The sequence below is a fragment of the Quercus robur genome, chromosome 8 (assembly GCF_932294415.1).
Source record: "Quercus robur chromosome 8, dhQueRobu3.1, whole genome shotgun sequence".
NCBI lineage: Eukaryota > Viridiplantae > Streptophyta > Magnoliopsida > Fagales > Fagaceae > Quercus > Quercus robur.
In genome coordinates this window covers 48,206,614-48,322,876 of record NC_065541.1, presented here as the reverse complement: position 1 = coordinate 48,322,876, position 116,263 = coordinate 48,206,614, and the positions used below count along the sequence as shown (strand labels likewise).

The 116,263-nt window shown below is 34.4% G+C and overlaps 6 protein-coding genes and 1 long non-coding RNA gene across 15 annotated transcripts; 5 read left to right on the top strand and 2 right to left on the bottom strand.

Moving 5' to 3' along the window:
* Positions 1–7,578: 7,578 nt before the first annotated feature.
* On the bottom strand, positions 7,579–24,902 carry LOC126696770 (WD repeat-containing protein 26 homolog). Of its 4 annotated transcripts, none has more exons than XM_050393478.1 (5): positions 24,747–24,902; positions 21,527–22,422; positions 17,796–17,897; positions 8,428–9,057; positions 7,579–7,960 (listed from the first exon to the last, which is right to left on the bottom strand). In XM_050393478.1, exons 2-5 carry the CDS (start codon positions 22,322–22,324, stop codon positions 7,745–7,747), a joined length of 1,746 nt encoding a protein of 581 aa, XP_050249435.1. In that variant the 5' UTR covers positions 22,325–22,422; positions 24,747–24,902; the 3' UTR covers positions 7,579–7,744. The 4 variants fall into 4 exon arrangements, with proteins under 4 accessions (XP_050249435.1, XP_050249434.1, XP_050249436.1 ...); XM_050393477.1 differs by having other exon boundaries at positions 24,410–24,887; XM_050393479.1 differs by having other exon boundaries at positions 24,476–24,887.
* Positions 24,903–27,259: 2,357 nt separating this feature from the next.
* LOC126696769 (DExH-box ATP-dependent RNA helicase DExH6-like) lies at positions 27,260–44,504 on the top strand. The gene is made up of 14 exons (XM_050393475.1): positions 27,260–27,712; positions 28,374–28,464; positions 28,765–29,077; positions 29,211–29,285; positions 29,532–29,576; positions 34,371–34,461; positions 34,580–34,638; positions 35,337–35,498; positions 39,938–39,990; positions 40,511–40,544; positions 40,677–40,766; positions 40,853–41,857; positions 42,519–43,604; positions 43,756–44,504. The coding sequence occupies exons 1-14, from the start codon at positions 27,583–27,585 to the stop codon at positions 44,209–44,211; spliced, it is 3,690 nt and encodes a 1,229-aa protein (XP_050249432.1). The 5' UTR covers positions 27,260–27,582; the 3' UTR covers positions 44,212–44,504.
* A 3,649-nt stretch (positions 44,505–48,153) lies between these two features.
* Positions 48,154–49,062, top strand: LOC126696768 (uncharacterized). The gene is made up of 2 exons (XM_050393474.1): positions 48,154–48,888; positions 48,950–49,062. Exon 1 carries the CDS (start codon positions 48,207–48,209, stop codon positions 48,831–48,833), a length of 627 nt encoding a protein of 208 aa, XP_050249431.1. The 5' UTR covers positions 48,154–48,206; the 3' UTR covers positions 48,834–48,888; positions 48,950–49,062.
* A 6,192-nt stretch (positions 49,063–55,254) lies between these two features.
* Positions 55,255–67,112, top strand: LOC126696765 (BTB/POZ domain and ankyrin repeat-containing protein NPR1-like). Its single transcript, XM_050393468.1, has 4 exons — positions 55,255–56,639; positions 57,172–57,931; positions 64,055–64,261; positions 66,604–67,112. The coding sequence occupies exons 1-4, from the start codon at positions 56,097–56,099 to the stop codon at positions 66,870–66,872; spliced, it is 1,779 nt and encodes a 592-aa protein (XP_050249425.1). The 5' UTR covers positions 55,255–56,096; the 3' UTR covers positions 66,873–67,112.
* An 8,837-nt stretch (positions 67,113–75,949) lies between these two features.
* On the top strand, positions 75,950–84,533 carry LOC126696767 (uncharacterized). Of its 5 annotated transcripts, XR_007646099.1 has the most exons (10): positions 78,003–78,186; positions 79,485–79,731; positions 79,893–79,981; positions 80,064–80,199; positions 81,261–81,335; positions 82,866–82,987; positions 83,075–83,150; positions 83,296–83,355; positions 84,072–84,364; positions 84,468–84,533. XR_007646099.1 is itself a non-coding variant. In XM_050393470.1 (9 exons), the coding sequence occupies exons 2-9, from the start codon at positions 79,594–79,596 to the stop codon at positions 84,198–84,200; spliced, it is 825 nt and encodes a 274-aa protein (XP_050249427.1). In that variant the 5' UTR covers positions 75,950–76,116; positions 79,485–79,593; the 3' UTR covers positions 84,201–84,482. The 5 variants fall into 5 exon arrangements, 4 of the variants coding, with proteins under 4 accessions (XP_050249427.1, XP_050249429.1, XP_050249428.1 ...); XM_050393470.1 differs by lacking the exon at positions 78,003–78,186 and adding an exon at positions 75,950–76,116 and having other exon boundaries at positions 84,072–84,482; XM_050393472.1 differs by having other exon boundaries at positions 77,995–78,186; positions 83,491–84,533.
* Positions 84,534–104,240: 19,707 nt separating this feature from the next.
* Positions 104,241–106,944, top strand: LOC126696764 (uncharacterized). Its single transcript, XR_007646098.1, has 3 exons — positions 104,241–104,440; positions 105,502–105,587; positions 106,538–106,944. It is a non-coding gene; the product is annotated as an uncharacterized LOC126696764 (long non-coding RNA).
* A 1,355-nt stretch (positions 106,945–108,299) lies between these two features.
* Positions 108,300–116,056, bottom strand: LOC126696763 (transcription factor HHO5-like). Of its 2 annotated transcripts, none has more exons than XM_050393466.1 (5): positions 115,803–116,056; positions 115,449–115,543; positions 112,586–112,707; positions 110,345–110,465; positions 108,300–108,672 (listed from the first exon to the last, which is right to left on the bottom strand). In XM_050393466.1, exons 1-5 carry the CDS (start codon positions 115,960–115,962, stop codon positions 108,439–108,441), a joined length of 732 nt encoding a protein of 243 aa, XP_050249423.1. In that variant the 5' UTR covers positions 115,963–116,056; the 3' UTR covers positions 108,300–108,438. The 2 variants fall into 2 exon arrangements, with proteins under 2 accessions (XP_050249423.1, XP_050249424.1); XM_050393467.1 differs by having other exon boundaries at positions 115,449–115,525; positions 115,803–116,055.
* Between the last annotated feature and the right edge of the window lie 207 nt (positions 116,057–116,263).

The following is a 116,263-nucleotide window of genomic DNA, read 5'->3' as shown; positions in this document are numbered from 1 at the left end:
ATTGAAGGTAAATTTTGACAAATCCACCGTTGGACTATATTTTCTTCTTATATCTTTCATACTTGCAAAACTTCAATAACTATGTCATCAATAAACTATTTAAATTACAAGTTTTTGTAATTTAAAATTATGCATAAAATGTAAGCTTATAGATCATATAGTAAATAATATCTAATTGATACAAAATTTGATATGTGTATTAAAAACATAAAGAACATGCAATTCAAAGATTAGATTTTCAAAATACGTAATAATGTGAATTATATTGAGTAAGGTTGTAGTCTTAAATTACAACTAATTTTGTAGCTAAACTTTGTCCTTTAAATTATTTTGATAATCAATTATATTTTTTATTTCAATAAATAAAATAAAATAAAATAACTTGATTTTACATTCAGTGATTTTTGTACGTAAGTTCAAGTAATTCTTCTTCTTTCATTTTAACCATCTATATCTTATTCTTCAATTTCAGTTACATTATTAAAATATTTTCTTTGATTTACATTATTAAAATATTTTCTTTCATTTTTACTATCTTTAATTTTTTAGTTACTTAATATTTTTTATTGGAGATGAATTTTGACAAATTCACCGTTGGATTATATTTTCTTCTTATATCTTCCAGGCTTGCAAAACTTCTATAAAATTAAAGACCAGTAACTATGTCATCAATAAACTGTTTAAATTACAAGTTTTTGTAATTTAAAATTATGTATAAAATATAATTTTATAGATCGTATAGTAAATAATATCTAATTGATACAAAATTTGATATGTGTATTAAAAACATAAAAAACATGCAATTCAACAATTAGATTTTCAAAATATGTAGTAATGTGAATGATATTGAATAAGGTTGTAGCCTTAAACTACAACTAATTTTATAACTAAACTTTGTCATTTAAATTATTTTGATAATCAATTATATTTTTTATTTCAATAAATTTTTTTAAAAAAATAACTTGATTTCACATTCAGTGATTTTTGTACGTAAGTTCAAGTAATTCTTGTTCTTTCATTTTAACTATCTATATCTTATTCTTCAATTTCAATTACATTATTAAAATATTTTCTTTGATTTACATATAATTTTCGATTAATTGGTACATAATTCTAGCTAGTTTTCCCAAATTGAAGAGCCCTAATAGAGATTTGGGGCTTGGGGGAAATTAAACTCTAAGAACAGAGGACTGCAAAAAACCTCAAATTTGGAGAATTTAATCCTCTATCCAAATAGATCACAAAACCATTGGAATGTTATTAGCTTGCATATGGATTTGATGAATACCTGCTAGTCTAAAGTCCATACTTGCTGAATTTAAGACATTAGATTTAAGCCTTATCTAAATGGAATTACTGGGGTGATAATGAATTTTAAATAACATTTTTCCCTTAATAATTTCAAATCAACAAATAAAAATAAATAAATAAATAAAACTTAAATTTTGTTGTTATACTTTTGTTGAGCCATATCAGTGGCCACATCATCCACCTATTTTCAACCCCTCTCTTATTTTTAACTTTTTTATTCTTATTAATTTCCCAACTTAATTATTATTACACATTTTCCAACATTTCCTCCTCTTTTTTACCATTTCATCTTCTCACTACTATCTACCTTGATATCACTCTTCTTCTATTTATTTATCTTCCTTTATTTTTGGCTTTTCTTATTCCCGTCTTCTTACTATAAATTTGTCATTCTCTCTCCCATTCTATGCATGTTTTCTCACACAAAAGGTTATTTCTCTTTTTCTCTCAATTTTTTTTTTTTCATATTTCGGTGGATTTTTTATTTTTCTTGCATCTCTAGTTTTGGTTGGTGAGTTTTTTGTATTATTTAGAACTCTACTTTGGGTTGATGAGATTATTTTTGTATTTTTATATTGTTATCTTTTGTATTTTCTTGATTTCATAGATGTTATCCTATTGCATTATAAAGATAATATATAATAATGTAATGTTATTCTATTGCATAACATGACTTACATAATTTGGTGTTTATTATTATATATTTTATTTTTAATCCTTCTTCTCATCTTATTTTCTATAAATTTGTTATTCTCTCCTAAAAAAGGTGATTATTCTTGCTTTCTCTCTTGATTTTTTATTATTTCCTGCAACTCTACTTTAAGTTTATAAAATATTGTTGTAGACACTCAATTTCGTACCCATAATTTATCCTTGAGAGATGACCAAATAAACATTCTAAATACCCAAAAATCATGATTTCATTTCATTCATTAAGTCATTCACATATCATAAAAATGATCTCGAGATTCTAACGATCACGACAAAATGTTCGGTATCCAAATCAGACGGTCGGATTGAAAGATATCACAAGATCAAGTTTTAACGATCTGCCTACGTTCATTTGGGTGAAACTGATCACACATGATTAATTGAAATTAATTTTGATCGGTTAAAAATTAAAATTAATTAAATAAATTTCTGTGATTAGTGGTTTATTTTGTTAAAATAAGATTGGTTGCATAAGAATAAAAGAAATAATCTGATAATGTTAAAATTGGATTCATAATTAAGTTTTTAGGGTCATTATCTCTAAAATAATTATTTTAAAGATTTAATTATCAAGTTAAGATTAATTTTATAAGGAATACAAGTACATAATATGTCTAAGTACAACTTCCAGCTCAAAAAAAGGTCCAAAAAAGAGTCCAAAACATGTAAAAAACAAAAGTTGAACGAAATTGCTGAAAGTGCCAGGCATAAATTGAAGAATGGGCCCAAATACATTTTTTTAAGGTCAAAACTCATCAAATTCGATTTTTTTGGGGATAAAACTGACCTAACTCGTGTTTGCTGACTTCCAAAGCAACCTTAGCTTAGTTTTTAAGTAGATACACCTCTATAAATAGAGGAGAAAACCCAAAATTCAGCATCCCTCTTCCCCTTAACGTTAAAGAAAATCTAGAAGTTTTACTTTAAGATTTTCTTCTTTGTTAATTGGTAATTCTTTAGATCTCAGAGAGATCCATTCTCTCTGACTTCTAAAGTAATTCCCCCTTTTGTTTGATCATTCATGCAAGTAAGTAGTTAGTTTATGAGTTCCTTTCTTTCTGTATCATGATGGTTCACATGTTTGTTTTGCATGCTTATTCAAGTTTATTCATGTCATTCCTTTATAGATAAAATACAAATCTGGAATTTTCTATACAACCTACTATTTCTTTCTAATATAAAAAATAAAAAAATAATAAATAAATAAATAAATAAATAAAAAAAGAAGATATGGAGTTTTCACTATAAATCTACTGTTTTCTTTCTCATAAAAAAACATATCTAGAATTTTTCTCTCAAGCCTATTTTTTTACTAACAAAACAGATCTGAAATATTTTCTTTAATCTATTATATTCCTTCCAATCTAAAAAACAGATCTAGAATTTTTTTTTCCCAAAACTCTTGTTTTTAAAAAAGAATGGTTTCATAAAGTCTGTTTCCTAACTTAATCTTAGATCTATCATTCAAACACATGTTGCATTCAAAATCATCTCATTAATATGTTTAATGGGTACTTAGTTGATCATTTAGAGTCTAAAGACCGGACTTTGTCCGAGCAAAATGGGTGCCTAACACCTTCCCATTCTATAACCTAGTCCCCGAACCTTAGGTTTTGGTTCATAGAATAGTGCTTTATCAATTTTTTGGTAGATTGTATTAAGATCAAAGCTTTGTATCATTTTACTTAAATTGAATTTAGGACCAAAGTAATACTTTACTCTACCAAGTTGTACTTGTATTTCAATCAATGAGATTCGATGCTATTCAATATGTAATCTTGTATTTTCATAGTTTTCTTATTTTTCATATAAAATAAGGTGGCGGCTCCACGAAACCCCAAAAAGGTGCCGATACCATCTTTTTTTTGAGAGCCAGTCTCTCACAATTGTATTTTTTTAAAATCTATTTTGGATTAATACGTTTTAGTTTTGTATTTTTTTTTTTTTTTTTTTTTAGTTTCCCATGCATTACAAGTAATCTTACTCCCTCTTATAGCTTTGATTTGATTTTTGTTCAAGTTAATACTTAGTTATTTTGGAAATGAGAATTTGAATTAATATAAATAAATAAAAAATCTTGGCTATGCATTTGAATGTATCTATCAATTGGTTTTAAAAAAATTCTATCAATTATTTTAGTAATATTAAGTGCAATTTTGTTATGATTTTTTTTTTTTTTTATATCATGATAATCTCTTTCAACAGAATAAAAAATTTGATTAAATTATTTAAAACTTAAAAAGTTTAGTTGCACCAAAAAAAACATAGCACATTATAACATAATTTCAAAGAATATGAACCATCTAATAAATGAATAATATCAATCAAACACACTCAAAATAATAGAATGATATATTGGTAAAAATAGAAAGATGAAAACATTTAAAAATTGTTTAATTTTTAGGGAGAACAAATCATCTTCAACAAATTTTAGAAAACAATTTATACATTATACTACAATTGCAAAAATAATTATCTATAATTACTCATTGCGTGGGTTTTCGACTAGAACATATATATCTAAAAGCTGAAGCATAACATCTATCATTGCTATGCTCCTCTTAAGTCACATCAGAATCCATATCATCCACCCATTTCCAACATTCTCTTTCTTATTTTTAACTTTTTTTTTTCTTATTAATTTCTCAACTTATTATTATACTTTCTCCAAATTTCCCCCTTCCTTTTACATTTTCATCTTCCCACTACTGTATGCCTTAATATCACTTTTCCTCTATCTTTAAATCTTCCTTTATTTTTTGCTTTTCTTATCCCCTCCTCTTACTATAAATTTACAATTCTCTCTCTCATTCTAAACCTATTTTCCCACACACAAAAGGTTATTTTTTCTCTCTTTCTCTCTCTCAAAATTTTTTTTTTAATTTTTTTGGTGGAATATTTTATTTTTCTTGCATCTCTACTTTGGTTGATGATTTTTTTGCATTATTTGGAGCTCTACTTTGGTTTGATATAATTATGTTTTTAAGTTGTTATATTTTTTTTTTCTCTTTGATTCCATAGATCTTATACTATTGCATTATAAAGATAGTATATAAGAATATAATGTTATTTTATTATGTAATATAACATGACTTAGATAATTTGGTATTTATTACTATATTTTTTATTTTTACTTTTTTCTTCTCATGTTATTTTCTATAAATTTCTTACAATTCTCTCTTTAAAAAGTGGTTACTCTCTCTCTCTCTCTCTCTCTCTCTCTCTCTCTCTCTCTCTCTCTCTCTCTCTCTCTCTCTCTCTCGATTTGTTATTCTTTCTTGCAACTTTACTTTATATTGATGAATCATTGTGATTTTTTAAACTCTATTTTGAGTTCATATGCTTTGGCGTTGTATTTTTTAGTTCCCCATTACAAGTACTCTCTCTCTCTCTCTCTCTCTCTCTCTCTCTCTCATAGTTTTAGTGCTCTTTTGTTTGATTTAATACTAGATTATTCTAGAAGTAAGAATTTGAGTTTATATCAAAACACAATCTTGGCTATGCTAATTACAAATCAGTATTCGGTCTATTTCGGTCCACTTCAATTCAATTAGGTCTATTTGGTCCAGTTCGGCCCATTTGGTTCACTTCGGTCTATTTCTGTCCATTCGGTCTACTTCAATCAATTTCGTCTTATTCAGTCCAATTTGGTCGATTACGTCCAATTCGGTCCAATTTGGTCCTTTCTGTCCAATTCGGTCAATACGATCTATTCAGTCCACTTAGGTCTATTCGGTCTATTTGATCTATTTCAGATCACTTCGTTCCAATTCAATGTACCTACTTAAGAATGGGAAAATACAAGTTTGGGTTGAGGGTACAATCAATTATTTGAGTAATATCAATTGTAATTATATGATAAGTTTTAGTTACCATAATAATCTCTTTAAGAGAATGAGAATTTGAATAATAATTTTGAAACCTAAAAATTTTAATTCTACCAAAAGAAACTAGGAAAATATAATGCATAATAACAATAGTTAGAAGATAATAAAATATATATATATATATATATATATATCAATCAAAAACATCAAAAATTATAAAATTATATATTTGTAAAAATAGTGATGGAAATTATTTTTTGAAATTATTTAATTTTAGGGAGAACAAATTATCTACAACAAAATTTAGAGAATAAAATATACATATTTAGTATGAAAACCAAAACTTATCATATAATTAGAGAATAAAATTTTGATTAACAGAATAAACTCTTTTAAGAGAATGAATAATTTGAATAATTTATTTAAATAAAAATTATATATATTGCTTAAAGGTATAATCAACCTCATGCAATTCATTTAAAAGTAATGAGTTTAAAACGAATGAGTAACTACCCTAAAGATTAGATTTGTATATTCATAATCTTCATGTTTAGAATGACTTTCACTTAAATTTAACTGGATCGAAATAGACAGAAATGTTATGTTAATGTAGCTTAACAAAAGTGTAATAATAATAAATACTAAGCTTAAGATTTTAAATATTACGAGTTTGAGAATTATATTTTTTCAAAATAGATTTTAATTTAGAATAGGTGCTCTCAACCCAAACATATCTTTTCCCTATGTTTAAGTGCACAAAAATGGACCAAAGTAGACCAAAACAAACCAAAGTGGTCCGAATGGACTGAAGTGGATACAAATGGACTGAAGTGAACCAAATAGAACGAAGTGGACCAAATGGGCATAATAGGATCAAATGGGAACAAGGTGGACCGAAACGAATCGAATATGACCAAAGTGAACCACATAGGACTGAAAAGGACAGTGTACCAATGTGGACCAAAAAGGATTTAAGGGGATCGAAGCGAACTGAATAAAAAAAAAATAATAAAATAAAATAAAATAAAAAAGACAGATTGGTGCCAAAGTGGACATAATGGATGCATAGGAGCAAATAGGACCGAATAGGACCAAGTTGGACCGAATTGACCAAATAGGACTAATGTCAACAGAATAGGACCGAGGTGGACAGAACGGACCAAATAAAACTGAAAGGGACAGAATAGGACCAACGTGGACGAGTTGATCAAATAGGACTGAAAGGGACCGAATAAGACTTTAGAATATTTACTATTTTTATTGCATTTTTAGGGTTCATATTTCTAATTTCTAATGTCTATTTTATTTCATATTGTTTTACTCAAAACTAAAGATTTTAGCTCAACTATAATAAAATTTCATACTTTCCTATAAAAAAAATTGAACTAAACATGAAAATGCAACCTATAAAAAGAATCAATTGAGGTCCAATTAGTCCAAAATGGACTGAAGAGGACCAAAATTGAACAAGTTGACCAAATTGAATCGAATGGGACCAAAGTAGACCTAATTGAACCAAATAGAAATTGTTTAATTTTTAATAGATAAAAAATTATCTCCAACAAATTTTAGAGAAAAAAATTATACATTATATTTCAATTACAAAATAATTATTTATTCCCACACATTGCATGGGTCTGCAACTAGTTATTATTGTATAATAATTAAAGCATCGTCCTATTCGATATAAGTTAGCTCCATATTCCCTAAATCATAACCAAGTAATCAATTATTTAAATGCTAAAATTGAAATGGTTGATTTATTATCAGAAACTTGTTGCACAATTCATATGCTAGTTTGACTTGAATGTCTGACTGCAACGATGATAAAGTATTTACACATAACCAATGGTCAGAGAAAGAAATAACAAACAATGATGCCTTCAGCCTGTTTTTCAGGTTCCTCCATTGCAATAGTGGATGCCATTGCTATGAGCATCCTTGCGCTTCATATTTAGTTCATTTAGACCCCATATCCGAATCGTACGGTCATCACTGGCTGATGCCAACATGTGGGGGTTCACAGGATTCCAGCTCACACAATTAACAGCTCCAGAATGACCTGGCAATGCCTCTATCAGCTCACCTGAGCCTCTGTGCCAAATATAAACCTGCAATCACAATGGAAGTTCACTGCTTTATGCTTGATAAAAGGACAATTGTACCAGCAGATTCAAATGGCAATCACAGGAATTTTTATTTTTTATTTTTCCCAATCCTATAAATCAAGAGTTACATATACTTTTGAGGTTTGAAGGTAACCTTCATTCTCTGCATCACAATATGAAATTAGTTACACGGTGCAAAATCTGACCCAAACTTACAATGTATATCAAAGACTCCCCAAGGCCCAAATAATTCAGGGGTCCTGATGAGACGTACTATATATACGGTTCAGGGATCACGATGTACTGAATTATATATAACATTTGCAAGCACACGCATAACTATGCATAATATCCTTGTTTTAATGAAAATAGAAACAGTTACACCCAATGAACATGGAGCAGAATTTTTCCTTGTAAACAAAGAAAATTATTCCTCCAAAGAACCCAAAAGGATAAAATTAAAACCATACCTGTGAGTCCTCACTACCACTGGCAATAAAAGCTTGTGCAAGTCCACCAAAGCAAGACCTAATCACAAACCGGGCACGTTTATGACCTATATACTTGGCAACAAGCTTGAGGTCACCTTCAATGTTCCACAGATGAATTTCTTGATTTAGAAGATTAACCAGTAAGAATCTATTATCCCTTGATAATGAAAATGATGTTATTGTTTGATCCTCTTCAATATATCTTTCGACTTTTGCTTCCCTGTCAAGTAATAGTATGGCATTTTCTTTACAAATACTTATAATCTGCTTCCCATCACTCGTTATTTCCAAATCAGATATCCTTAGAGTTCTTTGCCCTTTCCAACACTCCAGCTCTCTCCCATCTAGGTGCCACATGCAAATACTCTTGTCATTGACGCCAGAGAATATCCATTTGCCATCTGGAGACCATCCACAAGACACCAGGCCAACACCAGCTTTCTCATAAATATGAAGGCACTCACCAGAAGAAACATCCCAGCGCCTGACAGCTTCCTCCACTCCACAGGTAAGGAGTTCATTGCAATTGGGACTCCATGAAACAGAGCAGACAGATTTCTGATGACCACATAATCTATGCTTCATAGACACACCACGATTCACATCAACCTACAAACAAAAATAAAATACAATATGTATGAGAAAACTTAGACCACCCCTTTGCAAATATTTCCGAAGGCTAATACTTTAGATCTACTACCAGAGTAAAAAGTGTCAAGTCCAAGAAACAAAGCTCTAATGCTTTTGGGTTCTTTTCACTTTTTTTTGGAAAGGAGATTACAAATTTTTAGATTCTTTTGATGCATAGAGGTATAAATAATGATACCAGATTCTAAATACTTAAAAAGTAAAACCCTATCTTTTTGACAATAACAAAATGGTAATTTTCTCCTACTAATGGATAGATTTTAGAATGATAGGATCTTAATCCAAGCCTTCATGATGCAACACAAAATTCTCAAAGGGGTTTACGGCATGGGAAACAAAAAGGACAAAAATGGATAGAGCTTAGGAGTTAGCACCAAGATGAGAGGGATAAAACCTAGGAATCAGCAGAATCAACACTTAGGGTTGCTTGGAGTCAATATCAAGCAATACATAGCAAGGTTTTGAATTCCATTCAGGTGACTGTTCCGGATTGGCTACTGGAACAGAATATTTCGGTTCCAATGTGTACCGGTACACCGTTTCAGGATTACGCAACTAAGATATATATATATATATATTGTAATAATAATAATAATAACAAAGATATTTTTTATTAAAAGAGAGATAATAATAAGGTTATTACTTCTTCTTTTTTTATGACATAAGAGAACTTCACTCAGATTAGTTGCACGTCGCAAAGCATACTATACAACAATACTCACTGTTAATCAAACTCCTACGAGCAACTGACCCCACCCGCCAGAATTAGTTATCAGGTAATCCAAGGGCTTTTCACCCCTAATGGGCTAAGTAATAAGGTTATTACTTATTATATTATTGTTAAACTAAAATTTTCAAATTGATTATCAAATAAATTTTTTAAAAGAATTTTTCTAATGAATTGATGAAATGGCATTTTTGCAAATAAGAAAGAATATAATGACATTTATAAAAGGGGAGAACCTTCCCAAAAGCTTCCCATTTACTCCTCTCACGTAAGTATCACCTAATTCATCTCTTTTACCCTTTTTTTATACAACTTTTTCATTTCTCTCTCACCATTCCTCTTCTCCCAATCCTATTCCTTATCTTCTTCTTCCAGATCTGTAACTCCCTAGTTTGACCTCTCATCCTTTTTCATCGGTTTTTGTATTTTTAACATACCCCATATGACATTCTCAATTTAACTATTTCATCATATTTGATTTTTTTTTTTTTTTTTTTTTTTGCTTTTCACTTGTCCTTTTCTAATTCACTTCGTTTTCTCCATGTGTAAACCCACCATGAGATCCAAAAAAAACCCACTCAGTGACTCAACGCAAAGTAGCAGAATCCAGAAAACTCATTCTTCATTTCGCTCCGGAACCAACATTTCACCTGGTATGACAACATTCCGGCCAGAACGCCGGTACAAATACGGCATTTAGGATGAAACAGAATAAGGGGGTTACCTACACTGGGACGGAAAATTCCGGCCATTCTGGCTGGAACGGAACGGTTTTTAAAACCATGGTACAAAGAGAGAGAAAACTTAGATGTCAGCATCTTGGGTTGCCTAGAGGCAACACCAAGCATATAAAGAAGGATAGAAATCTTGACATTGGAAGGAAATTCCAACCAAAATTTTGTATTCCATGATCAAGCCTCTACAACCCAAATTTCATAAAATAAGGAAAGGAAATAGCTTCATATCCAACTAAGGAAAATGAATAGCCTGTAACCAATTCATTAATTTATTACTTCATTGTCCTATTGCTATGGAGTTATGGCCTGTGGTGTTTGGTTTGTTTGGAGTTTACTGGGTCATGCCAAAGACAGTCATCAAGTTATTTGCTTCTAGGCAAGGGCAGCTTGGTCATCATAGAAATGGAATTATTTGGAAAGCTGTTTTCACTGTTTGATTTGGTGTATTTGGAGGGAGTGGAATGCCCAAATTTTGAGGATTTGGAAAGACGTTTGACAGACATTAAGCTAACCTTGTTGGATTGGATGTCTGTTGTGGATTGTTACTCTTTATGTTCGATTTTTTTCGATTTGATTGATCATTGTAATCTGTGGGCATGATTGTATTGTCCCCGATTGTATACATCATGTACACTTGGGTGGCTGTTTTCTGGTTTCAATAAAATTTTCATTACTTAAAAAAAAATTAAATCCTAAAAATTCTTGACATTTATCAGTGTCAATGTTCTCAACAGTCAACATCCATCAATGTCAACAGCATTAAAATCGTTCAGGTCCAACAAAATCAATCAGCACCAACCAGTCAACAGGCATATTTGGTTTCCAAACTGCATACCACTTCAATACCGTTCACATGCACCACTCACATACTCCTGAACGGATTCAAGCTACAACCTGTTTTCACCCCATCACAACCCCTTAAATTTTTTTTTTATTAACCCTAACAAAACCCTAAAACACATTGGCATTTTCTAGCCTTTTTACCACCAATTAATCATAGAAACAAACCCTAAAACACCTAATTTCCCCTGTTGCTAAAATTTTCTGCAACCTAATTCTTTCAAGAAATAACCCCTATTGGCCTCTTATATCATACCTTCTCAACCTGGCTGCAGCTACAATCTCTAAATACCATAATACACCCAAAACTGCAACCTGTCAGCCCTAAAGACCAAACCAACCATATGCAAGAATCTATCTTACGGCACCACTAGCACCATTTTTGATGTTTGACGCTCTTCTTGCCCATACTTTTGCCCTAATAGCTCCTTTGAGTCATCTTGATCTTGTTACAAACAGCTTCCGTTAACAGAGATCACATCACCAACTATCTTGAGTGATTTTATCTCTCACCTTGACCTTGATTGGTAACAGCACAAGTGCATTCATTTCTAATTCAATATCTTCATCACTGAGCCATCTTTAACTGCTTTTTTTTATTCCATTATGCTCATTTTGTAGTTGTACTTCTAAATAGTCCAAAACTTCACTCCATCTGGCATGGTTTTCTTTCAAGCCATTCAAAATCAATACAACAACAACCAAGGCTTAGTACCAAATTTTTGGGGTCAGCAATTGATCCTGAACAAATTATTCAAGGTTGATCACTTGTATTCTAGAAGACATCTTGAAAAATTAGCCCTTTATGGAACCAACCTAATATATTAAGGCAGGATAAGCACGAGGATACACACATACACACACAAATATATAAAATATCTCCACTCTAAACGGCTATCCCGTCCAGGAGGTACAGGTTCCACCCTATCTGAACAAGAAGAGCTACTAACAGAAGTATAATATGTTAAGCCATAATTTAGTTGGATGTCTCAATTGGTTTAGTATTTCATCACTTTTAGTCCAATGCAATTGTTCCCTGCTTAATTGTAAAATATTTATCAAATGATTGCAGCTCCAGAAAAGGTTAAAACCATGACTTCAAAGTCAAACTCTTGATTTTTGGGACCAAACCTCAATTTTAAGTGCAAAACGGAGAAAATTACAACAGAGACAAAGCAATATTGTTACATCTGACCAAACAACGCCAATATCAGAATGTCACCACACCGTACCAAGAATTGATGTGATATTTAATCCAGAAACGTGGAGCAAACAGCAATTAGGAACTCTGACATGTAAGTGCAGAAGAGATGCAAATCATCATCAAGGAGAAAAAAGAAGAGAGATACTCTTCATAACTACAATCACAAAGCTATAATTCATGACAGTGGGGCACTTCTCAGTGCTGGTAAATAACTAAATATGGAGGGGCAAACAAGAATAATGAACTCTGACATGCAACTGCAGGAGAGACATGCAAACCATCATAGATAGGAAAAAAGAAGGGAGATATTCTTCATAACTAAAATAAGAAAGCTATAATTCATAATAGTGTAGTAGCACTTGTCCATGTTGGTAAATGGCTCCCCAGTGGGATTTTTTAATAACTTGATAAGTCTTAATGCGAGGTGATTCTCTCTCACCGCTACTCTTCATTCAGGTTTTGAAGGTGTTAAGTAAAATGTTGAAGAGAACCAAGGCAAGGTAATCCTCTCTCACCGCTACTCTTTATTCTGGTTTTGGAGGTGTTGAGTAGAATGTTGAAGGGAACTGAAGCAGGGAGTTTCATCTCTGGATTTAGAGTTAGGAATGGAGAAAACAGCCTTTTGGTTTCCCACGTACTATTTGCTGATGACACAATTTTGTTTTGTGATGCTACCGTGAAACAACTTCTTCACATAAGGACGATGTTAACATGATTCGAAGATGTAACAGGCCTAAAAATGAACCTCAGTGAGAGTGAAATTGAAACAGTAGGAGAGGTTGGAGACATTGATGAAGGTTGAAGACACTGATGTTTTGGAGAACATTTTTGTTGTATGATTGGCGGCTTGCCCCTGAATTATTCAAGTATGCATTTGAGATCGCCTTTTAAAGCAAGAGTGCTGCGGAATACCTTTTTTTTGATAGGTAAGAAAAAATTTTATTGAAAAAGGAATAGCATGAAAAATACACAAGGTTCACGACAATGAACAAAAAGAAAAAAGAGGTAAAAAGAAGCAAACAGACACTAAGCTATTCTAAGAGACAAAAGAAAATCCATAAGTGTAGAACAATCCGAGAGGCCCCAACACCGAGACAAATCAAAGAGGATCCGTTTGCATAAATCTAACAACTGATCCAATGATTTCCTTGTATCCTCAAAAGAACACTGATTCCGTTCAATCCAAATATTCCACATTAAACAACCCAGAACCAGATTCCAAATATCAGAATTATGTTTCTCAAGCCAATGATACCAACAAAAAAATAAGTCTACAATGGAACCTGGCATGACCCAATCAATCCCAAACAGCCGAAGCACATGCATCCACAGAGAATGAGCAACCAAACAAGAAATCAGCAGGTGATCCACAGATTCCTCATTACAACAACACATACAACAACAATTTGCCAAAGTGCGGCCTCGGAGCATAACATTATCCAAAGTAAAGATCTAGCCATGAGCTGCTGTCCACATAAAGAATGTCACCCTTTTAGGAACCTTTACTTTCCAAATGCCCTTCCAAGGGAAAGTAGAAAGAGTTACATTTCGAATCTTATGATAAAAAGACCGAACATCAAACTTCGTACTTCCATTAAGACACCAATAAAGTCTGTCACTACCTCCACCCCTAGGAATTCAAGTTTGAATGAAGTGAAAAAGGGAATAGGAAGCCGCCAACTCCCAATCATTAAATTCCCTATAAAATCTTAAAGTCCATACTCTATCATTATCACCAACCGGAGAACTTAACACTTTAGAAATACAAGCTTCCTTATTGGCTGAACACACAAATAACTAAGGATAAAGAGATTTGAGAGAATTATCCCCAATCCACTTATCATGCCAAAAAAGAATACGAGAACCATCCCCCACCACAAAAGACAAATGCCTAGAAAAATTTTCCCACCCTTCACTAATACTTCGCCATGAACCACAACCATGAGTCCTTCTACAAACTCTAGTGCTCCACCCCCCTTTCCCCTCCCCATTTTAGAGGAAATGAAACATAGACTATCAAGTTGGAAACATTGTATTTGTCAAAAGGAGGAATATGCTTTTCAGTTTACCAACTTATTACCTTTATATTTTATAAGTTTTGTCTAAGGGCCCCAATGGGAGATTCAAACTAGTAACCTCCACTTAATAAGGCTTTGTCCCCAGTTGATGTGCTACCCCGTTTGGATTTGATAAGTAAGTTTTCACCATCCTTTCTCTTAGGGCGAACATATTGGAGATATTGCAAAGGAATTTCTTACGGAGCTGCCTGGGTGACGAGTTCAAACTCAATCTTAGGGATTGGAAATGAGTATGTCCTTTTGCCTTTAATGGGAGTTTGAGGGCGTGCAAGCTATAAGCACTTTTAACCAAGCTCTATTTGGAAATGGCTATGGTGATAACAAGATCTATTAGTAAAACTGCTATGGATGTGGATTGTTTGGATGGAAAGAAATCGGCGCTCTTTTGAGGATACCGAGAAATCCTTGGCTCAATTACAAGCTCTATGCCAGAAGACTTTATTTGATTGGTCTAGGTGTTGGGGCTTCTCGGATTGTTCCACTATCTTGGAGTTTATTTCTTCTCTTAGTATTGCACTTTAAGTTTTTTTCTTGTTGTTTGTTGCTGTTTGTTTGTTTGTTGCATTTCCTTGTGTTCACCATCATGAACACCTTGTATTTGCTTTCTTCTGTTTTACAGTTTGTTTAATAATACTCTTATTACCTATCAAAAAAAGAAAAACTGCTATGGAGATTTTGGCAGGCAGATACTCATTTGTGGACACTGGTTGTCAAGTCAATGAGGGAGTTGAGAAGCACATAGAGTTGTACCTTACGAAGGAGTATTATGATGGGTTCAAGGTCATGTGCAGTTTGTGTTAAGGAATGGAAGTCAAGTGAGGTTTTCGCATGACAAATGGTGTGGAAATCAATCCTTGAAAGAGAAGTACCCAGAGCTATATGTAATTATAGTTGATAAGGATGCTTCAGTCAACACTCACTTAGAGGGCACACTCATATTATTATCAAGATTATCCATGATGTTAATGATTGGAAGTCAGGTGAGGTTTTTGCACGACAAGTTCTGTGGAAATTAATCCTTGAAAGAGAAGTACCCAAAGCTATTTGTAATTATAGTTGATAAGGATGCTTCAGTCAACTCTCACTTAGAGGGCAGACTCATGAAATATCAAGATTATCCATGATATTAATGATTGGAAGTCAGGTGAGGTTTTTGTACGACAAGTGGTGTGGAAATCAATCCTTAAAAGAGAAGTACCTGGAGCTATATGTAATTATAGTTGATAAGGATGCTTCAGTCAGCTCTCACTTAGAGGGCACATTCATGAAACATCAAGATTATCCATGATGTTAATGATTGGTAATCGGAGTCAGTAGATTTGCTATTTTGTATTCCAACCTCCCAAGTGAAGCAGGCCCTGATTGAGTGTGAAGGAGGTTAAATGGAAATGTTGGGTTTGATGCTCCAATTATGTGAAGTTCCCTTGAAAATGCATTTGATGTACTAAAGCTACAAAAAGAGTTCTTTGTGTGGACAACCAACATGGGCACAATTTTAATATTTAATCATAGTTGTCAAAATAGGAATCGAATTGTGCATTGATTTCTCAATTTTTTGTGTACCGTGTATCTTAAGATACATGAACATTCAATAAAATTTATAATGCTTGAAAGAAAATGAATGAAAGAAACAAAAGATCAAAAGGATCCCTTTTTTTTTTAAGTTGAATAAGCAAAACCTAGTTATGTTCAGAAACTCTAAAAGACTAAGGTTACGTTTGGTAACAGTTTTTGTTTTCTATTTTCAAAAACTTTTTTTAGGAATATAAAGAAAGAAAAAAATTCTTATATTTTTTAAATCAAAAACATGTTTGGTTAGTTGAAATTAAAAAGATAGTTTTTTGAAGGAAAAAAAATAGAGAATACTAAAATATGTTGTTACTAAGATTTGAACTCTAATGCTAACTCATTAAATGAGTTAGATTCATTAAATTAAATGCGTGTTTTCATTAACTTTTGAAAATTAAAAACTAAAAACAGCATTTCGCATGTTTTCAGTTTCCTTCACAAATTGAGTTTTGAGAACAATTTTAGCTTTCCATCCATTTTGGGTTGCCAAACAAGTTTTTTAGTCTCAAAAATACAAAATTGTTTTTAAAAACAAAAAATAGTTACCAAACATACCCTAATCTTTTCGAAAGGAAAAAAATGAATGAAAGAAACAAAAGATCAAAAGGATTCTTTTTTTCTTTTTTTAAGTTGAATAAGCAAAACCTCAGGTACCATATAGTACATTACAACTCACCGATTCGAAACAATTCACATCGTAAGATTTATGAGCATCTTTGATACATCCATATGATTCAAAACTTTTTTTTTGATATAAGTAATATAACTTCATTGAATAAATAAAAGAATACACGAAACCAAAGCACATAGGCAGTGTACTAAGGAACCAGAAGAAACATCAAAAACTATAAAGCAGAGAAAGTACAACTATCTAACAAATCTGACAAAGAAAGTATACCCAAATGATTCAGAATTTTTTGCAAACATTTGATACATATCTTACAATACTCAATACGATTCATCAGATACTAACAACTATGCATGCAATAATCTCATGAAGAAAGGAATTACCCTAATAGATTGGTGTTGCAAGTGTAGGGAAACAGTGAGACGGTGGAACATTTGTTGTTGCATTGTGATGGCACAAATGGTCTAAGTGTTTGGAGTTCATTGGATAATGCCTAGCAGAATTGTTTATATATTATATGGATAGAAGAATCAGTTAATTCGTTTAGGAAACGTTCATCCTTTGTTTGGAAACTAGCCCATTAATGTATGTTGTGGCAGAGAGAGGGATCATTGTACATTTGAAGATCTGGAACCTTGGTTGTTTGTCTAAAGTTGTCTTTCTCAAGATCATGTTTGAATAGCCCCCATTCCCTAGGTTATAGTAACAATCCTTCTATTGTAAGTTCATTGATTTGTGCTTGTAACTTTTATTCTTTGTAATTCTTTAGGACTACATCATGTATACATTTGTGTAAATGAGGTAGTGCCTCTTTAGAAATAAGATTAATTACTTATCCAAGGAGGGAGAGAGAGAGAGAGAGAGAGAGAGATCACAATACAGTCAAATCTAAACCCATTAAAAGTATCAATCTTACCTCCCATATGATAACTGAACGATCATTTGATGATGAAGCCAAGTATTTCCCATTATGTGAAAACTGCAAGAACCAGACTTCATCGCTGTGGTCTCGTAATATCTACTCAAATAGAAATAAAAAGAAAGATTCAAGATGGAGATCGAATGACATGTAGATACCAAATTCACAATAGTAGCTGTAAAAAGGAAATGCATAGTCCACTCAAGGTTAACAAAGTCTCCAGAAAAGAAACAAACAGAGAAATTGGAAAAGATCATGAAATATTATCAATAAGTACAAATGTGGAAATTTATGTCTCACTACCATAAGAGACATAAATTTCTCATGCATAAAGAAACTTTTCTCTCTTTCTTTTTTTTTTATGAGGGTTTATAAAGGGTGGAAAATAGATATAAATCAACATCTTGAAGCATTTGTAGCTAACAACTAAGTGTGCTTACCACAATCAAGTAAAGGATATCTCTTAAGGTATTATAAACCCTCTAATTTGCCTTCTTAACTAAATGTATGTGTTCCGAGTGAAACAGAATATCATCAAATTGATGTAAGCTGAACACCTAATCAAGAGATCCTCAATTTTGTGCATAGCACAGTGTTTTTGAATCCTTATTCATTCACTTTTAGCTGCCTTTAAGGGCCTTCTAAAGACAAGTTAGTACTGCATAATGCCACTTTTTCTGACATTGCTGGATAAGAGTCCTATACTGATTCTATTTACCTAGCAAAGTTGTAGAATAACTGAATCAATTTTTTTTTGTTAACTAGGACACACAATAACTTTAGGAATCTTAAGCTTATCAGGTGTCTTGTAAAGTAATAGTTAATAATAATAATAATTACTGATAGGTTTCATGGCAGAGTCTGAAGGTAAAAGTCACAGGAATTCCTGAAACCATATAGCTGAACCTACATTTTGATTTGGGATGTTTCAGTGCAGGCCTTACGGTCAATAGACATTCTAGAATTATGAAATGAGGGTTGCATGTTTAGGATTGAAGAACAAGTGCTGCTTGTGGATTAAGTAGAAAACATAGTAGTATAGAGTTAAAAGAAGAGGATGAGAGGACGTAAAAGTTAAAGAATCTAGAGACCATGTATTCAAGAATTTAACAAAAAAACATTTCTGCACCATGAAACTATTACCATTTTGGAACAATGGACCATATCTGCAAACACTAAAAAGTGTAAGGCATTAGCCCCATCCCCCACCCCTCCCCACCTCCCTAAAAAAAATAAAAATAGAACAAGGGTAGAGAAAACTTTGAAAAAAGGAAAACAGTTGTGAATCTGTAAGACACAAGTTGTTTCTAAGAGATATGAATCAGAGAAGCAGTTATAATTCTTTTAATCGTCTACATACGATCATGAATATAGTTTCTAGGGTGGAAGTGTAACACAAAGCATTAAACCCTGCCCTTTTAAAATAATAGAAAACATGAAAGGACACAAAGTAACTCTTAAAATATTTATTAAAAGAAAATCAGAAAAGGTTACACTCATATACTTCCTCGAACATGTAAAGAGCATAATTAACCCACCATTATAATTTAATTGGAAAAAATAGATGGACAGAGAGAAGGCATAAGTTGAGAAGTTGTTCCCCTCAAAAAGCAAGGTTTGAGAATTGATGCATAAGGTGCATAACCCCTTCTATTTTATTTTTTAATTAAAAAATTCATCCAAAAGTGTGTGTGTGTGTGTGTGTGTGTGTGTGTGTGTGTGTGTGTGTGTGTGTGTGAGAGAGAGAGAGAGAGAGAGAGTTGAACAATAACTAATGCCTCTAGAGGCCCCCTTTTATTTTTTGTGCGCATGGGGGTTAAGTTACGCACATACCCCATAAGTCTTGCCCTCACGATCTTACCCTCCATCACATTATTAAAAGAGGAGGAATTGCCATTTGAGCTAATTCTCATTGGAAAGGAAAATGCTTCTAGAGATTGTCATAGAAACTATAAAATGGTGCACATTCAATATGGCTTGGCTTGACAAGGGTATGCCCTGGAGGTGTTGCTCAATGTTTTAACTTTTAAGCCTTGAGGCATTTTAGAATCACCTCATCTTGAGGTAAAGAAGAGGTCATTGTCAATCTAGAATCTCCAACTTGATAGCACAACCATCACACCTTATTACTTTAGTCCTTTTTTCTTCATATCTGTCATTACTATATTCTCATTAGCAAGGAAAAAAGTTGAACAGACTTATCCAAAAAATAAAAAGAGGAAATAGGTTGAACAGAAATGGAAGCACTCACTTAAGCTACCGTCATTGCTTGATATAGTTAATATCCTAGTAAACTCTCCATGTTAACCTACATTATAGATAGTTTGGCAAAAAGATAGGAAATATACCCTTATAAGCGATATGTTGTCTGCTTCAGGTATGGAGTAAACAAAATTGGTTCAATGCAATGGAGTAAGCTCTTGACTACCTTAAGTTGAGGGGTGCACAGAGCTAAATCATGCTCCATAAAATGACTTAGTTCCAGCATCCTTATTACCGATACCCACATCAAAGTCAACTAGCTAATCCTTATCAACCTAGAACTGCCCCCTCCTCCCAAAGCAACAAAAAGAATTAAACCAAGAAAAAATAACAATAACAACCCATAGTGAAAACATCAAATTCTAGGGATCTCACTCTGGCATAAACCTAAAAATATGCATGATATTCTTTTAATAGAGGTCTATCTGGATTTATTCTCTCTTGAAAAGGATGGAATAGAGTTAGCATGATTCCATCAATACTAGGTTCCACTAGCAGAGGACAAAACATCACCAACAATATCCTCTGGAAGAGTATCCCTTCACCACCAGCATTTATATGTTGTTCTACCATGCCCATATTTTCAATCTGGTGGATAAATTTGTATTTATGCTGCCACCCTCAGTAAAATTTATAAATTTTATGCCAAACTAACTACCTTGGGATTCACAACTTTTAAAAACCCCCTTATGAAATTCTCATTTTAGTCAAATGCTACTCCCTCTTCAATCATTTCAGGCTTCAAACTTACACTAATACTCTTCCTCCTCAGATCTATACTTCAAATGCTTATATGTTCGTAAAATCTCTTCATTTTAGTCTCAAATTCCTTGCTAGACACAAGCCTCTGAAGGATTGGAGTCATTGGACATTCCATCATCCTCATATCTTGAAAGGAAACCAACTTCCAAGAACATGTTCCTGCTCCTAGCTGGCCCTTCAGAACAGACATGAGTATGTTTGGAAGCTAACATATTCATGATCCTAGCCCTGATTGGATCATGGGCCTCCCCTAAACCTTTCATCCTGAAACTTCATTCGTTAGGCTGCTGCAATACTTCTGATCAGCCACAAAAGAAAAATAAATTCATCTCCTTTACGTCAGCTTCAAGCAATAACATCAACCTTTGAAAAACCTCACAGAATAAATAGTCAATTGATAACCAATAACTTTTTGATAGGTAATTGATAACCAATAACTTGCAGTTAATTGATTGTACACTGGGTAAATGACTTGTGATGTTACATATCATGAGAAAAGTACACTTCTCATGACAAAAGAGAACAATAATGACCCAACACATACATTACATACTACTAAGACTGGTTGCTACTAACAAGTACATCACAATCACAAAGAAAAGTTTCATGTGCATCGGGATACTGTCAACAAAGAACAAAAGGTAAATATGTATAAAAACTATTTATGAAGCTTACACCGTCGAACAGAAAAGATTCTCTCTAACCTGTAAAGTTTGAGAAGGAATCTGATCTCTTCCACACTGATGATCAGTATACAATGACATTTCCTTATCCAAAGAGTTGTGAAAAGGGCAAGCATCTCGTTGCAAAAGAAGTGCCTGTTCGACTAAGTGTTCCAACCTTCTTTCAGGTATCATAACTGTTGGGGGAAGCAGTTTCTGCAATTCCTCCAGTAGCTTTGACCTAGATTTTGCCCTCACAGTGTCTTGACTGTGAGACCCAACTAGAACAAACTGTGAAGGGGCAACTACACGGGAAGAAAGTTCACGAACTCTAGTACCATTAATGCATAGAGGAGTTATCTCAGTCCTCAATGTATTCAAGGCATCCATGACTTTTTCTGCATTTAAAAGTTCAAGAAACTTCTGCTCCAAAATAAGAAAAGAGGCTGATTTAACAATGCTTTCATCTAGTAGTCCAATTTTTTTTAATGTGGCAACACTTTCATCCCAATTGCCATCAAGTACTTGCTGCATAAACAGATTTACCACAGAGGAGTGTAAGGGTATTCCAGACTCTTCCTCTAGACGTTCACCACTCTTCTTATAACCAAGAGAATATAATGCTTTGGCTATTATACGGACAAACTCAACTCTTTTAATAACTCCTTTTGAACCAACAACCTCTTCGTCCCCTTCAGATGACAGGGGTCGAGCCATCAAGTCGCTTGAAGAGCCAGATACGGGCTCTATAAGAGATGAACCGTTAGAAAGACCTCTCAATTCTTCAGTGGACAATTTCACGCGTTTCGTGGCTGGTTCTTCATCCTCTACACCTCCCATGAAATGTGCACCTCAGCCCATATATTATTACCACGTAGAAAAACAACAAGGAGAGATAACTTGAAAGCTGCCTCCAATAATTCACAAGAAATAACTCCCTGCATAAAAAGTCAAAGGATTGGTCATAAATTCCTAAAATTGAATGTAACAAATAAAACAGGCAATCACAAAGACCCTCATCACTATCAACAAATGCAAAACAATAACTTGGCTATTTTCATCAAGTACAATATTGACAATAAATTTCTAAATGTAAAGAGAAAATTAGAATACTTGGGCAAAATTATTCATCTATGTTGGTGATGTTTCTAAAGTTCGGTATAAATGTACCACAGTTCTATGTTGGCTGCACACATTGCTTGCTATCATTTCAGTGACAACAAATTACATCACACATATCATATATTTTTTCCCCAAGTTGACAGAAATAATGACTTATATTACAAATTCAAAAAAAAAAAAAAAAAAAAACATATAAAAGAATACAGATATAGCAGAAGTTCAAACCTTTGATGGCATATGTTATACTACCCAAGTTCAGAATGATTCTATAGTACACCCATTGGAGCATTATCCATCCAATGTTTTTCTCCTTGTGATCTAGATAAGGATTATTAAATCCCAGATCTAAAGCACAACATTTTTTTGAGAAAATATGAAGGAAAATTCTTTGAACTGATAAACATAAAAAGGAAACACGAATTTAGATCTTTCACAATCAAAAAGTGTATTTATAGTTACTGTATTAAGATCTTTGCCAATGCCCAATAAGCAAGTGGCAACATTTCACCAACTAATATAAGCATAAGGGCAGCCACCCTGTCTCTTGAATATTGCCATATTTACGACATCCCTTTCTGCAAGAATTTTTTTTTTTTTTGCATAAAGTAATTCATTCACCATTGTTATTTCTATAATTTATAACTTTGAGACATACTACAACTTAATGACACCTATGCGATCTTCTTTTCCAAAAATTCCACTCAATTATAGCATCCAAGTACACAAAAAATTCTATATAACTTAAAAAAGCTTACCACTTTTAATTATTTTCCAAAGAATATACATTTTTATCACTATACTGAAAAATTATAAAAATCAAGATGGTTATACATGCATAGCCATATATCATTCATACCATATCAATACATTCAAAGGTGGATGTTTTATAACTAGGTTTTCTTGAATCAACACCGTTCTACAGCAATAATCCTTGCAATTTTCAGTTTCCCCAAGGAAAAGATAACGGAAGGAAGCCTATATCTCCAGCAAAGGTTTACTTTCCATATGAGAAGTCTGATCCAATTACATAAGTTACATATAAAAGTCAACAAATCTTCTATAATACCAATTTAAGCCCAAGTGATAACCAAAGACTTTAAATTTTATTTTATAATTTGATAGTTACAATAGGGGAGAGTGGATTTGCACCTTGGACGTCCCTGTTGGAAACAAGAGGAGGTGCAAGTCAAGCCACAAGGCTCTTGGTTAAATGATAACGCAAAGACCGTATATGATTAATGATACATCATCATACAAACTCAATTACAGTGGCCTTGAACATTACAAACTTAAAGAATGCAACTTTGTCAAATCAGTTCAATCATTTCAAGGGCAAGAAACTCAAATTCTCATCTAATTAAATAAAAACTGAGCAATTCAACAGCCAATTCAGCGGATGATCCACAATCTAAAAAAGAACTAACTTCTTTACACATGAAGCTGAAGTAGTTTATGCAAACACATTACGTTAATTACATAATCTTGAAGAAAAAATCATGAGCCAAATGTTACCCCATTATGTCCTCCATAGAAGAAAATATTAATCAACAAAGGGAAAGAAATTAAATAAAATTGAAATCTGCATACTTCTTAGCAATAGTTAATTAAAACCCACACCAGAAACATTAATAAAATGGCAAATCTACCATAACTGGCAATCAAAACCAACAAGAACAATAAATCTGACACAGATATGAGTGAGAAAGATATGTTCATAGGTAACTGCAATATATTTAAGCACTAAACCAAAATCACAAAACAAAAGATGCAGCAAGAAATGAGTAACAAAATCCAGGAACATACAGAATCAGTACAGGATTGGCCCAAATTAGAGGTAATTATGTAGTAAGAAAGCAAAATCTTCAATACCCAGAAAGCGATTTAACTTTGGGAGCCGATTTGTATCAAAAGCAAATGAACCCAACACAGGAAAACAGATTGAGAAACCAAAGGAGCAAAGCACACAAAGACTTTCTTTTTCTTATTTTGTCGGCACATTAACAGTAAAAATAGAGGTGGGCAAGCACCAGATTAAGCAGAAATTTGTGAAATATGCAGATAGAAAGGTGAATCCACAATCGGGAAACAGGTTTCTTAAAGGTATTCGTACCCCTTGAATCGGAGGAAAAGTGTTTGGTACCTTTCTGGGTAGAAAGAACTCACTGAGTTTCTCTTTGCGTGGAGGAAACCAACTCACAATGGTGGCTTATGGGGGAAGAGAGAGAGAGAGAGAGATAGAGAGAGAAAGAGAGAGCAAGAAATGGATTTGTGTGTGTCCTGGTAGCTGTAGTGGGGCTTTTATGCCTTGGCAAATCCGGACTTTGTGCAAGATGGCTCAGTTAGTCCAAATTTTGGCTAACCCAGCCCAATTTGACATGGGCTTGTCTTAGTCAATGTTTTAGGCTAGTCAAAGTTTTGGCCAGCCCAACCCAACTTACAATGACATGGGCTGAGCCCTAATTGAAGAAATTATACTTTACTACTATAAATGATTTAAACTAGGGTGGTCCAAATCAACCCGCCACCCGCCCCACCCATCCGGACCTGACCCAGAACCACCCGATCCGACTGCTCTGGTGATTGGACTCAGGCCCTGACTCCAAAAACCCAATGCCAGCTGGTCAAGTGGCAGTTTTCTTCTCCAAAACCTGAGCCACCCGACCCAACCGATGTTATTTACAAATCCGGCCAACTCCGGCAAGATCAAGCTTAGATTTGAGGAGATTTGGCGAGACCTCAACTGTATTTGGTAAGATCAAGGAGATCCGGCAATATCAAGCTTAGATTCGAAGAGATCCAACAATATCAAGCTTAGATTTGAGGAGATCCAATGAGTTTTTCCAGAATCTGGCTAGTTTTTCCAGAAACCGGTGAAATTTTCCAAATTCCAACAACTTTTTTTTTCTTTTTTCAGATTTCGATGCTTTCTTTATTCCAGCGACCCGACTCAGCCCGACCGACGCTCACCCTCCCCCCCAAAACCGACTCGACCGATTTTTTGGCAGGTCGAGTTCGAGTTCCTCTACCCTCCACCCGACGCCAACGAGTCAAGTCCGGGTTAGGTCCAAACCCGACCTAGCCCGACCCGTGGACAACCCTAATTTAAACTATACACCAAATTACACTTTATATCCTAAACTATTTGAATGCACATTTTATACCCCTAAACTATGACATTTGTTATACTTTACACCTCCAACGTTAGTTTTCTTGTTAAATTAGACGAAAATTTATATCACGTGACTTGCACGTGATTTTTGCTTATGTGGCATACAATTTAAAGATAAAAACACTTAAAACAAAAACTTATTTTCCATCTCTCTTGCATGTGTATAGGTATAGCTCACTCTCTCTATCTCCCCCCCCCCCCCCCAAATCTCTAAAACAAACTATCCCATTTGAGAAATGCTACGTCCATAATATTTTTATAACAAATCTTAGGTTGCAGGTTGTTACGAGTTATTATTAGTGGGCAAGAAAGTAATTTAAGTGGTGGACTCAAATTAAAAACTTATAACAACTTACCACTTATAATTTATAGTGAAAGTGTTGTGAAAATATTGTGGACATAGGATTTCTCATCCCATTTACACCATTAACCATTGAATTTTGATTTTTACATAAGAGAAGCAAAGTTCAACAATTTCGTTGAAACCTTTGTCGATTGCTTGCTAAGAAATGATTGTTAAAACTAGCAATTGAAGCTAGCTGCCTCACATTGTTTAAATACGAGCTAGAATAACCACTGGCAAAATTTAACAAGGCTGTTGAGAAGTCCCATGAGACATTATAGGATATGTGGATGAATTTAGTAGTTTCTGAACCATGTAGCTAGCATTTGTAGGGGATTCATAAGAGATATTAAGAAACAAGACAAAAAACACAAAACATAAAAATTTCCTCTAATACTTTGTACAAAATTTGATTTTGGGATTTAGGGATTTCGTCGTAGTGGTGGAGGAATAGGGTGACGGTGGTGGAGTAATGGTGGTGCCGTTGATGATTTTGTTTTGGGGATTTAGGGTTACATGTTTAGCAAGATTTAGGGAGAGGAGAAATTGAAGAATGAGAAAGAGGAGAATAGCTACTAGTCGAGAGAGAGGGGAAGAGCTGTTGGGGACTTAGGGTTAAGATAGATTTTGATTTGGGGAGGAGGAGATGCTAGCAGATGACAGGGAGAGCTTTTGTTGAGTGGAAATAATAAACGAGGAGATTGGTGAAGACAAAAAGAAAGGAGTATCAATTGCAGAGTTCGAACTCTAAATCTCTTATTTAAGTACAATAATCTCTATGGTCAAGCCACCTAGAACACTTACGGGAATGAATTCCAAAAACAATATAAAAGGCTAAATACTATTGCACACTTGGTTTTTGTATATAATTGTACACACACTTTACATAACTTGCAACTTCAATGCAAAGTGTATGTGCAATTGTGTGCAACAATTGAGCAAAGTCACGATTTCAATACAAAATGCGTGTACGGTTGTGCACAACAATAATTATTTATTTTTTATTTTTTATAAATGTTGTGTGCAACAATAATTGAGTGTGAAATAAACGTTATTTTTTTTGGTAAAATTTAAAAATCTAAATATAAAAGGGTGGAGGAGACCGAATCACCAAAAACCGAGCAGCAGAGCCGTTGCCAATATAATGAGCAAAGTATCAAAAGCATATACTTAGGGCAAAAAGAGCCGACACGTATACGAAGCAGAAGAAGTAAACCCCCAAAAAACCAAAACAAAAGAAAAAAGGGAAAAAGAATATGAAGTAGTAGTAGAAAAGAAAAGAAGCCTCTGAAAACAAAACCCAAAGAGTCGTGTCTCTATCATCAACTCTTACCTTCTCTTCCCTTCTCTTCTATTCTTGCATTCTCTTCTTTCTCGCATTCTCTTCTTTCTCTGGGGACTGGGGGTCTACTGTTTTGGCCACCCAAAAAGGTCACCAGAAAAGAGGTTTTTAGCTTTGTTAAGATGGCCAGGAACAAGAAGAAGAAACTGTGGAAACGCGATAACGTGGATGTTTCAAAGCTTAACATTGCTGAATCCACAACGATTCACATTACCCAACAACTTCAGAAGTTCTTTGAATCCAAGGCGGAAGGTACTCAAATTTCTTTTCAATATAATTTCGGTCACTGTTATGTGGGTATTGCTTTTGCTTTTTTATGTATTTTGGTTCTCAGTTTGATGTTGGGTCTGGGCTTTTGATGTTTCTTATTCAAGTGTTTATGTCTGTTCATAAAGATATTCTAAATGCTCATCAATAAAGACTGTTTTTTGGCAGTTTACTTTTGCCAAATAAATATTGTGTGGGTATTGGTTGGTTCTGGGTTGAGTGTATTTGATGGTGGGTGTGGGTTTTGGTTGGTTATTATGGTGTTTTTCTTCAAGATGTTTTTGTTACTTCATAAAGCTATGTGAAATTTTTAGAAATGAGTGTTTTTAATTTGGCCTTTTGTTCTGAAATTGAAACAGAAAAGAAGGTATGAAAAACTCAAAAACTTCTATCCCCTCCGAACTGAATATGAAGACTAGTAGTCTATCTCAGTGAATGGATATGACTGGAATATACTTGCTAGAGAAAAAGAAAAGAATTGAGAATGTTGTTTTCTTCTAGGCATTGTTATTTAGAAATTCATTTATACTTCTTGCATCTGCTGTTGATCCTATTGCAAATTTGTGATCATTTTATCTCTTATATTAGGAAATTTTTTACCAAGTATATTTATATTATTTTGTGGACTTTTGGATGTTGCATGCAGTTTACAAGTTTGAAGATAACCTGTCGAGCGATGAACGTGCGGCGGTGCATGAATTATGCAGGAAAATGGGTATGACGTCCAAGAGTAAAGGGTAAGGCTCTTAAATCTGTTTATACTTTATTTTACCATGATGAATGCAACATTCAAAATTAAAAGAATCTTACCTGCCGCTGGATATCCAGCTTTGCACTTTTTTTCAATAGTTACAATGTGGGGGAGGAGGGATTTGAACCTTGAACTCTCCATTGGAAACATTAGGAGGTGCTACTTGAGCTACAAGGCTCTTTGGTAGTTTTGTATTTCTTATAAAGAATGCATTCTTCCTATATTTGGATTTAGCTTGAGTTCTTTTGTTTTGATATGCTTTCTTTTGAACCTGAACTTTGTGTAGGCATGGGGGCCAGCGTCGTGTATCCGTTTTCAAACCTAAAAAGCAGGTTGCCACCAGGAAAGGGCCGAGCAGTCTAACTCATTTGACATTTTCGGAAGGGGCGAAAGTGGTTTTACATGATTTGTTTACTCAATACCCACCTGATGATGAAGAGGTGGACAAGGAAAAGGTTGGGAAGAAAACTGAAAGAGTTGATAAAATGCGACGGAGTAAAGTTGATATTTTCCTCAAGCCTTCAATGAGCAAGGCAGAAATTGCGAAGAAAGTGGAGTCACTTGCTTCCAAAATTGAGAGGGCTGCAAATTTGAAACAGGTGTTTCTGACGTTATGAACTCAGTTGAAATTTTATGAATATTGTTGGTTAGATGCTCTCTGTAATTTTATGGATATAATTCTTGTAATGGGGAGTCTCACAGTGAAAGGTTTCTTGGATTTTGTGTATGCAGGTAACTGAAGGCAGGTCTAAGCTTCCAATTGCATCCTTTAGGGATGTCATTACATCAACAATTGAATCTCACCAGGTTATTTTAATAATTTACCTCTCTTAAAAATTTATCTGCTTGGTAACTGGCTTGCAGATTGCATTGTGCATGACTTTATTGCTGATATTTCTCATATGAGTTAGATATATCCTCATCCCAATCTATTTGGGTAAGGAGGTGGTTACTAGAAATTGTGTTTATCCTACTATATTGAGATGTGGTTCGGATTATTAGTCTTCAGACTGATGACTGAATACTTACTGATTGTCACTTTTCTGAAAGCAGGTAGTTCTCATATCTGGTGAGACTGGGTGTGGAAAGACCACGCAGGTTACAAATTCTTCTTTATCTTCTTTGTGGTATAATTAATACAACTTGTTTGAAACTTAGCCTTTAATTTAGTCCTTTTTGATTATATGGTTTTTGTAATTATCCAATGCACCTTTGAGTTTTGTACTTATATAATTACACATGATGTGTGAAGCATTTGATCGTTGTACTTGAATGCTCATTTTTGTCTTTTATTTTATGAATAAAAAGAAGATTACAATCCAACAGTTGGCAAAATTTAAAGTGGGTGCACCTTTTAATCACTTTGGAATACCGAAGTAGCTTTACTGAAAAAGAAAATCCTATAATGAGTTAGGCAGCAACAAAGTCACAAAAGAGCAAAATTAAGAATTGAAATTCTTCAAGAATCTTGTCTAGTTTTGATCTGTAGGCTAAATTAGCTACTGCTGAGTAATTTTTGTTTCTCTGCTTCTGAAATTTTTCTGGTTTAGTTTTATTCTAATTTATAGAGTATTTTTTTTACAGGTAACAAAACTTTTATTCAAAAATGCTGAACATCATGTTCACGATGGTGAACATTTTGATGAAGAAAAAAAAATACACAAGAAGATCAAAAACTAAAGCTAATAGAGTTTAAGAATTTAGAAATTGAAATACAATTCGTAAAACCCCAAACACATGCCCACTGAAACAAAGTAGTAAAGAGAAGAGCTTTTAAGAGGTCTAAGGGTCTCTCATCGTCTTCAAAGATGCATGTATTACATTCCTTCCAAACCAAACACATTAAACATGTTAGGACCATATTCCATACAGTTCTTTCCATACCAATTTCTCCAAGCTATGAGGAGAGAGCTAACTGTCTTCAGCATTACCCACTGAATCCCGAATACCTCAAAAACTGCACTCTATAATGCATGAGAAAACTTGCAGTAAAATAGAAGATGATTCATAGATTCCCCATCACAACAACATAAACAACACCTATTATCCAAGGATTGACCTCTCTTTACTAGATTATCAATGGTGAGTATGCTATCTCTAGCTGTTGTCCATAAAAAGGACACCTTTTTAGGCACCTTTGCACATGAAATACACTCCCAAGGAAATACATCGGTGAGGGGACCAGACAACAACTTATAGTAGGAGTGCACATCAAACACCTCAGTCTTAGTCAACTTCCAAGTCAAATTATCAACCCCCTCACCCCTTGGCATGGAGGAATAAAGAAACTCAATAAAAGAACATACAGTATCCAGCTCCCAATCCTGAGAAGCTCAAGGAAATTGTAAATTCCAGCTTCTACTTCCCCCTTCTGAAGTGGATACAATCAGGTCAGAAATCCAGGCTTCTTTAGATAAAGAACAAGCAAACAAAAGAGGAAAAAGCTCCTTTAGAGGAGTATGCCCACTCCCAGGATCATGCCAAAAACTAATACAGTTACCCTCCCCTACATTATACACAATCTGTCCAAAGAACTTCTTTGCTCCCTCTCTAATGCTCTTCCACATCCCACGCCCATGAGCACCTCTTACAATTCTAGTGCACCAGCATCCTCTAGCTTCACCATACTTGGTAGTTATATCTAATTTATAGAGTCATGGGTAGTGTTTTTGTAACTTTCCATGTTTCTAGATATAATGTACCTGTAGCCCATGGGTGGTATTATGGATTTTCATATGTTTGTAGGCTATTTTTTTTTTTTTTTTTAATTAGAGAATAATTTATTAGAATGAAAGATTGCTCAAATTCGAGTGTACTTAAAGAATTACAAATGGACACTATGAGGTCCAAAAAAATCAACGATAGAAACTACAAGACACCCCATCCAATTGAAGTACAATATTCAAACAAAGATACCAAAAAACCATTCTTTATATCTTGCATAGATTGCTCTTCGTTCTTAGAAGTCTGGTGATTCCTCTCTCCCCATATGGTCTACATAACAGAGTGTGGTGTAGCTTGCCACACAAGTCCTGCTAGGATTAGGTTTAGTTGGCAATTTATATTGATCTATTCAATAAAGGCCAATTTTATGAAAATTTTGCAGGATTTTTGCTTTTGAGATTTGCATGCTACAGTCCACCAAGGTTTTATTTGTAGGAAAACTAGGTATGATGCATGGATTATCTTCTCTTCAATTTACAGCAACTTTATTTCCCTTTAAACCGTAAGATCCTTTAAATAGAAACCCCAAATCACCCATTTTTCATGTCAACAAACCTCCCAATTTCCTTAGAAGTCCATATCCTATTCCTGGGTTATTGTTCACAGCCAGGAAACAGCAGCCCAAACCTAAAATTTTCTGCTTTGTTTCTCCAAATTATACCTCTTCCTTTATCTTCTTAGGAGCCCTAAATCTCCTAGCTTTTACCAACCGTAATCCACCATTAAGCCCTAACCCCAGCCCTCCAAACTCCAAGATGCATGCTGTGAAGAGAATCCAGTAACTTGCCTCTTATTTCCAGTTGTTCAAAACTTGGTCATTACCAGTCTTATTTGAACCCGCAAACTACTTTCTATTCCCATATTTAGAATGGGAAGAACCTATCCCAATTATTTTTAAAAAAAAAAATCCAATTAGGAAACCTTGGGGGAATTGATAGATCATTTGTCGCTACATTTCCCAATAGCACAGGAACTATGGAGTATAAAGTATGGTCTTCTGTTTGGTTGGAATTAATTGGGTGGTGCCACGAACGGTGATTGAATTGTTGGTGTATTGGAAAAGACATTAGGGAAGGTGTGAAGGATTTTAAAGTTGGAAAGTTATTCCTCAATGTTTGATGTGGTGTATTGGAAGAGAGAGGAATGGATGTATGTTTGAGGAAACGGATACAACAATAGAGAATTCAAAGCATCTATTCCTAAGGATTCTCTTTGAGTGAGCATAATTAGGCTATGACCTCAGCCATTGAGTTTTCATGAATTTTTAGATAAGTTAAATATTAAAAGTTAACATTTTGAAACTGTATTGTAGGTTTAATTCTTGTATGCATCCTGTGTTGGTAAAACCCCATTTTTTTTTTTTGTTCAATGAAATTTTATTACATTTCCAAAAGAAAAAAGGAACCTTGGGTGTCTAACCAATGCGTTCTAGGAGTTTTGCTTATATAGTAGTTAAAGTCCCGACTTAATATGGAAAAGTTAAAAACTCTTAGTTAGAAAAGGAAAGACTTTTAGTAACTAAATAAGAGACTCATACCCCCACTAGGCAAAAAAAAGATGAATAAACTAGACTCATAAGTCAACCAAACAAGACAAACTTTGAAACCAAGCGATCCAAAATTGTTAGTCTTCCAAAATATCCCTGATATAGTTTTTTTTCCTTGTTAAAGAGTCTGCATATGAATATAGATATCATGATGTGGCATCTACATTGCTTGTTTCAAGATACCATACCTCATCATGTTTGTCTGTGTGTTGCTTGCGAATAATATTTTTTTAGTAAACAAAATCAAAAGTAAAGGTTAATGGTAGTGTAACTATGGAAATGAGCTTTGATTTTAGTTTAAAATAGGTATATGCAGTATCGTAATGAGAAGAAAGGAATATTATTGTGCTAGATTGGTGCTGTATGTGCAAAAGGCTGGGGAGACGGTTGTTTACACCATTGTTTTGATGTGAAAATTCATTTTAATAAGATTGGGAAAAGAATGTGTATAATGTGAAAATTCATGTCCAAGAATTAGCGTACTTACTATCTCTTTGTTGGTCTCTGGTATACTCCCTATATACAGTGTTTTTCCTTTTCAATAAAGTACACTATTTATCAAAAAAAAAAAGAAAAAAAGAAAAGGAAGTTGAGATTTATGAGAACATGACGCATGAAATTAGAGCAAATTGGTTAAAATGGAGAAGTGCAATTTGGAGGGTATATGGGTGTTAGAAGTGCATTTTTTAATAGCCTGGAGATACAAAATGTACTCACCTTTTTTTGCTTGTAAAGTGTACATATATTTATACTTGTTCAAAGTGATTTGATATTCCAAACAAGAGGACATGTTACCAGGATTTGATTCATATAGTTTTATGTATGTAAATTATGATGTAATTATCTCACATTGTTTTTTTTTTAAGTTTCAAAATCCAAGCCTAAAAGGGGACCAGCTGTTAGCATTGTTTGTAGGGTTTTTGTTTGTTTTTCTCGTGCTTGGGGATTCAATTCTAGGGATGATTCCATTCTGTCATTTTTAGAATCTCTATCTTGTTGTACATAATTCCCTTTGTTGTTGTTTTTGTATGTATTTTTTTTCTGTACATATGATTTTGGCTGCTTCGTTCTTCTTTTCTGAAGTAGTTTTTTGTTAATAAAATTGTCTTACCTATCCAAAAAAAAAAAAAAATCCAAGCCTAACAGGTAGCATGATCTTAGCCTACCATCACTGACCTATAGCCTAAGTTTTTTTTAATAGATCTTTAGTTGAGTAGTGGACAACAGAGGTTAATGTTTAGCAGGCATATATTATATAAAGAAGAGATAAATTATCATTCTTTTTCAAATTTGTTGGAGTTTTATTGATTTCTTAAATTTTAGATGCTTGATTTTGTTTCTAGGTGTTTCTCTTGTATACCTTTCATGTATTACGGTTGTCCCCCCTTTTTTTTGCCCTTTTGTTCTATCAAGGGGGAAAGAAAAAGAACCTTACAAAACCTGATCTGCTTTATGATTTTCTGTTACTGAGCACACATTCAACAAAATTGTAAAAGTTCATGATGCTGGCTTTTCACTGCAAACATATATATTACTTTGTATATTAAAATACAAACATATTTAAATTTTCAAGCATTTTCTTGGTGTTACTTTTACTAATATTCTCATCAAACATGATTCAGGTCCCTCAATATCTTCTAGATAATATGTGGGGTAAGGGTGAGGCCTGTAAAATTGTGTGTACTCAACCTCGACGTATCTCAGCGACATCAGGTGTGCACTCTTTGCTATGGCCTCCAAAGTGCTTAGTTCCCTTAGTTATTATATAAATTTTAATTTCTCAGCTTAAGGTGAACATGATTTTGAAACTCTGTGTAATTTTTGTATTTAGTTGCTGAGAGAATCTGTTATGAAAGAGGAGGGAATATTGGTGATGATGTTGGATACAAGGTAATGTTCACAACTTCTCTTAATGTACTGGGATGCCCTCTATCTTCTGTATACACTTCCATACAACCATTTTGAAAACAATTTTGCGGAAATTTGCATAATGAACATTTTTTAAAATATAGTTTTCTTTTCTAAACCGCATGCTATTCATACCAGTGAAGGAACTTTATTATTTATTTTTAGGTTTTTGGGTCACGTAAGATCAATTGTATTAATAAGAAATTTACAAAGAGTAGAAAGGGGACAAATAGAGTATATCAGCTAGATACCCATAAGTTCCCTTGCAAGATTAAGAGTAGAATGAATCCTTGAAATTACACAAATTTGATAGTCCATCCAAAGACATTCAAAACAAAATAATTAGGTTGGGATTCTGCTGCTGTGGATTCTTCTTAGGAATAAATATCAAAATATGATATCTTGATTTTTCCGTATGTAATTTGGTACTTAGCTTACTTAAGCAGTAGCAATGGAATGTTTACATGGAAGCGTAAATGTACTTTATGTTAGTACAAATTACCTATCCTGGGTTTGCACAACAAATATCTGAAATTTTTTACTTTATTGCTATTTTTTCCACCTCTTACATCTGTGACCAGCATTATTTAGTTTGATTTCTCATATCCTTTGTTTATTTGTTTTATCTTTATACATCGAGCTATTAACAGTTACTAACTGCATCTTTGTCTCCATGCTAGATACGATTGGAAAGCAAAGGTGGGAGGAGCTCATCAATTGTGTTCTGCACAAATGGGATTTTATTGAGGGTGCTAATTTCTGAAGGGGCTGGTAGGTCGAAAACAGAAGGTGGAGCAAAACCTGCAAAGCGAGAGATTTCTGGCATTACTCACATTATCGTGGTATGTATCCTTGGTTAACTAGTAGTTTCTCTCAAAAAATAAAAAAAGGTAGTTTCTCTCAAATAGAATACATGGAGCGTAAGTTTGTAAAAGTAGAAATAAAGATGAAGGGATTTTAAATCTTGATTTAATAATTCATAAGGATGGAGAGATTGAAGAGGATGTGAATTTTAGGATAAGAGCAAAATGGATGAAGTGGAGAAGTGCATCTTGAGTGTTGCACCTTAAGTTTTTTTCCTTCTTCTTGTTTGTTGCTTTTTCTTGTGTTCACCATCATGAACGCTTTGTATTTGCTTTCTTCATTTTTTCATCTTGATTAATGTTATTCTTATTACCTATCAAAAAAAAGAATAACTATTAAGTTAAAAGGGGTTGTTTTACCAAACATTGAGGAAATATCATAGTAGAACAACCTGTAAAAGATCGTCTTCAAAGCACATAAAGGATTGTGCTTTGAAGCGCGTAAAGGATCATCTTCAACTTCATCCTAGTCCTTTAGGAGCCTTCAAACACTCTATGACTACGCTCCCTCCAAACAGTCCACGTAAGGTATAAGGGTACTGCATTCTAGACAGTAGGAATACTCTGTCTAGTAAACCTCCCCTTCTAGCATGCCAACACCTCAAAGACTGTGCAGCATAACTCATTGTACCCCGAATAAACAGATGCAGTGTGCTAAAAGGTCTCCATATATCTACAAGGGGAAAGATTAAGAATCCAAAAAATCTGATAAAGATGCAGCAATGATGCACACAACAGGCAATGATCTCAAAAAGAAACTCTTCAGCCTGTTTTGAGAATGCTCCACATACCACATTCGTGAAAGGCCACATATTTCTTTCATACCATATTGTCCATATAAGGCACGACTGCACCATATTACTAGCCATATTGCTTTGATGATGTCCATATGGTATTGCCAAAAAGTGTTTTGTTTTGGGGAAATTGCTCTTTACTAGAATCCTTGAGGAAGACCAAAATAATAAATGTTGTACAGTTCCAAGGTATTTTGAAAGACCAAAAGCAATAAATGTTATGCAGTTACAAGATATTTTTCAAGTGAAGCTCATGCAGTTTAGTATGAATATATGTTTCCAGTTTCTCTCCTCAAGTGAATGGTTTATTGAGTTCTACTTACTTCCTTATTTTGCATTTCTCCTTTTTTTTTTTTTTTTTCAATCAGTAATGAAAAATATATTGATATGAAAAAAAGTGTCACCTAAGTATACAGGAAGTATACATCAGGGACAAATTACAATCAACCTCTTTATTTTGCATTTCTCCTTTATTAATATCAACAAAATTTCATGTGCTGCATCATGCTTAGTTAATGAAGGGTTCTTATCTGGGTCAGCATGTTTGTTGGGAGTGTTTGGCTTTGTCTTGGTAAAATTAACATCTAGACTGGGCAAGTTGTCTTCTTTATTTAGTTACTTTTTTATTGGCTGGTCACTGTTTCCTTTCCATTTCATTTGTGAAAGGTTCTTACCAAGCTAGGTGTACTTGAAGTCTCTTAGACTATTAGAATCTTGGCCAAGTTGTATCATATGATGGAGAGTAACATTTGCTATCAGCTAATAGTAGTCCTACTTCCTCCTCCTGCAAGAATGGACTGAGGATGAGTCCATGGATTCAAAACCCACTGAATATGTGTAACATACTGATAAAAAAAGAAGAAATCAATAACTGTAAGATGGATGAAATGCTGTGTAAAGAGAACTTTCTTTCAGAGAGAAACTTGGGGTAGCCTCGAATTCTTTATTTCCATGAGATTCGGGGTGCCTCAAATTCTTTATTTCCTTGGAAGGGTGTTTGGAAACCAAAGATTCCTAAGCGCGTGGCTTTTTTTCTGTGGACTACTGCCCATGGTCGGATCCTCACTTTGGATAACCTAATGCTTAAGGGTTGTCCTCTAGCTAATTGGTGTTGTATGTGTTGCTCTAATGGAGAGTCGGTAGACCACCTTCTTCTTCATTGTCCTATTATTCATTCCCTATGGGCTTTCATGCTTTAGGCTTTTGGTATTCATTGGGTTATGCCGGGTTCGGTGGCGGGTTTGTTATCTAGTTGGCATCAATGGCTTGGGAATCATAATTCGGAAATTTGGAACTTGGTTCCAGGGTGCTTAATGTGGATTGTATGGCTGGAGCGAAATCGTCGATCTTTTGAAGATAAAGAGAAAATGTTGGAGGAGTTAAAGATTTTATGCCAACGCAGTCTAATGGAGTGGTCTCATTGCTGGGGTTTTACTGAGTGTTCTTCCCTCTCTGAGTTTATGCCTTCCCTTAGCTTAGTTTCCTGACTTCTCTCTTGCTATTGTGTTGTGTAGTGTTGTGCTGTGTTGCTGTTTTATTGCTGTTGTGTTGTGTTGTTGTTCATCATCATGAACATCTTGTACTTCTCTTTTCTTTTTTTTCCTCTTTAATATAAGTTTTCTAATTACCTATCAAAAAAAAAGAGAGAAACTTGGGGTAGCTTCAAATAGTTGTGGTTTTTTAGACAGTGAATTGTTTCTGGGGGAAAAATATGTAGATATAATCAATGAGACTGCAAAGACTTTTGATATGGCATTGGAATTTGTTAAGTTGATGATGTTTGACACTGCTTTCTTCTTACCTTTTTGTGTACAATGATGACAAGAGTGACGAAATCTGAGATTAGGTAAACTGTTGTGGTGAGGCATTTGACTTGATGGTGACATGTGACACCTAGATTGCTTAGAAAAGGCTTCTATTTTGGAGGAGGCTAGCTAAAAGAGTAGCTAATTTGGTGTTGTAGAGACTCACATGAGAAGGGAGAGATTTGTTGAAATTTTCAAGTCAAGGTGGTGTAATTGATTAACTGTTCAAGTCTCACATTGGGTAGTATTGACGAAAGTGAGTAGTTAATTGATTTGGGCCATGATCCTTCATCGTCTCATGTGGGGTAGTTGGTGGGAAAGGAATGCTCATACTTTTGAAGTGAGTGATCAGTTCATGACTTGAATGTGTCTCTCTTCTAGACCTTGTTCGAGTGGACAAATGATTTTGGTGTTTTTACTTCTAATTCTTTGGCTGGTTTGCTTGATAGTTGTAATTTTCATGCACTGTAGCTTTGCTGCACTGCTGGTTCCTAAGTAGTTAGCACACTGCCTGTGTGCTTTGGTTCCTTATTTTTATTCATTGAAGCATTATTTACTTACCAATATATTCATATATCTAGGATGCACTGATACTCTATTTTTGCTCATGTACCCGTATTCGATACGTATCACACCGGATACCTCTAATATACATACCCAATTATTTATTTATTTTTAAAGTTCCAATACGTCCAGGATATGCCTGTGATACGGCTTGGATACCGTTGTAACCCAACCCCCGATAGTGAAAGATAGCCTAAACTTGTAAGAATTTTATTTATATTTTTTATATATTGGTTTCAATGTTAAACACTTATTTAGTTATCTTTAATTTACTCTTTTGGATCTTGGTTTGTATTCTAAATATCATTTAAGTGGCCATGGATTCACTTTATTATCCATTATTGCTCTTAAATTGATATATGCTTAACAATTAAAAAAAAAATATTAATAAGTAATTAATACACATATCCGCCCGTGATACGGCTTGGATACCGTTGTAACCCAACCCCCGATAGTGAAAGATAGCCTAAACTTGTAAGAATTTTATTTATATTTTTTATATATTGGTTTCAATGTTAAACACTTATTTAGTTATCTTTTATTTACTCTTTTGGATCTTGGTTTGTATTCTAAATATCATTTAAGTGGCCATGGATTCACTTTATTATCTATTATTGCTCTTAAATTGATATATGCTTAACAATTAAAAAAATATATATTAATAAGTAATTAATACACGTATCCGTACGTGTACCCTAGATTTTTCAAGAAATGCTGTATCCTCGTACCCGTACTCATATTGTATCCATACCTGTATCCGTACCCGTATATATATAATTTATTTATATTGTAGGAAATTAATCCATTGGTTCAAGCTTTTATTCTAAGGTGATGTTCCAATATCTTATATCAGATGCTCACAAAGAGACCCTCCAAGATGTTAAGTTTCAACTCTCATAGACCCAAGAACCCAACAATGATCATTTATTTAATATTTTTGGATATTTCGAAGCTAGCTTAATGTATTAGTTGTGGGCAATATGCTAGAAATGTAATCCTCAAGGGTTTTTTTATTGATGGCTTTCAAGTTTTCTTATATTTATGTTCCCTAGGATGCTTGTAAGTGGTAATTGGAAGAGAGAGAGATGGGAGAATAATAGACTATCACTGGAGAGTGGTGGCTTTGTGTATATATATCTATCATTAATTAAAGTGTAAAATACAAGATTGCTCCCCACTAATGCCTAATTCTCTTAACATATTTGAATTCGAATGGTTATGTAATGTTTTCCATGACCTTGATTTTACGTTGCAGGATGAAATTCATGAAAGGGATCGCTATTCTGATTTTATGTTGGCAATTCTCAGGTACTCCATAATTAGGAGAAACTCGCTACAAGTAAACATCGATGTGTGGCTTGTAACATGAATTGAAAATTTTAAAATGCGTTTTTTTGGTGAGTTAACTTTTAAAATGTGAAAAGGTTGTTTCATGAAATGTGGCATTAAGACGTCAATATCTGATACTGAGTCAATTATCCAATGAGTAGAAGTAGTTCTGTGTTTTTGCATTCATTTTCTTTTTTCAATTTTATTCTTCTTTGATTGGTATGTGACTCATGTGTCCCATGGGATTTGAACCCATCACTCTAATCCTGTGGGGTTGGAAGTGCCATTGAGAAGCTTGCTGCATCATTGCATTCATCTAGGATTTTTATTTTTTGGGTGTGGTATGGGAGATTTTTATTCTTTTCAAACTGAATACATAATGGACAAAAAATACAGTTGGTAGGCATAGGTTTCAGCTTTGTTTTCATATTTATTAGATGGTAATTTTCTTTTGGTTTTTAATTTATTTCTCTGGTAACTATTTTTTTTTTTTTTGCAGAGACTTTCTTCCTTCCTGTCCTCATCTGCGTTTGGTTAGTTCTAATTGTATTTCTTTCCATTGAATGTTATATGGTTGCTTCCTATCTTATTTTACATTTTAAAATCTTTCCTGTTTGGGACCTCTGATTTTATGAGGGATTGTCTTATGGTATGAAAACCAACAGATACTTATGAGTGCTACTATTGATGCTGAACGATTTTCGCAATATTTTGGTGGCTGCCCAATCATCCGTGTCCCTGGGTTCACTTATCCTGTAAAGACTCTCTGAGATTGTTAGTTTTCAATGTATCTTGTGTTGATTTTAGTAGTAATACTTAGCATTTTCCTCCCCTTTTGCAGGTTAACATTTTTTATTTGGAGGATGTACTTTTGCTCCTGAAATCAGTGGAAAATAATAATCCTGATAATACTTTAGCCGTTGTCCCTAGTGAGGACCCAGAGTTGACAGAGGAAGAAAAGCTTGCTTTAGATGAAGCCCTGAATCTGGCTTGGTCAAGTGATGAGTTTGATCCACTCTTGGAGCTGGTTTCTTCTGAGGGTACCCAAAAGGTGTTCAATTACCAGCATTCTTTGACTGGGCTATCACCATTGATGGTATTTGCTGGAAAGGGTAGAGTGGCTGATGTTTGCATGCTCCTATCTTTCGGGGCAGATTGTCATTTACAGGCCAAGGATGGATCTACTGCATTGGAGTTGGCTGAACGAGAAAACCAACAGGAAGCCACTGTAATAATTAAAAAACACATGGAAAGTTCCATTTCCAACTCCATCGAAGAACAACAAATACTTGATAAGTATCTAGGCAAAATGAATCCTGAACTTATTGATGTTGTTCTTATAGAGCAGTTGATACGGAGAATATGTACTGATTCACAAGAAGGAGCAATCCTTGTTTTCCTACCAGGATGGGAGGATATAAATAAAACCCGGGAGAAACTGAATGCATCTGCATTTTTCAAAGATACTTCCAAGTTTATGGTATTATGTCTCCATTCTATGATTCCATCTGTGGAGCAAAAGAAAGTTTTTAAACGTCCACCTCCTGGTTGCCGGAAAATTGTTCTTGCAACCAATATTGCTGAAACTGCCATTACCATTGATGATGTTGTGTATGTTATAGACAGTGGTCGTATGAAGGAGAAAAGTTATGATCCTTATAATAATGTATCAACCCTTCAATCTTCTTGGGTCTCAAAAGCAAGTGCAAAGCAAAGAGAAGGACGTGCGGGCCGCTGTCAGCCTGGAATTTGTTATCATCTCTATTCAAAGCTCCGAGCAGATTCTTTGCCAGAATTTCAACTTCCTGAAATTAAGAGAATCCCAATTGAGGAACTATGTCTGCAGGTACTCTATTCTCCTTCTAATGACTTCCTGTTTATGGGCCATAGTTGTTATGGTTGATAGTTGTGTGATAATCCTTGTAACCGTGATCCAGATTGTGTAAACCTCGTTTGTAGTGCATTTCCTATGTATGTTTTATCATATCAGTGCAGAGAAGCAGTTTTCGAATTAAAACCAATTAGGAAAAACTACACACACCATTTGAGGTTTGTTTCCCTGCTGTTCTACTCATCAATGTTCATCCATTCTTGGTATAATTATCATTTTAAGATACATACATGACCACTGACATGCTACAGTTACCCAGTTAGTATTGCAAGGTGAATTATGACCTGGGTAGTGACCTAGGTCTAGGCCCAATATATCTATGTACCAGGCAAAGCATTGTATCTGATTCCCATACTTGAACTGTTTGAGATAATATTGTTATAAGCAGGCTGGTGCCTCAGATACTAGGAGCTTTTATTAGAGGATGAGTTTCCCCTGTGGTTATAAATTTCTCTCTTTATTTGATGGAAGATGGTGAATTTCTATTGGTGAATATAAGAAATGCCTTTTCCTGTGCTTTCTCAAATGTTGAACTTTCGGAAATGAAGCAGTGCTAGTTTTGATTAGTGTAATATCTGTGATGTTTTATTTTGTTAATTTTGTTTGTCATATACAGGTGAAACTACTCGATCCAAATTGCAAGATAGAAGATTTCTTGAACAAGACATTAGATCCTCCAGTTTTCGAGGCCGTACGAAATGCAATTTTAGTTCTTCAAGATATTGGGGCTTTGTCAGTTGGTGAAAAGCTTACTGAACTTGGGGAAAAGCTTGGTTCTCTACCTGTGCATCCATTGACGAGCAAGATGCTTTTCTTTGCTATAATGATGAACTGCCTTGACCCAGCATTGACTCTGGCATGTGCCTCTGACTATAGAGATCCATTTACTCTTCCCATGTTACTGATAGATAAGAAGAGAGCTGATGCTGCTAAATCGGAGCTTGCATCATTGTATGGTGGGACTAGTGATCAGCTAGCAGTAATAGCAGCATTTGAGTGCTGGAATAATGCAAAGCAAAGGGGCCAAGAGGAACGGTTCTGTTCTGAATACTTTATCTCTAAAAGCACTATGAGTATGTTGTCTGGTATGCGTAAGCAGCTCCAAAATGAACTAATTCGGAATGGGCTTATTCCTGATGATGTTTCCCGTTGTAGCTTGAATGCGCGCGACCCAGGTGTACTCCATGCAGTCCTTGTGGCTGGTTTGTATCCTATGGTGGGAAGATTGCGTCCACCTCATAAAAATGCAAAACGATTTGTAGAGACTTCAGGTGGTGATAAAGTTCGTTTGCACCCCCATTCCACTAATTTTAAGTTGTCATTCAGCAAAACCAATCATTGCCCTTTGATTATGTATGATGAGGTAACTCGGGGAGATGGAGGTATGATCATAAGGAACAGTACTGTGGTTGGGCCACTCCCATTATTATTGCTTGCAACAGAGATTGCTGTTGCTCCAGCAAATAATGATGATGAAGATGAGGAAGATGAGGATGATGACAGTGATGGAGATGAAAGTGATGAAGATGGAATGGATATTGATAAGAAATCAGTTGGACGACATGAAGAAAAGATCATGTCGTCTCCTGATAATTCAGTGACAGTCATTGTTGATCGGTGGCTCTTTTTTGGGTCTACAGCACTTGACATTGCTCAAATTTACTGCTTGAGAGAGCGATTATTAGCAGCAATCTTATTCAAAGTAAGTACTTCCGTTGTTTGTACTTTTGGGTGTTAGTGAATTATACATTGTCCTTTAACTAATGCAGATGAGTTTCTTGAGTCCTGTAATCTTTTGTGATCAATTGGTTTTACCCTTTGTTTATTTATTTATTTTTTTCAATTTTTTTTAGGTAACACATCCAAGGACTGATCTTCCTCCTGTTCTTGCGGCCTCAATGCATGCTCTAGCCCGTATTTTATCTTACGACGGGCTATCTGGAGTGTCATTTCCATTAGAATCTGTGGATTCACTGACTTCAATGGTAAATGCTACTGAGATCGACAAGTATTCCCCAGGGAAGAAGAAAGAGATGGTACAGAATCCAAATGGGTTCCTAAGGTCACTTACGACTCAAGGCACACCCAAGAGGTTTCCTTGCCATCATCACAATACTAGGGTACCTGCATCAAAGGGACCAACAAATTTGGGTGCTCCGTCAAGTCACAATGTTCGGCCGCCACTTAATTCAGCTGGCATGAAATTTGCACCACAGGGTTCCAGATTAAATGGGGATGGTTTGGCTACGCAGTCACATGGTCCTAGGGGAGACTCCCTAAAGCGGCAGCGTGAAAATGGGACTGGATAATGGTGACAATTAGTCAAAACAGTGAGTTTGATAGGGACTGAGATGGTTGTATGAAAAATGTTAGGGATAAGGGGTAGTTCAATTAGGTGGAGACTTTACATCATATATATGAAGCAAACATCTCTAGGCCAAATCTCTCACCTTCCTTCCCTTGTGACGGAAATCATTAAAAAAAGTGTTAAAAATATGCCAAGATAGCAAGGTATACAATACAGATGTTTTGCTCAACTTATTTTAAATTCTGTTCCATCCTTTCGATTTATAAACAGAATCTCTAAGTATATTACCATTTACCATGAGTTATCTGTGGCTTCTAGTAATTACACTGATAAAAATAATATAAAGCGTGAATCGAGTCAAATCTCCTAAAATAATAGTAACATTTCCATAAGACGCGTATAAGAGCAAAATAATTATTTCAATTTATTTCTTTTTATTATTTACTAGTAATGGGCAGAGCGGATAATGATGTAATGGGAGAAGGTTATATACAGAATATTTAAAATATTTTAAAGTAATAACATCTAGTAATGTTCTCGAGTAACAATTAAGTACAATACTTAAGTGATATTTTTTAAGTTTTTCTTTTAAGATTTTGCTATGTGGTTTTTTTTTTTTTTCCATGCATTTTTTAGTTTAGTCATATGGCAAAATCTTAAAAGGGGAACTTAAAGAACAACACTTTGGCCTTGTCTGAGAGTTCATAAGAGAATGAAATTGAATGATCATAAAGGAATGAAAATGAAAGGAATGAAATGGAATGTATTTAAGTAAGGGAAATGAATGGAAAATAATGGAATGGAATAGAATTAAGTAACCTTGATTTGATGTTTTAAAATAAAGGAATGAAAATTAATGGAATGTAAGTAATCTTATTTAGGAGTAACATGGAGGGAATAAAATTGAATCATTTTATGGCAATATTATTATTAGATCCTTATTTAAAATAAATAGTTGAATATATAGGGGTATTTTGAGACTTTGAATAAAAAAATCATTAAATTTAATTTCATTCCCTCCTATTCCTCCTAATTTCGAGGAAAATGAAAATTTGAGATTTTAATGGAATAGAGAGGAATGAATGTTCCCTTCTACCCATTCTATTCCCTTCCATTTAAACTCCCAAATAAAGGAATAAGTTTTTCATTCCTTTCATTAAAACTCCTAAACAAGGGAATGGAGTAATATTATAAAATTATTCTTTTCATTCATTTCCATTCCATTCCATTCCATTCTCTCCTCCCAAATGAGGCCTTAAAGTATTATATATAAATTTTGTCATTTCGATAATACGAAGAGGTTTTTGTTAAATTAATGATGTAATACAAAATTATGGGATGGAGAATTTAAACCATAGAGGAAAATAGAAATTAGTTATCAAGTGGTATAATAAGTTTTTTTTTTTGAGGGGCAAGTGGTGTAATAAGTTGATTGTTTTTTTTTTTTTTAATTTTTTAATATCATATTAATGTTTATTTGTCTTATGGAAATATCATAGAAAATTCCTGATGTCACATTTATGTTATTAAAGTATGATAGTGGTAGGTTAAACACTTTGTAAAAATAGTAATACTATACTAATAGAATTTTATTATAATCTAAAATAGGAAAAATTTGCTGAATAGTAACATTTTAGAAAAAAATTTGGTGAATAGCATTCGGTTGAAGTTAATTAGTTAAGTAGACTGTTTTTAGAACTTGAGTTGGGAAAAATAGGTAACTAGCATTAGTTTTTCAACTATTTAGTTAATAGGTTCAGTTTTGAAACTAATTTGGTTTGTAACATCTCGAGCCTCAAAGACTCGATTTAGGGCCTATAAATCGAGTTTTTGAGGCTCGATTTTTATGGTTTACTCACATCCGATGTGGCTTTTTTTTCTGATGTGGAGCTAGCTGGAAATCGAGTCTTAGAGACTCGATTTCTAACTCAAAAAAATTTAAAAAAACTCAAAGTCTCATAGATAACCCAAAATACCAAACCAGAGAAAAAAACCAGAACATCAGGGAAGAAAGCAGAGGAAAAAAAAAAAAAAAAAAAACCAGAAACAAAGAGAGATCGGCTTCAGATCGCGCTGCCTGGGCTCGCGCGACCTAGGCGGCGCGCTGCCTGGGCTCGCGCGACCCAGGCAGCGCATCGCCTGGGTCTCGCGAGCCCAGGCCCAGGGCGACCCAGACGAGACCCAGGCGGCGCGCGGCCTGGGCTCGCGCGACCCAGCTCTTTCTCTCCCTCTGATCTGCCTCTAAGCTCTGATCTGAGCCTTTGGAATGACGCTGCCTGGGCTCGCGCGACCTAGCTCTTTCTCTCCCTCTGATCTGCCTCTAAGCTCTGATCTGAGCTTTGGGATTGATTCTTAAATTTGTTTTTTTGGTATTTTGGGTTATCTATGAGACTTTGAGTTTTTTTAAATTTTTTTGAGTTAGAAATCGAGTCTCTAAGACTCGATTTCCAGCTAACTCCACATCAGAAAAAAAGCCACATCGGATGTGAGTAAACCATAAAAATCGAGCCTCAAAAACTCGATTTATAGGCCCTAAATCGAGTCTTTGAGGCTCGAGATATTACAAACCAAATTAGTTTCAAAACTGAACCCATTAACTAAATAGTTGAAAAATTAATGCTAGTTACCTATTTTTCCCACTTGAGTTTGTCAAACTTGAGTACCATTCCAAACTCAAGTTCCAAAAACAGTCTACTATCCTGTCTACCCATTGGGCCCATATGATCTTCGGGCATGGCCCACTGGTAGTGCTGTCCTCAAACCCCCCACATATATATACATTTATTTATTTATTAGAATATTATGCCTCGTCAATCGAAGTGATTCTTAATTTTTATTTTTCAAATACTAGATTAAAAAAAGTCAACAATAATAATTAAAGGTAAATAAGTCCACAAAATATGAATTTGGCAAGGAAGAACTGCCATCAAAATTTGTGGAAAGTGAAGAAAGAGAGAAATTGCTTGATTATAAAAGAGTTCAATATATTGTAATTAGTCAAAAGTAATGAAATTGAGGGATAACTATAACCTTAAAGTATAAAGTTTCCATGAGCCATGAGATATGGTCAGAAAGAAGAGTTGTGCTAGTGCCACATAAAGTGGTACAACTCGGTCACGTGGTGAGTTGTGAGTGGTAGAAGGGTGATGGTGGGTTCGTGTGAACACACTCCTCTATCACTCACAACTCGCCACGTGACCGAGTTGTGGCACAACATAACTCCCGGAAGAAAGGCACAACAATTAAATTGTTTCATATGCCATGAGATATGGTTAAGCACTAATAGCATTAGTTTGAAATTTCAAGAACCAAAAGCACTTATTTGATAAACTTAATGTATTTATTTTGGTCTAAATGAACTTGTTAGGACCAAAAACACTCCCTCTATTTTATGGGGCATTTATAATATGAAATTGAAATTATAAAATTTTGGAAGTTTCTGCTTCTAATGATTGTGCTCTTTATTATCAAATCAAAATACTAATCAACAAATACTGTACCAATTAAGTTAACTAGAACTCACATACCCTAATTTAAAATTAATTTACCTATTAATATATTAATAATTCAAACCCTAATTTGGACATTCCATTGAAATTTACAACATAAATACAATAAGGAAAATTTTCATTTTAAAACCTATACTGTAGGGACTGTAACAAATAAAACACATAGTCTCAAAAAGTAACAAAATATTAGTTTGTTACTATCATTACTATTTATCAACATTACAGTACTAAATTTACGAAGCACTTGTTTTGAGTTTTGGATTTTGATTATTGTATTAGGTGTGTTTTTTATTTTCTAAAAAAATTAAAAGAAGAAAATAAGTAATAGTGGATTTTATTAGAGTGTGATTACATTTGGATATGTATGTACCAAGTATATGTCAACTTCATTATCCATTGTTTATTAATAGGTTCATCTTTATCATCTCCCTTTATAAATTTTTATTGTGGCTACTGTCAATCAAATCAGGAAGAAAAAAAAAAAAAGATGGCAAAAAAAGAGAAGCAAGTGATAATAATAGCAATGAAAGGGCACCCGGGAACAGGGAAGACAACCTTAGCTGAATCCATAGCCACAGCTCTGAAACTCCCTCTTCTTGACAAAGACGACGTTCGCGATTCCACTTCAACTCTTCAACACACTCTACCAGCCTCTTCCGCTTCCAAGCTCCTCAACGACCTCTCCTACGACGTCGTTTTCAGGATAGCCTCCACGCAGGTCCGCCTCGGCCTCAGCGTCATCATCGACTCTCCGCTGTCCCGCAGGGCCCACCTCGACCGGCTTGTCCACGTGGCGTCGTCAGCTGGGGCCCGCCTGTTGGTTGTGGAGTGCAAGCCGAAAGATGAAGGTGAGTGGAGGAGGAGGGTCGAGTGGCGAGGCGGAGGCGGAGGCGGCGGAGATGGAGAGGCGGCGAGCTGGCACAAGCCTGCAACGTGGAGTGATATGGAGAGGCTGTTGGAAGGGTACGGTGGGAGTACGGATTACGATTTTGGGGATGTTCCGAGGTTGGTGGTTGATACGACGGCGGATGTTCCGGTTGGGGACCTTGTTTCCACGGTGGTGGAGTTCGTTGACTCTCACGCTGCAGGTAGCGGTGGAAGATTTGTAATATAGAAAAAAAAAGAAAAGAAAACGTACGTGTACGCCTCAGATGGAGACACGTGGTGAAGTTAACTTTTTTTTGGGGCTAAAAAAAGGAACTCCACCACGTGTCTCCATCTTATGTCTAGCTTATGATTTTCTATTGTTCCTCTTAGTTCAAGTTATTTTATTTTTATTTTTTTTGATGTGGTAGTTCAAGTTAAACTAATAAGATTAGAGTCCAAAAGTGATTGTTGTCTTAGGCCAATGTGCAGCCAACTTGACAATATGCCAAAACCAACCTGCTTTTATCTGGTCGGTTTTTAGCTATTGATTATTTTTATTTATTTATTATTTTTTTAAGCGAGTTGAGTTGAATTTGGGTAAATCATAAATTCACCTAACTTAATTCACCCATTTTTAATATATATTTAAAATGTAAATTATATTGTTTTGTTGTTTACGCTTTTGCCCATTTCTTTGAATAAATAATCAATCTTATTTGGTTTGATTGTTTGTGTTAGTTTGATGTACTTACTACATGTAGTTATTTGTGTTGGTTTGGCATGCTAATCAACTAGTTTATATTGATTTGGTGCTATGCTCAGGTTTGATTAATACATCAAACTAATATAAAATAAGATTATAAAATTGTTGTTATTTGTGTTGGTAATCTTATAAATCTATTGTTTTATTGCTCAAGTTTTTATTTTTATTTTTATTTTTTTGAATGTACAAAATTTGTGGGTCCAACTCAATCCATGTGAGTTAGGTTTTTCTTAAACCAACAATAGTGGGTTGGATTGAAAAATCCTCTCAACCCGACTCATGCACATACATCCCTACTTGGCAAGGTTGTCAAAATTAGGATTCTACATAGGATCGTGGGAGGTAGGTAGGATCGTGCAAGGTAGGTATGATCGTGGATCGTAAAATCCTACCTATTTTCAAATTTTAAGCAAAAAACCTATTGATAGTGACTTTATATGTTATATAATCAATTAAAATATGAATCCATCCATTAAAAAAAAATTGCATGATAAAATGTAATTTGCACGCACTACATCGTTTTTATGTCATTCTAACGAAACAAAATATATTTAACTTTTGACATAATGTATATAAAAAGTTCAGTACATGTTTAATTAGTAAATAAGTACCAAAATATTATCTACACATATGGAAAATGTTTTCCAAATTCTAAGTTCCAAATCCAAAATAAGTTAGGCTAGTTAGCATATAAAAACTAGCTAATTACAAATTTATAATATGTAATCCAAAAGAGAATTGAGAGGGCTGAGAGGTGCTGGGTTTTTGACAGAGGACTAAGGAGGTGCGGGACTGAGGTGCTGGAGTTGAATGTTTCTAAATATTTTAGGTTTTTTTTTTTTTTTTTTAAAACGTTAAACTTAAGAAAGCTTAAAGGCAATGATGGCTCACCATTGAGAGGGCTGAGAGGTGTTGGGTTTTTGACAGAGGACTGAGGAGGCGTGGGATAGAGGTGCTGAAGCTTAGTGTTTCTAAATATTTTAGGTTTTGGTTTTGAAGACATTAAACTTAAGTACTATAGGTTTTTTTGAGGTTTTATGTTGACATAGGGGTAAATTTGGGACTTCAATTCATTATTGGGCTTCTGATAACTTGTTGGGCTTGCGGGTTTAGGTGAATTATCTTACCCAAATGAATCCCACTTAAAAAAAAAAAAAAAATCAAGCCAAATGGTAGGATCGGTAGGATCCCATAGATCTTACGATCCTATGCGATCCTACACGATCCTACATACGATTCTATCAGTTTTGCAATCCTGCTACGATTTTAAACTTTTTGGTGAGGTGGTATCGTAAAATCATGTGATTTTACGATCTGGATCGTGATTTTGACAACCATGTTACTTGGGGTTGATGATAAAATTGATGCTATAGATTAAAATTCTATAATATTTGTAAATATTTCTTTATCAATGTACAATATCATTTCATGAATTTACACTAGTGAAAATGTTAACTAGCCTAGTTAATGATTCAATATAATTTCACTATTGATTTAATAGAAATTCTTTTTCCATATTATAAGATTGTATTAAACGTGGATTAAAGTTTTTATTTTTTTTATATTGTTTTTATTTTTTACTTATAATTTGATAGCTTGGTGTAGGGAAGATTGAACTCTAAATATTTTTATTAAAAAGATAAAAGTTAAAGGATGTCCGACCATGGTTTAAAGTTCAATTCAACCGATTCTGTAAAAGAAATTTTTGCTATAAAAAGGGATTTGAATCGGCTAGATAAATCCATTTGAATCCATTCATGACCTAAATTTATATATATATAAAAAAAAAAAAATCATTACAAAGTAAACATCATATTTTTAAATCCTATCCCATTTTTGCATTATCCTATAGAAAAAAAAAAAGACCCCATCAGATTATGAATTCCTGTAGCAAATAATAGATATTGCTACAGTTAAAATGCACCTTTCTAAAAAAAAAAAAAAAAAAAAAAAAAATTCAAATGTATTCTTGCATATTTTGTTCACTTGCCTTTCTCTCTCCACTTGACTGATTTGTGTTTTGCTTATAAAATATTTATTTTATATTATTTTAATGAGATGAGTTGTAAAATAAAGAATTGAATGTATGGTTTATTTTATTTTTTATAAGAGAATGTATGGTTTATTGTAAAAGTAACGGTATAATTATAAAATAAATAAAGTGGGGTTTAAGTGGTACAAAATGCATTTTCTTTCACACAAACCAATAGAAATGCTCTTGTTATAACAAAATTACATTTTACATGTATAACGTGACTTTCCATAGTAACAAAATTAAATTATACATGCAACTTTTCAAGTAACCCAGCAGGATATAACTCCCACCTCAAAAAAAGAAAAAAGAAGAAGAAGCAGGATATAACTCACATTAGCGTCCATGTAATATTGTAATGCAATTCAGAATTAAAAAAAGAAAAGAAAAGAATTTGAACCTGTTTACATCCAATATGTAGAAAATTAGAATTTGTACCTGTTTTCATCCAAGTGACAAACTACATAAACGTGTATGGGCTTTTCATATTGCTGCTAGAACTGAGTTGGGCTTGGGCTTGATACCCGAGTATCGCTCTATGTAATCCAGATTTTATCATTTAGAAAAAAAAGAAAAGAAAAGAAAAAGATGTTCATATATTTTACCGATTGAAACTGATATGATTTTGTATGGCTGTCACTTGTCAGGTTGTGCTGTCTGTGCTGTCTGTGCATATTGTTTTAAAAAAAAATGTTCTCCATATAAGCTCAGTTGGTCCACATCAAAAAAATAATGCCTTTTATTGTGTGCTTTATGTTGTATTTTTATATTTGGATATTTAGCAACTCAAGATGAGGTGCAAGAAATAGAGGATATATTGCAGCTCTATGCCATGGCTTCTGGCCAGTTAATCAATTTTGACAAATCCTCTATATATTTTAGCAGCAACACAGATGGTAGGCAGCGAGATTGGATAAAAAACAAGTTGAATGTTAAGGAGGTGGACCGCTTCGAAACCTATTTGGGCTTGCCAACTTTGGTTGGACGTTCAAAATATCAAGCTTTCGCTTTCCTTAAGGATAAAGTGTGGAAGAAGCTTCAAGGATGGAAGGGGATAATGTTATCTAAAGCTGGGAAAGAGGTGTTGATAAAGGCCGTTGCTCAATCTTTGCCAACATACACTATGGGGGTGTTTCAGCTCCCTACAAAGCTGTGTGATGAGCTCAATGCCATGTGCGCAAGATTCTGGTGGGGACAGGTGGGAAATGAGAGGAAAATACATTGGAAGAGTTGGGATTCACTATCTAAACCGAAGAAAGAGGGTGTTATGGGCTTTAGGGATATTCGCTGTTTCAATCTCGCAATGCTACAAGGTTGGAGGTTGCTGCAGAAGAAGGATACATTGCTTTATAAATGTTTCAAAGCAAAGTACTTTCCACGGTGCAATTTCTTGGAGGCAGAGGATGTACCCAACGGGTCCTATGTGTGGAAGAGCATTATGGCGGCTCAACCGATTTTGAAAAAGGGCTGCTGCTAGAGGGTCGGTGATGGGTCTGAAATCCGGGTACTTAAAGACAAATGGATCCCAAACTATCCTACGAATAAGGTGCTGCACCTACCGGTGGAGGAAGAGTGGGAATGGAGGGTGTCGGAGCTAATTGATTGGTCTACCAAGCTATGGGATAGGCAATTACTCAAATTAAAGTTCCACCGTGATGATGCGGAGGCAATTTCTCGGATACCACTCAGTCGCCGACACACAAATGATGCTCTGTTTTGGCTGCATTCTACAGAGGGAGTATATTCAGTTAAAACAGGGTACCACTTGGCCAGAGAATTGAAGAAAGAGACGGATGTGAGGGGTGAGGGCTCTTTGCCGTTTGGAAGATGCATGGTGTGGGGCAAGCTATGGAAGCTTCATATCCCAAACAAGGTCCGCATTTTTGCATGGCGTGCTTGTCACGACATTTTGCCTACTCAAATGAAGCTAGCTCGACGACGCATTACGGAAGACGACACATGCCCCCTGTGCAAACGAGCAGCGGAAACTACTATTTATGCTGTTTGGGAGTGCAGTGTAGCTCAAGATGTGTGGGCGGGTTGTGGGAGATGGTTGCAAAAATCGGTGGGAGGTCAGCTTGATGTGTTGCAACTAGTGGAGGAGTTATGGAAGAAACTAACCACCGAGGAGCTTGAACTATTTTTTGTCCAGGCCTGGTTGATATGGAGTCAACGTAACATTATCATCCATGGAGGGAGCATGCAAGATCCGTCTCGGCTGAATATGAGAGCAACAGAACTTCTGGAGGAGTTTAGGGAAGCCCGACAACACCTAGCGGTCCAAAACACCGTTGCTAGAGATGCCCAGTGGAGGCCACCACCGGAGAATGGAGTTAAGCTGAACTTTGACGCAGCTATTTTTGAGGATTTAAATGCGACTGGATTCGGAGCTATTATTCGCAATGACAAGGGAGAAGTGTTGGCTGCCTTGGCAGCGAGGGGTCCACCGGTGTCGGATTCAGAGGAGGCGGAGGTGCTGGCCTGTCGTAAATCCTTGGAGTTTGCCGTCAATGCGGGATTCACCGAGCTTCTTGTTGAAGGTGATAACAGGTCGGTCATGAGGAACATTTCCAGCTCACAGCCGAATGGTTCACGCCTGGGAAATTTGTATGGGGATATTCACTGCTTGTGTTCAGGCCTACGGGTTGTTTCTGTTGGGTGGGTACACCGGACAGCCAATGGTGTGGCTCATTGTTTGGCTAAGTTTGCTAAAGGTTTGGGTGATGAGGTTGTATGGTTGGAGGAGTCCCCTCCCCCTGTTTTAGATGCTCTGTTTTTGGACGTGGTTAATGCTTAATGAATTTCATTTCACTTTCAAAAAAAAAAAAAAATCAAGGAAAATGCTAGAGAGAGAGAGAGAGAGACATATATATATATATATATATATATATATATTTTAAAATTATTGGTAAGCGAAAAAAAATTTGATATAATCACTGTTTGTAGATATGAGAGAAAATTTATAGTACTAACATGGAATAGGAATGATCCAAAACAAGGTAGTTTTACAAAACTCTGTCATTTAAGCCTATGTAACACATAACTACTGATATAATAGATAAAGATGGAATGATAATATGGACTCATTTAGGACTAAAATGAAAAATTTTAAAATTAATAAACCAAAATGAAAGCATTCCCAAATGTAAATGGGCATAAGTGTAATTTACTCTTTTGAGAACTTCTTTTATTATACCATAAGGTCCATATCTTTATTTTTATTAGAAACTCTTTTAAAAGAGGAGGTGTACCATGCATCTGGTGCATATATCCCTCCTCTCACATGAGAGTGAACCTGTATGAGATCTATCTAAATATAAACAAGCGGAAGCATACACTAAATACAGAATGTATTTTCTTCTCTCAAAAACAAAATTATCTCTTGCACACGTGTGCAATGAGTGAGTCCCTTCATAGTATGTGAGCCTCGAAAGGTACTTGCGACATATGAGATATCAATCTAACACAAACATCTCAGTCAACTCAACTATTTAGTATTAAAAAAAAATGGTATAGAGCCAAAAAAAAGAAAAAAAGAAAAAGCCCTTAATTAACCAAGCTCATAGAACAGATACAGATAAATTAAAATCATATCCATCCTTGATAAAGTAGCTAGGGCCCCCTCCCAACTAACAGCTGGAAAGAAAGAAAATAAATATGTACGTAAAACCCCAACTGTGGCCAGATTGGCAGTAAATACCAAAACCCACAAACAAGTTAACTCCTTCACTCCTATCCACAAAACAATAATGACACCACTTTCCATGAAATAACCTTTTTTTTTTCTCCTTGTTTAGAGTTCAAGGCAAACAGAATAATATACATATTATCTTTTTCCTTTTTTTAAGTTTCTTTCTTTTAATTTCATTTCTACGTTGTTTCCACGTCCTTACTCGTACTTGTTGGTCAACCTTATTCTTTGGTCATTGTGCTTTACAGTTTAATCTCCTCCAGTAAGCTTCCGAAACACTTCCTCAAAATCTATCTCTCTGCTCTCTCTTTCTCTGTCTCTGTCTCTGTCTCTGTCTATCTTCTGCAAAATTCTATTTCAGACTTCAGGGTCCATAAATACTCTCCAACTTGACCGCCTCCTGTTCCCCCTCCTCCATCAAATTCGATTAACTGTTCACTGCATCTGAAGCTATAGCTGCTTCCCCTGCTGGGTCAACTTCAAGGTCTTCATGTGTTTATATAAGATCTTTTTACTCAACTTTGCTGCAGATTCTTCATCTTATGCTTCTTCTTCATTTTTGTATTTATTGAAGTCAAGTCAAGGGCTGTCTTTGTGTTCTAGTGTTGATTTATAAGTCTCTTTGAACCTTTTATCAAGGTGTTAGTAGTTCATATTTGGTTCTTGCTTGTTAACCATGATTAGACTTATGAATCAATCATGGGTGTCTTTGTTTTTGGAATAATAATTACTTAAATCTACAGATAGTTATGCTTGTTTCATTAAAAAAAAAGGATTGGTGATTTTCAGCAAATGGGTATTGCTTAGAAATTAAGTTCAAGCTCTGGATTTTCATATATTTTTTTTCGGGTTTTTTTTAGCTGTTTTAAGCATGGTTTTGGGATTTTAAAGTGTTTTCCTCAATTGGGTCACCTTAATTAGTTGTATTATTCATTTGTAGAATTTTGGAGTTACTATATGAGGTTTAGCTGCTGATTCCCTTAAGCCTTGTTAGGCCCAAGTAGGATCTCCTAGATTTTAAGCCATGGATAATGGGAATGAAATGTCTTCGTCCTTGACTTTTGCTTCGTCATCTTATCTATCAAATGGGTCTAGTAGTCAAAATTTATCTGCAGCTGCCACTGGCTGCTCCAATCTTGACAATTTGAGTCTAAACAAGCTCAGCGCCAATCTCGAGAAGTTATTAATTGATTCTGAGTATGAGTATAGCGATGCAGTGATTGTTGTTGAGGACATCCCTGTGGGTGTCCATCGGTCTATATTGGCTGCAAGGAGTCAATTTTTTCACCAGCTTTTCAAGAGGGGAAATGGTGGTGAGGTGAAGGAAGGCAAGCCAAGGTATTCCATGTCTGATTTAGTGCCTTATGGTAGAGTTGGATATGAAGCATTTAATGTCTTCTTGTCTTATTTGTACACTGGGAAGCTTAAGCCATCGCCACCAGAAGTATCAACTTGTGTTGATGATGATTGTGCACATGATGCATGCCGCCCTGCTATTAATTATGCTTTGGAATTGATGTATGCTTCTGCCACTTTTCAGATGAAAGAGCTCGTTCTGGTTGTTCAGGTGAGTCGGACATACTTCCATTAATTTGTGGTTAAAAACTCTTTATCTGTCTTGTTCATGATATTATGCTAATCATTCTATTCTTGTCTCAAGAATGTGAGCTTGTCTTAAAAACTTGTTTTACTAAATGGCTTCAATTGGATATGAATGAAAACAAATTTTGGAGCACTTGTTAATCATATCTAAGTCAAATGATATAACTTGGGTTCCATAACATGTGAGAAGTATTGATATATTCAATGAAACTCAAAATGACCATTAGTGGCTTGAGTGATGCATATTACAAATTTTATTATATAAACCTTTCAAACTAACATGCCACAAATCACAAAAAAATAATTTACATTTCTATGTATTATGTTGATAAAGTGATATTGATCGCATTCATTGCCATGTCAGTCTATAGATCTTTTGTGGTAAAAAATTGATAGTAGTTTTAGCAAGTAGAGTTACTTAGTAGTTCATTGAAAAGGCATACAGCCATCTCCTCAACTTCATTCTGACTCAATACTAAATGTACGCATGCTTGCAGCGCCGTCTCCTCAACTTTGTTGATAAGGCTCTTGCAGAAGATGTTATTCCAATTCTTGTGGCTGCCTTCCACTGCCAACTGAACCAGCTCCTCTCTCACTGTATCCATAGAGTAGAAAGATCAGATCTTGACAATATATCTCTTGAAAAAGAACTTCCTTGTGAAGTTTCAAAAGAAATCATATCACTCCGTCTCAAATCTCAGCAGGAGGCCGAACTTATTGTACCAGAAGTAGTAATGGACCCCTTACATGAAAAGAGAATTAGGAGAATCCACAAGGCATTGGACTCTGATGATGTTGAATTAGTGAAGATGCTACTGAGTGAATCTAATATCACTTTAGATCAAGCTTATGCCCTTCACTATGCTGCTGCATACTGTGATCCTAAGATTGTTAAGGAGGTGCTCAACTTAGACTCGGCTGATCTCAACTGTAGAAATGGTCGAGGATATACCATACTTCATGTGGCTGCAAGGCGTAAGGAGCCATCAATTCTAGTGGCATTGCTGCACAAGGGAGCCTCTGCATCAGAAAGTACATTCGATGGACAAACTGCTGTTGCAATATGTAGGAGGTTAACTAGGCCAAAGGATTACAATGAGAAGACAAATCAGGGGCAAGAATCTAACAAAGACAAGTTATGCATAGATGTCCTTGAGAGAGAAATGCGAGGAAGTTCAAAATCTGTAAACATGGCAATCTCAACACAGGTGATAGCTGATGATTTGAATATGAAGCTTCACTACTATGAAAATAGAGGTGACAATTCGTTACTTCTCTCATTTCTCTCAGTTATCTACTTGCTTAATTTTGATCAGAATAATTGATCGAGATTTTATTTAGGAATAATTAATGCAATATGATAGTTCCTTTTCCGTATATTTTTAAATAAAATCTTACAGTGGACTCTTTCCTAGATAAGTAGCCAGTTCTCCTTACTTAGCATCATTAAAAGAAGAAGAAGAAGCTATTTATCCTTTTTCAAATTTATTGCTGAAAATCTCTTATTAACTTGCATATGTAAACCTTTTTTTTTCAAAAAAAAAAAAAAAAGACTAAATAAACATAATTTTTTTTCCAAATAAATGGTTTGTTCAGTGTATAAGTGAACAAATTTAGTGTATATATATATATATATATATAGACATACATGCTACACTATGTCTGTGGGATCATGGTTAAAAATCATATTTAAATAAAATAAAATATTCCTATTATACTATTGAAATCGAAAAGCATAATAGAGTGCAAATAAAATAAAATTAATAATTTAAGTTACATGGTGAAACACATCATGTAAGGCCAAATTTTTATCAAAATACAAAATTTATAATAGATTATAATTTATTTGAACGATTTAAAATAAAAAGTTAAACTTGTTTTAAATTTCGTAAAATTTTGGGTAATAGAGCTCCAGTGGAAGTAATATTTGAAATTTCTTGAAACTTCAGCAATAAAGTTTCACATAGTAAAATTTTTTAATAATTACTTTTAGTAAGTAACATGGTGGAAGGACGTTATAAAACATGTAATGCTAACATTGAGTTATACATACATGGCTTAAGCACATCTTTTAAGAACAAAAATTGTAATAAATGATTAAGATAGTTTATAATAAATATCAATGTTCTTTTGATTTTTTTTTTATATAATATATTGGTAATAATTTTTTTTTCTCTCTTTAATTTCTTCTTTATTAACTAGATTCTTACAGCTCATCTTTAATAGACTTTACGCAATTCGAGTCTCTTGTTTTTCTTTCCCTTTGAACACCTAGTTCTTGGATTTCTTCGTCCACTATCCCTTCTTTCCCATCTTCTAATACAAATACCTAGTATCACCAAGCTATATAAAAAACTTAGGTACAATACCTTAGGTGCTATTCCTTAAGTTTCCCATTTAAGATTGAGCCATGTGACTACTTAACTAAAAAATGCACTTTAATCCCATGAGGAAAAATCCACATGGCAGAATCTTAAGAGGGGAACCTAAGGAACAGCACCTAAGTACTGTACCTAAGTTTTGCCCATGTTGAATAATGATTATGCTCTATCTCTCTCTCTCTCTCTCATGATATCATCTTACGATATTTATAACATCTACTATCAACTTTTCGAGTAAAGATGAAACATATATGACTAACATTTGGCCCAATTTTTAGAAGGTAATTAAGTGTGAATCCCACTTCTTGAACCAAGTGTTTGTCAAAATCATATCATACGTAGTTGCAAGTCTAAAATAACATCTCCTAGCTCATTCCTCCATACCGATCTACATGAGCTCCTTCATATCCCCCACTCTCCTTTCCAACATGATCATTCAAGTATCATCCAATAAAAATCATTTTCTCATTGGTAGCCGTTATATCAATTTATCAATGTTCTTCCAAAACTTTTGCTAAGTGAATTCTTCTAACCTATTTGAGGAGCGTACACACTATGTTACTTATGTCCTCTCTTAAAATAAGTTTTATTAATATAGATGTATCCCATATACTCCTAATTAATCTCAACAACTTATTTAAGAACTTTATTTCCCTACCCCTGTTTTTTTTTTTTTTTTTGGTCTTTTCCTATATATCATAATTTATAAATTGTATGTTCATGGAGCACCCATATCCATTTGTCAAAACATTGGGTTCAATGTAGTATGTCACTAATAGGAGTCTTTGTGAATGTTCCATTCATGATGAAGTACTAAGTTTTTACATTGGCCAACAACCTACCTTTTATGTCTGAAAGAGCATATACATTTTGCATTGAACATTCGGTGCACATCACTCTCTTTAATGGTTTCTTTTATATGGAGTGAAGTACTCAACTTCACCAAAATTGTCATGGTTGGACTTGGAGTAGACATCTTAAGTCCATAGCGAAGTTAGATAAATGACCTTGGTTTTTTAGATGCACTTTAATTTTAGGATAAGTTAGTATAGGAGTTAAACACACATGAAGCAAATGAGAGAAGTTTATGGAGTGAATGCATACGAGAATTTATTAAGGACAAAGTTATGGTTACTTGTGGAGTATATATACCCCATGCATCCATCCATTTGAAACCAAGAGTGAGGAAGATAAATAAGAATGCAAAAGAGTTCTCTTCCCCTTTCCTCTCCATTATATCTTCCTTTGAGAATGAGTCTCTTCCATTGTGAGTGGTATGTGAGTTTGAGTGTGTGGGCTCACCAAATTTCAACAAGATAGAATCAAAGCCAATGGGTTTATGATGAGAATGAGATTGACAACATGATGGTGTCAATTCAATTTCCTTTGGTTTAACAAAGAAAATTTTAATAATTGAAGTATCCGAATGAAGGCATTACTTGAATCCTAAGACACATGGGAAATACTAGAGAAAGGTCATGTGGAGTGATAAGATGAAGTATGTTTGACTCTAAATCAAAAGGAAGTCGAGCAAAAGGCTCAAAGAAAAATAAACAAGCTCTTACATTGATCTATCAAGGTTTAGAAGAATCAATGTTCGAGAAAGAAGTTGCTAATGCAACTTCATCCAAGCAAGTGTGAGATCACTGAGATATTCTTCAAAATTCTCTAAAAGGAGTTGATAAGATGAAAAAAGTTTGCCTTCGAACATTGAGAGACTAGTTTGAAACCTTACACATGAAAGAATTCAAATAAGTTTTGGATTATTTTTAAGGTGTTGGCCATTGTGAATCAATTAAAAAGATATGGTGATAACTTGAATGATGCCCATGTGGTAGAGGAAATCCTCTAGTCCTTAGCTTGAAGTTTTACTATATAGTTGTGGAAATTGAATATAAATATTTGGAGCCAATGGCCATTAACCAGCCCATGAGATCTTTACAAGCCCATGAAAAAAGGCACAACAAGAAATAAGTAAGAGATTTTGTAGGAAATGTTAGTCTAAGCCAATCTTGAATGAGAAAAGGAGGATATGAGAAAAGCTAAAGAGGCTAAGGACATAGAGGTGTGGAAGAGAATACGGAGGAAGGAATGGTGTAGCTCTTATAGTGATGAAGAGAAAATTCCAAATTGACAAATAGCAAGAGAGTGCAGAAGGGGAAGTTTCTCTAGATCATATAGAATAAGGTATGACAAAGGTAATGTTAAATATTTTTTTTTTGATAAGTAATAAAAATTCATTGATATCAAAAAGAGAAAGACACCCAAGTACACCGGGGGTATACAAGGGAGAACAAATCAAAAACGAACATTACAAAAATCAAGAAAATCCAAAATAGAAGAAAACTGATGGTTTCTCCACATAGAGAACCAATCAAGTAAGGTTCTAAAGAAAAGAAGCTTGAGATCGGGCATGGAACGCTCATTGTCTTCAAAACACCTACTATTTCTCTCTTTCCAAATACACCACATTAAACAGTGAGGAACAACCATCCAAATATCTCCATTACGATGGCGGCCAAAACGACCTTGCCAGGAAGCCAAAAGCCCAACAACAGAAAATGGCATAACCCAGCAAACTCCAAATAACCCAAAAACCATATCCCACAACTCCGAAGCAACCGGGCAATGAAGGAAAAGATGGTCAATAGTTTCACTATTACACTTGCACATATAACACCAATCCACAATGCAAACCTTTCTTTTCCTTAAGTTATCAATTGTCAGGCATTTCCCCATAAACAATAATGTTGAAATGCCATAAACAATATTGAGGAAAAAACCAATTTTGTTGAAGATAAAAATGAAGATGTAGAGTTGATTTTGTTGTTGGCACACAAAAGAAAAGACAAATAAGAGAAGCACGTGTGCTATCTTGATACTGGCGCTAGCAACCACATGTATGAGAATAAAAAGATGTTTTTGGAGGTTGATGAATCAGTGATTGTCAATGTTACTCTCGGTAACTCATCCAAAATTTCGGTGAAATGAAAAGGTAAAATTGTTATTCATTTGAAGAATGGAGTCACTGGTTTATCTTTTATGTTTATAACGTGCCAAGCATGAAAAATATTACATTAAGATTAAGACAACTCCTTGAAAAAGATTGACATTCACTTGAAAAATCGTAGTTGCCTAATAAGAGGCCATCAAAATAATTTGATAGCTCAGCCGCCAGTAACAAGAAATAGAATGTTCTTGTTAAACATTCATATTGATGTAGCTAAATGATTAAAGGCTTGCTTTAAAATTTCTCTTGGCTTTGGCACTTGGGATTGGGGCATATGAATTGGTGGACTACGTGATGTTTTAAATGTAGTTATATTTATGAGATGACTTAGTTGGATTTAGACATACACGAAGTAAAATTGTGGGAAGTTTATGGAGTGAATGCTTGTGGGAGTTTGTAGATGTTATGTAATAAGTACAATGGAAGTTATGGTTGCTTGTGGAGTATATATACTCCATGCATCCGTCCATTTGAAGCCAAGAGCGAAAAGAGAAATAAGAATAAAAAAGAGTTCTCTTCCTCTTCCTTGTCCATTCTAACTTCCTTTGAGAGTGTGAATCTATATCATGAGTGGTGTGTGAGTTTTAGTATGTATAGCCACACCAACTTCCAACAAGAGAATCCCAACCAATGGAGCAAATCCTTCAAGTTGTTCATACACCAATCTACCTCATTCTGTATGTTTTTTTGAATCCCAATGCTAAGTTTCTTGGAGGGAAACAAAGGACATACTCTTTAAGGTATTGAAATAAGAAAAACATTGAATTCTTGAAGGAATTAACAAATAAAGGCTTTTTTATTTTTTGTTTACAACTGGGGAGGGGAGATTGAAACCTTGGTTCTTTTAAGAATGATAGTATCATTAAAACACAAGACTCTTGAGAAATCAAAAGCAATATTATTGTTAAAAAAAAAAAAAATCAAAATCAATATTATCTAGTTAATGTTAGGGTCATATTTTCTATGTAATTGGCTAATCTTTCGACAAAACGCACTTTACTTGTAAATTGGGTAGATCTAAGTTGGGTTTGATACATATCAAGTAGTTGTATTAAAGACATGAAAATTGATTCAAGAAACAAGTGAAGAAGAGCTATTTTACTGAAGCTCGACAAATAGCTTGACATATGGCATCTATCGAGATTTACTGGGTAAGCTCGACACCAGCTTGACACTAGCTCGATTTATCGAGCTTTACGAATTTAGAAATTCCAAATCTGAATTTTGGTCCATGCTTATGTATTTGTTTAGGGTTTTTTCTCTCACAACCCTAGACATATATAAGATTTATTTTAAGAGCCGATACACACGGATATAGTGACCAAGAGCTTAATTTTCTCTTTGAGAAGCTAATGCGTTTGTACTGGGATCCGTGCAAAGGAGTTATTCATAGATTGAAGATTTGTGCATCAAAGGAAAGAAGGCTACTACAAAATCAAGTCTAATTGGGTATTGGAGCGAAAGTTCAACTGTAGGTTGGTATTTTGGGATAGGTTAAGGTAATGGTAAGATTTCTCATACTTGTAACCACTTGATTATTAATTAGTGAATTCTTGAGAGTGGTGATCTTAAATTCACCCGCTGGGGTTTTTGTCTTACGAAAGGTTTTCCCCATTTGTCAATAAATCACCGTGTCAATTTAATTTCCGTTGGATTTAGTTTATTTGGTGATCTGTTGATGCCTCCACGATTTGAATGTAATTTGACCAAATTAATCAACTTGGGTAATTGAATTAATTAACCGGGATTAAGCTATCTTAACCCAACAGTTATGAATAGCCGCTTTATATTGATACTATCCAATGTGGGACTTTCTTATTACTTAACTAAACACATTTCACATGTTAATATTCTAGCAATTTACTAATTGAATATTACTCAAGCCCTCCCTATTATTTGTGATAATATTTTCCAGAATAAATGAATTTTTTGAATCTTTAGTTCCTACCTTATGATAAAGTGCTAAAAAGTTTTTTTAATATGTTGCAGTGGCATTTGCACGGCTGTTGTTTCCTGCTGAAGCCAGGGTAGCTATGGAGATTGCAGATGCAAGTTCGACCTCACCGTACACAGGCCTTTCAGCTTCAAAAGGCTCAAAAGGCTCCAGTGGGAACTTAAGGGAGGTTGATTTGAATGAAACACCCTCTGTACGAGCCAAAAGACTCCAATCAAGACTGCATGTTCTCCTTAAAACAGGTATTTTCAATTTTATGCAGACTGCATAAGTAAGTGACTTGTTATTCCCAATGTTTTCAAAATCGAATGTTAAAACAACAGAAAATTAGAAGAGTTTTGAGTTTTTAAAGTCAGATCGAGGATCAACTGTAGGTTGGACAGAAATGACATTACTAAATAATTAAAAATAACTAAGTGAGTTTGGATAGCACTGAACGTGGTTCTCAGCTGCGTTTGGCCTTTTTTTGGGGGTCCCATGGCATTGTTCATGGGAACACCAAACTTAGCAAAATGCGCATACCCATGCATTTTTGGGTCTCACAGCACTATTCATACCTTTAAAAATTATTTTACTACTGTGTTTTTAGTAATAAGTTTTCAGTTTTCAGCATATAAATGGTATCTAAACATACCCTAATTAAAGAATACACAAATTCTATATTGAAAAAACAAGAGGAAAGATTAAAAAAGAGTGTTGCATGTTTCATATTCAAAGAACAAATGAAGATCCTCTATTTCTTCATCTATAAATAAGGGAGAGGTTTTGACAAGAAATGTTGTAAGTCCCGAGTTGAAAAAATAAAGAAAATTGTTATATGAGTTCCTCTATAAGTGTAACATGTAATAAGCCTAAAATTTCTAATGAACCAATTTTTAAAGAAAAAAACCGGATCAGACTATATACTTAAAGATTCAAATTCATAGGCGTCTTAGAATTGTAGAAAGTGGCCAATGACTTTGTAATTCAATTGGTTGGCACCTTTTAGTGTTTCCAACCGAGACATCTAGGGTTTAAATCCCTCATTTCCATTATTGAATCAAAAAAAATAAAAAGGTTAACTAGCTTTGTTGCTAGAAAAATACAAAAATGTAGCAAATACTTTTGAGCTAAGTCCTCATTAAGCCTATAGAAATCTACTTTTTTTTCCCTTGCTAGATGATAAAGAGTTGTAATTTAAATAAATTTAGTTGTCATTTTTCTCATATATATCTGAAATATTTATTTTCTGCCCATTCCTTCCCTTTAAATTAAAGTGTATGCTTTTTCTGATTCTATGGTTTATAGTTCTTTTTTTCTTTTTGGTTGAGTGATTCTACGAGTTAAAATTAAAGGAGCAATAGAAAAATCTAGAAAGAATAGTAGTGATTGGAAGCAGTGAAAAAGAGAAAGAACACAAAGGAAAATTTACGTGGTCTGACATTTGATTGTCTGTGTTTCAATGTAAAGCCCTAGTGACTACATCTTTGATATATAATGAAGTGTGTTGTATAATGAATCTGTAGGGTATATATAAAGACCATATGAGTTAGGGTTAGATGTATATGAACTTATTACATAATTGGGCCTCTTGGAACAATACATAAAATGATGTGAACTGATTATATATCTTTAACACTATGGTTTATGGTTTTGAATGTAAAAGCATAGTTGCTGAGAAAACATTATTGAAAAATGAAAACATGGACATTTATAATCACAGGTTCAATTGAAGTCGCCGCTTTGTTTCTGATTTATAGTTGTAAATTCTAAATGTCTTCTTGGGAATCAAATATATCATCTAAATAGGAAAAAAGAAGAAGAAAAGAGAAAATATTAGAAACTTTCCATTATCATCTAGGAAGGAAATGCAATATACGAGTTAGCACTCTAGCTGTCAAACTAACAGGGTGAAGTAACGGAGTCAAGTTCTAAAAAGCTCACAGTTAAAAGAGTCTTTAAGCAATTATGTTAAAGATATTAGGATCCAAGAAGTCCAAGTCTATTATAATCAGAGGCTCACAGGTTCAGTTGAAGTTGCCGCTTCGTTTCTGATTTATAGTTGTAAATTCTAAACCTCTTCTTGGGGACCAAACATGTCATCTAAATAGGAAAAAGAAAAGAAAAGAATGAAAATATGAGAAACTTTCCATAATCGTCTAGGAAGGAAATACAATATACGAGTTAGCACTCTAGCTGTCAAACTAACAGGGTGAAGTAATGGAGTCCAGTTCTAAAAAGCTCACAGTTAAAAGAGTCTTTAAAAAATCATGTTAAAGATATTAGGATCCAAGAAGTCCAAGTTTATTATAGACCCTCGTACTTATGGGACAAAAAAAGTAATTGTAGTCTCCTAATTCTACATGTACTTATGCATATTATAGGTCCAAGAGTATTAAAGATATTATGGTCCAAGACACCTAAGTCTATTATAAATCAACTTGTGAGACCGGAAAAGTAATCTTCGTCCTATGTACTTGGAGAGTTGGACCTTTTGTGCCATAATAATTTTTACCAATCAAATGCAACTTGTACTAGTTACCCCATGTTTTCATAACATGATCATTCTCTTTGAGCTTACTAATTGAATTGATGTAAATGGCAGTGGAGACGGGCCGTCGCTACTTTCCCAATTGCTCAGAAAGGCTAGACAAGTTCTTGGAGGACGATGATATGCCTGATGCTTTCTTCCTTGACAAAGGGACTCCTGAAGAGCAGAAAATGAAGAAGATGCGTTTCATGGAACTTAAAGATGATGTGCAGAAGGCATTTTACAAGGACATTGCTGAGAGTCGTTCAGGTTTGTCATCATCTTCATCATCCTCATCTTCTCCAAAGAAGGAGGGAGCTAATCATAAGGTTAGAAGGAAATGAAGTTTTATGTAAATTGTATTATTCTTGTAACCCATAAAGAGTTTACTAAATTTTTATTCTCATAGATCATATTCTTACAGAGCCTTGGTTCTGTTCTTTATTGTAATAATATAAGGACAGGAAACCTACACTGTTCAATAGGAGTACTTTTTTTTTTTTTTGATAGGATCTCTATAGGAGTACTTGTTAAGCTATGTGGCTTGTGAAATCATATAAAATAAAATAGAAATGCTGCGAAAATACGTGCCTGTCATTTTCTTTAAGTTCCTGATTTCGGTGCCAATAGTCTAATAAACAGAGAAATCAGAATTCCCTTGGGAAATGGCTTGAATAACCTCAGCAGAATCACCTTCAAAGATCACCTTCCTGGGTCCGATTTCTATGGCAAACTGAACAGCCCTTCGACAAGCCAGAGCGTCCAACTCAGCCACAGATGAAGAGAGCGGGACTGGCATGGTCAGAGCTCCAATAGCATTGCCACCGCAATCTCGAATTATTACCCCAATGCCGGCCGAGTTAGTAGTCTTGAACACCGCCGCATCAAATTTAGTTTTATAAATATTTGCAGCAGGAGGCTGCTACGGGGGAATTGGAGCAGAGGCTGTAGGCTGCACAGGGTGGCTGAATTTGAGAGCATTGCGTGTACTCCAAAGGCACCAGGCCGCCATGACAAATATCTCCTTTCTGTAATATAAATTATTATGCCCTGAAGTGACGGGACTAAAACGAGTTTTGCTTACTTAATTCCGCTCTACCTATGATAAATTTTTACCATCTTGAAGAGGTGGAGGGATGGGATTGAAATTGAATTTTACTTATCTCTCTTCCACTATTTAATTTGGCCTCTTCGGCTTGTTATTTTCTTAAAGAAGTTTCCTTTTAACCAAAAAAAAAAGAGTTTACTTATCTTTCCCAAATCCGAATGTAAGTGCGTGTTTATATATATAAAATCTCCTTTATAGGTATCCCAGTTATAGTTTTTTTATACATATTCTAGTACCATCCCTAAACCTCTCTCTGTCTCTGTCTCTGTCTCTCTCTCTCTCTCAATTGTTCCTCAAATTTTTTTTTTTTTCTTTCATCTCTAATTTATTAATGTTGAAGCCACCTCATTAAAGATGAAAAAATATCTCCAATCCACCTTGCCCCTGATCTGCCCAATTTTCACTCCACAAGAGTTTTTTTTTTTTTTTGGTCTCAAAGAGATAATAAGATGAGGATGGGACACCCTAATCTAATCCCATCCCATCTTGTCTTATTGCCATTCTCACATTACATATGATGGGATCATCTTAAAAAAATAAGTGAGAATTCAACTCAAATTAATTAACCTCAATTTTTAAAGATGTGATGATCTCTATTATTGTATCACCCTTTAGGATTTACAGTGACTTGCTATAATATACCATATTATTTGTTGAAAACTTATACCTTCGTTTATTTTTTTATTTACAAACCTTGTTATTATCTTAATATGAGAATAACATTACTATTGCATTGTGTTGTACGTGGGGTACCTTGGCTTTCTATAATATCAAATACTATAGTGGTTTTGCCGCTATTGTATTTGTCATGTTATGTACTTATATTTCTTAAATATAAACCTTTTCAATGCATGCATTGTAAAACTATAGTCAATGGTAAATATTGGCGTAAATGTACTTTTAGTCTCTACATTTTGACTTTTTTCTATTTTGGTCCCTACATTTTCATTTTACCACTTTTAGTCCCTAAACCAATTAACGCATGACATTTAAGTCCTTATCGTCACCCAATTAACAGAAAAAGCTGACGTGGCTGACGTCACATTAAAATAATAATTTAAAAAATCTATTTTGAAAAATGCCACATCAGCATCTAAATTAATTTTAATTAAATAAAAAAATTAAAAACAAAACGAATTGAGATCTAAGAACATAAGAACTTGTTCTTCAATGTTCTTCTTAAATTAAGAAATAAACCCAGCAACGATATCAAACCCAGAATCAAAGAGCAAACTCAGAATAAAAGAACATGAACATCAAAGAACATGAACATCAAACCTACAGGGAAAAAAAAATCATGAACATCACCAAATCAAAGAACATAGTCGAACCCAGCAAATCAAATCAAAAAACAAACCCCAACAAACCTAATCAAAAAACATGAACATTGCCAAAATAAAAAAACATGAACATCGCCAAAACCAAATCTCCAGCAAACCCCAAACCCCAAATGTCTAGAAACGATCATCGATTAGACCAACAACAACAACAAACCTTGCAATCCTAACCAACGAACCCAGTCAAACCCAGCACCCACCAACATCTATTTCTCTAAACTCAGATCTGATCAAACCCCGTTAAACCCACCAACGATCATCGATCAAAGTCGAAGAGAAAGCCCAGATCCTAGCAAACCCAGTCGAACCCAGCACCCACCATCTCTTTCTCTAAACCCAGATCCAATCAAAGCCAGTCAAACCCACCAACGATCACCGATCAAAGCTAAAGAGAAAGCCCAGATCCCAGCATACCCAGTCGAACCCAACACCTACCATCTCTTTCTCTAAACCCAGATCCAAAGAGAAAGTCGAAAGAGAGATAGAGATAGAGATAGAGATTTTGATCTGAGAGAGAGAGAGAGCTTTAGATGAAAGAGGGCTTCATTTTAGACGAGAGAGAGCTTTAGTAAGTTGAATCTAGTGGAAGAGCAATGACCAAAATGTATTAGGTCATATTCGCTGATGTCGTTGCTGGGTTTGATGAGAGAGAGCTTCATTTAATTTAAATAAAAAATGACCAATTAGCGAATATGGAAAATGTCGTTGCTGGGTTTGCTCATTGATTCTGGGTTTGATGTCGTTGCTGGGTTTGATGTCTTTGATATTCAATCTGAGTTTGCTCTTTGATTCTGGGTTTGATGTCATTGCTGGGTTTATTTCTTGATTTAAGAAGAACATTGAAGAACAAGTGCTTATGTTCTTATGTTCTTAGATCTCAATTCATTTTGTTTTTTATTTTTTTATTTAATTAAAATTAATTTAGATGTTGATGTGGCATTTTTTAATGCCAAAATAGATTTTTTTTTAATTATTATTTTAATGTGCCGTCAGCCACATCAACCTTTTCTGTTAGTTGGGTGACGGTAAGGACTTAAATGTCATGTGTTAATTGGTTTATGGACTAAAAGTGGTAAAATAAAAATGTAGGGACCAAAATGAAAACCAAGGGCAGACTACATCAGATAGAGTTAGAGACCAAAATAACATGAAATTTTAAAAACTAAATGATGCATGATGCAAAGACACATATGATGCAGGATTTAATGCACAAAAACAGTTCAATTTTATCTCAATTTTGAAAATTGACCAAGAAAATTAGAAATTTAGCAAAATCCCCAATTTTGAAACCCTAATTTTACAAAAATCCTTATATTGATCAATTGAACAACACAGCAAGTATAAAACATGTTATAATCACTCAATTAAACAATATCACAAGTCAATTTTATTCAATTTCATCCAATTGAACAAAATCCCCAAATTCTTAAGAACACATAAACCCTAATTTCGAAATTTTGTAGAAATCTTGAAATTTTTGAAATTAAAGCATGTGAATCATGTTTAAATGATGCATGAACAAAAACCCATCCAACAATTTGGATCAAAAAACTCAAAATCATCAAAAAATCCCAAAATCCTATTAGTTTGAAATTTTTAGAAAACTTGAAGAAAATGCATGAATGCATGTGATTTAAACAAAAAGGAGTTACCAAGTATGGAGGAAGAAAACCCTTGAAGCTTTGACTTAGAGAAAGACAAAAAAAAAAATTGAATAAGAGGAATTGAGAAGGATCGAAGAGGAAGACAAAAAAAAAAAAAAATGAAGAACAAAGTTCAAATTCCTCTTATTTTCTTTTTTAAAAACAATTTTCAATCGGTCGGGAGGAATCGAGCTAGGAATCGAAAATGTCTTAAAAACAGGTTTGACTGATCAGAAGGAATCGAAGGAGGAATTGACTCAGGCCGAGAGTTTTAGCCTTAAAAACTGAATTTTTTGATCAGTTGAAAAACAGGTTCGATCAATCGAATCCTGAAGAATTAGAAGATTTTGAAATCTTGGAAATTTTCTGCAGAAACACTTTTAAACCAGTTTTTATGATATGAAATGCATGTCAATGATTCCAAATGTTTCCAAAAACACTTTCTCTTCAATCAAATCAATGTTTATCAAGATTAAAAAATTTTCTTCAAAAATTTTACCCCATACCCCAAAAAGTATTAAACATTTCAAGAAGCACAATTTTGGATGGCCATAAAAATTAACACACCATCACATGTATAGAGTTTAACAAAGATTTGCGTGTGGTGTGTGCAACAAGTAAGTGTATGAAATACATAAAAGGTGATATGTAGATATATAAAAATTAAACACAATTTCTACATTATCAATCACATAAGTTTGAAAGTGACCATCAGCAAAAGAGTTACATCATATAACTTCCACATCTTCTAGAAAACACGTTTGCAATCATGTAAAAGCAATTTTTATTCTTTCATTCTTTTTCTTTTGATGCCTGTTTCTGTTTCTATTTGCTTTTCTTTTTCTTTTGAATTCTCTTTTGATTTTCACAGTTAACACCTCATTTAATCTTGCTGTGCAAGTGCTACACCTTACTGAGCATGACTTTTATAATTTGCACACAGGTGTTCATGATTGACGAGTAACAGTGGTAAGATGGTTATTTATGCTTTTCTCCTAAGATTTTTTAGTCCTTACAATCAAAAGAATGTGACTTCAAAATCAAAAGCATGTGTTTAAAAACCATAAACAACTCACACAATTTAAGTACTACATAGCACAAACTAGCAAAGTGCAGAAAAACAGCTTATCTAAGCTAAACAAGGTACACAGTCATGAAATGCAAATTTCATAGGCCAACCTCAATTACACACTTGAAGATGTGTAATACACAATAAAAAAACCCTTTTTTATTTTTTTTGTTTTCTATTTTTTTTTAATTTAAAAAAAAAACTTAAAAATATCATAAACAAACCTAGAATGAATTGCACGAATGTTATGCAAAAGAAAATCCTAATGAAAAACATTTTGGTCACAAGAGATTGAAAGATTAAGCACAAAGACCATGTCAGAAAAACTCACAAAGGCTGAGTCTTTTGCATCCACACTCTCTTAGATGCAAACTTGGAATTGGAGTTTCTAGATGAACTAGACTTAAACTCAGCTCTTGTATTGGCATAAAGGTTAAAAACCTTTACTAATTCATGGATATGTGCCATAGGATCTTGTGCTTTTGGCACAGGCACTTTGTGTTTAGTTGTTTGCTTTGAAGCTTGCAACTTAAAACAATTTGGGCGTGTATGCCCAGCTCCACCACAAAAATGACAAACCATTAAGGTTTGTGTTGTTTCTTGCTTCCAAGATGATTGGGTTTCTTAGGTTTTGACTCACTTAGATCTACCCTAATTCTCCTAGTAGCTGGAATTTCTTCCTTAGGTACCTTAACTTCAAGAGTAGAAATAGATGTAGCAAGTACAAACTTAGGAGGATGAACAACAGAACTAGAAACACTCTCTACAGACCTTAACTGTGTCTTATCAAAAAAAGATTTTTGAACATTTAACATATTATCCAGTTTAGAAGTAGAAGTCCTATCAAGTTGTTCTCTAGCAATAGATAATTCAGATTCGAAACTTTTGACTTTCTCAATCAAAGATATGTTCTCAATCTTAACAGAGGTTATGAGTCCATTAGCATCAAATAGTTTAACCAACAGATTTCTCTTTTCTTGTTCAAGAGTGTTTATCTTCTTCAAACCTTTGTCAACATTCATGGCCATCCTTTGCTACAATCTTGCAAAGCTTGTTGTAAGCCTCTTGCAAGTTAGCATTCTCAGAGAGTTCCCCATCAGAAGGGTTCTCATAAACAATTTCAGGCTCACTTACTTTAGCAGTAGCAGTGAAAGCCATTAAATTTCCTTCTTGATCACTTTCAGACTTGTGACTAGAAACTTCATCATCACTAGGATAACAGCCTTAGTTTTTCCCTTAGATCTCAAGTAAGTAGGACATTTTGACCTAAGGTGACTGTAACCCTGACAACCATAGGATTGAAGAGATCCTACAAGTTGATGATCATCCTACAAGTTGAGATCTAAGAGATTTCATCATCATCAACCATAGGATGTCCTACTCACAGAGAATAAGGTCAAACTCATAGGATTGAAGAGATCTTACAAGTTCATTAACAGGGATGGTGTCCACATCCTTATTCTCTGTTATAGCAGTGACTTTGGGTCTAAAATCCTCAGTTAAGGATCTAAGAATCTTCCTAACCATTTTAGGTTGATCATATACTTCACCCAAATTAAAAGTAGAGTTTACTATGTCATTCAGTTTGGTATAGAACTCATCAAAAGTCTCATTATTAGACATCTTGATGCTTTCAAACCTAGATGTCAACTATTGCAGTTTATTAATCTTTATTGCCTTAGTGCCTTCATGCACATTTGCAAAATATTCCAGGCAGTATAAGCAACCTCTACATTAGAGATTCTTTTTAAATTCTTCCATAGAAACAACATTGAATATAGCATTTATAGCCTTGCTATTAAAGCTTGTTGCTTCTTTTTATGCAGTGTTCCATTCACTTGATAGGAGTGGTTGGTCTCTCCCAACCATTCTCAACAGAGGGCCATACTCTCTCATCTAGGGATTTCAAAAAAGCTTTCATCCTAACTTTCCAATAAGTATAGTTATTCCCATTAAAATGGGGAGGGATCACAAGAGAGTGACCATGTTCCATGATAGCAGGGGTTAAGGATCCACTCAAGGTAAACTACCCAACAAGAGCTAACCCGCTCTGATACCACTTATTTATTTTTTTAGACCCCTTAAACTAGATTGTTTAACCTAATATATTAGTCAAGTGATTACTTAGGTTAATTATGAGATCTAAGTTAAACAAGGACAGATCATATCAAGCACAACAGTGGAAAATAAAGAACATAATGATATGATAACCTAGGAAAACTAATGAAACCAATAGTTTCAAGGTAAAAACCTGGGGAGGATTTGACCTAACTACCTCAAAGATAAAACAAATCCACTATAGAGAATCAAAGTTTTTACAATAAGATCTAACTTTAAATCTATTGCTATCTGTAGTAGTAACTTACTAACACGACCACATACAAGCTCCGAATCCATAGACTCTTTCTCTCTTGGATTTGCACCACATAAGCATCCACGCTTGTGACTTTGAGATCCCATTCAAAGGTTTCAGATCACGACTTGTTGATCTTTGCAACAACTAGATTCCACTAGCACTTGATTGTAAATCTTGTTTCAGTAGATGCTTGTAGAGTTAGAAGGTACAGAATCTCTCAGATCTCACAGAAATAACTCACAAGTCTTCCAAGCGTCTTCAAAATGTAGCTAGGGTTTTCCTTTTATATATAGGAGTGTTGGATTGAAACCCTAAACGTTTTCGCGGGCTTGGGCCTGTTTAAAATTCTGCAAAAATTCTTTTTCTGTGATTTTCGATCGATTGAGCTTCACAATTCAATTGGATAAGCTTCACAGAAAAATAATCATTTTTCTTGCAGTTTGTACATTTTTGATTTTTGACCTGTACAACTTTGAGTAATGTCTAACACTTATCCTAGACATGTTTTTGTTCTCAATTTACCAACACATACAAGTTGAAATTCTAAAAATTTAATCCTAAATCTTTAGAACCTAATAATTTTAATGTCATTTAATTTTTTGTATTAATTATCTAATGATTCTTTAGTGAGTAGAATCACATTTCTCTTCTATAGTCATTACTCTCTCTCTCTCATATTGTGTGCATGGATGTGTGCGCGCATGCCATGCATTTATGTCATCCAAAGGTTGAGAGTATACTTAATGCCGATTGCTAGTTTCTTCTATTGTTTGTAGAAGCCTGTTGGTGTCTTCAGAAAAGATTTCAAAACTAATAATGAATTATCTTGCATTTAACTATTTAAACATTTGCAAATTCAAAGGTAGAAGAATAATAACTTACAAGTGCATGATGCGTCAACAAATTTGATGATTTGTTGTTTTGTTAGGTGAAAAATGAAATTAGTAGATAAGCCTTAAGTGTTAGTTCCAAACTCTACTTAAAATAATGTGATTATTTTCTAACAAAGTAAAGTTAATACAATTTGTTATATTTTTCTAAATTAAGCTATCTAAATTTATTACTTGAAAGTATTATAATTTTTTTTAAAGAAAACATTATGCATTTTACATTCAATTATTATATAAGGTGATATATTTTGTAAATGTGTCATTAGATTTTGTTTTTAGTACTCCTTACAATAGTTTATCCTTTATATGTCTTGAATGACTTAAATAAGAAGCAAATATAAGTAAATCTATCTTGTATCAGGAAAAAAAAAAGAACTTTTTTTTGAGAAGAAGAAAAAAAGATTTTTATAATATAAGAAAAATATAATTTTATTAAAAACCTACCAACATCTAAAGTGACTTTTTTTTTTTTTGTGGGTTTCAGAATCCAGTTAACTCAACTAATAAAGTTTTTGATGGTTGAATAAGAGATTTAGGGTTCAATTCCTGCCTATATTAAAAACAAATTGGTGTCTTGGTCTTGTGATAAAGAGCTATCATCAGGAGCGAATGCCATATATTGTGAAACTCTAAAAAGAAATGTTGGATATATGGCTCATTTTTGTTTCTAAAAAAAAAAAGTTCATTTTTCTATACAGTCTCAAAAGCTACTTTATTTATTATACTATACTATTTTATAACACACCCAACATCTAGTTTCTTAATTATATCATTTATTCATTAAAATATTATTTTCACAAACTCTTTCTCTCTCTTCCTCTTCATAAAAAATAATTAAAATGATAAAAAGGAAATGAGGACAAGACAAATAGGAGAGAGAGTCAGAATAAAATAATGATATTTAATTTTGCAATCCATGAACAGTAAAGCCTAAAGGTAGAAGCACAAGTGTGCCGTGGCACTATTGTAAATTTCTTCGTAATTAGAAGACCGCGGGCTTGTTTTGTGCTTGGATGCTAAAATCCCGCAACATATACCATTTGCAAGACCCACTTCTACTCTGACCAAATTCCTCTCTTCTCCAAACACCTTTTTCACACCAACGCTAATTCCAAGTCCAAAAAGACTCAATTCGTTCTTGGATTCATCATTACGTGGCGACCCGCTTTTACTAAAGGACCAAAGGTAACTCCGTAACTGCCCCGTTTCTTCTTTCAATTAATCTGTCAACTGGGATTTCTTTGTTCATTATATGTACAATGAAAAGATGGAACAAATGGCTCTAGAAACATTAACTTGTTCATTGCTATTGCTATATATCATCTTGGTGAGGGTTTAGATTTGCAGGTGTTGTGGGTGCCGGGGATGGTGGTTTTGGGTGGTGGGGGTTTCGATTTTGAGGAGGTTTTGAGTGGCGGTGGGGTGGTTTTGGGTGGTCATTTTGTTTTGGATGTAGTGGGTTGCAATTTGTAGGGATTGTGGTAGTTGGGGTTGCGGTTGTGGGTGGTCCTTGCAGTGGCTATGGCTGTGTGGTGGTTCTCGTGGCTGTAGCGGTGGTTGTTGTGGCTGTGGTTTGTGCTGGTTGTGGCTGGTCTGGTGTTTATTGCATTGAATATATTATTTTATTGTGTGGTTTATATTATTTTAATATGGTGTATGGTAAAATAAACCCGGGTGTATTGTGAAGTGAGTTGTGAAAAAAATAGAAGGAAAGTCCCTTTAGACTGGGTAAGAGTATGCAAGCACTGTTGGAGATGAACCCATGAGCAAGAAACTCTCTGGTGCACCGCACATTAGCAAGAAGCTAACTTGTGCAGCGAGAAGAAACAATTCCAAAGGAGGACTGGTAGTAAAAGCTTCTTTTATGTATATAATATAAAAAGAAGCGATAGATTTGCTTTATTAATTGGGAAACCTCATAGCTTTCCTTCTGCTTTAATTTTGCTTTAGCATCACAACTTTTGGACATAAAGGAAAAAGAATTTTTTTTTTTTTGAGAATAAAGGAAAAAGAATTAAAATCAAAATAGTTGTTTAAACATCACAACACATATTTTTACATATTTTTCACTCACACATTTGGTAACATTGTTTAAACAACGAAAACCGTTGTTTAAACACCATAACATGTATTTCTACACACTTTTTCACTCACACGTATTTCCACAAAACTTTAACAACGTTACTAGAAATCTTTTACTAAACGGACTCAAATTAAGGTCATCAATTAATAGAGACCATCCTCAACAAGTACTCTACAAAGATTGGCAATAAATCAATCTCTTGTTACCAAAATGTAAAACTTTTTTTTTTTTTTTTTTTTTTTTTGAGAATATCGGTCTTCTGTGTTAAAATACTTAGTATTCACAAAAGAAAAAATAGTGGGTTAATCTCACTGTCTCTTTCTTTTGGATATACATCATTGTCTCTTTCTTTAAGGCATTCTCCCATTTTTCCGTTTGTATTAAAATACTTAGTATTCTCAAAATGTAAAACTCTATCATACAATTTTACTCCAACTAAAATTTTATTACCAAGAGTTTCAACAATTCAACATTTATTTTAATTTTTTGATTATCTACAATAATTTTGTATTTATAGTAAAACTTACAGATTACCTACTCTATTAAAATTTAAGTGGTTTAATAATTAATTAATTATTAAGAACATTTTAATAATATTAGCAAAATATAATTTTTTTAAAGTAATATTACAATCACAAATTAATTTACAAACTTTTGCTATGACAAATTTTTACTTGTTTTTATTTGAGCCCATCAGTCCACTACTGATAATATTTTTTCAATTATCAATAACCACTCACGGAATCAGCATTTCTCTAAAAAAAGGGATAAGACACTATATTTTAGCAAATAGTATTCTTTATCTTTCGAAAAATGCCTATTGATGGATAATAAAGTAATTTTAGGTGTGAGTTCATATTAGACTAATCATAACTTACCACTTAAGAATCGAAGAGACAATAACCTTATTTTTCAGTTTGTTTTATAGTTTTGGGGACAGTTTGTATAGTTTACGGAGAGTTCAGATGTAGACAGCATACGTAACCCAAAAACACACGCGTATAGAATCGCAGATTGGGTGACCCACTTTGCTTTGCTTTGGACCAAAGCTCAATTCTCATTCGTACCCTTTCTGTCTGTCTGTATTCTTTTTAATCTATCTTTCTCTCTCCCCTTATCTGAAAACCGATACCCATAATTTTCCAGCAACTTCCTTTTCTTCCAATATTCAGGTAAACGGTAAACCCAAAAAACACAAAAAACAAATCTGTTTTTTTGGCTTTTGTGTTTTAATGTATGATCCTTTTAACCCCGCTTTTGATTCCCATATGTTTTTATGCTTTAATCCTTTTTTTTCTTTTTTGGGGTGCTTTGAGACATGAGTTTGTTCTGTTTTATTTATTTATTTTTGAGAAAGTCTTATTAGATGTTAGTGGCTAAACATTTGTGTTCACAACCTTGTTGTGCTTCAAAAAAAAAACATAAACAAACTAATTTTACTGTCTTTCTTGGGATATATTTAACGTTGTTTTGTGATTGTTGGAGTTGAAGTTTTGGTCTTGGTTTGTGATAATTGCTTTTTGACAAGAGCTGGTTATGGTCAATTTAGATTTTAAGAAAGTAAACAAATCATAGTTTTCTCTGTAATGTGTTGTTGCTTGTGCCACTGGGATGATCACTTGCTTCTCAATAGTTCATTAGCTTGCAATTTGAGTTATTTATAGATTTCAATCACTAAAGTTTTGAAACTAGGTAGTAAGTTTAGTTGAATTTATTAGAAACTTTTGAAACTAGGGATCATGCTAACTTTCTTTGAAACTTTACAATAAAACTTAATGTGTTGCTTGAAACAAACTGATCTAATATTCTTTTCTTTTTTCTTTTTTTCTTTTGGTGAACTCTATGTCACAATGAGTTCATTGTTCAACTTTTCCATACCTTTTTGAAGAAAGTTCCTTAGTAGGCAGGTTTATGTTGTATAGAAAACACAGGCTTTTATTTTCTTTTATTTATTTATTTAAAATTAATGTTTAAGATTTAAACAGGTGGTTTTCCATGTATTGCCCTGCCATGATGGGTGTAGTACTAATCAGTTTTTTTTTTTTTTTTGATTGCGATAATAGTGTTTGATATTTTTGTACTTTTAAGGATAAGTTAAGTCTCTGAGAAGCACCAAAGCAGATGCTAGATTGTTACTTTTGTTGCTTAATACATATATGATGTGTGTCTGTGATGTATCTGCTTTAGCATTTCTGTTCCTTTTAAATCCCTCCCTGCCCTGGGGCATGTGTGCCTACCTCCCCATGTGATGATGGCTATGATAATGGTACTAGACCAAAATTGGATATTTATCTTTTGTTTGGGTTTTTTTCTTCAATCATAACATATGCAAGTCTTTTTTATCTACGGGGTTACATCAGTGTATATGGTGTAAGCATCTGTGCTTTCTTGTCATTAATCTAATTTATCTTATATTTTTATTAGATAATTTACCTAATTATTTTCTAATAGCTAAATTTCCTTTTGTTAGTCTTCCACGGTATTTATTCACCAAAGAGGCAAAAAAGCAGAGAACAAAGAGAAGAAGAGCATTACACAATAGAAAGAGTGTCTACGTATTTGCTAAAGAGTATCCTGTAATGCTGGTTTCTGAACAGGCAACTATGGGAATCACACTGTACCAAAACCATGCTGAGCAGCTGCTAAAGGATTATGTACTTGCAGATTCATTTATACCTTGTACTTCCATCATTGGTGGAATTTTTGCTTCCAAAGTGGTATTTCTCATCATTGCTAAAATTAATTGTGGCACATCAGTCCATTTAAAATGGTTGCTTCTCATATGTTCTATACATACCTTGTCAACTTTTTTCCCTAATTCTGTATCTTCTCTTTTTTCTTCCCTGTTTTCCTCTTTTAAGCGTTTCCTCGTTTTCAGGTCTATGATCTTACCCAGACGATCAGTGCTATTTACTTCAAGAGCTATGCCAGCCTTTCAAAAATGCAGCGTGTTGAGTGGAATAACAGGTGTTGAATATTTCCCCATTTAGTCTGATCCTTTTCCCCTTCTTTGTTGCAAATTTTTTATATATGTTAACTGTTTATGCAGGGCCATATCGACTCTTCATGCCATTTTTATCACAACTATATCATTATACTTTGTGTTCTGGTCAGATCTCTATTCTGACCAATTTGCTGGCCTTATTACACTTCGATGTTCTCAACTGTCCACATTTGCCTTGGGGGTGAGTATACCTAAAATTATTTGATTTGCTATTGTCATTATTGCTGTTGATGTTGTTGCTGTTATGATTATTACGTTTGTGCGTTTCTTGTAAGAGTCTTTAGACCCAATGGCATCTCCTTGTCCCATAAACAAGGGGTTGAGGGTGAGGTCATGAGTTCAATCCTGTAAGGCGTGTAAGTAGTGTTTACCCATCAATGAAATACAGAGTACACATTGATATTGTATTAGTTTTTCATAGCATAAATGTGAGCCAGCTTGAATTCTGGCCAGCCATTTTACATTGAGAAGAAATAAAATAAGGGAAACTTTTGTGGGTGCCAATATATACGATATCTTAGTCCATGTTGGCCTTTAGGTACAATTCCCTTAGATGTATCTAATATTACTTTTGTTAGTCAACAAATGCCGGATTTTCTTTTGAGAGCTAGAAATGTGTGAGGAGCTATAGTATCTACAGGAAACCAAGTCATTCTTTCTTATATTGGGCATGGATAGAGTTTTATTATAAGATCCTTATACTGCCTATTGGCAAATCGAACATGCCACTATTTTGTTTTTCTTTCTTAGTTCTTATGGAAAAACTATAGTCAATGATATGAGTAGAGGTGTAGAGAAAAGAAAAATAAAAGAAAGGAATTGCAAATCTATTTTATAAAAAGGTCATATCTGGTGCACAAGGCTCCAGCTACTGTAGGGGCTGAGAGGTAGTTGGTAAGTAGCTTTATACCTCAATTTTGAAGAAACCTGAACCTCCAATAGAGGCCTTGAATAAATACCTTATTTGTATTGAGTAAGTCAATTCAAAGGACCTTGTGTTATAGATTCTTCTAGCTTCCTTTTCCTCTCTATAAACTTATGAAACACATGCAAGGGGAAATTTATTTATCTTACTAATACATGCTATCTTACCTTCTTTTGCATTAAAGCGGTCTTGATGAAATATTGTTTTCTACCTTATGTCATAAGTTTGGTTTGTTTCAACCTTGTATGCCTGTTTCACCTCCTGCTGTGTTTTATCTGGTAAAAATTATGTTTCATGTTTTGATATAATTTTAACAGGTTTCGGTTGGTTACTTCCTGGCTGACCTTGGGATGATCTTATGGTTTTATCCTGCTCTAGGTGGATTTGAGTATGTAAGTCTATTCAATTTTGAATAAATACAATCAAGCTGTGTATCTATATGTGTAATATAACTCATATACATACAAACAAAAGTTACACGTGTAATTTTTGTCAATGTTGTAGCACTTAATAAATTTCTATTAGATGAGCTTAATTTTAATTTTTTATAACAAATTTACCATTGAATTTCATTATTTCCTTTTTCTTTCTATGCTTGTTAAATATCAAGATAATCAAAGATCAATAACTATTTTATCTATAAAATGTTTAATTCCATGTTTTTTATATTTTGAAAGTATACACTAAAAATGAGTTATGGATTGGGCGATTGGGTAAAATCAATAACATCTAATTAACGTTGAATTTGGCGTACCTTTTAAAAACAATAAGAATTTATTGGTATGATTTTCAAAATATTAATCTAATAAAAAAGTAAGTGGAGGCAACATTAACAAAGAGATGTATCAGGTGCTATATATTGATTAACATCTTGATTATAGTGGGTATATATATATATATACCGCATAGGAAATTCACTATAGAAGAATTGGTTACAAGTTACTACAGTTTGAACACACAAAACCTTCAAAGCATAGACTCTCCATGCAACCTCAGCAAACTAATCGTTTGCCTCCAAGCATTGTGGCACCAAAACTCTTGAATCCTTTTATAGAACTTCCTCTATGATAAAACTCATCCGCAACCACCCAGTACTTTGGTACTCCAAAGAACTCTTCAGAAGGCAACAACAGTGGACTCATTGTCAAGGAATGAACTCTTTGGTTTCAACTTTCAAGGACAATTGAGAGGAAAATATATTTAAGCTCGAAGTTTAATAAACACAAGGATTGGTTTTTCTGTTTAGGTGCAAACAGAAAAACACTCTAGATGTTTTTTTGTACTTCTGTGTTCTTAGGTTGAAAATCATGCCTCAAGGAATATATATTTGATAAGTACCTCTAGGAATATATATTGGTAAGCAAAAGGTTAGGGTAAGTCAGACTTTAAGTAGAATTTGGAATCAAATTTTCATAATCTTGCTCTAGTGAGGGTTGTGCAAGCGACTCGCGACTTTTTTGTTTGACTTTAATGATCTCTTATGCGAATTCTGATTTTGCTGTTCTGAACCTTCCTCTCTTCAAGCAATTCTTTGATTTACTTTTACCTAGCTTTATAACATGTACTTACAACCCGTTTTGACACATGATTTGTCACATTGAACTTGCCAACGCTAGATCCTTACATAAAGACACATATATATACATATATATATAGGTGAAATGTTTTATATTTTGGTGTTATTTTTTACAATGCAACTTTTTTACAATTTTTTCCTTGACTACTAAAGTGGCAAGTTGTCATTTGTCAATAGTAGACAATAAAGTAGCATCAATGGTGGACCCATGTGAAATTCATTGATAAGTTGTGAAAACAAATTGTGTCATGGGTGAGGAGGAGGAGAAGAATTAATCTAGTTTGAACTACTTTTAAGTTTTAACGTGGATCTTTCCCAGCACATAGTTATAATATTAATATTTCAGGTGATTCATCATCTTCTTTCAATAGCAGCAGTAGCATATGCAATGTTAACTGGGGAGGGGCAGCTATACACCTACATGGTTCTTATCTCTGAGACGACCACCCCTGGGATCAATTTGAGATGGTAATCTTTTATTTGTTAAGTGACCGACTTTTATAAAGGTATTGATTTCTTTTCCGATTTTGATGCATGTCAGTTTGGTTTGTGAAGGTATCTTGATGCAACTGGAAAGAAGAGGTCTAGAGCATATGTCATAAATGGGGTCGTTATATTCTTTGCTTGGCTGGTATGTCGAAATTTTATTTTTTCATATAGTTTTTGTTCCTTGCTTTTATAATTTTGCCAACAAAAGACACTTACAAATCTCCCCTGAGCTTGGCATTACTTCCTATCCTTGTTCATGGTCATTTAACATTTCACATTTTTTGCAGGTTGCCAGAATAATCCTGTTCATGTATCTTTTTTACCATTTCTACTTGCACTATGATCAGGTAATAACAATACCTGTATATGTTCACCTGGTGAATATTGTATCTGTTGTAATATGGCAAGCATACCTTATGTTTTATCTAAAACTAACATATAAAAAAGGTTGCACCCAATGTACAAAGCTCCCACTTTTGCAGGTTCTGGGAGAGGTCATGGTGGGTAGTCTTACCCTCTATTTAATGGAAAGGCTGATTCCTGGACTTGAAGCCTCGACCTGTTGCTTTTGGTGGAACGAACTTACCTTCGCACCAACGCACTAACATATGAGAAGCTTAATTTGCCAAATTTTGTCGTATCTTGTTTTTAATCATGTCAGAAATGATTGGGTCACAGTCTCCACTTTGTGCATCATAATTAATGATTCATTTTTCACCAAGATGATGGATGAAAGGAATTAGTCTTTAGGACCGAAGTACTATTTGGTTTGATTTTAGGTCCTGACTTTTGAAGACTTTCATAATACCATCAACCAAACACGTTCATGCGGAAAATTACATATCATAAAATGGGTTAATAGCATGGTACTCCATCACCGATAGACACAATATTTAGTGACAGTTATTGGTAGATAAAGAATGTTTGCATGGATCTGTCACATACAAACTAAAATTGATATCCAGATATTTCCATTTTTTGGTATCCATTTGCTTAACTGAATGGAACTTGGCCAATATGCAGAATCATTATGTATTCATGTTATTGTTCTCTCACCAAACAGGTTAAGCAGTTGCGGAGCGTTGGGTTATTGTTAGTATCTGTGGTGCCATTGGTGCTAACTGTCATGAACTTGATGTGGTTCGCGAAGATAGTCAAGGGATTAAAGAAGACAATAGCCAAGACGCAGTGAAGGATACATCAATTACTGACATTTTGACTGCAAACATGATTGGAAGGCTTAAACCATTATCATCATCGGCTTCAGCATTTTCTCCTCTGTACTTTCCATTCTCCCACGTGTAAATGGCATAGCAGTTAATAGGCAGTCATGGTTTATGATCAATGTGAATATAGGTACCTAGAAAAGATACCTACCTCTTCATAAACCCTTGTTGTGCTATTATATTAAGTACTGATCTTTTCAGAAATGAAATATGACAAAAACTGTCATCTACAGGTTTTTAATTACCAACTCAGATAATTTTCTGCGGATGAAGTAGCATGAAAGAATCTTTGTGAGTTAGAGAGCTCTGTTTGTGTTTGGAATGTAACTTACTAAGGTATGGATCTTTGGTATGGACCTGGGACTGGGAAGTCTTTTCAGTGGGTCTGCAAAGGTTTGATGCTTTATAGTTCAGAATTTCTTTGTACTTAGAGCATCTGCATATCATCTTTTAAAATTTAATCAAATTTTGAAAGAAACTGGGCTTAGATATCGTTTGACCAAATTAAGGGGCCCTTCATAAATAATCAAGCAGCCGATACTGCAATTGCACACGACTAAAGTATACCAATTTAAGGGGTTCTTTATCATTTTTTAGCAAGAGTTTTGCACCTCAAATAATATTATGTGGGGTTATAAAGTAGACTTATAGTGATGAGATACTTATTAATCTCGACTTATAGTGTAATTTTTATAATATTAATAATTTGAAAATCTCAATATTGGGTTACGTGTACTCTGTTCTTAAGCTTTGTGTCGATCGAAAGTTATTTATTATTTGATTAATAAACTCATTACCTACATATAATATCAAAGTTAAAAAAATTAAAAATTAAAAATTTATGGATGAAATGGTTATTAATTGATTAATCATTTTAATGTTTTGTAAGCATAGAAGATATAAGAAGACAAAGTAATTCAATGGTGTAAATATATATATAGTAGAAAGTTATTGGATGGTATAGCATAGATGAAGGCTGCACCTTATATATATATATATATATATATAGAGAGAGAGAGAGAGAGAGAGAGAGAGAGAGAGAGAGAGAGAGAGAGAGAGAGAGAGAGAGAGAGAGAGAGAGAGAGAGAGAGAGAGAGAGAGAGAGCATGTTTGTATTTTTCTGCCAAACTTGGGTCAGTTACCATGTCCTTATTTTCTTCTAAAAATAAACAAGTTACCGTCCTTTCTTCTTACTAAATGAAAAAGAAAATCAAACAGCCCAAGAAATTATTCACTATTCACTTGGTTAGCAGGAGAGAGGGAATTGGCCATATGATTATCAAAATAGATCTTGAGAAAGCCTATAATAGATTGGAGTGGTCATTTATTAGGAAAGTACTTTATGGTGCAAATTTACCCTCAGATTTAATTCGGATGATAATGAGTTGCGTTTCTTCCGCTTCAATGTCTATCCTCTTTAATGGTGCAGTGTTGGAACCTTTCCTTCCTTTAAGGGGCATTCGGCAAGGAGACTTGTCCCCCTACTTATTCATTCTTTGTATGAAAGTGTTTGGCTGAATTATTGATGAGAAATGCGCTAATGGGGAGTGGAAGCCAATCAAAGCTTCAAATAGTGGGCCTATTATCTCCTATCTCTTCTTCGCGAATGATCTCCTCCTTTTTGCAAGGGCAGATATCACTAATTGTAGAAGTGTAAGAGATGCAATAGATGAATTTTGTATGAAATCTGGGCATATAGTGAACCCTGTCAAGTCCAAAATCTACTTCTCTCCAAATGTAGAAAGAGATCAAAGAATGAAATTCTGTGATATTTTGGAATTTTGATCCATTGCTAATTTAGGCACATATATGGGTTTTCCACTAAGACACACTAGATCCTCTAATCGAGACCTTAATTTCATCATTGATAGAGTTAAACAAAAACTTGCTGAGTGGAAGGCAAATTTACTTTCCTTTGCTGGTCTTAGAATTCTTAATTCAAGCATCCACGAGCGCCATTCCTTCTTATGTTATGCAAATCAATTATCTCCCCTCTAGAATTTTTGATAGTTTAGATAGACTGAATAGAAACTTTCTGTGGGGGCACTAGTGAATCCAAGAGAAAAATCCACTGGGTGGGATGGAACAAGGTGACTCGGCCTAAAGATGAAGGAGGTCTTGGGCTTCAAACAACCAAAGGGAGAAATATAGCATACCTTGCTAAACTTAATTAGAGATTCCATACAAAAAAAATATGCTCTGTGGTCTCAAGTATTAAAGGAAAAATATTTAACGCGGAGGAGAATGTCATCCAATAATGAGAAAGCCTTGCCTACCTCTCGGACATGGAAAGCAATGAAAAAGGGTATGGATATCTTTGACAAAGGCACTTGGTGGAGTGCTAGTCGTGATAGCATTGTCAAATTTTGGCTTGAATTTTGGACTACTAAAGGGCCTTTGAGATTGATAATCCATGGTCCCTTCTCTAAAGGGGAAGAAGAATTCAAAATTAAGGATAAAGTGTCGAAGTTGGGTTGGGATTGGAGGAAAATCTTCTTCATTTTGCCAAATGATATTGTCAAAGAAATTCGAGCTTTGCCCCACGCCTGTGTTGCTTCTGAGGAGGACGGAATTATTTGGGCAGTGACTTTAAATGGCCAGTTTAGTCTTAACAGTGCTTATCTGCTTAAAACCCAGAACTTGGATTCTTTTCAGCCTTTCAATGGTAGCTGGATTTGGAAGATAAAAACTCTCCCGAGAGTCCAAACCTTTATTTGAATGTGTTTCCATAATAGCATAGCTACTCTTGTTTGTATAGCTTCCAGAGGTATGCAAGTAAACTTAACATGCCTTATCTGCCACCAAGCTCCTGAATCCATTATTCACGTACTAAGGGGCTGCTATTTGGCCACCTCCTGCTGGCAGAATCTTGGAGTGAACCTTGGCTGCGAGTTCTTCTCCTTAGATAGTAGAGAATGGTTGAAGAAATATTGTAGATGGGATGTCAAAGTTGGTCTTCTCCTAATCCCTTGGAATGTTCTATTCTCCTTTGGTCTATGGACCATTTGGCAGCATCGTAACAGAGTGGTGTTTCAAAATAGAACTCCCAACCAAGCGAACCATTCTGAAGTCACTTAAAGGGCAGTAGAATATTTTTTCTATGCACACAATTAGACAGCGATTAGATCCTAAGTGGAAAAAATAATCCGTTGGGATAGGCTTACTAGGGCTTGGTTCAAGCTTAATACAGATGACTCTTCAATTGGAAAACCTAGTAATGCAGGTGGAGGAGGTATTCTCTGCTCTGATACCGGGGCATGGATCAAAGCCTTCTCAAGAAACATTGGAATCACTACTAGCCTATTAGCTGAACTTTGGGCGATAAGAGATGGATTAAGCATGTGTTTAGATCTAAGGATTAGAGTCAGATGCTAAATTAGTTGTTGATTTGATTAACAATGATAGCTTGTCTAACGCTTCTAATGCCTCCCTGTTGGCTGATTGCAGGCTCATTCTCTCCCAAATTCCTCAGGTCAAGGTGGTGCACTGTTTTAGGGAAGAAAACTGTTGTGTTGATGCTCTTGCTAGAATAGGAACTTTTCAGGAATCAGATATTCTGTTTTCATCGTTTACTATTTTTATTAAACATCAATATTTTTAATATATATATTTTTATATTCTATTATTAATCTATTAAGATGTTTTAAATAATTAAATAAACCTATTTTAGTCCACTATCCTAAAAATATGAAACAATTTTTACGGAGGGAATGGAACGGATGATTAAGGATGGTAAATACCTTGTCCTTCATGAACCATCCCATCCTGCTTTGTCCCATGTAGATTATATTGCTTTGAACTGACAAGACAAAAATGAGTTTTGCTCACTCAATTCCGCTCAAGCTATGATAGATTTTTACCATCTTGAAGAGGTGATGAGGGATGGAATCAAGTTTTACTTATTTCGTCCAACTCAAATGTCAGTGTGTGTATATTATAATCTCTTTTATAGATCTCTTATTTTGGGGCAGAGCCGGGGGGGGGGGGGGGGGGGGTGGGGAACTGCCTCCCCTGATTCGTCCTAAAAAATCTTTAGTTACTTTTCTTCTTAAGTTGCCTACCTAACATGATGAGAAAACAAAACAAAAGACTCACACTCCAGAAAAACAAAGCCTGACACCAACATAAAGAAAAAGAAAGAAAGGAAAAAGACTTCCCTCTGGTAGCGAAGCATATAACTTTTACACCTACTTCACTATTCTTGTCCCACGTTTAAATTTCAGCAGTGATTTGTTTCGCTTCCCCCCCCCCCCCCCAAAAAAAAAATTCATATCACTTTTCTTGATGACTAATGCTACTAATATTACAAATTTTACTAAATTAGTTTTATAATATGATGTATCACCACTACCTTTTTTTTTTTTTTTTTTTTTTTTAATTTTTTAATTTTTTAATTTCTATTCTATATCTTGACTTTTTCAATGTTTTAAACTTTGGTTTTTTTTTTTTTTTAAATTTTATTATAAACCCAAATTTTAAATACTTTGGATAATATATATAAACTTTGCATGTATATTCTTAACACTTCTAAATTAATTTTATTTCTTAATTTATTTTAGCAAATCAAATTAGATGTCTAAATTTTTAAATAAATCTCTTACTTTGATTGTTAGTAATTTTGAATTGGGTGTTTTTGTTTCTTTATTTTAATGACATGAAACATATGCACACTTGTTCACAATTGTATAATCATTTTGTTATTATTATCAATTAATATTTTTTATATTAATTTCATTTTTAATATTAAATTTTAATCTTGTCCTCCTTAGACTGAAATCCTGACTCTGCCACTGATCTTATTTATAGTTTTTTTTTTTATTATATACATATTCTAGTGCCATCCCTAAACCTCTCTCTCTCTCTCTTAATTGTCCCTCATTTTTTTTTTCTTTCATCTCTAATTCATTAATGTCAAAGCTACTTTATTATTATTATTATTATTTTTTTTTGAAAAACATTATAATGAATTTTATTTAATGTAAACCAGTAATGTTTGCTAGAACGACCGAGAGAAATTATGGTGGAACATCCTCCATCTACACAAAATAATTGGAAATACTTAAAGGAAAATGAGCTAAACTATGAGCTACCATGTTACTTTCTCTCTTGACATGAGAGTAATATAATTGATTAAAACACCTAGCATTTTACCTTACATCATCAATTAGTAATCCATCTGAGGAAAGGAATGGACTTTCGTATATAAGTGCATGCATTAGAACTTGACAATCACCTTCCAAGACCACCTTTAAAAACCCCAAGTCTGAAGTTAGCTGCAGGCAGAGGCAACTACTATGGCCTCCACTTCAAATGGGTTGTGAATCTGAGGTAGGATCCTGGACAGTGAAGCCAAGACAGCTCCTTGAGCATCAAGTATAACTACGTTGATTCCAGATTTTTGCTCCTTACTGAAAATAGCACCATCAAAATTTACCTTCGCCATATCCAAGACAGGGGCTCGCCAACGAGCATGGGTCGGGGTGGACTGCAACTGAGGAAGGGGTTGTACTGCCAAGAATTTCGATAAGAGTTCCTTTGCTATGGTTGCAAGTTGATTGGGGTTGCAGCAAGGTTGATGCATTCGAACACGGTTTTGGTGTGTCCAAATTGTCCATGCCGTGACCGAGAACAGCTCCAGGTTTTGTTGTCGTTTGATCAGCCACGATGACAATTCCTTGAAGTCCATGAAGGTGTTGGATCCTCAGCAAGCTAGCCTAGGCAGATTCGTCTTCCCACACTACATCCAACTCGCCGCATGACTAGAGGGCATGTAGAGTTGTCTCAGGTTCTAGATTGCACCTGTCACAGAGTGGGCTTTCGATGATGGTTCGATGCACAAGATTCTGTTTTGTTGGTAAGGAGTTTCAGCAGGATCTCCACATCAGGTTTTTCATTTTATTCGGAATATGCGAGGACCAAATACCTTTCCAAAGGGCTCTGTCTAGTTCCACTTGCTCCTCATTACCGTTGGGTTCATCCTCAACTTTTAAAAAGCGATAACCTAACTTCTTGTTGTATATCCCATTATGTGTGAATGGCCAGAATAAACTGTCCTCACACTCAGATTTTGCTAATGGTAATTTTTTGATTAGCTCCGCCTCATCCTGAACAAATATTCCGTCGATTGTATTATGATTCCATGGCCTTGCCTCCCTATCAATAAGTATCTCAACTCTTGCATCAGCCAAAGATTCAATTATTGGTGATAGGACCTGTGGTGCTTGCTGCCGTGGGAGCCAAAAATTATGCCAAATGCCCGCTGTTTTCCCATTCCCTATTCTCCATCTGCAACCCCTTGATAGCACATCCCTTCCATGTAAAATGCTAGTCCATGCATACGATCCACCTCTAGATTTTTTGGATTCCATCATTGTGCAATTAGGGAAAAACCGGACCTTAAAGATTTTATGAAACAAAGAGTCTTGGTTTTTCAAGAGTGGCCATGCTTGTTTAGCCAAAAGAGAGTCATTGAACAAAGCCAAGTCCCTAAAACCCATGCCGCCCTCCAATTTGGATTTTGTCAACTCATCCCATTTCAACCAATGGATCTTCCTCCTTTCTCCCCTTTGGCCCCACCAAAATTTTTTAATCAACGCTTTAATGTCATGGCATAGTCCCAAAGGAATTTTGAAACATCCCATGGCAAATGTTGGGATAGCTTGGATAACTGCTTTGATTAAGACCTCACGACTTGCTTGAGATAAGAGATTTCCCTCCCAACTTTGTAATTTCCTCCAAACCTTTTCTTTGATGAGATTGAAACTATATTTCTTCCTCCTTCTGACCAATGATGGTAGACCCAAATAATGCTCATATTGTTCAATCTCTTGTAAACCCAAAGCTGTTTTGATCTTATGTTTGGTGCTCTCTGTGGTGGATTTACTAAACAAGATGGTTGTTTTGTTTTTGTTAACTTTTTTCCCCGAGGCTTTCTCATAACGTTCCAGGATGTCCATAATATGCCCACACTCACTAGGAGTTGCCCTGCAAAAAAATAGGCTACCATCTGCAAATAAAAAGATGGGTTAGTTTTGGTCCCCTTCGACATAGGGAGAAGCCTTTAATGTCCCTCCTTCTTGCAGCCTGTTGTATAAGCCTATGTATGCCTTCAGTGCATAGAAGGAATAGGAAAGGAGATAGAAGGTCCCCTTGCTGGATGTCTCTAGTAGGGTGGATCAAACCTTGGGCTTCTCCATTAACTAGAATAGAGTATGTCATTGTTCTAACACAAACCATGATTAACTCAATCCATTTTGCATTAAAGCCCATTTTTCTCATAATATTTTCAAGATACACCCATTCGACTCGGTCATAAGCCTTGCTCATACCAAGCTTAACAACCATGAAGCTTGTATCCCCTGAAACTTGATTTTTCATGCAATGAAGTGATTCAAAGGCCATAAGAATGTTATCAGTAATAAGTCTTTTTTTTTTTTTTTTTTTTTTTTTTTTTTTTTTTTTGTGAAAGTAGAATGGTGTTCAGTGATGATCAAAGATAAAATTTTCTTAAGTCTATTGGCTAAAACTTTGGAGAAAACTTTATAAAGAACATTGCACAAACTGATGGGGCGATAATCTTGGACAAATTTGAGGTTTTTTGTTTTGGGAATGAGGGTGATAAAGGTATGGTTTAATGGGTGAGGGAGAGTACCTGAATTGAGCCAAGATAAGACTGAGCTTGTAACATCATTATCCACTAACCCCCAAAAATGTTGATAGAACAAGGGGGGCATCCCATTAGGGCTTAGAGCTTTTAGTTGGGCCATTTGCTTCAATGTTGTGACAATTTTAGATTCTAAGAATGTTCCTATTAGTGGTGCATTCATATCATCTGTGATTACCATTGGAATATGATTAAGGAAAGCCATATGTGGGTCCGGGTTTGATGTTGCAAACAACCCCTAGTAGTACTTGATGAGGACTGAAGCTATTGTTTCTGATTGCACCTGCCAAGTATCTGATTCATTCTTGATGCCACGAATCAAATTTTCCCAATGCCTTTTGTTGGCTTGGCAATGAAAGAACTTGGTGTTGTTGTCACTGATAGGCCAAAAATGTATTGACCCCTTTGGTAACTTAATCAATTAATTTAACTAAGTAGCATTAATTATATTCAAATTACATGCAATAAGCATGAAAACAAATCACCAATAAAACTAAATGCAGCAGAAAATAAATTTGACACAAGTGATTTGTTTACGAATGGGGGAAACCATCGAGGCAAAACCCCATTGAGTGAATTTAAGGTCAACACTCCTAAGAATACACTATTATCAAAACAAACGATTACAAGTAAAAGGAATCCCAGTACCTAATACCATCCTACAGTTGAACTCTTACCCCAATACCCAATTGGACTTGTAATGTAGTGAAAATCTCTCCTTTCAATGCATGGCTCCCAGTACGTGACTAACCAATTGATGTACGAATCCAGTACGTGACCAGCATACCAACTTGAGGAAGATGTTGACTGCAAAGTTCTCAAGTTCATCCAAATGATAAAGATCAAGAAACTTCTTGGTTACAAAACCCTTAGCGCAAAGACATAGCAGCTTCTGCAAAGAACATGATGAACTAGGGCAATTTTGTCTCTGGTCACAATATACGTGCAACAACAATTGCAACAACCTTTGCATCACTTTTGACGGCACTTAAAATAATCCTTATATATATCTAGGGTTGTGAGAAAAAAAACCCTACACAAATACACTTGGATATGCATGAAAACGGATTTGGAAATCTGAATTTCGTAATTCTCGATAGATACTGTTTTCGTCGAGCAGCCGTTGAGCATCAGCATTAAACCTCAATAGATATTATCTATCGAGCTATTTATCGAGCTTTAATGAACATAACTTCTTCACTTGTTTCTTGGACAGACTTGCATGACTTCAATACTAAACTTGAACTCTTGTTCCTTGAAGTAACTAACCCATCCTAGATCTAACCCAATTACAAGTAAAATGTGTTTTGTCAAAAGATTAGCCAATTTACAATAACATATGTTCTAACAAGTTCCATATATGTCCTAACAATCTCTCCCTTTGGCAATCCGTGACAAAACCACAACAAACAAATGAAGTATGAGAGAAGTCATAAATCACTAAACTCATAATCACTTGTCAAATATAGTAAAATCTAATCCTAACACAAACTCTTGAAAAACTTTGCAAGAAGAGAGTTTATGGCATGATAGATTTTGACAATCTGTCTTTTTGAAACACTTTAAACAAAACTCATCAAGGCATCTTAGTGTGAAACAAAAATAAAAGATTGCATACATAAAGAAACATGTGTATAAAGAGAGAAAAACAACAACACATGGAGAGATAGATGAATGATAACAACATCATCATATATATAAAAGAGAAATAAGTACAATGTATGTTATCAAATAATGGTCACAAGACCGGTGTACAAAAGGGTAATGTAACTAAAAAGAAAGAAAAGAAAAGTACATATATCCTCACTACATCCCTCAAAGACAAAAGACACTCTCCTTATCAAAAATTTCCTATGCTAACTCTCCCCTTAAATGCATGACTACTTTCATCCCAAAACTACTCTCCTTTTTTGTCACGAATGAGAAAGGGTAAGTCACTGAGAAGTTGTCATCTCTTCATCACTGGAAGAGCTAGCATCCTCATCCTCCTCCTCCTCATCATCATCATCACCGAAACCATCATCAGCATCCTTCAAAAGCCTTTGGAGAAGGAGAGAGAGATGGACATGTGGCGAAGCCACCCATGTGAGCTTGTTGTTTTGCGATACGACTAACACATGTGTTCACTTGATACAACTTAGTAGTGAGTGTATCAAGGCGAACATCCATGCGCTCAAGTTGCGCCATGATGGCCTCAAGCGTCACACCACCATTTGAAGAAGAGGGAGCAGAGGTTGATGGAATGGAAGGGGTTGGAGGAGTTATTGTCTCGGTCTGTGGCCGCTTCGGTCGAAGCTGGGTCTCGCTCTGTTGAACAGACACCATGCTAATGGCACCCATGACAATAAAGAGATCAGAATCAGGGATAGAGATAGAAAAATGACAAATGATCCGCGTGATAGCTGAATGGAAAATGAGCTTATCACGGGTCACCGTATCCCTATAGACATCGATGAGAGAGAGAATGAAGTGAGAAGGAAAGTCTATAAAGTGGTCCTCAATGAGGGATAGCAAAAATCGAGCATGAGGCTCTGTAATGGAGTTATAGTGAGACAGTAGATGGAGAACGAATGTCATCACCATGTTTAGGAATCTCGAACTTTTTGCAAAGCTCAAGCATAAGGTGTTTTGGCGGTCACCCCATGAAGAAGGTGTCTCACAGAAAAGAGACAGAAGTTTGTCCTAGGACACAGTCCTCAGACGTGGACAAGTGGGGTAATCAGGATGCGATACCCGTGGAATGTGTAGTATCTCGGAGATAATATTCGGAGTGACTACGATACGTGTACCTCTAATATGCGTAGTAAACTGAGGTATAAAGGTATCAATACCGTGCATGTTGGAGTAGAACTCTTGTATGATCATGGTGGGACATCTCATGGGTATCTCACATAGAGATTCCTATCCCCGACTATGAATGACAATAGGTAGAGCGGTATTGGAAAAGTTTGATAGAACCATGTGGCATTCCAAATGAATACCACGTCTGGAGAAGTTCTCTAGGAAGTCTTGATGGGCCTTCCCATCACGAAACTGAATGTGAGTGGGGGTAGGATCAAAAGAAGATATCCTAGAACGAAGAGGGTTCCAAGACGGAGTGGATTTGCGCTTGGGTGCCATGCACAGTCTATCAGAGAGAGAGAGAGAGAGAGAGAGAGAGAGAGAGAGAGAGAGAGAGATAAACACAACATCACAACCCAAAACAAGATAGGTAGAAAAGAAAGGGTACGTATGCATGAAAAATGCATGAACATGTGACGTGTTAAAAGAAATTGCATCATGGGTTCAACCCAATCCAAACCTAACAGCACACAATTTTCAACATTTAAGCACACATCTAAATGCATGAAAGAATGTGAAAATGCAAATAGGCATAATCATATAGCAATAAATAAGCACCACCCAACCCTAAAATTTCACAAGAATCTCAAAAGTTTTCAAAAACCCCAAAAATTTCAAGAAAACCCAAAACCTAGGTCTAAATGCATGAAGAATGAAGGATTAAGAGATCATACCAGAGGAGAACTACACAGACTAGGCCAAAATCCAAGTGGGGAAGATGAAAAGAGTGAGAAAAGAGTGTTTGGAGAGAGAGAGAGAGAGAGAGAGAGAGCTTTTCTATCGAGAGAGATATGAAAAAATGAGATTTGATTTTGTGCTAAAGCTATTTAAAGAAATCACAGCTCGATGGATTGAGGATCTGTCGAGCACTAAATCTTGACAAATATGAATCTGTCTAGGTGCTGTTAAGAATCTGTCGATGGCAAAATCACCTCGATGGATCAAAGAGCTATTGAGAAGCTATCGGCCAAACAGAAACTTTCTCGATAGATCGAGAATTTGTTAAGAAGCTATCAAGACAAATTCTAGATAGCTCAATGGATCGAAGATGCGATAAGATCTGTCAAGAAAAGAAGTACAAGGGGCTCAATAGATAAGAATCTGTCGAGGATCTGTCGAGAAGCTGTCGAGCTTAATAAAAAGCAGTTTTTCAAAGAGAGGAAAAACACACAGAAATGAATGCAATCAAGCAAGCTACTCAACAAAAGATCCAAACAACATGTTAAGCTCTCAAAAACATCTCTCAACAAGAAAAAAATGCAAAGCATTCATGATCCAAAATACACACACACACACACACACGTAACAAGTTTAACCAATTTTATATTTCAAAAACAAGTCAAGACAGTTTAGTGAGTACACATTAACACATGTATCCCTTGTGATGACCAAATCACATTATACCTACACATATACCAAAAGTAGTAAAGAATTTGCGTGTTGTGTGTGAAAACATCGCAAGAGTACATAAGTATCTCAAGTTATGACGATTTAAGATATGAGAAAATCAATTTAACTCACATACAATCAAAACTGCTTGATGGAGACTATCACCTTCGAGACACATCCTATAACTCTCACATCTCCTAGAAACACGCTTGCAACCATATTCAAAAGCATTTTGATACTTTTTTCTTTTATTTTTCTTTACATATTTTTTTTTTGAGCGTATCATGCATAGGCATATAAGAGAGGGAGAAGAAATACCCAATTCTGTAAAGTTTTAAACGTCACAATTTTGCTATGTTGAACCATATAGATGTTATTCATGATTGGCGGGCTTTAGTGGTAAGATGGTTATTTATGCATTTCTCTTAGGATTTTTTAGTCATTCTCGTCAAAAAGAGTGATATGAGTGTTAAGTACAAGAGATTACTCATCACAAACATGAGCCACAAAGCTCACTTGCTTAGTTGTGCATTGAGATACTCATCTAAGTTACAAAAGATACAAAGTTTAGAAAACTTTGCCTCAATGGCCATCCAAGGTATACAAGTACCAATGTACACAAAACATACACTGTTTTTGTATTTTTATGAATTTTCAATTAAAAAAAAAACAAAAAAAAAAGCAAAACTGAAAACAAACAAAGAAAAGCATGTTAAACAAAACATAACATAAAACTAGACTGACTCAAAAACAAGTAAGCAAAACACACAAGTAAAAAAGAGGGAGAGAGAGAAAAAAGTGACTGAATCACTTTGAGCCTTTTTCTTTTCACACATTGGAAGAACCTTTCCTTTGAGCGAACCTTTGATCCGGCAGTGAGGGGGAAGAATTGAAACCATTCAAGTTCGAAAGGAGCATAAGGGCCTTGAGAAGATCTCCAAGAGGAGCAAAAGAAGATGGAAATTGATTCTGGTTTCCAGATAAGATCATACTATTGCTCTGTTGAGTGGCTAACCATTTGTAGCAATTTGGATGAGTATGCCATGAAGCTCCACAGTGATGACAGAAATGTGGCTTCTTCGATTGAGACTTTTTGTTGTTGACTTTCTTACTCCTAGGGTTTCTAGTCTTTTTTTTTTCAAGCTTAAGGGCTGCACCTAAAATAGATTTGCCATTGTTTACGTTCTCACTAGCTATATCAGTTTTACATTCATTGTTCTTAGAATCAACATTATTAGCAGGTGAGATAAACACAGTAGTACTAGAAGAAGTAATATTAGGAGAAGAGAAATCATACCCCAAGCCGGTTCTATCAGAAGTAGATTTCTGAAAACTAAACATCTCATCAAGTTTTGCACAAGAAGTCCTCTTCAGGTGAGCTCTGACTTAAAATAGCTCCGCTTCAAGCTTCTTGGTCCTTTTAGCAAGAAAGTTGTTTTTGAACCGCAAAGCTCAAATGGTCTGATTTGCTTTATCAAACTTTGCAGAGAGCTCCTCTCAATCTAGCTCAACATTACTCAACTTCTTGGTGGCCAGCCTATATAGTTTCTCATGCTTTTCAAAAACTGTGTACAATTTTTTATAGGCTGTATGAATATCATCTTGATTGTCCATTTTCTCAAACTTAGAGTCCACCAAGTCTTCTTCATCATCTACTATTTTTGAAACCCTATCAGTAGGATCAACTATAGCAATAAAAGCATTCATAATTCCCTTTTCATCATTATCATTTGAATTATCCTTAGGCTCGGTGTCAGTCAAGGTAGCAGCAAGAGCCTTGCTTTTTCCAATAGTCTTGAGATATGTTGGACATTCTTGTTTCATATGTCTAAAATCTTGACATCCGAAACACTTTGGTTCGGAGGGAACAGTGTACTGACCATCTTCCTTAGCATCCTTCTTCCCTCTATCTTAGCTCTTGAATTGTGAAGAACTGGATTGCTTTCGATCCTTGTCGAATCCTTTTGCATTGGGATTCTTTATAAAATTTTTGAACTGTCTTATGATATAGGATTTCATCTTAGAATTTTCATCATTAGAAGACTCATCAGTATCACTACTTTTGGCCTTTAATGCCATGCTCTTGCTCTTGCTTGATTTTCCGATCCTAGTCAAACCCAATTCATATGTTTGCAAGTTGCCAACCAGCTTTATCAAAGGAATTTTGTCAATGTCCTTTAATTCCTCAATGGCGGTAATCTTGGCATGGAATCTCTTCGGTAGAGATATGAGTACCTTTCTTACAACCTTGGGTTTAGGAATGGTTTCTCGAAGATTAAAGGCGGAGTTGACTATGTCCTTCAGCTTGGCATAGAACTCATCAAATGACTCATCCTCCTCCATCTTAATTTCTTCAAAGCTTGTGGTAAGCCTTTGAAACTCTGAATCCTTGATAGCCTTAGTCCCTTCATAGGTTATCTGGAGGATAGTCCATGCTTCCTGAGTAGTTTCTATAGAGGATATCTTCTTAAACTCCTCATTGGTGATTGCACTGAATAAAGCATTCAATGCTCTGCTGCTGAAGTTTGCTGCTTTGATCTTAGCATTACCCTAATCAGCCAGCGCTTCCTTTGGTTTTGTCCAGCCAATCTCCACAGCTTGTCGCACTTTCTCATCTAAGGACTGCAAGAAAGCTTTCATGCATACTTGCCAGTATACATAGTTAGTGCCATTAAATAAAGCAAGTATAATAAGAGACTGTCCTCTATCCATTACAAACAGGGGTCAATGGATTGCACAACAAAGATTAAATCTAATTAAAGTGTGCCTGATCTGATACCACTTGATAGACTAAGAGTGTATTGACGCCTTTGGTAACTTTTTCAATTAATTTAACAAAGTAAAATTAATTAGATTCAAATTACATGCAATAAGCGTGGTAACACAAAGAAATCACCAATTAAACTAAATGCAGCGGAAAATAAATTTGACACAGGTGATTTGTTTACAAATGGGGAAAACCACCTAGGCAAAACCCCACTGGGTGAATTTAAAGTCACCACTCTCGAGAATCCACTATTATTAAAACAAGCGATTACAAGTAAAAGAAATCCCAGTACCTAATACCAACCTACAGTTGAACCCTTACCCCAATACCCAATTGGACTTATAATGTAGTGACAATCTCTCCTTTCAATGCACAGCTCCCAGTACGTGACTAACTAGTTGATGCACAGATCCAAGTATGTGACTAACACACTAATTTAAGGAAGATGTTAACTACAAAGTTTTTCAGTTCATCCAAATGATGAAGATCAAGAAGCTCTTTGGTTACGAAACTCTTGGCACAAATTTGCAGCAACTTTTACAAAGAATATGATGAACTAGGGCAATTTTGTCTTCAGTCACAATATGCGTGCAACAACAATTGCAACAACCTTTGCATCACCTTTAATGACCCTTAAAATAATCCTTATATATGTCTAGGGTTGTGAGAAAAGAAACCCTACACAAATACACTTGAATATGCATGAAAACATATCTGGAAATCTGAATTTCGTAATTCTCCATAGATATTGTTTTTGTCGAGCAGCTATCGAGCATTAGCATTAAACCTCGATAGATGTTATCTATCGAGCTATTTGTCGAGCTATCTGTCAAGCTTTAATGAACATCACTTCTTCTCTTGTTTCTTGGACAGACTTGCATGGTTTCAATACTATACATGAGCTCTTGTTCCTTGATATACTAAACCCATCCTAGATCTACCCCATTACAAGTAAAGTGCGTTTTGCCAAAGGATTAGCCAATTTACAATAACATATGTTCTAACAAGTTCCACATATGTCCTAACAGTCACCATGTTTGAGCCAAAGCACTCTAGATCGTTGACTCCACAATTGTGCTTCCCTGCCAAGGAGGACATTTATCTGTTCTGTAAGCTCACGGACTCGGTGATTCTGCCCATTCTTAAGTACTGCACTTTCAGCTTGTATTAGTAATGACCTTTTCTTATCCAACTCCTTTCTTTCATTCCCAAAAATGTTTCAATTCCACCATGCTAGATTTTTCCCACACGTCTTAACCCGCTGTAAAATACTACTGTCATTGGTTTTGTATTGAGAAGAAGACCATGAGGCTTCCATGGTTTCAGCACATCTTTCATCTGATAGCCACATTTCTTCAAATTTGTAGGGCCACTTATGTGATGGTGGCTCAAACCCAGATAGGTTAATCAGTAATGGGCAATGGTCTGAAGAATTGCAATGGAGATGATTAACAATAGATCTAGGAAATTTCATCAACCATGGATTGTTAGCTAGGCCGCGGTCTATTATTTCCCATATCGAATGTCCATCCACAAAGTGTTTGCTCCAGGTGAAACGAGTACCCACATGGCCAAGGCCCATGAAGCCACACTTATCTATTACATCCTTGAACAATTGCATTTGTCCGTGGCTTCGGGTTGCTCCACCTTTCTTCTCATCTTGCCTAATGAGTTTGTTAAAATCTCCTACACATAGCCACGGTACATCAGAATGGTAGTTCAAATTTCTGAGACTATCCCATGCCTCAATTCTTCTTAAGGTATCCAGTTCCCCATAAAACCCGTAAATTGCCATTCATTGTTTGTATCTTTATCAATCAATGTATCAATGTAGTAATTTGATGAGTCCACCACTACTAGGTTGACTGAGGCTTTCCAAAAGAGTTCAATGCCTCCTCCATGTCCTTCTTTTGGAACCAACCACTTGTGTTTAAAGTCAGTATTTCTTTGTATGATATCTAGCATTACTTCGTCTGCCCATGTCTCGACTATAAACACAACAGAGGGATCTTTTGCCCGGATTATATCTCCAAGCTCTCTTCCTGTTCGTATGTTCCTAAGCCCCTAACAGTTCCATACTAGGAGATTCATAGTGACTAGCGGAGCTAAACCTCAGCCTCCACCAATTCAAAGGGTATGTCCATCCCACTCCTTGAAACCTGTATTTTTTTTGTTAGGTAACTTACAGTGGTTATCAATTTGCATAAGATTATGTTTACCATTTTTTTGAAGGTCAAAGTTGTGGGAGACAGATTGTACAGGGGCCAGTCTGGCCACCCTAGTCCATCTTAGTAGTGATGAGTGATTTGCTACTTTACAGACCTCGTGTGTGTCACGTGGGATTGAAGGTCAATTGGTGGAGAGTTATTAGGGCTATAACTCGGGTTTAAAGGTGATGGGGGGTTACTTTTTGGCTGAGGAGTCTTATTGGTATTAAACTCTTTTAATGCCGGCTTAATATTATCAATATGCGATGCACCAATAATTGAGTGAGATGGGGAGGCACGTGTTTTGTGGTCTAGGGTTTCTGTGAACTTCGGGTTGGATTGTAACTGATTTTAATCTGATGGGGATGCCATGAACTTGCACCCAGAATGTGGATTTGTCAAAAGTAAGCTCCTCAATAGCCTTTCTCTTATCGTAACTTTGCATAACAACAAGGTGTTTATCAAAATTCCATGGTTCACTGAGAATCACCTTATTAGCTTTGGATTTGTTGTCGAAGACAAAAAGCAATGTATGGTTGCCCATGTTATGTACCTTAAAACCATTGCGGGAACGCCAAAGAGGAGTAAAAGTCTTGGCGATGGCATCGATGTTCAAAACACGCTTATGTGAGAGACCGCACCCCTGGCCCGTTTTATGGGATGTTGGGCCAAACTCACGTGAATGGGTGGAGTCATGTTATTGCCTCTCAAAATGGAGGTTCGACTAGTTATATTTTCCCCTTTAGATTAAGGGTTTAACAATGGAGTCGCCACTTATTTAATTATTGGAATAAATAAGAAAACCAAAATTCAAAAGTTCCTCATTTTATTAATTTGAAATTGAATTTACATTGATTATAGGAAATTATATGGCTTTGGTCCTAGATACAATCTAAGATAAAGTACATGGCTTTGTTTCATTGGTCTATCAACTCTTGATCTAAGTTCGGAGGCTATGTTATAAGGTGAGAAGGTGTAAGACACCCACCTTACTCAGTGAAACCGGTTTTCTAGACTATGGTGACCAACATTCATATCACATCATCCAATATGTTATCAATCAATTTGCATGTTGAATTTAATGTGTGTGCATGTGATAAACCCTAATTCAATTTATTAATCATTGCATTTGGATTGAAAAATAAATTCTAATGAATGTGTGTGGATGGTGATATCCTAGATTCAAGGATTTGCAATAATTATGAAGCAAACATGTTTTTCATATTTTTGATGTGAATTTAAGATTAAAATTAGTGTTATTCATGAATATGTGATGAACAACCAAGAACATGTGAAGAACACATAAGAACATTCAAACATATTCAAAAGAATTTAAATAGTTACTATCATACTTTAATCCTAAATTCTCATCATGGCAACATAAAAAAAAAGTTGGGAAAATGGATTATAATTTCATGCAAGATCCATATGGTGGAGGAGGAGACTCTTGGTAGAGGTCCTAAGGGTGGAGGAAAAAAAGAGTTAGGAGAGGAAAAGTGAGTCTCACTCAATACCTTGAGTCTCAGGAAGATCAAGATATGACAAGATTACTCAACTTCACTAGAACTCAATAAGGGTAAGAGAGGGGATTTTTGTGTGTTTTAGAATGAAGGAAAATGGGGTTTATATAGTAGTGGTGGAGGAAATATGAATGGAAGGCCATTAAATGAGGGTTGACAAAGAATCATGAGCCTAGACCTCATTTTAGCCTTTGGGGAAATTCGGTGCATTAAATGTGGAGATTGGTGAGAGTGAGGAGTAAGCCAAAATTCGGTTTTCCTGTAGCTGCTGTAACAGCCTGTAGATCCAACTTCGAAAAATCATATCTGACTCAATTTTGATTGGAATTGTCTTGTTCTTGTGTTCAAATTGAAGCCCCAAATGTTTAGTTTCTGGAAAAATTAACCTCATTCACATATTCAAAATATTCTGAGAGATATCGATGAAATGATGAGCAGAGGTCATTTGTTAGAAAATTATTTTAGCATAATTAACATTAATAGGTCCCAAATTAGCTCCCAATTTACATTAAATGGCTTCAATCACTCCCATTTCAGACTTAATTGGTTCCAAATTTACCCTAATTAAAAGATAATTGCACAAATTACTCATTGAATGATTAATGTTTAACTATCTAATTAATTAGGTGCGTGCAACCCTACCATAAAATGTAGTCCTAATCAATCAAGTTATGACACATCATCGATCTCAAATTGATTATACTTATAACTAATTGAAATCAATTGTTCATAATCATATATAGTCGGACTCAATTTGTGATAGTGTATCTCAACCATCAAAACTTGATTTGATGAAAACTTTCAATCTGGTGGTTTGATTAGGGCTTATGACCAGTCAGTTTGATTGTTACAATATCAAGATCATTTTGGTGAAATGACATTAAGGATCTAATGACCAGAATCATGATGCATATTTCCAAGGCAAAATTACCCTTTTACCTTTCAAGTGAGGTTAAATGCGGGTTGCAAAATAGGGTGTTAACAGCTTAATGAGGAATTTTGCTGCTATGATGAATTCTTGAACATTGCATTCTTCGTCGAGACAGCAACCTGGCCTTCTTTGTCTGACAGAGTGAGACGAGTCCAATTAGAGGTCAAATCTTCCATGAGTAAACAATGACTCAAAGACTACAGAGAGGAAGAAACTCAAAAACTACGGGATGGAAGAAAAAGCACTTGACTGTTTCCCAAACTCCCATGAAAAAAACCCAAAAACCTTGAAATAAACTTGTTATTTTGAGGAATACTAACTCACTTTCAAAGAGAAGGGACCACTATTCTACTGTCTAAGAGGAGTAAGGAGGAGCTTTCTTAGATACAGAGAAACTAATGGATTGAGAAACAACCTTGCATGAGTAATATAAAACCACATTATTAGAAATGAAAAAATATCTTCAATCCATCTAGTCCCCAACCTGCCCAATTCTCACTCTACAAGAGTTTTGTGTGTGTGTGTGTGTGTGTGTGTGTGTTGTCTCGAGGAGAGAACAAGATGGGAATGGGACATTGTGATAGCCCAGCCCAGCCCAGCCCAAAAAAAAAAAAAAAATCAGATTTTTTAAGGAGCCACACGTGTGACCCCACTTACCCCCACACATTCTCTCAAAATATCTCCCTCTCTCCCTCTTTGGCCGGTCAAAGTAAGTGTCCCTCTACACTTTTCTTTTGTTCATTTTTCCTCACAAACATAACAAGAACTCCTCCCTCACTCTCTCCCACCGTGTACCTCCTTCCCCACCATCTCCACCATTTTTTCCAGCATGATCACCGCAAAGCTCTCTAGGAACCTCGAAGGCATATTCATCTTTTTTGATTTAAGGTAAAAATATCTAATCTTTTAGTGGGTTTTATACTTTTGCCTAAGGTTATTTTAATCTAAGCTTTGATAATGATGTTCATGAGATTTATGAGCTTCTTGGGTGATGTTCTTGTAATTTTGTATATGGGTTTTTGATTTTGTGGGCTTAATTGTTAAATGGTTAAGGGTTTTTACAAATGGTGATCATTTGGGGTTTCTCCATCGTTAAAATTTGGGTTCCTTGATCCATCGTGTGGATTGATTTTGTGGAAGTTTGGGTGATTTTTGGAAGTGTGTTCTTTGCATTTTAAATGACTTTGGCAAATGTGGGTGTGCGTGGGGTGATAACTATGAATTTATGCAAGTTAAGTGTGAGCATGTGCTTTTGCATACCAAGTGTTTGATAAGTTGTTTATATGTGATTTTTGGGTTTGATTCCTTGTTTTTAATATGCTTTAAATTTGGTGGTTTAATGTGAGTGAATTCTCAAATAATTTGGACTAGTCTTACAACTTTAGCAATTTTCTAAAGCTGTCATGACAGATTTGAGTCAGCCGCAATGCATGATTTTTAATAAATTGCAGAAAAATCGTTTTGGGCTGAATTTTCTGTGGTACAATTTATAAATATAGGGGAATGTTCCCTTAAAGTTTTGAAGTAATCAGATAACTTTTCATTGACCAAACAATTTTTACAAAATGGCTGCCCTGCTATGTACTGAATCTGAAGGTAAGACTAAAACGTTGAGAAATTGTGGAATTAATCCCAAACCTTGGTTGATCTTATCTTTAGCTTTTATATTATTTAGTACCCAAAGAGATTCATGAGTATGCTATATTATCTTATGATGCACATTATTGCGGCAATGAATTTAAAATGTTTTGGTTGTGTAAGCACTATGAGTTTCTTGGATGCTTGTTTGGTTCCTGTTTGGATAGGGGTACTTGTCTTGGTGGTCAAACTAGGCTTTAGGGCCTTAGGTTTGATTTTTGAGGGAACCTTCTCGGATTTATGGAGACAAATTTGATAGTGTAATTTTGTTGTAGGCCTTGTTTTAATAGGCTTGATACTTGTGTTTCTAGGTTCTAAAGTACTTGGTGATGGAACTAGTAACTTGATTGGTTGAATGCGGTGCCCGGTTGAGGTAAATTTGGAATGGACTGCTAAGGTAAGTAGCTTTTTAATGGGATTTTTGGAAAATAATCATGTTGCATAAACTTTGTTTGGATCAAACACATTTTGGAAAATTATTTGTGGAACTATGTTTTTCTTAAAAAGTATTGTGTTGTGACCCTATCATATATGATTATAAATATGAAAAGCGCATCATGTTTAATATTGCATATGGGGAAATGTATGATTTGTTAGTATGGAAGAGATAAACATCTTTGATATAATTCTTGAGAATGGCTTTTATGGATTTGTTGCATTATTTGCAAATTCTAAAGATGTTTTATCTTGACTTGTGATATTTGGGAAATTGATAGAAAATGTTATTGACAAGAAATGATTTTAAAAAATTTGAGAACCTTGTATTGGGTATTCAAGGGTTTTTGTGAAACTACTTGAAATTGAACAGTGTTTTGATTTCATGTAAACTGTGAGCTCTTTATGCTTTTACCCGTGGGCTGTAACACGTGACTACCCGGTGATTACCCAGCCAGATGTCGTAGTCTTTATGACATTGGTATCTTGGCACCCCGTCTTTGTGGCGGATTGATGTCTTTGTGGCATAATTAATGTCTTTGTGGCATAATTGATCTTCGTGGCATAACTGATGTCTTTGTGGCATTACTTGATGTCTTTGTGGCATACCTAACATCTTAATGGCGGCTTATCACGTGGCCTTGGGTTGGATTTTAGGTTTTAAAAATGGTGTTTTGATAGTTCACAGTAATAGTACGTAGTTACATGTTGGAATACTTTGAAAAAGCTTGGTGCTACATTCTTTTAATCATTCTTGTTATTTTATTAAGAAAAATGGATTTGCTGGATTTTCATGGAAATTCCCAAATTATAACATGTTTTGTAAAATGTTTATTATCATGAAACTTGCATTTCTCTCACCCCATTAATTATGCTATTTACTGGGCTTTAGCTCATCCCAATCTCCAACAGTTTTTCAGATAAATTAGCTACACGTCGGGCATGGAGCTTAATTTATTGGTGGTGATTGGAGTGCTATATTAAATTGGGAGACTTGGGCCATTAATAGTTGATGACTCAATCTTGCAAAGTTCAACGAGATCATAATCAATTCTATTGGAGGTTGGATACTTGACGTTTGTTAGCCTTGGGTGTAGTAGGCCTAGATTTTCTATTGAGGTTGCATACCTTAGAGAGGATCATGGCTTTGTGTTTATTTTATTTGGAACGTTGGATTGTTAAGTGTATTTGGAGACACATGATTTGTAGTTTGTATTGCTTGTAAATGTGTCATGGAGCTCTAACTTGTATTGTGGAGAGATCAATAAATTTATTTATTTTATCAAATGGAAAAAAAAAAAAAAAATCACTACAATACCTCTTGAAGGCTCGGTGTTTCATGCTTTGGACCCTTTTGGGTTTGGGGCGTGACAGACACCCTAATGCAACCCCAACCCATCTTGTCTTGTTGCCATCCCCAACATTACATATAATGCAATCATCTAAAAAAGAGAAGTGAGAATTGAACACAAACTAATTAACCTCAATTTTCTTAGATGTGATATGATCTTTTGTATTGCCCTTTAGGATTTACAATGACAAATAGGCTTTTCTTTCAAATTCTTTCTCTTTTCTTGGAATCAAGTGGAAATCTTTAAACTAATTAAACTTGTTCAATATACCATTTCATTTGTTGAAAACTTATACCTTCGTTTAGTTTTTTATTAAAAACCTTATTATTATATTAATATGAGAATAACATTACTATTGCATTGTGTTGTGTTGTACGTGGAATACCTTGGCTTTCTATAATATCATATACTATAGTGGTTTTGCAATTATTGTATTTGTCATGTTATACTATTTCTTAAATAGAAACCCTTCAATGCATGCATTGTAAAACTATAGTCAATGGTAAATATGTAGTCGTTTCGGAATTTGTATCGGGGTGTAGGCCATTAAGATAATCACATTAAAATTTTCATTTTTTTCCCCACTTATATCATCTCTTCTTTCTTTACCCATGTTAATTTCTCTAACATGTTATCAGAGCCATATTTTCCCCTTTCCTAGTGTGAGATTAGAGCTATTATTCTTATAACGTGCCTTGAATTTTTATTTATTTATTATATATAAGGAAATGAGAATGACCCCTAAAGTTTTGTAGAAATAACAACCTCCCTCTTGAGCTTTGTTATCAGCATAATTGACATGATGAAATATTTTTTTCTCTAGTTACCTTATTTTTGTGGACTAAAGTACCCTTAGCTAAGCTATAACGTTCTTGATTTTTCCTTAGTTTATTGATTTCTCAACTAAATCTCTATTTTACTCGGGTCACCCGATACTTACCCAAAAAATCTCTTTGAGCCACCTGATATATTTACCCAAAAATTAAGAACATTAATTATATCGCTTAATCAAGAACAAATTCAGGACAAAATAGAGATTTCAATATGCATCTGTTAGAATAATCACAAATATCAGTGGAGCTGTCATTTATGCAAAACTTTGAGGGTATGATCCCCTATAATTTCCTAATGTCATATGACAATATTGTCTACTATCAAATGAATTTATTAATGTCCCTATACAGTAAACCTTAGTGAAGTTGTTTGTTGAGATTTCTAGGAATCTGGTGGGAATTGGAGCAGATTTGAGAACCTTTATAACTAATAGTTTATTATAAATTCTCTACTCAGATTAGCTAACATCCACATATATATAGTTTAGATTCATACCCATATAAAAAAACTTCAATTCCTCATTTTTGTCATATTTTAATTAATTTTCTACTAACAGTCTAATTCGTATTAACATACTGAGAGGATAAATACAAACAAAGAAGTGCATATCTAATCTTGATAGGTAATTTAGATGGTTAGATCCAAGTTTATGCTACTGCTCCCAAGGGAGTGGAAATGGGGAATGTTTATGAATTCATTTAAGGAACTAGAATCAGGAATGTTATAATCAGTTAAAGGCCAGAACTCTCTCTCTTCTACACTATGCATCGCTGGAGGAGCCGAGGATAGTGAGAGCTCGCAAATTTCATCAGGTCCACTGGTTTCATTGGACATGCTACAAACTAAGCATGTATTTGTATCCTGCAAAGATAATATGCATGCATGATAATCTTAATTACTCCATACGAAAGCAAGCAGTGAAGCTCATAACATGGCATAGCATGCATTTACATATACAAAATGAACTTAGCATGCATGTACACATACAAGATGAGCTTATTTGTTTTAACTAGTGAAGGTCATAACATGGCATTGCATGCATGAACATATACAACGGATCATGTTCTCAATTTTCAAAGATTAGATGAACTTATTTGTTTTAACATATTTAGTTTATGTCATGACCCTATGGGTTATATCTCAAAATGATTAGTCTAGTCACAATGAGCAAGGAAAAAATGCTAGTCATACATGCCATAATTGAGGTTCTTTGTAATTGTTGTTAAAACCTAAATCAAACCGATATATGCTTGATTTGGGTTTTATCACATACCTACACAACACACACTTAATCAATATCCAATCAATCTAAAGCATCACAGTTTATTTTATTTAAAGTGTAAAAATATAATTTTGTAACTAAAAAGAACTGAAACTTTAAAACAATTGTACCTAAGAAAGAAGCAAAATAAATAAATGAAATTAATTAATCCCATTCAAATTACTTTATTATGAGATCCTTGACACAGGACAACCTTTTGTTCTTCATTTTCTTTTCACGATTTTTAAATTTTAATTTTTGTTAAGTAAATGATAGAATTAAGTTTATGAGGTTTATTCCATTTAAAAAAAAAAGTTTATGAGGTCTGATTAGAGTTTTAGTTGCAAGCCCACCTCCAAAAACAGTTTTTTAACCTCCAAATTAAGTCGCTTAAACACTTATTACATATCCTTACTGCTTACTCTTATAAACATATTGATATGGGATTAGAAACGAAAAAGTTAAATTGTATATTTCTTTTTCAACTTTTGATATTTGTTTTAAAATCTTCTTTATATTGTGAAATGTTTCACTTTCATTTTTATATATTTAAAATTGTTCCGAAAATGTCTTCATTGTTGTCTTTGGATGAAAAATGATAGGGTTAGCTCTGCTGTGAATCAAGCTGCTCTTGTGCACTGTGTTGTGCTGTCAAAGCTTTTCTAATTTGGAACTTACTTAGGATAATTTCTTATGTGGCAATGGTAGTTAGTTGTAATTGATGTGGCAAAAGTAGTTAGTTATAGTTAGTTGAAAAATACTGTATAAATACTCTCTTAATCTCTCTCTCTTTGCATTCTGACTCTTTAGGAAGCCTAGTTTCCTCAAAGAACTACTCAAACTATCTCAATTTTATAAGAATCAATGGATTCTTATAATAAAAAAAATACTAACCTAGCAAATAAAATTCATGCCACATCATTAAAGTGACGTTGGTTTTAATAATTTTGTTTGATACGTTAGTGTTTTACACCAACAAAAGATTGTAAAACCGTTTTGAAACATTTTAAATATAATAACGATTTTTAAACAAAGATGACTAAAAATGCAATTTAATCAAACTAAAACCATGGTCATCCTTGGAGGTTTAAGCACCGTATCTTATAAATTTTAATGTCATTAATTAATTTTCTGTATTAATTATCTAATGATTCTTCAGTGAGTAGAATCATATTTCTCTTCTACAGTCATTGCTCTCTCTCTCTCATATTGTTTGCATGCATGTGTGTGCGCATGCCATGCATTTATGTCATCCAAAGGTTGAGAGTATACCTGATGCCGATTGCTAGTTTCTTCGATTGTTTGTAGAAGCCTGTTGCTGTCTTCAGAAAAGATTTCATGTCCAAAAACCCTGCTGTCATATTCCCCTTGTCTTAACTCATCCCCCAATGGTCTGTAGAATATTGAGAAAAAAAGAAGATATTATTTAATAAGAATGGGGTTGTTTTTCCTAATGAGTATAGTTTCTCTAAGCTGTCTTTTCCTGATGTGTGTGTGTATAGAAAAGGCTCTTTACCAATTCTCATAGATCAAGGTTTAGTCAAGTATTGACTGAGGAAATGGACAAAGTAACAGGTGGGATTTATTTAAAATGCCTCCATTTTGACAGGACATTAAAATAAATTAAAATTCTCTATCTAGGTAGTATGTTACTATCTTTTGCAGCCTGTGGAAGAGGCCAAAACTCCGTAGATATATACCTTATTTATCATAACCCTTTAGTAGGAGAGAAATAGTCAACACAATATGGAGAAAAAAAAAATACTTTTTTTTTCTGCATTATAATATATCTGCTACAAATTAAAATCATAGAAATATCATAAAATACTAAAGATCAACTCCAAGTTAATAAAAGAACTTGTGAGTTGACGAAAACCCATAAGTTTAAATATATTCCAAATGCACCGGTTGATTGTTATTAAGCCACTGTGTGTGGTTACAATACTTCTGTATATGCTAGTTAAAGAAGGCCAGAAGCAACTGTAAGTGCCTATTTCGTTTCCACATATTACTGCCAAATTGATGATCTAGTTGTACTTGTACATATCAAACATTTTCAAAAACACGTGTTTTTGAATTTTATCGTTATTTGTTGATTGACATGCATTTCAGAGACCCCATCTTATAATCTTCAATAAAAACAAAACCCCATCTTATACTGTCTGGAGCCTGTAAACTTTATAGGGATAAAAACATACACCCCAAAAAGAAGAAAAAACAAAAGGTGAGTAGCACTAATATTCAGGGACAGAGCTAAAGTTTTAAGTCAAGGGGCGGCTTTACTGTTAGCTGTGTACAACGGTTTCATTCTTTAACTCTGTTACTATTTAGTTGCTTAGAATTTTTTTTTTGGTCAGTAAGAACAAAATTATTTTTGTTTATAATTTTTTAAATGATAGGGTTGTTTATTTTGAATAAAATTGGTTAACTGAGCTTAATTTTTTTTAAAGTTTTATTATTGGTAATTTTTGTTGTTAAGCTATTTTTTTGGGCTTGTGTATTTTGTTTTAGATCTATAAATTTTTTTATAGTTACTAAAATGAGGAAAATACTAGCGCTACAAACTTTTTTTTATAAATTATTGATGTAATAAGTGGTAACTAGTAAGTAAAAAAATGATGTGAGTGGTGGGTCCATGTGCACAATAAGAATTTGCTACTAAAATAGTTTGTAAAAATGTTGTAAAAAAGTTTGTGAGTACAACATTACTCTTAAAAGAATCAATAATATTGTTTAAGGGAAAAAATGTAATTTCATATAACAAAATTGCTAAAATTAGTGCACACATATATATAATAATACTTTTTTTAAAAAAAAATTAGTCCAAAGATAGCTACGTCCCTGCTAATATTTATCGAGCTTTGGAGAATTGTCAAAAAAAAGCCCCTACTATATATTTTGACACTCCACAATTTTTTATTTTGTAATTTAATAAATGGAGAAAGAGCGATTTAAACCCTAGATTGAAAATATCAGAAGATACTAATTAGTTGAATTACAAGACTCTTGACAACACTCTATCAAAAAATACTCTTTTACAACCATTTATGTGTCATTATATATAGATTAAGTCAAGTAACTTAGAGATAAATATTATATGTTTTTTATGAGAAGAACTAATATTTAAATTCCCTGACCAATTATTGTAACTATTAGAGTTATAAAAAGATCAACTGACCCAAAACACATATTACAAAATAATGCTTACTAAAAAATAATAATCTTAATATCCCAAATTTGCTTAGTATGAAATAAAAAAAAAGAAGGAAGGGAATTCCTGAGTTTTCAAACGTGTTGACACCGGTATTATTTTAATGCAAGGGTGTTGTGCGTACTCACTGCCATGAAACCCTCGAAAGAAATTGTTTCCTCAGATCCTTTGCCAAAGAAGAAAAAAATAAAAACATAGAGACAAAATAATTGCATGTGAATATGAACACCGATTCCAGCTCTGTGACCGAGAGTTGCGGCTAAAATAATGGCTAGAACAAAAATATGGTCAACGCAAATTACCTCTGAGGAGAGCAAACAGAAAAGGTTCTGAGATCTTTAGAATGTGCTTTTCTTTCACGTAAGTAGTGCTTCGTTGGAACCAGTACACTGATGTTACTACGATCCTTCATACTTCTATACATCTAATGGTAGAGAATTATTGACAGAAAAGATTATTATTATTGAATATCAACATGTATTATGGGGTAAAGTAATTTAATAAAGAAAGAAATATACCAAAATGCAAGGATCGATTAATATGGTCTACCTAATGATAGAATTATAACCCATGAAAGATATCTAACCCCTCTTTATTCTATAGTTACAATAATGAAAGAAGAGGATTAGAATCCTAGTTCTCTTAATAATGTCACGCCACAAAGTTATAAGGCTCTTGACGCCCCTATTAACCTCCTTATATGTATATAGAGAGAAATTAAAACTCCAACACAAATTGTGAGAGTTTACATTGGCCAACACCCTTGCATTAACCGTTCTACCATGAGCTTACAATTTTTGCACGCAATACCTTCTAATTAACCAGGCTTATTGGCAATTATTTTGGGTATTGAGAATTTAGTTTTAAGAGTTGTAAATTAAATTATTGAGAGTTTAAACTTTAAACTCATGTGAAAATTTGTGGAAGTTGACATTTATGTTGTTTAGATATATTTGAAATCTAAACTTAATTAAATTATATTATAAAAACACTATTTAAAACTATAAATTGTAATGACTTAAATAATCATATACATATTCGTTTATTCACTATAGTTTTAATAATCTGATCAACATTGACAATTTTTTAATTGATAAAAGTACCCTTGAACATATATAAACATCTAATACGTGTGAAAAAAATTGTTTTAAAACTAGCTATGTGCTTAAGATTTAAGAAATAAAAATTTGAAAAGATGAATTTTAAGTGTCACATTTGTATTTATCACATATACAAGACATGCAGTATTTGAATTTCTTAACCTAAATCAGAGTTACAATTTGCAATTCATGGGAATTGTAATTATTATCGGAAATTTTATCAAACAAACGAAAATATTTTTACAAATTCTCTGGAATTAACAATTTCTATAAAAAATTCTAACGTAACAAACACACCCCTTACATTTATTTTAGCCAATTGTTTGAACATTAGAGCTAACTTTTAAAATAAAAGAAACTTCTCTAAGACCTTTGTAAAAAATCCATCACTTCTCTAAGTTAAATCCCTAACTTTAATTGACATTATACATATTATACTTTTCTATTAACTCTAATTGTTATTGTCTATTGAATCACTCACCAAGATGAGAGACTCTATTCACAATATATATGGCATATCAAAAACACATAAGAGAAATGAAGACAATGCAAGTTGAATGATTAATTAACTTTCTATTTAATTGAATTATATTTTCAAAATTAAAAATTTGTGTTGATGCTATTGGTATAATCTTTTATAGTTACAAAATTATTTATATTTTATGGTATACACTTTTATCCTTTAAATTTTGTTTGATTTGTTGGAGATTAACATTCTTATGAGGAGTTTTAGTTAGCTCGATTGGTAAAATATCTTTTCATTAAATAAAAGACTAGGATTCAAATCCCATTTACAAAAAGAAAAAAACCAATTAATGTCTTAGCTCGATAATAAAAAGTAATTATTAAAGAACAAATATCATAAATTTAAATCCTGTTGTATTTATCACTCATTAAAAAAAAAAGTAACATTCTTATTTTTTATTAAAGAAAATGTTATAAACCTATGCGAACACATCGATTATTATTGTTGATTTTTCACTTAATCCAAAATACTCTCCTATTATTCTTTGTAGAGTCTGACTTTTAACAAATTTTGAATTTGAGTGAAAATCCATGCATATGTTTAGACTTTTATCTTGGATTTGTAATTTTTCATGATCTTATCACCAATCCATATGATAGCCTATAATCATATATACGGCTAAAAGTTGGATTCACTTTGTCAGCACATGTCATTGTAGAATATAAACAATGATATGCAACAAAAAAGAAAAGGAAAGAAGGAAACATATAAATTCAGTGAGAGTAAGGATTCAAATCTTGGTGCTTGCTAATAATGAGGAAAAAAAAAAAGTATGTTATTAAAACTTGGTTAGGGACTAAACCACCAGCCCAACCAACTGGAATTATGGCCTACTGGGTTTTGCTTTTGCAGCTTAACTTAGTACCGCCCTTACTTTTTAAGCTTTCTTTTCACAGAGCATACCTAACCCATCTCTATATTTTAATGCTGCATGATATGTATAAAAAGTCTTGGCCTAAATAATGGCTAGTCTTTTAATAATAGAGACCTATCAGGTAGTCATTTTTCAAGTAATAGGATTTCAGCTCATTAGAGAGTGCTTTATAGTGACAGGTGGGCAGAAATCTATAAGCCAATTTGCAAGGTGGAAATCACATTTATTGTCATTAAGGCCACATCTATTTGTCATTTGGGAGACATAAAATTTAAAGAAAATAAGGATGAAAAATGATAAAAAGGTGTAAGCACACAAAGGTTGAATAAGATGAATGTTTCTTCTTGTAAAGTTGTAATGGAAACTAATTGAAGTTCATCAATAAAAGGTAGAATATTATTGCTTTAATTCGTGCCATTTAAGAATTCTTTTGCTTAAAGTCTGTTAAAATGAGAGAAATTTTTTGATAATCCGAATCATTAATGTTGTGGCCAAACTTATCAAGGACTTATTATTATCAGACAAGAAAGTTTCATGTCACATCTAATCCATGAGCTAGAATTCTGTTTATCAAAAGAGAGAGAATATGATCTGTTTAAGCTTCTCCTATTTTTTGTAGGCACAAGTATACATGCTACTACTCATGGAATTTGAAAAATTTATACCTGAAGATGGCTTTTGACGTGAGAGATCGTCAATCCTTTGACACTCATCATCTGCAGAATGCGTTTTGGGGTTGCTTCTGCAAAACCAAGAATATCTATAAAGTCTTCGTCAGAAAATAATATCAAGGGATATAAATACATCAATATTGATGGGTTTTATTCCCTCTTTGTTTGGAATAATGTATACATATGCCAGCAAAACCCAAATTTAGGGCATCATAAAAAACAGACATGTTATTTCAAAAAGCTTTGCTCAAATCTTTTTGCACTTTGTTTGCAACATGAATCAGCATAATCTTCTGCAGTCATAAATAAAACTAGCTAAACCAGAATTGAAACCCCATAAGAACTTACTGTCTTTGCCACCCAAGTGCTCAACAGCTTCAACAAAGAGATCATGAAGCTCAGCGGTCCACCTCAATCGAGGAAGTTCAGATTTGTTGTATTGCCTTACTGATCCGATTCTGTCTGAATTTTTCATTTTCTGGAGTTGATGAGAAATAAAGAAGCTCATATTACAAGATAATATGGATACAACTACCTTAAATATGAAGGCAGCAGCAACCACACAAACACAATGTTGAGTCTAAGACCATAGACTTTTTGAAAACAATAAAAGGACTTTTTATAACATTCTTTCTCATTTATTTTTATTATTACTATTATCTTCTTTTTATGAGGTCAGAATATTGAACATTCTATAATACCTTATATATAATACAGACATGTAATCGAATCGCTACTTTGAGTAATTCTTTGCTTAGACCGTTTCTTAATTACTATCTAGGAAAGGAAAAAAAGGTTACGTGAAATTT

Excerpts from the sequence above, each read along its gene's own strand:
- LOC126696765 (XM_050393468.1), top strand. The coding sequence starts at position 56,097 with ATGGATAATGGGAATGAAATGTCTTCGTCCTTGACTTTTGCTTCGTCA. Across the intron at positions 56,640-57,171 it reads AGCTCGTTCTGGTTGTTCAG|CGCCGTCTCCTCAACTTTGT; the intron begins GTGAGTCGGACA and ends GCATGCTTGCAG. Across the intron at positions 57,932-64,054 it reads TCACTACTATGAAAATAGAG|TGGCATTTGCACGGCTGTTG; the intron begins GTGACAATTCGT and ends AATATGTTGCAG.
- LOC126696763 (XM_050393466.1), bottom strand. The coding sequence starts at position 115,962 with ATGAGCTTCTTTATTTCTCATCAACTCCAGAAAATGAAAAATTCAGAC. Across the intron at positions 115,544-115,802 it reads GCACTTGGGTGGCAAAGACA|ATATTCTTGGTTTTGCAGAA; the intron begins GTAAGTTCTTAT and ends AAGACTTTATAG. Across the intron at positions 112,708-115,448 it reads ACGTCAAAAGCCATCTTCAG|ATGTATAGAAGTATGAAGGA; the intron begins GTATAAATTTTT and ends CTCTACCATTAG.
- LOC126696769 (XM_050393475.1), top strand. The coding sequence starts at position 27,583 with ATGGCCAGGAACAAGAAGAAGAAACTGTGGAAACGCGATAACGTGGAT. Across the intron at positions 39,991-40,510 it reads TTTATGTTGGCAATTCTCAG|AGACTTTCTTCCTTCCTGTC; the intron begins GTACTCCATAAT and ends TTTTTTTTGCAG. Across the intron at positions 41,858-42,518 it reads TTGAGGAACTATGTCTGCAG|GTGAAACTACTCGATCCAAA; the intron begins GTACTCTATTCT and ends TGTCATATACAG.
- LOC126696768 (XM_050393474.1), top strand. The coding sequence starts at position 48,207 with ATGGCAAAAAAAGAGAAGCAAGTGATAATAATAGCAATGAAAGGGCAC.
- LOC126696767 (XM_050393470.1), top strand. The coding sequence starts at position 79,594 with ATGCTGGTTTCTGAACAGGCAACTATGGGAATCACACTGTACCAAAAC. Across the intron at positions 79,732-79,892 it reads GAATTTTTGCTTCCAAAGTG|GTCTATGATCTTACCCAGAC; the intron begins GTATTTCTCATC and ends CCTCGTTTTCAG. Across the intron at positions 83,356-84,071 it reads TCTACTTGCACTATGATCAG|GTTAAGCAGTTGCGGAGCGT; the intron begins GTAATAACAATA and ends CTCACCAAACAG.
- LOC126696770 (XM_050393478.1), bottom strand. The coding sequence starts at position 22,324 with ATGGGAGGTGTAGAGGATGAAGAACCAGCCACGAAACGCGTGAAATTG. Across the intron at positions 17,898-21,526 it reads TTCCTTCTCAAACTTTACAG|ATATTACGAGACCACAGCGA; the intron begins GTTAGAGAGAAT and ends CTATTTGAGTAG. Across the intron at positions 7,961-8,427 it reads GTGGTAGTGAGGACTCACAG|GTTTATATTTGGCACAGAGG; the intron begins GTATGGTTTTAA and ends TTGTGATTGCAG.